Source organism: Dendropsophus ebraccatus, chromosome 2, assembly GCF_027789765.1.
Source record: "Dendropsophus ebraccatus isolate aDenEbr1 chromosome 2, aDenEbr1.pat, whole genome shotgun sequence".
Lineage (NCBI taxonomy): Eukaryota > Metazoa > Chordata > Amphibia > Anura > Hylidae > Dendropsophus > Dendropsophus ebraccatus.
Window position 1 is genome coordinate 2261459 of NC_091455.1, and position 137884 is coordinate 2399342.

Consider the following 137884-nt stretch of genomic DNA (forward strand, 5'->3'; position numbering starts at 1 on the left):
TGAGGAGATGGGTGGAGAGGATAGAGGGGTTAGGAAGGATGAGGAGACTGGTGGAGAGGACAGAGGGGTCGGAAAGGATGAGGAGACTGGTGGAGAGGACCAAGGCGTCAGGAAGGATGAGAAGACTGGTGGAGAGGACCAGGGAGTCAGGAAGGATGAGGAGACTGGTGGAGAGGACCAAGGGGTGAGGAAGGATGAGGAGGCTGGTGGAAAGGACAGAGGGGTCAGGAAGGATGAGGAGGCTGGTCCAGAGGACAGAGGAGTCAGGAAGGATGAGGAGACTGGTGAAGAGGACCAAGGGGTCAGGAAGGATGAGGAGACTGGTGGAGAGGACAAAGGGGTCAGAAAGGATGAGGAGACTGGTGAGAAGGGCCAAGGGGTCAGGAAGGATAAGGAGACTGGTGGAGAGGATAGAGGGGTCAGGAAGGATGAGGAGACTGGTGGAGAGGGCCAACGGATCAGGAAGGATGAGGAGGCTGGTGGAGAGGATAGAGGGGTCATGAAGGATGAGGAGATGGGTGAAGAGGATAGAGGGGTCAGAAAGGATGAGGAGACTGGTAGAGAGGGCCAAGTCGTGAGGAAGGATGAGAAGACTGGTGGAAAGGACAGAGGGGTCAGGAAAGATGAGGTGGCTGGTACAGAGGACAGAGGAGTCAGGAAGGATGAGGAGACTGGTGGAGAGGAACAAGGGTCAGGAAGGATGAGGAGACTGGTGGAGAGGATGGAGGGGTCAGGAAGGATGAGGAGACTGGTGGAGAGGACAAAGGGGTCAGAAAGGATGAGGAGACTGGTGGAGAGGGCCAAGGGGTCACGAAGGATGAGGAGACTGGTGGAGGGGGCAAAGGGGTCAGAAAGGATGAGGAGACTGGTGGAGAAGATAAAGGGGTCAGGAAGGATGAGGAGAAAGGTGGAGAGGACAGAGGGGTCAGAAAGGATGAGGAGACTGGTGGAGGGGACAGAGGGGTCAGAAAGGATGAGGAGACTGGTGGAGGGGGCAAAGGGGGCAGGAAGGATGAGGAGGCTGGTGGAGAGGACAGAGGGGTCAGGAAGGATGAGGAGACTGGTGGAGAGGGCCAAGGGGTCAGGAAGGATGAGGAGGCTGGTGGAGAGGATAGAGGGGTCATAAAGGATGAGGAGACGGGTGGAGAGGATAGAGGGGTCAGGAAGGATGAGGAGACTGGTGGAGAGGATAGAGGGGTCAGAAAGGATGAGAAGACTGGTAGAGAGGGCCAAGGGGTAAGGAAGGATGAGGAGACTGGTGGAGAGGATAGAGGGGTCAGGAAGGATGAGGAGACGGGTGGAGAGGGCCAAGGTGGAAGGAAGGATGAGGAGGCTGGTGGAAAGGACAGAGGGGTCAGGAAGGATGAGGAGACTGGTGGAGAGAATAGAGGGATCAGGAAGGATGAGGAGACTGGTGGAGAGGATAGAGGGGTCAGGTAGGATGAGGAGACTGGTGGAGAGGATAGAGGGGTCAGGAAGGATGAGGAGATTGGTGGAGAGGGCCAAGGGGTGCAGGAAGGATGAGGAGGCTGGTGGAGCGGACAGATGGGTGAGAAAGCATGAGGAGACTAGTGGAGAGGATAGAGGGGTCAGGAAGGATGAGGAGATTGGTGGAGAGGGCCAAGGGGTGCAGGAAGGATGAGGAGGCTGGTGGAGCGGACAGAGGGGTGAGAAAGCATGAGGAGACTAGTGGAGAGGATAGAGGGGTCAGGAAGGATGAGGAGACGGGTGGAGAGGATAGAGGGGGCAGGAAGGATGAGGAGGCTGGTGGAGAGGACAGAGGGGTCAGGAAGGATGAGGAGGCTGGTGGAGAGGACCAAGGGGTGAGGAAGGATTAGGAGACTGGTGGAGAGGACAGAGGGCTCAAAAAGGATGAGGAGACTGGTGGAGAGGATAGAGGAGTCATAAAGGATGAGGAGACGGGTGGAGAGGATAGAGGGGTCAGGAAGGATGAGGAGACTGGTGGAGAGGGCCAAGGGGACCGGAAGGATGAGGAGGCTGGTGGAAAGGACAGAGGGGTCAGGAAGGATGAGGAGACTGGTGGAGAAGATAGAGGGGTCAGGAAGGATGAGGACACAGGTGGAGAGGACAGAGGGGTCAGGAAGAATGAGGAGACTGATGGAGAGGGCCAAGGGGGCAGGAAGGATAAGGATGCTGGTGGAGAGGACAGAGGGGTCAGAAAGGATGATGAGACTGGGGGAGAGGATAGAGGGGTCAGGAAGGATGAGGAGACGGGTGGAGAGGATAGAGGGGTTAGGAAGGATGAGGAGACTATTGGAGAGGGCCAAGGGGGCAGGAAGGATGAGGAGGCTGGTGGAGAGGACAGAGGGGTCAGAAAGGATGAGGACCAAGGTGTCAGGAAGGATGAGGAGACTGGTGAAGAGGACAGAGGAGTCAGGAACGATAAGGAGACTGGTGGAGAAGATAGAGGGGTAAGAAGGATGAGGAGACTGGTGGAGAGGACAGAGGGGTCAGAAAGGATGAGGAGACTGGTAGAGAGGGCCAAGGGGTGAGGAAGGATGAGGAGACTGGTGGAGCGGACAGAGGGGTGAGAAAGCATGAGGAGACTAGTGGAGAGGATAGAGGGGTCAGGAAGGATGAGGAGACGGGTGGAGAGGATAGAGGGGGCAGGAAGGATGAGGAGGCTGGTGGAGAGGACAGAGGGGTCAGGAAGGATGAGGAGGCTGGTGGAGAGGACAGAGGGGTCAAGAAGTATGAGAAGGCTGGTGGAGAGGATAAAGGGGTCAGGAAGGATGAGGAGACTGGTGGAGAGGACCAAGGGGTGAGGAAGGATGAGGAGACTGGTGGAGAGGACAGAGGGCTCAAAAAGGATGAGGAGACTGGTGGAGAGGATAGAGGAGTCAGAAAGGATGAGGAGACGGGTGGAGAGGATAGAGGGGTCAGGAAGGATGAGGAGACTGGTGGAGAGGGCCGAGGGGACAGGAAGGATGAGGAGGCTGGTGGAAAGGACAGAGGGGTCAGGAAGGATGAGGAGACTGGTGGAGAAGATAGAGGGGTCAGGAAGGATGAGGACACAGGTGGAGAGGACAGAAGGGTCAGGAAGGATGAGGAGACTGATGGAGAGGGCCAAGGGGGCAGGAAGGATAAGGATGCTGGTGGAGAGGACAGAGGGGTCAGAAAGGATGATGAGACTGGGGGAGAGGATAGAGGGGTCAGGAAGGATGAGGAGACGGGTGGAGAGGATAGAGGGGTTAGGAAGGATGAGGAGACTATTGGAGAGGGCCAAGGGGGCAGGAAGGATGAGGAGGCTGGTGGAGAGGACAGAGGGGTCAGAAAGGATGAGGAGAAAGGTGTCAGGAAGGATGAGGAGACTGGTGAAGAGGACAGAGGAGTCAGGAACGATAAGGAGACTGTTGGAGAAGATAGAGGGGTAAGAAGGATGAGGAGACTGGTGGAGAGGACAGAGGGGTCAGAAAGGATGAGGAGACTGGTAGAGAGGGCCAAGGGGTGAGGAAGGATGAGGAGACTGGTGGAGAGGATAGAGGAGTCAGAATGGATGAGGAGGCTGGTGGAGAGGGCCAAGCGGTCAGGAAGGATGAGGAGGCTGGTGGAGAGGAACAAGGGGTGAGGAAGGCTGAGGAGGTTGGTGGAGAGGACCAAGGGGTGAGCAAGGATAAGGAGACTGTTGGAGAGCATAGAGGGGTAAGGAAGGATGAGGAGGTTGGTGGAGAGGACAGAGGGATCAGGAAGGATGAGGAGACTGGTGGAGAGGACCTAGGGGTGAGGAAGGATGAGGAGACTGGTGGAGAGGATAGAGGAGTCATAAAGGATGAGGAGACTGGTGGAGAGGATAGAGGAGTCAGAAAGGATGAGGAGACTGGTGGAGAGGGCCAAGGGGGCAGGAAGGATGAGGAGGCTTGTGGAGAGGACCAAGGGGTGAGGAAGGATAAGGAGACTGGTGGAGAGGACAGAGGGATCAGGAAGGATGAGGAGACTGGTGGAAAGGACAGAGGGGTCAGGATGGATGAGGAGACTGGTGGAGCGGACAGAGGGGGTAAGAAATGATGAGGAGGCTAGAGGGGTCAGGAAGGATGAGGAGGCTGGTGGAGAGGACCAAGGGGTGAGGAAGGATGAGGAGGTTGGTGGAGAGGACCAAGGGGTGAAGAAGGATGAGGAGGCTGGTGGAGAGTACAGATAGGTCAGTAAGGATGAGGAGACTGGTGGAGAGGACCAAGGGGTGAGGAAGGATGAGGAGTCTGGAGGAGAGGACTAAAGGGTCAGGAAGGATGAGGAGGTTGGTGGAGAGGACCAAGGGGTGAAGAAGGATGAGGAGTCTGGAGGAGAGGACTAAAGGGTGAGAAAGGATGAGGAGGTTGGTGGAGAGGATAGAGGGGTCAGGAAGGATGAGGATGCTGGTGGAGAGGGCCAAGGGGTGAGGAAGGATGAGGAGGCTGATGGAGAGGACAGAGGGGTCAGAAAGGATGACGAGGCTGGTGGAGAGGACCAATGGGTGAAGAAGGATGAGAAGGCTGGTGGAGAGGACCAAGGGGTCAGGAAGGATGAGGAGGCTGGTGGAGAGGACCAAGGGGTGAAGAAGGATGAGGAGGCCAATGGAGAGGACCAAAGGGCGAGAAGGGATGCGGAGGCTGATGGAGAGGACAGAGGGGTCAGAAAGGATTATGAGGCTGGTGGAGAAGACACAGGAGTCTGGAGGAGAGGACAGAAGTGTCTAGAAGCATGAGAAGACTGGTGGAGAGGACAGAGGGGTCAGGAAGGATGAGGAGTCTGGAGGACGGGTTAGAGGGGTCTGAGGGATGGGACAGAGAAGTCTGAGGGAAGGGACAAAGGAGTCTCTCACAATCATCACTGTCATGGTGGGTTTACACAGACAGATTATCTGACAGATTCATGAAGCCAAAGCCAGAAATGGATGTGAGAAGAGAAATCTCAGTCTTTGCTTTATGACCTGTTCCCTGTTTATAGTCTGTTCCTGGCTTTGGCTTCAATAATCTGTCAGATAATCTGTCTGTGTAAAGGCCCCTTACTATAAATAATTCCTCTCTCTATATAATAACACCTAACCTTGTGCTTCTGTCTCTGTAGGGAGAACCTGGGCTCGCACAGCAGTGTGAACATTCTCCTTCCTCAGGATGTTGCCCGTCTCTTCCAGTGTGAGGGTGTATTTCCTCGTAGGATGACTATCGACTCGTGGGCAACCCACAGGGACATTAGAAACCACAAATATGGCGTATTCCTGCTGTAAGTGACAGCGGTCTCTGCTGGCTTGTACACTGTACCGGGACACACGGTGGGTGGGTGGGGGGTCTCTGCTGCCTTGTACACTGTACCAGGACAAACTGTGGGTGGGGGGTCTCTGCTGCCTTGTACACTGTACCGGGACACACGGTGGGTGGGTGGGGGGTCTCTGCTGCCTTGTACTCTGTACCGGGACAAACGGTGGGTGGGGGGTGTCTGCTGTCTTGTACACTGTACCGGGACACACGGTGGGTGGGGGGTGTCTGCTGTCTTGTACACTGTACCGGAACACATGGTGGGGGGTCTCTGCTGCCTTGTACACAGTTCAGGCACACATGGTGGGTGGGGGGGTCTCTGCTGCCTTGTACACTGTACCAGGACACACAATGGGGGGGTCTCTGCTGCCTTGTACACTGTACCGGGACACATGGTGGGTGGGGGGTCTCTGCTGCCTTGTACACTGTACCGGGACACATGGTGGGTGGGGGGTCTCTGCTGCCTTGTACACTGTACCGGGACACATGGTGGGTGGGGGGTCTCTGCTGCCTTAAACACTGTTCCGGGACACATGGTGGATGTGGGTCTCTGCTGCCTTGGACACTGTTCCGGGACACATGGTGGGCGGGGGGTCTCTGCTGCCTAATACACTGTACCTGGACACACAGTGGGTGTGGGTCTCTGCTGCCTTGGACACTGTTCTGGGACACATGGTGGGTGGGTGGCCTCTGCTGCCTTGGACACTGTTGTTGGACACACTATGGGGGGGTCTCTGCTGCCTTGTACACTGTATCGTGACACACGGTGGTTGGGGGGTCTCTGCTACCTTGTACACTATACTGGGACACACGGTGGGTGGGGGGTCTCTGCTGCCTTAAACACTGTTCCGGGACACATGGTGGGTGGGGGGTCTCTGCTGCCTTGTACACTGTACCGGGACACACGGTGGGTGGGGGGTCTTTGCTGCCTTGGACACTGTTTCGGGTCACATGGTGGGGGGTCTCTGCTGCCTTGGACACTCTTCTGGGTCACATGGTGGGTGGGGGGTCTCTGCTGCCTTGGACACTGTTCTGGGATACATGGTGGGTGGGTGGTCGGTCTCTGCTGCCTTTGACACTGTTCTGGGACACATGGTGGGTGGGGGGGTCTCTGCTGCCTTGTACACTGTACCGGGACACATGGTGGGTGGGGGGGTCTCTGCTGCCTTGTACACTGTACCGGGACACATGGTGGGTGGGGGGTCTCTGCTGCCTTGTACACTGTACCGGGACACACGGTGGGTGGGGGGGTCTCTGTTGCCTTAAACACTGTTTCGGTACACATGGTGGGTGGGGGGGTCTCTGCTGCCTTGTATACTGTACCTGGACACATGGTGGGGGGCAGTGTCGGACTGGAGTGCCTTGGCCCACCAGGGGAAATCATTCTTGGGGCCCACCCTTCTGCCACCATACTTATCTATGGTAACATTAACACGGCGTGATATGGGGCAGCATAGGGCTGCAAATGATTGCTAATCAGCAGGACAGGTGATGTGCAGCCGACAGCAATGATCTTAGCCGCACAAAAGATCAAATCAGTCGACTATGGGACATTTGCTTGCATGTCAGCAGATCTCTGGCACTTTTACATGGGCCGATCATCGGCTGAATAGACTTCCTAGGAGCACTTGTTACCGATTATTGGCCGGTGTAATTCGGCTATAAGACAATTTTTTGTATGATAACGCTGTATACTTAGATACAAGTCATACAGCTACCAATAACACCAGTATACAAAGAGCAAATATCCCCACACATATTACCGCTATATAGTAACTGACCAAATCCTGTCTATCAAGACCGATATTACCAATAAACCAGTATACAGGAGGGAAATAGTATCACCATACATATTACCGCTATACTGTTACTGACCAAATCCTGTATACCAATATTACCAGTATACAATGGGAAATATTACCGCAACACCACAACCATTGCTACTATATTGTTACTGACCAAATCTGGTATACTAAGACCAATGAACACCGCACCAGATTACAAGTAACAAATAATACCCCCACATACTGACCAACACCACCACATACTGACTAACACCACCACATACTGACTAACACCACCACATACTGACTAACACCACCACTGCTACTGAATAAAATCCTCTGAACAAAAGATCAATATCCCCTCATACAGTCATACAGAGGTAGCCCCAGCTCTACACTATATACGTTACAGTGCACATAGATTTAGTGACTCACAGGGGGACGTCTTCTCTGATCGGAGTTCTTCCCTTTTCATCTTCTTCTCCATCTGCCCTGGGCCGTTATGAGAACTTCTCCGAGCCACGAATCCACAGAATCTGCCAGAGAAATATATTAGGCTCCTCGCTCTGTCACCATCCTCATCTCTCTACACACTGCACATCTGTACTGGCCCCTTTACACCTTCTCTCAGTGATTAGCCCTGACTATTTGTAGCGTGTGTATGTGTGTGTGTGTGTGTGTGTGTGTATATATATATATATATATATATATATATATAGTGGACACACCTTGTAGATGGCCCCTTGTTCAGTTCTCCATATAGATGGCCCTGTGTGCCTCTACTATAGTAGAGATCCCCCTCTGTGTAATCCCCTTACAGTAGATGACAACCTCTGTGCATTCCCTATATCAGGGGTAGGGAACTTCTCCAGCTGTTGCAAAACTACAACTCCCATCATGCCTGGACAGCCACAGCTAAAGCTGTAGTTTTGCAACAGCTGGAGAGCCAAGGTTCCATATTCCTGCTCTATAGTATATAGCCCCCTCTGTGTAGTCCCCTTATAGATGACCCCTCTGTGTAGTCCACTAAAGTAGATGCCCCTCTCTGTGCATGCCCTATTGTATACACACCGCACCCAGTGTAGTTACCCTTATACATTGTTGTCCCCCTCTGTGTAGTGCCCTTTATAGATGCCTCCTCAGTGTTGTCCTCCTTATAAATCGCCCCCAACCAGTGTCCCTTATAGATGGCTCCCTGTGTTATCCCCCTTATAACTGGCCCGCTTGTGTTATCCATCCCCCCATATAGATAGCCCCCTTATGTTGGCCATCCCTACCCCCCATATAGCTCCTTATGTTGTCTATTCCCCCGTATAGCCCCCTTAGGTTGTCCTTGCCCCATATAGCCCCTTATGTTTTCCTTCCCCTGTATACAGCCCCCCTTATATTGTCCTTTCCTGTATATAGCCCCTTATATTGTCCTTTCCTGTATATAGCCCCTTATGTTGTCCTTCCCCTGTATACAGCCCCTTATGTTGTCCTCCCCCTGTATATAGCCCCCCTTCTGTTGTCCTCCCCCTGTATACAGCCCCCCTTATATTGTCCTTTCCTGTATATAGCCCCTTATGTTGTCCTCCCCCTGTATACAGCCCCTTATGTTGTCCTTTCCTGTATACAGCCCCCCTTCTGTTGTCCTCCCCCTGTATATAGCCCCTTATGTTTTCCTTCCCCTGTATATACCCCCCTTATGTTGTCCTTCCCCTGTATATACCCCCCCTTATGTTGTCCTCCCCCTGTATACAGACCCCCTTCTGTTGTCCTCCCCCTGTATATAGCCCCCCTTATGTTGTCCTCCCCCTGTATACAGCCCCCCCTTATGTTGTCCTCCCCCTGTATACAGACCCCCTTCTGTTGTCCTCCCCCTGTATATAGCCCCCCTTATGTTGTCCTCCCCCTGTATATAGCCCCCCTTATGTTGTCCTCCCCCCTGTATACAGCCCCCCTTATGTTGTCCTCCCCCCTGTATACAGCCCCCTTATGTTGTCCTCCCCCTGTATACAGCCCCCTTATGTTGTCCTCCCCCTGTATACAGCCCCCCTTATGTTGTCCTCCCCCTGTATACAGCCCCCCTTATGTTTTCCTTCCCTGTATATACCCCCTTATGTTGTCCTCCCCTGTATACAGCCCCCTTATGTTGTCCTCCCCCTGTATATAGCCCCCTTATGTTGTCCTCCCCCTGTATATAGCCCCCCTATGTTGTCCTCCCCCTGTATATAGCCCCCCTTATGTTGTCCTCCCCCTGTATATAGCCCCCCTATGTTGTCCTCCCCCTGTATACAGCCCCCCTTATGTTGTCCTCCCCTGTATACAGCCCCCCTTATGTTGTCCTCCCCCTGTATACAGCCCCCCTTATGTTGTGTTCCCCTGTATACAGCCCCCCTTATGTTGTCCTCCCCTGTATAAAGCCCCCCTTATGTTGTCCTCCCCTGTATATAGCCCCCCTTATGTTGTCCCCCCCCCTGTATACAGCCCCCCTTATGTTGTCCTCCCCTGTATATAGCCCTCCTTCTGTTGTCCCCCCGCCTGTATATAGCCCCCCTTATGTTGTCCTCCCCCTGTATACAGACCCCCTTATGTTGTCCTCCCCTGTATACAGCCCCCCTTATGTTGTCCTCCCCTGTATACAGCCCCCCTTATGTTGTCCCCCCCTGTATATAGCCCCCCTTCTGTTGTCCTCCCCCTGTATATAGCCCCTTCTGTTGTCCTCCCCCCTGTATATAGCCCCTTATGTTGTCCCCCCTGTATACAGCCCCCCTAATGTTGTCCTCCAACCTGTAAACAGCCCCCCTTATGTTGTCCTCCCCCTGTATATAGCCCCCCTATGTTGTCCTTCCCCTGTATATACCCCCCCTATGTTGTCCTCCCCCTGTATACAGCCCCCCCCTTATCTTACCCCCTCTGATAAAAAACAAAACAAAACACAAGACTACTCACCTAACCACACGATCCCCCGTCGGACGCCGGCCTCCTCTTCTCTCTTCTCCTGACAGGTGAGCAGCTCCGTTGCGAAGTGCCGCCAGCGCCATCACTGACCTCAGTGTGCGCCGCGGTGGCTGGGACTTCCGGTATTCGCTCCATGAACCGGAAGTCCTAGCCGCCGCGGCGCACACTGAGGTCAGTGATGGCGCTGCCGGGACTTCGCAACGGAGCTTGCGACACTCTTGTGATTGCAAGCAAATCTCTGAGTGACAGCTTTGTCAATCAGAACACTTCCTTACATTTAACTGGAAGGGATTGTTGCGATCGCTTCCAGTTAAAAAGGGAGGCGCGGCCCCCGGCCCCCCTAGGAGCGGGGGGGGCCCACTCCAGCTCGGGGCCCACCGGGGGTTTCCCCGGCCCCCCGGTGGCCCAGTCCGAGCCTGGTGGGGGGTCCCTGCTGCCTTAGACAAGGTTCCGGGACACATGGGGGGTGGGGGGGTCTCTGCTGCCTTGTACACTGTACCGGGACAGACAGTGGTTGGGGGGTCTCTGCTGCCTTGGACACTTTACCGGGACACACAGTGGTTGGGGGGTCTCTGCTGCCTTGGACACTTTACCGGGACACACAGTGGTTGGGGGGTCTCTGCTGCCTTGGACACTGTATCGGGACACATGGTGGGTGGGGGTTCTCTCCTGGCTTGTACACTGTTTGGGACATATGGTGGGTCGGGGGTCTCTGCTGGCTTGTACGGTGGAGAACACTTCCAGGTAGCACTCAGTAAGGTATGTGTTTGGGTTTGTACAGGAACGGGGAAGGCTGGAGATCTGATCGAATTATAATGAACAAGGAAGTTCTGAGCCTGAACGGAGTCAAGAAGTTCCTGCCCTTCCTGGACGAGGTGGCCACTGACTTCGTGTCTGTTATGCAACGGCGGATAAGCAAGAATACGAGAGGAGCCCTGACCGTGGACCTGTACGCCGACCTCTTCAGATTCACACTAGAGGGTTAGTGGCACCGGCTGTACAGGCTGGCACTGCTCATAGGGATGCCACACGTATGCCGCAGCCACATATACAAGACACACCTTTAACCGTATGCTTGTGCTGCCCCGGGGACAGGGCATGCTGAGGAGAAAGATGGAACACAGGGAGCACCAGGCATCTACAGAGGTGTGCAAGGGGGGCTGACACACTACAGTGGAGCAGCTCACCACCAAAGTGACCCAGGGGGCTGACACAGTCGCCACTATAGTGACCCAGGGGGCTGACACAGTCGCCACTATAGTGACCCAGGGGGCTGACACACTCGCCACTATAGTGACCCAGGGGGCTGACACACTACAGTGGAGCAGCTCACCACCAAAGTGACCCAGGGGGCTGACACAGTCGCCACTATAGTGAGCCAGGGGGCTGACACAGTCGCCACTATAGTGACCCAGGGGGCTGACACAGTCACCACTATAGTGACCCAGGGGGCTGACACAGTCGCCACTATAGTGTCCCAGGGGGCTGACAGAGTCACCACTATAGTGACCCAGGGGGCTGACACACTACAGTGGAGCAGCTCACCACCATAGTGAACCAGAAGGCTGACACAGTCGCCACCATAGTGACCCAGGGGGTTGACACAGTCGCCACCATAGTGACCCAGGGGGTTGACACAGTCGCCACCATAGTGACCCAGGGGGTTGACACAGTCACCACTATAGTGACCCAGGGGTCTGACACAGTCACCACTATAGTGACCCAGGGGTCTGACACAGTCACCACTATAGTGACCCAGGGGTCTGACACAGTCACCACTATAGTGACCCAGGGGTCTGACACAGTCACCACTATAGTGACCCAGGGGGCTGACACACTCACCACTATAGTGACTGAGGAGGCTGACACCCTCGCTACCATAGTGACCCAGGGTGCTGACACACTCATCACCATAGTGAACCAGGAGGCTGACACAGTCGCCACAGTAGTGACCAAGGAGTTTGACACATCAGCTGTGTGATACACTGTGGTCCACATGACGTCAGATACCTGTTACACAGCCGCACACCCACAGTTCACAAGCTCTGATGTTCCAGAAATACCACCATTCTTTCACGAAAAGCCAATGCTCATCCCTATTTGCCGCCCACAACATACGACTTCCTTCATAAGCGACAGGCAACCAAAGATAGAAAGTCGTCATAATAATGTGAGTCTACGAAGAAAACGGGTCATGTTACTATCTATAGGGTCATCAGGAGGACATAGAACTTGTCATATTACTATCTATAGGTTCATCAGGAGGACATAGAACTGGTCATATTACTATCTAAAGGATCGTCGGGAGGACATAGAACTGGTCATATTACTATCTAAAGGATCATCGGGAGGACATAGAACTGGTCATATTACTATAAAGGGTCATCGGGAGGACATAGAACTGGTCATATTACTATCTATAGGGTCATCAGGAGGACATAGAACTGGTAATATTACTATAAAGGGTCATCAGGAGGACATAGAACTGGTCATATTACTATAAAGGGTCATCAGGAGGACATAGAACTGGTCATATTACTATAAAGGGTCATCGGGAGGACATAGAACTGGTCATATTACTATCTATAGGGTCATCGGGAGGACATAGAACTGGTCATATTACTATAAAGGGTCATCGGGAGGACATAGAACTGGTCATATTACTATCTATAGGGTCATCAGGAGGACATAGAACTGGTCATATTACTATCTATAGGGTCATCAGGAGGACATAGAACTTGTCATATTACTATCTATAGGGTCATCAGGAGGACATAGAACTTGTCATATTACTATCTATAGAGTCATCGGGAGGACATAGAATTGGTCATATTACTATCTATAGGTTCATCAGGAGGACATAGAACTTGTCATATTACTATCTATAGGTTCATCAGGAGGACATAGAACTGGTCATATTACTATCTATAGGGTCATCAGGAGGACATAGAACTGGTCATATTACTATCTAAAGGATCATCGGGAGGACATAGAACTGGTCATATTACTATCTATAGAGTCATCAGGAGGACATAGAACTGGTCATATTACTATCTATAGAGTCATCAGGAGGACATAGAACTGGTCATATTACTATCTAAAGGATCATCGGGAGGACATAGAACTGATCATATTACTATCTATAGGGTCATCGGGAGGACATAGAACTGGTCATATTACTATCTATAGGGTCATCGGGAGGACATAGAACTGGTCATATTACTATCTATAGGGTCATCAGGAGGACATAGAATTGGTCATATTACTATCTATAGGGTCATCAGGAGGACATAGAACTTGTCATATTACTATCTATAGGGTCATCAGGAGGACATAGAACTGGTCATGTTACTATCGTAAGAGTCATCGGAAGGACACAGAACTAGTCATATTAGTATCTATAGAGTCATCAGGAGGATATAGAATTAGTCATATTAGTATCTGTATGGTCATCGGGAGGACATGTAACCAGGTTATGTTCCTATCTATAGGGTCATCGGGAGGACATATAGCTGTTGTTGATAAGTGATAGTAGTATCGGTGGCCCCTGACTATAGTGAGAGGGGCAGTATATATAACAGGTTTATTCTCACTGCTGTGTATTTGCTCCATTGTATCTGTAGCCAGCAGTTATGTCCTCTACGGTCAGCGACTTGGACTCCTGGAGGAACATCCAAATCAGGAATCACTGCGTTTTATTGGTGCTGTGGAGACAATGATAAAGACCACCCTCCCCCTGCTCTATGTCCCCCACCAACTCATGCGGCTCTCAGACAGCCACATATGGAAGGAACATATGGAGTCATGGGATATTATATTTGAGCAGGGTGAGTCATAATATGCACCCCACCCCTTCCACCCCCCGCTAAAAAGAAAAGAAATAAAGGGAATAACCTACCCCCTCTGTATGTGCCACCCCTCTTATTTGAGTGACTGTGCAGTTGAGCATGTCTTCTGCGTGGCTCTCGAGTTGACCATGTCTACTGTGTGGCTCTCGAGTTGAGCATGTCTTCTGTGTGGCTCTCGAGTTGAGCATGTCTTCTGTGTGGCTCTCGAGTTGACCATTACTTCTGTGTGGCTCTCGAGTTCAGCATGTCTTCTGTGTGGCTCTCAAGTTGAGCATGTCTTCTGTATGGCTCTCGAGTTGAGCATGTCTTCTGTGTGGCTATCTAGTTGACCATTACTTCTGTGTGGCTCTCGAGTTGAGCATGTCTTCTGTGTGGCTCTCGAGTTGAGCATGTCTTCTGTGTGGCTCTCGAGTTGAGCATGTCTTCTGTGTGGCTATCTAGTTGACCATTACTTCTGTGTGGCTCTCGAGTTGAGCATGTCTTCTGTGTGGCTCTCGAGTTGAGCATGTCTTCTGTGTGGCTCTCTAGTTGAGCATGTCTTCTGTGTGGCTCTCTAGTTGACCATTACTTCTGTGTGGCTCTCGAGTTGACCATGTCTTCTGCGTGGCTCTCGAGTTGAGCATGTCTTCTGTGTGGCTCTCTAGTTGAGCATGTCTTCTGTGTGGCTCTCAAGTTGAGCATGTCTTCTGTGTGGCTCTCGAGTTGAGCATGTCTTCTGCGTGGCTCTCGAGTTGAGCATGTCTTCTGTGTGGCTCTCTAGTTGAGCATGTCTTCTGTGTGGCTCTCAAGTTGAGCATGTCTTCTGTGTGGCTCTCGAGTTGAGCATGTCTTCTGTATGGCTCTCGAGTTGAGCATGTCTTCTGTGTGGCTATCTAGTTGACCATTACTTCTGTGTGGCTCTCGAGTTGAGCATGTCTTCTGTGTGGCTCTCGAGTTGAGCATGTCTTCTGTGTGGCTCTCGAGTTGAGCATGTCTTCTGTATGGCTCTCGAGTTGAGCATGTCTTCTGTGTGGCTATCTAGTTGACCATTACTTCTGTGTGGCTCTCGAGTTGAGCATGTCTTCTGTGTGGCTCTCGAGTTGAGCATGTCTTCTGTGTGGCTCTCGAGTTGAGCATGTCTTCTGTGTGGCTCTCGAGTTGAGCATGTCTTCTGTGTGGCTATCTAGTTGACCATTACTTCTGTGTGGCTCTCAAGTTGAGCATGTCTTCTGTGTGGCTCTCGAGTTGAGCATGTCTTCTGTGTGGCTCTCGAGTTGAGCATGTCTTCTGTGTGGCTCTCGAGTTGAGCATGTCTTCTGTGTGGCTATCTAGTTGACCATTACTTCTGTGTGGCTCTCGAGTTGAGCATGTCTTCTGTGTGGCTCTCGAGTTGAGCATGTCTTCTGTGTGGCTCTCGAGTTGAGCATGTCTTCTGTGTGGCTCTCGAGTTGAGCATGTCTTCTGTGTGGCTCTCGAGTTGAGCATGTCTTCTGTGTGGCTCTCAAGTTGAGCATGTCTTCTGTGTGGCTCTCGAGTTGAGCATGTCTTCTGTATGGCTCTCGAGTTGAGCATGTCTTCTGTGTGGCTCTCGAGTTGAGCATGTCTTCTGTGTGGCTCTCAAGTTGAGCATGTCTTCTGTGTGGCTCTCGAGTTGAGCATGTCTTCTGTGTGGCTCTCTAGTTGAGCATGTCTTCTGTGTGGCTCTCTAGTTGACCATTACTTCTGTGTGGCTCTCGAGTTGACCATGTCTTCTGCGTGGCTCTCGAGTTGAGCATGTCTTCTGTGTGGCTCTCTAGTTGAGCATGTCTTCTGTGTGGCTCTCAAGTTGAGCATGTCTTCTGTATGGCTCTCGAGTTGAGCATGTCTTCTGTGTGGCTATCTAGTTGACCATTACTTCTGTGTGGCTCTCGAGTTTACCATGTCTTCTGTGTGGCTCTCGAGTTGACCATGTGCTCTATGTGTCTCTGGATTTGTCATGTGACCTTGTGAGGTTCTGCACAGCGGATCGATGCATTCAGAACATTTACCAGGAGTTCTGTCTGGGTGAGAAGCGAGGATACTCAGGGATAATGGCCGAGCTGCTGCTACAGGGAGAACTTCCACTGGACTCTATAAAGGCCAATGTGACCGAGCTGATGGCCGGAGGAGTGGACACGGTGAGGGGTCTCAGGGGTTGCAATTATGTTCTCCTCCCTCAGCCAGCCATGTTCTTACTCTTCACCCTCTCTCTTCTCTCTCAGCCAGCCATGTCCTTACTCTTCACCCTCTCTCTTCTCTCTCAGACAGCCATGTCCTTACTCTTCATCCTCTCTTCTCTCTCAGACAGCCATGTCCTTACTCTTCATCCTCTCTCTTCTCTCTCAGACAGCCATGTCCTTACTCTTTACCCTCTCTCTTCTCTCTCAGACAGCCATGTCCTTACTCTTCACCCTCTCTCTTCTTTCTCAGACAGCCATGTCCTTACTCTTCATCCTCTCTTCTCTCTCAGCCAGCCATGTCCTTACTCTTCACCCTCTCTCTTCTCTCTCAGACAGCCATGTCCTTACTCTTCATCCTCTCTCTTCTCTCTCAGACAGCCATGTCCTTACTCTTCATCCTCTCTCTTCTCTATCAGACAGCCATGTCCTTACTCTTCATCCTCTCTCTTCTCTATCAGACAGCCATGTCCTTACTCTTCACCCTCTCTCTTCTCTATCAGACAGCCATGTCCTTACTCTTCATCCTCTCTCTCAGCCAGCCATGTCCTTACTCTTCATCCTCTCTTCTCTCTCAGACAGCCATGTCCTTACTCTTCATCCTCTCTTCTCTATCAGACAGCCATGTCCTTACTCTTCATCTTCTCTCTCAGACAGCCATGTCCTTACTCTTCATCTTCTCTATCAGACAGCCATGTCCTTACTCTTCATCCTCTCTCTCAGACAGCCATGTCCTTACTCTTCAACCTCTCTTCTCTATCAGACAGCCATGTCCTTACTCTTCATCTTCTCTCTCAGACAGCCATGCCCTTACTCTTCACCCTCTTTGAACTGGCCCGGAATCCTTCTGTACAGAGAGAACTCAGGAATGAGATTTACACAGCGGAGGGCCAGAACCCTAAGGACTTGAACCAGCTACTAAACCTCTTGCCTCTGCTGAAGGGCGCCATTAAGGAGACGCTGCGGTAAGTGTTGGCTCCTCCACACACAAGGCCATAGACAATGGGGGGGGGGGATATACACCCATGAGGTGCAGGTCGAAGTGTATGGTGGTCTAAGTGGTTGTTTCGTTTCCTGACAATGTGGTCTCTAGTTGGCGCCTCCTTATTGGACACTAAGATGTACTTTGCTGTTTGTAGGTTGTATCCTGTGGGGATCACAGTCCAGAGACATCTGACCAAGGACATCACGCTGCACAACTACCATGTCCCCTCTGGGGTGAGCTATCCTCCTGTTACTGACACCACGGGGCTGGCAAGGTGGGGTCCCCCCAAAGTCACAGATCAATTTCCACAAAAACCACAAGGCGTGGCCCTAAATATACAGCAACCAACATGTTTTACTGTACCCCGCTTCTCTACCCCCCCCCCCCCGCCCGTTTTAAACTGTACCCCCATAATGTCTTCTCAATGCTCACACCGTACTCCCATATTCTGTCTCCTCCGCCTTCCACAAGTCTTCTTCTGTCCCCTCCACCCGCCACAAGTCTCCTTCTGCACCCCCATATTCTGTCCCCTCCACCCAACACAAGTCTCCTGCTGCACCCCCATATTCTGTCCCCTCCACAAGTCTCCTGCAGCACCCCCATTTTCTGTCCCCTCCGCCCGCCACAAGTCTCCTGCTGCACCCCCATATTCTGTCCACTCAGCCCGCCACATGTCCTCTCCACTGCCACAAGTCTCCTGCTGCACCCCCATATTCTGTCCCCTCCACAAGTCTCCTGCTGCACCCCCATATTCTGTCCCCTCCACAAGTCTCCTGCTGCACCCCCATATTCTGTCCCCTCCACAAGTCTCCTGCTGCACCCCCATATTCTGTCCACTCGGCCCGCCACATGTCCTCTCCGCCGCCACAAGTCTCCTGCTGCACCCCCATATTCTGTCCCCTCCACCCGCCACAAGTCTCCTGCTGCACCCCCATATTCTGTCCCCTCCACCCAACACAAGTCTCCTGCTGCACCCCTATATTCTGTCCCCTCCGCCGCCAAAAGTCTCCTGCTGCACCCCTATATTCTGTCCCCTCCGCCTATGGTGCGTCTTGTACTGGACCCCCATATTCTTTTCCCTTCCACACTTCTCATGCTGTACCCCCATACAGAGTGATGGTAGAGGAAACAGTCAGTATGTAAGGGACAGTGTGTGATAGTACAGGAAACAGTCAGTATGTAAGGGACAGTGTGTGATAGTACAGGAAACAGTGAGTATGTAAGGGATAGTGTGTGATAGTACAGGAAACAGTCAGTATGTAAGGGACAGTGTGTGATAGTACAGGAAACAGTCAGTATGTAAGGGATAGTGTGTGATAGTACAGGAAACAGTCAGTATGTAAGGGACAGTGTGTGATAGTACAGGAAACAGTGAGTATGTAAGGGATAGTGTGTAATAGTACAGGAAACAGTCAGTATGTAAGGGATAGTGTGTGATAGTACAAGAAACAGTCAGTATGTAAGGGACAGTGTGTGATAGTACAGGAAACAGTCAGTATGTAAGGGACAGTGTGTGATAGTACAGGAAACAGTCAGTATGTAAGGGACAGTGTGTGATAGTTAAGGAAGTTGCTCCTAAACAGTCAGTGAGTTGGAACCTGTGTTGCAGACTCTGGTGCAGGTGGGTCTGTATGCCATGGGCCGCAGTCCTCAGGTCTTCCAGGACCCCCTCCATTATGACCCCCATCGCTGGATGCGCAGGGACGACACTAACTTTAAGGCGCTGGCGTTTGGTTTCGGCTCTCGGCAGTGTATCGGCAGGAGGATCGCAGAGACCGAGATGATGCTGTTCCTGATGCATGTGAGTGCTGAAAGTGACGGGGTGAGGGCAGCAGGGTGAGGGGACTGGGCGGCAGGGCAAGGGCACTGGGCCAGGGCGGCGGGTGAGGAGACTGGGTGAGGCGACTGGGCGAGGGCGGGGGTGAGGGGACTGGGCGAGGGTGGCGGGTGAGGGGACTGGGCGAGGGCGGCGGGTGAGGGGACTGGGCGGCGGGGCGAGGGCAACGGGGTGAGGGGTCTGGGCGAGGGGGTGAGGGGTCTGGGCGTGGGCGATGGGGTGAGGGGTCTGGGCGAGGGCGACAGTGTGAGGGGTCTGGGCGTGGGTGATGGGGTGAGGGGACTGGGCGAGGGTCGGGGGGGCGAGGAGACTGGGCGGCAGGGCGAGGGCAGCGGGTGAGGAGACTGGGTGAGAACTGGGCGGGGGCGGCGGGGTGAGGGGACTGGGCGAGGGTGGCGGGAGAGGACTGGATGAGGGTGGCGGGTAAGGGGACTGGGTGAGGGGTGGCGGGGTGAGGAGACTGGGCGGCGAGTGAGGGGATTGGGCGAAGGTGGCGGGTGAGGGGACTGGGTGAGGACTGGGCGGGGATTGCCCGTGAATGGGTGAGGGTGGCAGCTTACTGGCCGAGGATTCTGATGGTGGCAGGGTGAGGCTGGCAGTTCATCCCGGGGCGGCTTGTCCTCGAGGCTGATGGGGGGCAGGAGGGTCGCCTCGTTTTTGTGTGCCCCCTCTTACGCTTGGACTCTCACCTTCCAGATGCTGAAAAACTTCCAGATTGACACCGTGTCTAAAGAAAACCTGAAGACCGTATTCGGATTCATCCTGATGCCAGAGAAGCCCCCGCTGCTGACCTTCCGGCCAATCTGACTGGTGCCCCCCACCCCATTCGGGGGGGGGGGGGCGGAGTGTAAGCTCTTGTGTCCACTAACTGAACACTGTGTGTGACCAATAAAGAGTAAGATGTGCATGCCGCCTGATGATGATTGATGATGGGTCTGAACCCTATTATGTAAGGATGGGGTTTGCTATCAGACATCCTCTTCTAGGACAGGACAGGGAGCTAGGACCCCCAGGTCGCCCCCTCCGGTGCACATCGCCTCAACTCAAGTAACAATGCTCAGGCAGGGAGGAGCAGGGGGAATGGGATGGATAAAAGGAAGAAGTAGGTGGCAGCCGGCTGGTCCTTTAACTTCACAGCAAATGGCCACATGCCCCCTAGTGGTCACTATCTGAATACTACCAGCCATCTACATGCTATCTATTATCTATACATTTACTTTACCTTTTAGTCAGACTTTCTGAGGTTTACGATTTGCATTGTGCGCTTTATATACAGCTTTTACTGCAGATGTATTCAAATAGAAGGTTTAATTTAAGATTCTGTGACATGATATATTTTCCACGTATCGATTGAATTCTGGCCCACCAGGGCAAGGGGATGATGCTACAGTCCATGGAGATGGTGGCCACCAGGGCAAGGGGATAGTGTCCACTGGGACAAGGTAATAGTGCTACAGTCCATGGAGATGGTGGGCCACCAGGACAAGGGGATGATGCTACAGTCCAAAGAGATGGTGGGCCACCGGGACAAGGTAATAGTGCTACAGTCCATGGAGATGGTGGCCACCAGGACAGGGTAATAGTGCTACAGTCCATGGAGATGGTGGGTCACCAGGACAAGGGGATGATGCTACAGTCCAAAGAGATGGTGGGCCACCGGGACAAGGTAATAGTGCTACAGTCCATGGAGATGGTGGCCACCAGGACAGGGTAATAGTGCTACAGTCCATGGAGATGGTGGGCCACCAGGACAAGGGGATGATGCTACAGTCCAAAGAGATGGTGGGCCACCGGGACAAGGTAATAGTGCTACAGTCCATGGAGATGGTGGCCACCAGGACAGAGTAATAGTGCTACAGTCCATGGAGATGGTGGCCACCGGGACAAGGTAATAGTGCTACAGTCCAAAGAGATGGTGGGCCACCGGGACAAGGTAATAGTGCTACAGTCCATGGATATGATGGCCACCGGGACAAGGTAATGGTGCTACAGTCCATGGACATGGTGGGGCCACCAGGACAAGAGGATGATGCTACAGTCCATGAAAATGGTGCGGCACCAGGACAAGGGGATAATGCTATAGTCCATGGAGATGATGGACCACCAGGACAAGGTAATAGTGCTACAGTCCATGGAGATGGTGGGCCACCAGGACAATGGGATGATGCTACAGTCGGACACGTAGGTTTTTCCACTGTCATGAACTTTAGTTCTTTATTTGTGATCGTGCCTCTTTCCACCGCAGAGCCCAGCAAAGTATCCAATTTTTTCTTAAAAACGTCAGTCGGATCTGAAGGGAGTAGAGAATAGAACAGTCTATTGTTGTCGTTAAGCTTCCAAGATGTATATGTCCACTGGCCAAAGGACCACGTTACCCCCTCTGTCGGCCTCTTTTATTAAAAACTCATTATTATCTCGCAAGGTCTTAAGGGCTTATCTTTCCTCTTTAGACAGGTTTTCACCCTTATTTTTGTCCAGTTTCAGAAGTTGTACATGCCTTGTCATGGTATTAAAAAACATCTGGACACACGGGAAAAGTCAAAGAGGGGGTGGCCTGAGAGGGGGCATTTAGTGTAAATCTTGTCCTACCTGTAGCGTCTCACCATCCTGGAGAAGGGAAATTAGGTCCTGTAGAATTCTGCGATCTTCATTTTAAACTGTGTCTAGCAGTGAAGGTTGATGGTATGGAAGTTTGAATGTAAATTGCCTACAAAAAAGGTACAAATCTTTCGTAAATTCAAATTTGTCTAATCTTTGCATTGGAGCAAACGTCAGTCCCTTTTGTAGGACTGACCGTTCAGCATATGATAGACCAGTGCTTCTCAAACTGTGAGGCGGGCCTCACCAGTGAGGCGCCCCCTAGTTGTTGGTGAGGCCCAACAACTATGAGTAACTATGATCTGCACAGTCCTCCATAATCTCCATTTTAGCAACATTATTAAGTTATTTTGTACTTGCTTTATTGGTATATAGAGCTTGGGAGATGGGTGAAGGTAGTGCTAGCAATATCTTTAGCTTTTAAATGGACTTTCACCACAGATGGTGAGGCCCAGCATCCTCTTGGTCAGTCTGGTGAGGCCCAGGCATTGCCTTGGTCTGTTGGGGGCTCCAGTAGAAAAAGTTTGAGAAGTGCTGTGATAGAGCATATGAAGATAAATTGATAATTTGTAGATAATCCGTGGGCAAAGGTTCTTGTGTGACATTTTGAGGGTAGTTAATTACAATCTTGGGCGTTGCTTGGCTCGGTGGAACGTTGGGGATTGTCCCTGTGTGTGGGCGCTCTTTTTCTTTGATTTATGTGACTTGCCTCTGCCCCTCCAGGTCTGCCGTCTGTGTTGCTGGCATCTGTGGACAAAAAATCACTAGTTTGTGAGTCACTGTTGTCTACGGGAGTGGCAACAGAGGACTTGGGTTTGGCCTTCCCCCGCCTATTGCCCCTATGTGTCCACTTAAAGACGTACCCAGTTTCGGGGGGGGCGGAGCGAGCAGGCAATGTGAGAGGACGTAAAGGCTGGGAGCTCCGTCCACACAGCGGCTAAATAGGCCAGAATAGCACCCTCTTTGCCCGATAATTCTATGGGGAAGAAGTCCAGAGGTGGCCCCCACCCGCCTGAACCTCTCACCCGCTCCAGGAGTGTCACCCGGACTCTGGACCGGTACTTACAGCCGAGGTCTGGTGAGCCCTGCCACGTGGCGCAGCATAATCAGCGGTCCCTGCTACACCGCACCGCGGATTCTTCCCGGTCCTCCAGCCTCCCGCCAGTCCTCAGCCTCTGGTCGGCACCCTCTCTGCCTGGTCTCCCTGTTCGGTGTCCGCCAGCTGCTGGCGAAAGGACGGGAGCCGCAACTTCCGGTTCAGCCGCATGTGAAGAACTGCGGACGCCATCTTGCTCCGGCACGCCACCAGTCCAGCTCACCTGTGAACAGGCCCCCTCGCTGACCAGAGGGGCCCCAGCACTGATCAAGGTACTTACACCCCCCTGGGGGCACCCTCACTGCCACCTGGCAAGCCCTCCAGTAGCCCCATCAGGCTCAGGCACAGAGCTGCAGGCTCAGCACCCAGCCAGGACTTCCCTGATACACAGGATTCCCTGCCTTTAGAGCCTAAGATACCTGCTCTGGAGATGTCAGCAGCCCCTAAACCCCCCAGAGGAGACAAAGTAAAATCCTCCAAAGGGTCGGAAACCCCCCATAAAAACAAGAACAAAAAAGCCCCTGATAATGCTTCAGCTTCTCGCATTGATTTGTGGGTACAGCAAGGGGAATCTGACACGGACGCTTCTCTCCCAGATGCTCATACTAAAGGTGGTCTTCAAAAGCTGCTCTCCCAACTCCCCACTAAAAGCGACTTCAACTCTCTTGTTGCTAAAGTACAAAATGCTTGCAGAGTTGAGATTGCGGCTGTACGGAAAGACTTGCAACACATAGCAGCTAGGGTGGATGAGCTAGAGGAAGATCATGATCATACTCGTTCTTACATCTCCCAGCTCCATGCTGCCTCAGTTTCTCAATCTTCTGCTATGAATGACATACAGCGACATTTGGAAGACCTGGATAATCGGGGGAGACGCAATAACATAAGGCTTAGAGGGCTCCCTGCGGCTACACAGGAGGAAGACCTGATGGCTACCTTGGAAGCTATCTTTAACTCTATCCTGGACGAGCCTGCGTCTCATAAAATCACGCTGGACAGAGCGCACCGGGCCTTGAAGCCCAAATCTGCAACAGGATCCCCCCCGGATGTTATTTGCTGCGTTCATGACTTTGCCCTGAAAGAACGCATCATGGCCAGAGCTCGTGTCCTTAAAGACTTTGAATTTGATGGGGCCCCTCTCCAGCTATTCTCCGACCTGTCCTGGATCACTTTACAAAAACGGCGCTCCCTACGCCCCTTGCTCGCTATTCTCCGGGACCACCAGGCTACTTATTGCTGGAACTTTCCATTCGCCCTAACAGCCCGTCGGGAAGGCCGGACTGCCACCCTTAGAGATCCAGAGGACCTGGCTGCATTTTGCGACGCCCTAGGTGTCCCTACCCCGAGGCTTTCTGATTGGACTGTCGCCTCACCTCCACCTCCAGCGGTCTGGACGACTGTCTCCCAGAAGTGACAACGTCCACGGTCCCATACTTCTTCACCTCCATCTCGAAGCTCCCCGGGTCGTGACTTTTGAATTATCTAAGGGAACTGGGGCCTTTGACTCTCTTCTCCTCCTTTTTTAGGGCAATTCACTGCAACACATGCTGGCCTTTATTCATTTGTTGTATTGCATTTTTGCTGTGTGGACTTGTTCCATAGTTTTTGTTTACTATATGACCTTATCTACTGTCTGTCTCTTCCTCTCCCTCTGGGGCTCTTTCTGCTTGGCACCTAAAGTAGATTATCCTATACTGTACCCTATCTTAGAGTGCTGCCCGTGCACTTGGACCACGGGATTCGGGCCTAGTGCCATCTTTTACTGGGTTTTGAATGTTTTGCTAATTTGTTCTCTGTGTATATGTTCGTCCTGTCTATGTCCTCTTGTCTACCCTACTCCCTTTCCTCTCCCTGCCCAGGCGTCCCTACCTCCACCCCTGACGCTTTTGTCTCCAGTGCCGAATGATTCCTGATACCCTGGTTTACCTTCCTTCTCCTGGACCTGGTGAGTCACCTTATGCGCAGAGGACCATGACTATAGCTCCCCATGGCTAGACTATTTTCCTTAAATGTCAAGGGCCTTAACTCTAACACAAAACGACGCTTGCTACTACAGGAGCTGCGATCCTCCCATGCAGATATAGCATTTATACAGGAGACCCATTTTCACTCTACAGCTAGTTTTAATTTTGCCCGACAGTTTACTCAGCTTCTTCTGGATGTAAAAAAGCCGGAGTGGCAATCCTGATCTCTCGCCACTGCCCCTTACAGGTCATTACGCACTACTCGGACCCGGGGGGGAGATTTGTGATCATAGAGGGCTCCCTACAGGGTAAGACGGTTATGCTTTGCAACCTGTATGCCCCCAACAAATGCCAGATTCCTTTCCTCCGTGGGGTGCTCACTCGCCTAGCTAAATATCCTCCTGCCCCCCTGATTGTGGGTGGTGCTTTTAATCTCCCCTTCTCAGAAAAAGCGGACAGACATTCGGTAATGGGACACCCTCCCTCGCCAGAACTGTCACGACTTTCGCGAGAATTTCGCAAACTAATTCATTTGCATAAATTATATGACTTATGGCGCATTGGGCACCCTACCGAGGCCTCTTTCTCTTTCTTCTCTCACCCTCACACCACACACACCAGAATAGATTACTTCTTCGGAAATATCCCCACAGTGCGACTACTTCGCGATGCAGACATTGGACCTATTTCGTGGTCTGACCATGGTCCACTGTTGATGACCCTACTCTCTCCCACTGCACCTACCCGTGCATGCCACTGGAGACTCAATGACTCTCTCCTAAAACATCAAATATCCAGAGACTCCATCAAAACCGCCCTCACTAATTACTACCGGGAAAACGAGGGCTCTGTCACTTCTCAAACTACTCTTTGGGAAGCTCATAAAGCGGTCGTCCGAGGCCACTGCATAGCCCTGGGGACCCACCTGAAAAAAGACCGCCAAGCTCGTATCTTAGAAAGCCGGGGTAAAATTGGGGAACTGGAAAAAGCCTTATTGACTCGCCCATCGGTTTCTATCCTGCATCGATTGGTTGCAGCTCGTGCCCAGCTCAAAGACTTACTGATGTATAAAGTTGAACGTCTGCTCCTATACTCACGGCAACGTTTCTATGAAAAGGGCAATAAGGCACACACTTTGTTGGCCCGTATGCTCTCAGAAAGGTCGGCTGCACAATCACCGCAGGCCCTAAGAGACGAACAGGGTTCCATTCAATATCACCACTCCAAAATTTCCTCTCTTCTAACTAAATACTTTTCTGCCCTTTATTCTCTCCCCTCAGCCCTCCCATCAGACCCTGAGGCTTGCTCGCGCAAAATAGGCGAATTCCTCTCCTCTTGTGATTGCCCACTCTACCCGCTGACGCGCTGGCTGAACTTAACGCTCCTATCACTGCCGAAGAGGTGGAGGAGGTCCTCAAAAACCTTCCCTCTGGCAAATCACCTGGGCCAGATGGCTTCACCTATTTATATTTCAAAACTTTCTCTGCTGAACTTGTCCCACGATTGTTCCCACTCTTTAACGCATTCCTGGAAGGTACCACCATACCCCCCACTATGCTCCACTCTCTTATTACATTGATCCCCAAACCTGGCAAGGACCCTCTGGACTTTGCCAGCTATAGACCGATAGCCCTCGTGAACTCGGACCTAAAATTATTCACCAAGATATTGGCCAACCGCCTGGGCTGTTGGCTACCTTCCCTGGTGAATGCCGGTCAGGTAGGCTTTGTATACAATAGGCAAGGTGCGGACAATACGCGGAGGGTTGTAGACCTGATAGATGCGGTCAACTTACAGATGGAGCAGGCTATGGTTCTAAGTCTGGATGCTGAAAAGGCGTTTGATCGCCTAGGCTGGCCCTTCTTATTTGAAACACTGAAACACTTTGGTTTCCAGGGTTCCTTTCTGACAGCCATCCATGGTCTATACTCCGGGCCGACCGCCTCTATCAAGTCTATTCATGGCCAAACTGACACATTTACTCTTTCTAATGGCACACGTCAGGGGTGCCCCCTATCCCTATTGTTATTTGTTCTTTGCATTGAACCCCTGGCAGCGGCCATTAGAAATAATTCGGATATTCAGGGGGTGTCTATTAGAGGGAAGGAGTTCAAAATCATGCTGTTTGCAGATGATGTACTGCTGACTTTGACAAACTTACCTACCACCCTACCAATACTGCATGCTCTTTTGAACTCCTTCGGAACCCTGTCCGGATACAAAATCAACACGTCTAAGACCGAAGCGCTGCCCCTAAACCTCCCTAATGCTACCCTCCAACAACTCACTGCTAACTTCAAGTATAAGTGGTCCTCCACCTCCATACGTTATCTGGGCATTCGCTTAACCCCTACTTACAATTCTTTATATTCTGCAAACTATGTTCCTTTATTCAGAGACGTTAGAGCCCTGCTAGATAAATGGAAAGATCACTATATCTCCCTCCTGGGCCGAGTGGCTGCTATAAAAATGTCTATCCTGCCGAAGCTACTTTACCATTTCAAAACCCTCCCAGTGAACGTCCCTCGATCAGCTCTCAAATCACTCCAGACGGCCCTATTTCGGTTGATCTGGAATGGGAAGAGACATAGAATTCCTAGAATGGTCATGATGTCTGGCAAAACCCAGGGCGGACTGGCTGCCCCAAATATTCTATACTACTACTGGGCCACCCACCTAAGGCATATAGCTTCCTGGTCTCAATATCATGCTTATAATAAGTGGACGGAGATAGAAAAACGATGGTTGGCTCCGACACACCCTAACTCTTTGCTGTGGCACCGGTCGCCACCTCTACCTCCCGCTGGGCCTCTACTGGGACCCATTCTATTCACCCGACATATCTGGTCCACTTGCGCGACTAGGTTCCATCTCACTTCCCTGGCCCCACCTCTGATATCGTTCTTACTACACCCTCAGTTTCCCCCGGGCTTGGAGTCCGTGATGGTCCAATTTTGGGGTGGCAGGAAATTGTTCCAGTTTGCAGATGTGTTGAACCCCATAACTCGAACGTTGCTGACGTTTGAGGATTTGGCTCATAAGCACGATTTACCTCCCACGGAACGGTACACATATCTGCAACTGCGCCACTTTATGGAAACCACACAGGGGGCCCTCACGGTCTCAAAACCCACAGCATATGAACAACTGATCCGTAGAGGACATTCTACTAAAGGCCTAATATCGGACATACAGTATATAGAGTTCTAAACTCCCCTACAGGCGACTCTTCTCCTCGCCATAAATATATGGACAAGTGGGAGACCATCCTCTCGACATCTATCTCCCCCGAATGCTGGCAAATTATTTGGAACAGGGCGGCCAAGTCCTCCATCTGCACGACCTACAAAGAGACTCAGTATAAGATTCTCATGATGTGGTACCACACTCCTGAGTTACTTCATCGGTTAAACGCTACCATCTCTCCGCTATGTTGGAGGTGCAGTGGAGCGACGGGCTCCTTGTACCACATTTTTTGGCTTTGCCCCTCTATCCGGCCATACTGGCAGGCAGTCTGTGACTTGGCGTCCACAGTTCTGCAAAAACCAGTACCTGAGGACCCCATGATTTGTTTGCTCAATCTCACCCCGAAGACTCTGGGCAAAAACTCCACCCGACTGTTGGTGCAGATGTTGACGGCAGCTAAGACTCTTATAGCTCGACACTGGAGAGAAACGACCCCTCCCTCCCGCCTAGACCTGGTGACACGGATTAAAGAATTAAGATCGCTAGAATATCTCACTGCCTCGATAAACAACAAAATAGAGAGATTTGAGAAGGTTTGGGATCCTTGGGATGCATATTCTTCTTCCTAGGCCAGTGTGGTTTAGGTGCCTGGGAATTTAACCCCCCCCCCCCCCCCCCCTCCATTCCCCTCTGCTGTCCTGTTAAGTGTGTGTCTCAGTTTCGTGGTTTTGTCTGGTCTGTTATAGCACTCTTATGTAGCTGATATAGTCCCCGTTTGGGGCTTTTACATTTTAAGGAGGAAATTGCCTCTTCTCTTATAGCCTCATTTCTGGCTGCTACTCCATCGCGGAGCTAGGATATTTCCCACACGTCTAACCGTTTGACTTTACTTCAGAGTGTCTTGCAATGGAAATGTTTATTACTCCTCTTATGAGATATGTAGCAAACCTGATGGTCTTGTCACTGCTCTGTTAAAAATTTATTTGGAAAAATTTTTATAAAAATGATATTTAAAAAAAAAAAAAAAAAAAAAGACGTACCCAGTTTCAAAGTCCTGTTTGTCACGTGAGAACTTATGTTTCTTTCCCGGCATCACCTCCTTCTCATATTTATCTATAATTTCTTTCAGTCTAACCTGGAAGGGCTGGACCAAAGTGGACTGATCGTAGCTAGACACCTTGGTCTCCCTCTGTCGGATACTCTCCTTAATTTGTGGTAGTAGTTCTTGATCATGTTCAATTAACATTTTCAAGATGATATCAGAACACAAAAGCAGTCCTTTCTCCCATCTCACCTTAAATTCTGAGTTGACCTCCCAGGAGGGAAAGATTTTAACCCTTAGATCTCTCGGAACAGCTGCCAATTTAATATATTCCTCCAAGCTCTTCAAATTCCACCATGTCCGCATGTATTTTTTATGTAAATCAATAAGCTCATCAGTGAGACCTTTAAAATCAGATCCAACAGATACACTGCCTTGCCTACTGAAAAAATCCCCCAGTTGGCTACTCCACATAGCCTCCCTAGCATCTACGTCCAACGCCATGTCCAAAAAATCACAATAACCAAAAGATGAATAGAATGTAAACAATGAAGAAATCTATAGCGTGCTATTCTACCCATATATAAGATGGGCAAAGACACAAAGCTCATGGCAAGCAAAAAATGGAGATGCACCGCTCTAAATATTCAACTCTAAATAAATGTGTATAGACAATCGGGTGCACAAAGCCCACATACATAACAAAACAGTGGACCAGGCAAAAAGGACGTATGTAATAAGGGCAAAGGCACGCCAAGTTCAAAATCAGTATAGAAATCTTTATTTAACAAACAATGAAGAATAAGCAAAAGAAACACTTAGAACTGTTAAAAACACTTAAAAGACAAAACAGGGAACCATGATTGTAATCATGCTCGCAGGGCCAGTAGGGAAAAATGTGACCTATCCCCGATACAGGTCAGTGCCAAGGTAATTAGCAGTACACAGGGATAATGTAACATGGGTGGACGGCGATGGAACAAACAGATGTACAAAAACCTGGATGGAAAAAAGAAATCACGACTGGAAAACAAATGGACACGGACAAAGAGGGAACATTGGTAACCATTTAATATTTTCTGTTATTGATCACTTTTGTTAAATCTTTTCATCTGATTTTGGTGGTCATTTTGGCATTATTTACAGTTTATTGTGAATAACTATTGAAATTCCCCCGGAATCGAACATATTTCTTTAATTTATTGTTACCAGAGTCGTGCGGCTTTGCAAAGATATTTTTCAGGCTTGGTTACTGGGCGCATGCGCATTACGGATAGCAGAAGCCCGGGCGGCCATCTTCGATTTCTGGCGCCTGCGCTTTGATAAGAGGAACTTTGACTATTTTTTTACTGAGCCAACGTATGCGGCATATGTTGGCCAATACCACGGCGGCCATCTTCTGTTACCCATATCATGTTTATCCTAGTGACGTCCCTTGTGAACACTTGTGCGCACGCGCAGTGTGGGCGGCTATACGCCGTGTCAGACATACTCTTTGTAATTCATATAATGGCGCATGCGTATTATGTTTACTATAGTGACTCCGTCCATGTAATCACGCTCGCGTATGCGCAGTGTTGACAGTCACACGCCGGGTCGGCCATATTGGTGCAGCATATGTTATCTAACACTCCTCCGGTCAGCTCTCCTATATAACACTCCTCCTGTTAGCTTATTTCCTGTATATTGAGCTTGTATATGTTAATGTACATGTATAAAAGGAGCACTTGTACCTACTGGATTTATCCTGAGGAAGTCCTGTGAGCAGGACGGAACGCGTGGGACATCATTGGGCCGTAGTTATTGGCTACTTGTCTCTCCCTCTTTGTCCGTGTCCATTTGTTTTCCAGTCGTGATTTCTTTTTTCCATCCAGGTTTTTGTACATCTGTTTGTTCCAGCGCCGTCTACCCATGTTACATTATCCCTGTGTACTGCTAATTACCTTGGCACTGACCTGTATCGGGGATATGTCACATATATGCTAGGGGTTTGACTACTATCATCCTGTGTACTCTTGATTTGGGACATTGCACTGGCACTTTACTTGTGAATTAGTATTTTTGCTATAAATTTCAGACTGGGATCATTTGGTCAATAGGGACTGGTATGACATCATTGGATAGGGACTTAGACATTTACCTGGAATTAATTTTTTTTTCCCTACTGGCCCTGCGAGCATGATTACAATCATGAAATATGCACAAGCCAAAAAGCCAGAAATGGCTGCCCATCACACCCATGGCTGACACGAAAGCTTATTCAGCTACATTTAAAACCAACATCAGAAGTTAGTATATAATTTGGCCAAACCATATTGCCTCATGTACCACGTGCAGGTCTTCTGATACACATGAGTCCCTAACCAAAAAACATCATCACTGTGCCGGTCAGCGACCACACGGGATTGTGTTCGCTGACCAGCACAGTGATGTTTTTTGGTTAGGGACTCATGTGTATCAGAAGACCTGCACGTGGTACATGAGGCAATATGGTTTGGCCAAATTATATACTAACTTCTGATGTTGGTTTTAAATGTAGCTGAATAAGCTTTCGTGTCAGCCATGGGTGCGATGTGCAGCCATTTCTGGCTTTTTGGCTTGTGCATATGATTACAATCATGGTTCCCTGTTTTGTCTTTTAAGTGTTTTTAACTGTTCTAAGTGTTTCTTTTGCTTATTTTTCATTGTTTGTTAAATAAAGTTTTCTATACTGATTTTAAACTTGGTGTGCCTTTGCCCTTATTACATACATCCTTTTTGCTTGGTCCACCAGGACAAGGGGATGATGCTACAGTCCATGGAGATGGTGGCCAACAAGAGTGTTGGGTTACTATGTAATGTGGACCCCAGTGTGACCAGCAAAGAGCTGTGCCCCCAAATGAGGACCCATCTCTGCTTGGCACATGGTACAAACGTCTACTGGGCGGGATATCTTTGTATAGTACCATGGTGAATGGTTGACCAGGGTCAATAATAAACTGCGGCTCCTCCTCCCGACTAAAACGGCAACAAAGGAAAACAAGAACACATTGACACTGACAATCGTGTTGGCAAACAAAAAATGTAGCTCAAAGCTAATCTGGGCAAAGAAGAGTGCCCACCAGGCCTGACGAGGGTTCAGGCAGATAAGTAAGGGCTCTGGGGTCCATGTAAGTGGGGGGTGGGGAACCTTCAGCCCTCCAGGTTTTGCAAAGGCAGCCGAAGAAAGGGGCTGGCTCTCCAGGCATGATGGGACTTTTAGTTTGGCAATAGCTGGAGGTTCCCCATCCCTGCCTTAAAGGGGTTATCCAGCGCTACAAAAACATGGCCACTTTCCCCCTACTGTTGTCTCCAGTTTGGGTGGGGTTTTAAAACTCAGTTCCATTGAAGTTAATGGAGCTTGATTGCAAACCGCATCTGAACTGGAGACAACAGTAGGGGGAAAAGTGGCCATGTTTTTGTAGCGCTGGATAACCCCTTTAAAGAGTAAAAGAGGAGGAGCAACCAACCAGGGGTGGGAGGGCTCCAATACTTCCCATACTACCAGTAAGTAAGGACTTGCAATATTCCCATAACAGTGCCAACAATAGTGCCCAATAATGAAATCAGTATCCCCATAATAGTGCCCCCATCAGAGTGCCAACCATAATGCCCCTATAACAGTGCCAGCCATAGCGCCCCCATCACAGTGCCAGCCATAGTGCCTCCATCAGTGCCAGCCATAGTGCCCCTATACCAGTGCCAGCCATAGTGCCCCCATCACAGTGCCAGCCATAGTGCCCCTATACCAGTGCCAGCCATAGTGCCCCCATCACAGTGCCAGCCATAGTGCCCCCATCACAGTGCCAGCCATAGCGCCCCTATACCAGTGCCAGCCATAGTGCCTCCATCACAGTGCCAGCCATAGCGCCCCTATACCAGTGCCAGCCATAGTGTCCCATCACAGTGCCAGCCATAGTGCCCCCATCACAGTGCCAGCCATAGTGCCTCCATCACAGTGCCAGCCATAGTGCCCCCATCACAGTGCCAGCCATAGTGTCCCATCACAGTGCCAGCCATAGTGCCCTTATAACAGTGCCAGCCATAACGCCCCCATCACAATGCCAGCCATAGTGCCTCCATCACAGTGCCAGCCATAGTGCCCCCATCACAGTGCCAGCCATAGCGCCCCTATACCAGTGCCAGCCATAGCGCCCCTATACCAGTGCCAGCCATATTGCCCCATCACAGTGCCAGGCATAATGCCCCCATTACAGTGCCAGCCATAGTGCCCCCATCACAGTGCCAGCCATAGTGCCCCCATCAGAGTGCCAACCATAATGCCCCTATAACAGTGCCAGCCATAGCGCCCCCATCACAGTGCCAGCCATAGTGCCCCATCACAGTGCCAGCCATAGTGCCCCCATCACAGTGCCAGCCATAGTGCCCCAACACAGTGCCAGCCATAGTGCCCCTATAACAGTGCCAGCCATAGTGCCCCTATACCAGTGCCAGCCATAGTGCCCCCATCACAGTGCCAGCCATAGGGCCCCCATCACAGTGCCAGCCATAGCGCCCCTATACCAGTGCCAGCCATAGTGCCCCCATCACAGTGCCAGCCCTAGTGCCCGCATCACAGTGCCAGCCATAGTGCCCCCATCACAGTGCCAGCCATAGTGCCCCCATCATAGTGCCAGCCATAGTGCCCCCATCATAGTGCCAGCCATAGTGCCCCCATAATAGTGCCAGCCATAGTGCCCCCATCACAGTGCCAGCCATAGTGCCCCCATCACAGTGCCAGCCATAGTGCCCCATCAGTGCCAGCCATAGTGCCCCTATAACAGTGCCAGCCATAGCGCCCCCATCACAGTGCCAGCCATAGTGCCCCCATCACAGTGCCAGCCATAGTGCCCCCATCACAGTGCCAGCCATAGTGCCCCCATCACAGTGCCAGCCATAGTGCCCCCATTACAGTGCCAGCCATAGTGCCCCATCAGTGCCAGCCATAGTGCCCCTATAACAGTGCCAGCCATAGTGCCCCTATAACAGTGCCAGCCATAGTGCCCCATACCAGTGCCAGCCATAGTGCCCCTATAACAGTGCCAGCCATAGTGCCCCTATAACAGTGCCAGCCATAGTGCCCCCATACCAGTGCCAGCCATAGTGCCCCCATCACAGTGCCAGCCATAGTGCCCCCATCACAGTGCCAGCCATAGTGCCCCCATCACAGTGCCAGCCATAGTGCCCCATCAGTGCCAGCCATAGTGCCCCTATAACAGTGCCAGCCATAGCGCCCCCATCACAGTGCCAGCCATAGTGCCCCTATAACAGTGCCAGGCATAGTGCCCCTATAACAGTGCCAGGCATAGTGCCCCTATAACAGTGCCAGCCATAGTGCCCCCATACCAGTGCCAGCCATAGTGCCCTTATAACAGTGCCAGCCATAGTGCCCCTATACCAGTGCCAGCCATAGTGCCCCTATACCAGTGCCAGCCATAGCGCCCCTATAACAGTGCCAGCCATAGTGCCCCTATACCAGTGCCAGCCATAGTGCCCCTATAACAGTGCCAGGCATAGTGCCCCTATAACAGTGCCAGCCATAGTGCCCCTATACCAGTGCCAGCCATAGCGCCCCTATAACAGTGCCAGCCATAGTGCCCCTATACCAGTGCCAGCCATAATGCCCCCATCACAGTGCCAGCCATAGCGCCCCTATACCAGTGCCAGCCATAGTGCCCCTATAACAGTGCCAGCCATAATGACAGCCAGTATTTCCATACCTATAGGGGATTATACAGTTTTTGGTATCTGAGGCGCCTGCAAACAGAAACACTTTTCCTACATAAACTGAAAGAAAGAAAATCGAGTTTCAAGTAGAGAATCGTCCATAATCTTTGTCCGGATTGCCCTGTCCTAGCTGGACAAAGATGGTTTGGGCCTCAGGCGTCCAGATGAGGGTGACCATGGCAGTAGGGGCAAGAAGTTTGGGTTGAATGAGGTGGAGACCATGATGGGTGCAAGAGGTGGCCTCCCATTCATCGCCCTCCTGGGTGGCGTTCGCAATGTGTTTCTCCGTACAGATCCAGCTTGGTGGAGATCAAAGAGTTCAAGGATCAGCAGCAGCAGATTTTTTCGGTTCACAATAGAACGAATGAAGGAAGAAGAATCCAGCCCGACAGGAGACAAAGGCCTCCTAACAACCCCCCTTCCCAAAGGCTCCTGGATGCACTCGGCCGTCGCCGGGGTCTCAGGGAGATAGAGCAGCCAAACTCGGCCACCAGGCCCGCAATGGGCACTCATAGGGACGGTGCGGCCTAAGCCTCCTCCTGGCTGGTGACAGCTGGTCGGCACTCTACAGGGATACAGCAGGATGGACAGGATGATCTCCAGAATGCCAGGGGAGGCTGCGAGGACGTAACAGAGATCTCCTCCATGTGCAGGACCCCAACTTGTAGCTTAAAGCGTCACCGTCATTTACTTTTTTTTGCAGAAATCAATAGTCCAGGCGATTTTAAGAGACGTTGTAATTGGGTTTATTAGCCGAAAAATGCATTTTTATCATGAAAAAGCAGTTTAAAGCTCTCCCCCCTGTCTTCATTGTTCTCTATGGAGAGGGGAGGGGTGGAGGGAGATGAGGCACCAGGACAGGACAACAAAGAGTTCATTTACAGCTACGTCACGGGCAGGGGCGTAGCTAATGTCTCCTGGGCCCTGGTGTAAGAGGCCAACCTGGCCCCCCCCTCCTTTCACGACCAAGTGATGCTATTGGTGTGTATATATATATATATATATATATATATATATATATATATATATACACACACACACCAAGACAGATATTACCAATAACACCAGCATATTGGAAGAGAAAGTATTATCACCGTACATATTACCGCCATACTGTTACCGACCAAATCCTGTATACTGAGACCAATATTACCAGTAATACCAGTATATAGGGAGGAAACATTACCGCCACACCACAACCACTACCATCACCACCATATTGTTACTGACCAAATCCAGTACACTAAATCACCTCATCCAGTCATATAGAGGTGGCCCCAGCTCTACACAGGCTCTATACACCATATACATTACTGTGCAGTTATATCAGGTGACTCACAGGGGACGTCTTTTCTGATCGGAGTTCTTTCCTTTTCATTATCTTCTCCATTTGCCCTGGGCCGTTATGAGAACTTCTCCGAGCCACGAATCCACAGAATCTGCCAGACAGACATATTAGTCTCCTCACTCTGACACCATCCTCATCTCTCTACACACTGCACATCTGTATTGTCCCCTTTACACCCTCATTTAGTGGGTAGCCCTGACTCTATGTGACCCCCTAATAATATATGCCCCCTCTGTGTATTCCCTCTCCCCCTATGTTACCCCCCCCCCCCAAATAGATGGGCCCCTCTACCCCCTCCCTTATAGATGCCCCCTCTACCCCCTCCCTAATAGATGCCCCCTCTACCACCTCCCTTATAGATCGCCTCCTCTACCCCCCCCCAATAGATGGCCTCCTCTACCCCCTCCCTTATAGATGGCCCCCTCTCCCCCCTTCCTTATAGATGGCCCCCTCTACCCCCTCCCTCCCTTATAGATGGCCCCCTCTCCCCCCTCCCCCCTCCCTCCCTTATAGATGGCCTCCTCTACCCCCCTCCCTTATAGATGGCCCCCTCTACCCCCTCCCTTATAGATGGCCCCCTCTCCCCCCACCCTCATAGATGGTCCCCTCTCCCCCCTCCATATATATGGCCCCCTCTACCCCTCCCTTATAGATGGCCTCCTCTCCCCCCTCCTTATAGATGGTCCCCTCTCCCCCCTCCATATATATGGCCCCCTCTACCCCCTCCCTTATAGATGGTCCCCTTTCCCCCCACCCTCATAGATGGTCCCCTTCCCCCCACCCTCATAGATGGTCCCCTCTTCCCTCCCCCACCCTCATAGATGCCCCCCTTTCCCCCCCACCCTCATAGATGCCCCCCTCTTTCCCCCAACCTCATAGATGCCCCCCTCTTTCCCCCCCACCCTCATAGATGGCCCCCTCCTTCCCCCCCACCCTCATAGATGCCCCCCTCTTTCCCCCCACCCTCATAGATGCCCCCTTATTTCCCCCCACCCTCATAGATGCCCCCTTATTTCCCCCCACCCTCATAGATGCCCCCCTCTTTCCCCCCCCACCCTCATAGATGCCCCCCTCTTTCCCCCCCACCCTCATAGATGCCCCCTTATTTCCCCCACCCTCATAGATGCCCCCCTCTTCCCTCCCCCACCCTCATAGATGCCCCCCTCTTTCCCCCCCACCCTCATAGATGCCCCCCTCTTTCCCCCCCACCCTCATAGATGCCCCCTTATTTCCCCCCACCCTCATAGATGCCCCCTTATTTCCCCCCACCCTCATAGATGACCCCCTCTTTCCCCCCCACCCTCATAGATGCCCCCTTATTTCCCCCCACCCTCATAGATGACCCCCTCTTTCCCCCCCACCCTCAAAGATGCCCCCTTATTTCCCCCCCACCCTCATAGATGCCCCCCTCTTTCCCCCCCACCCTCATAGATGCCCCCCTCTTTCCCCCCCCCACCCTCATAGATGCCCCCCTCTTCCCTCCCCCACCCTCATAGATGCCCCCCTCTTTCCCCCCCACCCTCATAGATGCCCCCTTATTTCCCCCCCCCACCCTCATAGATGCCCCCCTCTTTCCCCCCCCCCCACCCTCATAGATGCCCCCCTCTTCCCTCCCCCACCCTCATAGATGCCCCCCTCTTTCCCCCCCACCCTCACAGATGCCCCCCTCTTTCCCCCCACCCTCACAGATGCCCCCCTGCCTGCAGGCTGATAAAAACAAAATCTAACTTAACTCACCTGACATGGCGCTCCCACGTTGATCCTCACTCCTTCGATCTGTCTTTGGCTGCTGCGCGGCTGCCGGTGGTGTCGCGTCTTATCCCCGGCTGCGCGTGCATCCCAGAGCCCCCTGGGCGCCGGAACCGGAAGTCAGGGCCCAAGGCGCGCAGGGAGCTCTGGGATGCACGCGCTGCCGGGGATAAGACGCGACACCACCAGCAGCCGCGCAGCAGCCGGGAGAAGACGGAGCCGGACTCTTGTGACCGCAAGCAAAACAATGCTTGCGGTCACAAGAGTGATTGATCGGGAGGGCCCCGTGGGCCCCCCTTCGCGGCGGGCCCGGTCGCAGTGGCGGCCACTGCGGTAGCTACGCCACTGGTCACGGGTCATCTCCTCTGAGGTCAGCACTGACCTCTCTGACCTCTGAATACCACTTTCATACAGCTCCCACTGTGTAATCCTTTGTTCTCTGCTGGTGACTAATCTCCCTCCTCCCCCCTCCCCTCTCCATAGGTTACACAGGGCGACTGATGTAAAAGAGCCGAGATTTCCTGATAATGAGCAGTGGATGAGAGGGGGAGGGGGGAAAGTCTTTTTGAATGCAGATAATGCCATATTTGCCTAATAAACCCAATTACAAAGTTTCTTAAAATCGCCTGGACTATTGATTTCTGCAAAAATGAAAAAAATAAATAAATACGGCAGTGACACTTTAACCCTTTAGTGGCCGCTGAACGTGTTTTCACGGCGGTCACTAATGGGCCTTATTCCGATACATAAGCCTTTTATGGGGGATGTGGCGGCAGAGCAAGGGATCAACCGAATCCCCCCCCCCCCCCCCCCCCCCCGAAACTACCCGGAGCAGAGGATGAAATCATGACAGCGGCATCTAACAGGTTCTCGTAGATCCCGGACGGCGCCGTGGGTATACTCACGTGATCCCGATGTCCTGCGGCACCGTCCGGTCCCCCCATGTCGCCATGTAATGAAGGCCCCCAAACTTACCATGGAGAAGCCATCCTGCTGACAGGTATGGCTGTGGCGATGATACATAATACACTGCACTATTACTGTATTGTATCAGTGATCACAGATCACTATTTAGTATAACACTAGCGTAAAAGTGAAAAAAGTGCACCAAAACACAATCCCCTCCCCCATAATAAAAATACATTCCCCATATACAATAAACCGTTACATAGAACACAAATCCTATACATGTTTGGTATCACCACGTCCGTAACGACCCAATCTATAAAACTATATCAATTACTATGACGCACGACACACTGTAAAAAAAAAAAGAAAGAAAAACAGCCCCAGACATGCTGTATTTTATCAATCTGCTTTAGAAAATACGTCATAAAAGAGATGAAGAAGTCCTATACATGTAATGGCCCTATTCCACGGGTCGTTTAGAGGAGCTCTCAGCGCTCGTGTGCTCCTCGTTCCCCGCTCGCTGCCGGCGCTATTCAGCGCGGCAGCAGCGAGCGGGTGAGTGCGGGAGGGGCGGCGGGGAGCCGTGGGGGGGCTGCTCGGGTGATCGCTGATTGCCCGGGCAGCCCATAGGATACAGCAGCGTCTGCTGCCGACGCTCCTATTCAATGGAGCGCCGGCAGCAGATTGCTGCTATATCAGTCGCTTGTTTTTCAACATGTTGAAAAACAAGCGACTGCAACAATCAGCCGACATGAACGATGTCGGCTGATCGTTGCACTCTATTCCACTGGACGATTATCGTTCATAGAGGCCGATATCGGCTGAATACGGACGATAATCGTTCCGTGGAATAGGGCCTTAACACTCGGTATCAACAGAAACTAAGCCAAAACCTGTAGCGACCCAGAGAATCCCCCTATTATGTTATTAGTGGCCGCTGATCCGGATTTTTCCGGCGGTCCCTAATGGTCTCTATCTTGCTGCCATCAGCGATGGAACAGAATAGTGCGGCGGGGTAAGGAGGTACCACAGGTCACTGAGGGGTTGGGGCAGACTGTGGGGTCACTCCCAGCCGGTCCCCGCACTGGCCATTGCCGTTATTAGCAGTATACCGGCGGCCACCGATAACGGGCATTGCCAGCGCAGCTGAACGCTTTCATCTCCTCTCACCGTGACCCCCCCCCCCGCGTGATGGATTACTAAAAAAAGATGAAAATCCCATTCTCTCCACCACCAGAGGTAGCAGAGAGCATGGGGCAATGATTGGGGACCCCCCGGTGTGGTCCTGGTACAAGTGAACATCAATTATCACTACGGGAATTCTTCAGAACAGGCTGCCGCCAGCCCTAATTACATGAATGCCCAATGGGGTAGCAGCAAATTAATATTTCACAGACGGACAACTTTACACCCTAGGGCGATAAAACTTAACTTTTATTGGTATAAAATATGCTAAAAGCCGTCAGATCAACAACAAAGAAAATTTAAGTGAAAACCACAGGTGCTTGCCTATCCCTGCTCGAGGTAACTTACGATATAGGGAGATATGAAAAGGATTGTCCAAAGTAATATACTAAAATGGCCAGGGGAGGGAAAGGGCTCTCCCACAGCTAATCCAGATGGCCAATTCTCACCCTGCCTTTTGGGGTTGCCCACCTCCTTAATAGGGTGGCCCCAACCACGGTGACAATCCCTACCTAACCTTCTAAGTGCAGGGAAACAATAACAAAGGAAAAAACAAGTGAAAAAACAAAACGTGTTGTGGATAAAAAACTTCACCAACACCCTATATACAAAAATGTATATACATTATTTATTTCTTTATTTTCCAAAATATACATTTAACAATTCATTATACATATTTACTGGGTTACAATAAATTACTCAAGTTTATACATAATACACCTACACAGACATGAATCACAAATTTTTAGTCCATCATGTCATTACGTAATCCCCTCAGGAAATACGGACTGTTATCTGCAACCCATAAACCCATACAATCTAAATGAAACTTGAATAGCCCTTATAAAACCCCAGACAACCCCACCCACCCATGCCGTGGAGGAAGAAAAAGGGGAAGCGGAGGAAAGAAAAAATAAAGATAGCATTAAGTTACACTCCAGCAATTGATTCAAGAGAAAGTTCCGGAATCATTACATAGACTGTTACCACAAATATATGCATAGATCGAGAAACTTGATTCCGAAGACTAACCTCCAACCCACCCCCACCCCCCTCTTCCACCCACCCACCCCATTATGCCCTAGAGGAGCAAGAGCAGAGAGAAAAAAAAAAAAAAAAAAAGACATTCAGGCCTCACCTCTACTTCCACTTCCCCCATATCCGTTGGAATTTAACCATGCCTTCTTTTTTTGCCTGAAACCAAACCAACTCATAACCCCTAACCTCTTCAAGTGATCTTAACCATTCAGCCTTAGTTGGTGCCTCTTGCGAAAACCATTTATTCAAAATCCTAAGTCGGGCGTAAAAGAGGACCCGCAGCATTAACTGCTTGTCTTCCTCCATCCCCGCCGAGAGCCCAAGGATTGCTATCAGCGGATTACGTGGGATGCTGTAATTAAGTTTACTATTTAATTCATCAAAAATTTCTTCCCAATACTCCCGAATAGGGGCACAGGACCAGAAAAGATGTAACAAGTCAGCTCTATCCATTCCACATCTGGGGCACGCTGTTGTGTCCCTGATTCTCATTTTATATAGCAACTCCGGGGAATAGTAACATAAATGAACAATGCGAAACTGTGTTATTCTATGCATTTCATTAAGTGAGACTTTACCAATGTTTTTCAGAATATTCTCCCACTGATCAGTCTCGATCTGCCCCATTTGCCTCTCCCATCTCTCCCTCTCCCAAACCACTCAGCAATTTATATATAAAGGATATACGCTTTTTCTTAATATCTAATTCCAAAAGTGATTGAAAAATCCCTGAATATACTATAAAAAATCTTCCTTCCTCCCGTGAGCAAACTCTAGCATGCAACAACTGATTATAAAAAAACTTGTGCTTGGGTAATAAACCATACGTCTCACAAAAATAGTGAAAGGAGTGCAATTTCCCATCTTCAAATACCTGAGCTATTTTATTAAAGGACAACTCCCATGAAAAACTTTTTCCCAGTAATTGAAGCACATTACAAAGTTATATAACTCTGTAATATGCTTCAATCACCTGTCTGTCCTCCTTCCCTGTCTTTTCCCCCCTCCACCCCCCACCAGGAAGTGTAAGAAACTCCTTCATACCTAATTACTGTCGTCACCAGGCTGCTCTCTCAGCTCCTTCTAGTGACGATGAGTCATCAGCAGGAGGGCGGGGCTAGGTCCTGTCACACCAGCCTCCCCCTCCCCTGCCTGGTCAGGTGACTAGGCTTGCTCAGCTCCCATTGGCTGAGCAACTGTAAGCCATCTGTCATTCTGCAACTCAATAATGACTCATGACTGACTCCCGGCACATAACCAGCTACAGGACCCCCTCCCCCATACTCCCTCCTGCTGCCAGTGGACTCAGTGAGTGAGTGAGTGATGTCTTATCTTTCTCCTCACTCCCGGCATGTCAGCTACACAGACATCTTATCTCTCCTCGCTGCCCTGACCTAATCCTGCAGAATGTACACTACAGTGAGGTGACAGTATGTGTGTGTATATAGCAGCCTGACTGAGGAGAGAGAGAGGGGGTCATGTGTAGTGTATGATGGGAGTTGTAGTGAATGGAGGGGCAGGCACTTGCAGTGTCACAGCAGGGGGCTGGCTTGTCACAACAAAGTGCATCATGGGAAGCTGAAACCAGGAAGCAAAGAAGAAATGAAGAAGAAGACTAGAAATCAGAAGGTACACAGACGGTGGGAAATTCAAACAGTGACAGCTCAGGAGGGATGATAAGTGTATAAACTATGTTTCTGATTGGTTTTTGTTTTTTTTCCTTAGCGCGGGAGTTGTCCTTTAATACCCCTCTGCTTCCAGAACCAACTATTAACAATTTTATTAAATTCACACATGTGCAAATTATTCCAAAGTGGAGCAAGAGCGACAAAAATGTATATACAGTTCCAACGCGTTTCTCCTGTCCAATCATACAGGTTCATCAGGGGAACAGGTGTATTAGTTGTATGAGCCAAGATATAATTGATAGAGTAAAGTACTAGACAAGACACAGTCTGATAAGACAACCAAAAAAAATCGCTTGCCAACCAAAGTTCATATACACAAATATAAGCCCTAACACTCGGGGACACACGGATGTCCTTGTGGGATCTCGCCATCCGCCATCAGGTCAGCCACGACAATTGGTCTATTTACCGAAGATAGTAAATGGTGATAGGGCACAACCAGTGATGACATAGTACTCCATATGTATATGTTACTGGTTATGCTTCGTAATGCAGCCTTGAAGATAGTTTCTATGGCGCAGATGGTAGGCGACATAGTGTAGTGACAGGAGGCCCGCTATAGTCCTAGAACTGTATATACATTTTTGTATATAGGGTGTTGGTGAAGTTTTTTATCCACAACACGTTTTGTTTTTTCACCGTAACCACCCCGCATTATCCGTCACCACCCCAGATTGCCCGTAACCACCCCGCATTATCCGTCACCACCCCAGATTGCCCGTAACCACCCCGCATTATCCGTCACCACCCCAGATTGCCCGTAACCACCCCGCATTATCCGTCACCACCCCAGATTGCCCGTTACCGCCCTGCCTTACTCGTAACTGCCCCAGATTACCCGTCACTGCCCCGCCTTAGGCCCCATTCACACGTCAGTGTCAGTTTTTAATGTCAGGAAATCCTGATCAGGAGGCCTCAAATGTCATCAGGAAAGTATCAGGATTTCCTGACAGTAATCCGTTTTTACCTTCAGGATTTCCTGATTAGAAAAAAAAAAAAAAGTGTTCTCAATATGGTCTAGTATGCCAACATACATCACACATACCCACACAGCCCCTCGTGTTCCCTGCCACCCAGGGGCGTAGCTAGGGGTTCAGCCTAGGGGGGGCGAGTGAGGCTGAGTGGGCCCCCAACCAACGTTACCCATAGGGAACCCCAGCAGGTGACAAGGATTTTTTTGAATAATAAAGGGAATATTCTTCTACATTTCTTATAGTGAATAAGGATACAGAGCCGTGTAAGAGGCTTCTACATCTGGAATATAGAACCACAAAAAAAGTAAAAGGGCTTAACATTAGAAAAATATAGCTGCCTTCTTCCACAGACAGCACCACTCTTGTCCTCAGTTTGATTCTCCTGGTGGCTGCAACCTGTGGGTGACAACCATCAGCCCTGAAGTTCCAGCAATACATCTGTCTACAGCGGCAGGTATCGGAGGATTGTACTACTGTACTACAACTCCCAGCATACCCTGAGGGCTGCAGACTGTCAACCTGGAGCCCCCCTTCCTCGACCAAGTGCATGCTACTGGTATATATATATGGTATTACCAATAATACCAGTATACAAGGGGGAAATATCGCCACAACCACTACCATCACCACCATATTGTTACTGACTAAATCCTCTATACTAAAACCAATAAAACACAGTACCAGATTACAAGTAACAAATAACACCACTACTTACTGACTAATACCAGCACATACCGACTAATACCAGCACATACCGACTAATACCAGCACATACCGACTAATACCAGCACATACCGACTAATACCACCACATACCGACTAATACCAGCACATACCGACTAATACCAGCACATACCGACTAATACCACCACATACCGACTAATACCACCACATACCGACTAATACCAGCACATACCGACTAATACCAGCACATACCGACTAATACCAGCACATACCGACTAATACCACCACATACCGACTAATACCAGCACATACTGACTAACACCACTGCTGCAACTGAATAATCCACTGTACACAGAGCAATATCACCTCTTCAAGTCATTTAGCAGTAGCCCCAGCTCTACACAGGCTCTACACACCATATACATTACAGTGCAGATATATTTAGTGACTCACAGGGGACGTCTTCTCTGATCAGAGTTCTTCCCTTTTCATCTTCTTCTCCATCTGCCCTGGGCCGTTATGAGAACTTCTCCGAGCCACGAATCCACAGAATCTGCCAGACAAATATATTAGGCTCCACACTCTGGCACCATCCTCATCTCTCTACACACTGCGCATCTGTATTGGCCCCTTTACACCCTTGTTTAGTGGGTAGGCTGACTCTTATAGATGGCTCCCCCCTGTATTGCCCCCTTATAGATGCCCCCCCTGTATTACCCCCTTATAGATGGCTACCCCTGTATCCCCCCCCCTTATAGATGGCTCCCCTCCCCTGTATCCCCCCCTTATAGATGGCTCCTCCTGTATTCCCCCCTTATAGATGGCTCCCCCCCTGTATCCCCCCCCTTATAGATGGCTCCCCTCCCCTGTATCCCCCCCTTATAGATGGCTTCCCTCCCCTGTATCCCCCCTTATAGATGGCTCCTCCTGTATTCCCCCCTTATAGATGGCTCCTCCTGTATTCCCCCCTTATAGATGGCTCCCCCCCCCCTGTATCCCCCCTTATAGATGGCTCCTCCTGTATTCCCCCCTTATAGATGGCTCCCCCCCCCTGTATCCCCCCTTATAGATGGCTCCTCCTGTATTCCCCCCTTATAGATGGCTCCTCCTGTATTCCCCCCTTATAGATGGCTCCCCCCCCCTGTATCCCCCCTTATAGATGGCTCCCCTCCCCTGTATCCCCCCCTTATAGATGGCTTCCCTCCCCTGTATCCCCCCTTATAGATGGCTCCTCCTGTATTCCCCCCTTATAGATGGCTCCCCCCCCCCTGTATCCCCCCTTATAGATGGCTTCCCTCCCCTGTATTCCCCCTTATAGATGGCTCCTCCCCTGTATCCCCCCCCCTTATAGATGGCTCCTCCCCTGTATCCCCCCTTATAGATGGCTTCCCTCCCCTGTATTCCCCCCTTGTAGATGGCTCCCCCCCTGTATCCCCCCTTATAGATGGCTCCCCTCCCCTGTATCCCTCCCTTATAGATGGCTCCCCCCCCCTGTATCCCCCCTTATAGATGGCTCCCCTCCCCTGTATCCCTCCCTTATAGATGGCTCCCCCCCCTGTATCCCCCCTTATAGATGGCTTCCCTCCCCTGTATCCCCCCTTGTAGATGGCTCCCCCCCTGTATCCCCCCTTATAGTTTGCCCCCTGCACAGCAGATTAAAAAAAACTAACACACAACTCACCTACCAGCGCTCCCCCGTCGCTGCTGTCCTCTCTTCTGCCCCCAGCTGATGCGTCCCTCCCTGGGGGATTCCCGGGCAGCGCACACATCCGGAAGCTGAGTGTGCGCCCAGGCCGGGACTTCCGGTACAGGAAGTCCCAGCGACGCGCACTAAGGTTCCTGATACGTGCGCTCCCTGGGAATCCCCCAGGGAGCGACGCATCAGACAGGGGCAAGATTGCCTCTTGCGGCCGCAAGCAAGACCGTGCTTGCGGTCGCAAGAGAGGCATAAAGGAGGGGGTGGGCTCGGCGGTTCGGGGGGCGTGTGCGGATGCGGAGCGCAGCCTCTTGTGGCTGGAGGCATAACACTGCCTCCGGCCACAAGAATGATTGACACAGCCAGGAGCCAATGGCTCCTGATGCTGTGTCAATCACATCCTGGCCCAGTCGGAACTGTATGCGCTCATTAGGAGTGCGAGCGCATACAGTTCCGGCCACTACTGACGTGTTAATGCTGTCTGCAAAAGCAATAGCTTTTGCAGACAGCATTAACTGTCTAAGACCTCAGTGGGCCCCTGTCTGAGTGGGCCCGGGGGCGACCGCCCCCCTTGCCCCCCACCAAATTTCGCTACTGCTGCCACCGCCTCCCCCTCGTGTACCCTGCCACCGCCCCCCCCTCGTGTACCCTGCCACCGCCTCCCCCTCGTGTTCCCTGCCACCGCCCCCCCCTCGTGTTCCCTGCCACCGCCCCCCCCTCGTGTTCCCTGCCACCGCCCCCCCCTCGTGTTCCCTGCCACCGCCCCCCCCTCGTGTTCCCTGCCACCGCCTCCCCCTCGTGTTCCCTGCCACCGCCTCCCCCTCGTGTTCCCTGCCACCGCCTCCCCCTCGTGTTCCCTGCCACCGCCCCCCCCCCTCGTGTTCCCTGCCACCGCCTCCCCCTCGTGTTCCATGCCACCGCCTCCCCCTCGTGTTCCCTGCCACCGCCTCCCCCTCATGCCATGTGTCATCCTCTAATCTGTTGCAGAACTACAACTCCCATTTGTGATGTAGTCCTGCATATTACTACACAAACCACGATGGGAGATGTAGTTCTACTGTGCCACTGCCTCCTTTCTCCTATACTGTGTCATCCTCTAATCTGTTGCAGAACTGCAACTTACATTATTACCTGCCAATAGGGCATGATGTGGGTTGTAGTTCTGCAACAGGGAGAGCAACATGTTGCAAAACTACAACTCCCATCATGGACTGTCAGTGGGATATGATGGGAGTAGTAGTTTTAGGGGGGATAATCTCACCTTTTCTGGATCCTGCTTTGGTCCTCTTTCCTGCGGTGATGGTCCCCAAGGTGACGCTTCTGGCAGGTGATGGGGGGATGCCGCTGAAGTCCGGGGGGGGGGGGGAGTTAGTGGTGCCGCTGCGGTCTGGGGTGGGCGTTGGTGGGTAGAGTGCCGCTGAGGTCCGGGGGGGATGGGGGCAGGGGTGCTGCTGAGCTCTGGGGGGTGCATCAGGATAGCGTCCAGCTTTCCAGCGTCCCCATAGAGTTCTATGGGGGCATCCGTGCCGGAATTCCGGACGAAAATAGGACAGGATCTAAAAAACCCTGTCCTATTTTCCGGAACAGACACCCTTCTGGAAAAATGTAAGTCTATGGGTCCGGAAATCCGGGCAGATTTTCCGGACGTGTGAAGGGGGCCTTACCGTTACCGCCCCGTATTACCCGTAATCTCATAAAAAAATTTTTTTTTGCAACTTTGCAATTCTAATAACCGATACTAGCTGCGGTTTTGCTCCAGCAAAATGAGGCTCCTTCCCTTCTGAGCCCGGCTGTGCGCCCGTACAGTGGTTTATGCCCACATATGGGGTACCAATGTACTCAGGAGAACCTCAGTTACACAGTTTGGGGTGCGTTTTCTCTCATGTTGCTTGTGAAAATGAGAAACTTTAATCTAAACAGATATATTATTGGAAAATTTTTACTTTCCATTTTTTATGGCCTAAGGCCCAGGGCCTTCTTGACAGCATTATGGGCCCCTGGGCAGAGGTGCGAATTGGGCCCCCCCCCCCCAAAAGCCGCCATCAAATCCCCCACACCTTTGCATATAGTGCCACACATAGTAGCCAATGCCCACATATAGTGCCCCCCATAGTAGCCAATCAACCCATATTGTGCCCCCCATAGTAGACAATCCTCCATATAGTGCCCCCCATAGTAGCCAGTGCCCCCCATAGTAGCCAGTGCCCCCCATAGAAGCCAGTGCCCCCCAAAACAACAAACCAGTTACTCACCCGTCCGCCGGCCCCAGCAGCTGATGTCTCCCGGCAGCGCGCACTCCCGTCATCCTCCGGGCACAGGCAGCGGGGTACAGAGAGACTGCCTGTGCCGGAAGTGTCCTGCTGCACAACACATCCAGGACACAGGCAGCGTCTCTGTACCCCGCTGCCTGTGCCCGGAGGATGACGGGAGCGCGCGCTGCCGGGTGACATCAGCTGCTGGGGCCGGCGGATGGGTGAGTTCCTGGACCGCCCAGCCCGCCCCTTCTATCGCTGCTTAGCTGCTCATTGCACTTTCCTGGGCTTCTGATCGGCTCAGCTGAGAAGCGATAGAAGGGGCGGGCGGAGGGGGTCGCTCAGGGCCGCATATGCATAGTGAGCGGCAATAGAGGGGGCGGGTGAGCGGGACGGCTTCCTTGCGGTGCTCACTGCTTGGGAGCCGTCTTCGCTTTATAGGACGCACTTAGTTTTATAAGTGCATCTTATAAAGCAAAAAATACAGGTCACAGAGGCCAGGGGCCCCCTAGGACGCAAGGGCCCCCGGGCAGTCGCCTACCATGCCCAATGGGTAAGACGGCCCTGCTAAGGGCAAAAACTAGCCCTGCGACTGAGCAAAACTAGCGGAATGCCGTTAGCCTCCTTCTCATAATGGGAGTCTATGGGAGGCGCGCGCTCCTGCTCCATCCGCGCTGAAGAATGAACATGTTCATTCGTCAGCGCAGAGAGACGCTGTGAGAACAGCAGCACGCGCCTCCCATAGACTCCCATTATGAGAAGGAGGCTAACGGCATTCCGCTAGTTTTGCTCAGTGTGAACCCGGCCTAATGGTGAAGCCTTTCCTCCACCCCTATAGGGTCAAAATGCTCATTATACCCAGAGATTAATTCTTTAAGGTGTCTAGTTTCCAAAATGGGGTCATTATGGGGGTTTCCAGTATACAAACCTCCTAAATCCACAAAAAAAGAACTGGTCCTTAAAAAAATCAGTTTTGGAAATCTCATGAAAGTTTGATAATTTGCTGATAAATTTCTAAGCCCCGTAACACCCTAAAGAAGTGAAATATGTTACGAAATGAAGCCAGAATAAAGAGGACATATCGGTAATGTGACCTAGTAAATAAGTTATGTCATGTGACTTTCTTTTTTTAGAAGCAGAGAATTTCAAAGTTTGCAAAGTGCAAATTTTTAAATTTCTTCATGATATTTTGATGTTTTTCACAAAAAACTAAGTAGTGACCAAATTTTGCCACTAACGCAAAGTACCATATGTTCAGAATGGCTAGCATACGTTACAGCATCAGCGAGGTATAAGCGCCTAAAGTGAGCCTGGCCATTAAGGGCCAAATAGGCCCGGTCCCTAAGGGGTTAAGATGTGAATGGGACGGCCCAACCTGCAGAGTGTGCGAGATGTTTTATAGTAGGTTCTAAGATGCCGGAATAAATATGTCCACACACAAGAAGAAGTGAATAACCACACAAATATATATATATTATACACTACATCAGACATGTCAATCTTGGAAATCAATTGATATCCTAGAGCTGGCCCGCTGATAGGTCATCGCAACAGATTATAATATGGGCGGTTTTCTGGATCACCCATACTATAATCTGTTGCGATGTGTGCTGGGAACCTGTCTCCCCTGGATATGGCCCCTATACGCCATCCTGCTGAGGAGATACAACCGCTCATCTGTCCGGACGGCCGTTTGGCTACTGTATTTGGCTACTGCATGAGGACTATTCTGGGGGGATGGCTACTGCATGGGGACTATTCTGGAAGGATGGCTACTATATGGGTCTCTATTGTGGGGGCTGGCTACTATATGGGGCACCATTGTGAAGATTTTTCATATCATTTATCGTAGTGCAAAGGAACGCTGCACGCCGCTCTGACAGTGCCAGGAACGCTGCACGCCGCTCTGACAGTGCCAGGAATGCTGCACGCCTCTCTGACAGTGCCAGGAACGCTGCACGCCTCTCTGACAGTGCCAGGAACGTTGCACGCCTCTCTGACAGTGCCAGGAACGTTGCACGCCTCTCTGACAGTGCCAGGAACGCTGCAGGCCGCTCTGACAGTGCCAGGAACGCTGCAGGCCGCTCTGACAGTGCCAGGAACGCTGCACGCTGCTCTGACAGTGCCAGGAACGCTGCAGGCCGCTCTGACAGTGCCAGGAACGCTGCAGGCCGCTCTGACAGTGCCAGGAACGCTGCACGCCGCTCTGACAGTGCCAGGAACGCTGCACGCCGCTCTGACAGTGCCAGGAACGCTGCATGCCGCTCTGACAGTGCCAGGAACGCTGCACGCCGCTCTGACAGTGCCAGATACGCTGCACGCCGCTCTGACAGTACCAGATAAGCTGCTTGTGTGCCACTGTCTATTTGAGTTTGACACCCCGGCACTAGATCAGCGTTCACTTACCAAGCCTATTACACAGCTTGATAATTGTGTGTGGGGAGATGCACAGACATCCTTAGCGATGTTTGTGCAGCCCTTGCTTTATAGGGTGTGAGCTTTACAGCTCTGGGATGGTAGCATAGTCCTTGTTATGGCACACAGACAGGCGCAGTCTTTCTTGCAGATGCGGGGTTTTCCCGTATTATGGGTTTATTACAGCATAAGATGCATACAGCAGTAACACATGCAGAACATAAAGAAACACCTGCTCGTCTGAGCACTTACTATACAGGTAAGTTCCCTTACTATACAGGTAAGTTCCCTCACTATACAGGTAAGTTCCCTCACTATACAGGTAAGTTCCCTCACTATACAGGTAAGTTCCCTTACTATACAGGTAAGTTCCCTTACTATACAGGTAAGTTCCCTCACTATACAGGTAAGTTCCCTCACTATACAGGTAAGTTCCCTCACTATACCTGGTAGTAAACCAAACAGAACCGTGTGTGGCAGATACTGGCTTGCTCCAGTCTTCCTTCTCTCAGGGCCAAACAGTTAGTCCAGGGAAGTAGCCACCTAGTCAGCTGACATATATATACCCAACAAGTCCCGGCCTGGAACATGGGGAGCCGGCACCCACCCAACACTTTGCCTGCTCCCAATAAGAGCCGGCCCGGAACTGACTGAAACAATCTAACACTACACGTATCAGCTGCCTAACACCGCTGACACCATCTAATGGCTCCATACCTTGGTAACATGCGCCTGCGTCTCTCCAGGTATATGCCAAGAACCTGGCCGGGATATATATACCATTGCAGACTTTTCCAGCCGCTGCCTTACATATCCCCCCCCCCCTCTGCTCAGGCCTGTGGGGCAGAGCACCTTGTGCTCCGAAACTGTAGACACGTGATAATGCGTCCGCATTCACTTGTTGGGACCCCGGACGATGTTCCACACAGAACTTGAAATCCTGCAGTGCCAGGAACCACCGGGTCACCCTCACATTTTTTCCTTTATTTTGGGCCATCCATTTCAAAGGGGAATGATCTGTGATTACCCTAAATTGTCTCCCCACTAGGTAGTAGCGTAGGGACTCTATGGCCCACTTTAGGGCCAGACATTCTCTCTCTACTATTGAGTAGTTTTTCTCGGCTGCGGACATCTTCCGGCTAAGGTATACGACTGGGTGTTCTTCCCCATTGACTAGCTGAGACGGCTCCTACACCCACCTCTGAAGCATCTGCCTATAAATTCTCTCCTAAAGTTAGGAGCGATTAGTATTGGTCTCTTGCAGAAAACCTCCTTCAGCTTTTGAAATGCTTGTTCAGCCTCCTGGTTCCACTTTACTATGGTGGACCTTGTCCCTTTGGTGAGGTCTGTAAGAGGGGCAGCTATTGAGGCAAAGCCTGGTACAAACCTCCTATAATACCCTGCTATCCCCAAGAAGGCTCTGACCTGCTTCTTAGATGTAGGTTGGGGCCAATTTCTGATGGCTTCAATCTCATCTACTTGGGGTTTGATGACTCCTCGCCCGATGTTGTATCCTAGATAGCGGGCCTCCTCTAGGCCTATTGCGCACTTTTTTGGGTTGGCTGTAAGGCCTGCTGCCCTTATCGCATCTAGAACTGCCTGTACTTTGGCTAAATGGGACCCTCATTCGGAACTATATGACTACATCATTCAGATAAGCGGCTGAGTATTCTTTGTGGGGCCGCAGGATGAGGTCCATCAACCTTTGAAATGTAGGGGGAGCCCCATGTAAGCCAAAAGGAAGGACAACATACTGGAAATGCCCCTCTGGGGTTGAAAAGGCTGTTTTTTCCTTTGCTTCATCTGTGAGGGGAACTTGCCAATAGCCTTTGGTCTAATGTGGTTATATACCTAGCAGGTCCCAACCTTTCAATCAGTTCGTCAACCCTTGGCATGGGGTAGGCATCGAATTTCGAAATTTCATTTAACTTGCGAAAGTTGTTGCAAAACCATAAGCTACCGTGTGGCTTGGGGATGATCACTATGGGACTGGACCACCCACTTTGTGACCTCTCTATTACCCCTAGGGTCAACATATCCCCCACCTCTTTAGAGATAGCGTGTCTCTGGGCTTCAGGTACCCTGTATGGTCGTAACCGTACCTTCTGACCTGGCTCTGTAACAATGTTCGGCCTGGCCTTTCAGAAAAGACCCCTCGGTTCCTTTGTAGGAACTCCCTTACCTCTTGCTTTTGAACCTCTGACAGGGACTCTGCAATCTGTACAGGGGGTAATTCCTTAGTTGGGGCCTACCTGGGCTCCCTTAAAGCTGCCAGGCTTTCACGGTCTTTCCAGGACTTGATGAGGTTTATGTGGTATATCTGATAGGGTTTCCTTTTCCCGGGCTGGAACACCTCATAGTTTACCTCATTAACCTTTTCACTGATCTCATAGGGGCCTCGCCACTTGGCTAGGAATTTGCTTTCAACGGTTGGGACTAGTACGAGCACCCTGTCACCTGGCTGAAAGACTCCGACCCTGGTCGCCCTGTTATACACCCTGTCACCTGGCTGAAAGACTCTGACCCTGGCCGCCCCGTTATACACCCTGTCACCTGGCTGAAAGACTCTGACCCTGGCCGCCCCATTATACACCCTGTCACCTGGCTGACTCTGACCCTGGCCGCCCCGTTATACACCCTGTCACCTGGCTGAAAGACTCTGACCCTGGCCGCCCTGTTATACACCCTGTCACCTGGCTGAAAGACTCCGACCCTGGTCGCCCTGTTATACACCCTGTCACCTGGCTGAAAGACTCTGACCCTGGCCGCCCCGTTATACACCCTGTCACCTGGCTGAAAGACTCTGACCCTGGCCGCCCCATTATACACCCTGTCACCTGGCTGAAAGACTCTGACCCTGGCCGCCCTGTTATACACCCTGTCACCTGGCTGAAAGACTCTGACCCTGGCCGCCCTGTTATACACCCTGTCACCTGGCTGAAAGACTCTGACCCTGGCCGCCCTGTTATACACCCTGTCACCTGGCTGAAAGACTCTGACCCTGGTCGCCCTGTTATACACCCTGTCACCTGGCTGAAAGACTCTGACCCTGGCCGCCCTGTTATACACCCTGTCACCTGGCTGAAAGACTCTGACCCTGGCCGCCCTGTTATACACCCTGTCACCTGGCTGAAGGACTCTGACCCTGGCCGCCCCGTTATACACCCTGTCACCTGGCTGACTCTGACCCTGGCCGCCCCGTTATACACCCTGTCACCTGGCTGAAAGACTCTGACCCTGGCCTGGGTTTCCTGAGCCTGCTGCATGTTTTCCCTTACTATAGGCATGACTGCCGCAATCCTATCCTGCATCTCTGCTATGTGTTCAATCACACTTTTGATTGGGGTATTTTCCTGTTCCCAGGTCTCCCTGGTTATGTCTAGGACCCCCCGGAGATGTTTCCCATATAGAAGCTCAAACAGGGAGAAACCCGTGGATGCCTGGGGAACTTCTCGGATTGCTAACATCAGGTAGGGCAACAGGCGGTCCCAGTCTTTACCATCCTTATCCACAACCTTTTTAACATCCCTTTTAACGTTTTGTTAAAACGTTCCACCAGGCCATCGGTCTGGGGATGATACACTGAAGTACGGAGGTGGGTAATTTTCAGATTACATAGTTCTTTGGTGACTTTGGACATGAAGGGAGTGCCTTGGTTGGTTAGGATCTCCTTTGGGATACCTGTACGGGTGAACATGGTAAAAAGTTCCTTTGCTATCCCTTTAGAGGAAGTGTTTCTAAGGGGAATAGCCTCTGGATAGCGAGTGGCATAATCCACCACCACCAGAATATGCTGACGTCCCCTGGCGGATTTAGGAAGGGGCCCGACCAGATCCATGCCGATCCGGTCGAAGGGCACTTCGTTTATAGGTATAGATCCCCGGCCAGTAGAAGTTCCGCTCCACCCGCTCTTTAGTTTTCTCCACCCCTAAGTGTCCCCCCAGCACATGGGAATGGGCTAACTCTAAAACCATGCGGACATGGGTTTGTGGTACCACCAACTGCTCCACCACCTCAGTTGGTGTCTTTTTAGCCCTGTACAATAGGTCATAGTATACTGCAAAATGAGGGTAGACCAACCTCTCCCCTGTTTCATGGGGTTTACCATCAATTACCTTAATGTTTTTCCATGCATTTACCAGATTAGGGTCCCTCAATTGTTCGGTCCCAAAGTTTCTTCTGGAGACTGGGAGGGATGACATGTCTAATTCAGAGGGGGTCTCCTCCGCGTCTCCAGCCAGAACGCATTGTGGGAATGTATTGGGTTCTATTGTAGCGGCATCCCGCTACACACATCAGTTACGGGTGGTACATCATCATACATGGCACTCATTTTATTTCACCACATATCCCAAAACAAGGGAAAGTCACACCCAATAATTGCACTGTGAGGCAAACTGGCTACAATGGCCATGTCATGTTATACCCTCCCCCAGGGGGTCTCTACTGTAAGTTGGGCAGTCGGGTAGTCCTTGGTATCCCCATGAATGCAGACTACCCCTATACGACGTGGGTGGAGTTGGTCTGAGTGCACCAGCCTGGAGTGCACCAGACTCACCAGGCTCCCAGAGTCCAAGAGAGCCTGCACAGCATGACCATTGACAGTAATAGTACACTCTCGTCGGCTGGCAGCAACATGAGTGGAATACGACGGTCTGGCAAACCAGGAAGTACGCCTCCCTAGGTTGCATTCCATGGGTTCCTCCATTATTGGGCAACGGGCTGCAACATGTCCCAGTCCTTGGCATCGCCAGAAGGCAATGAGGTCCCTGGCCCTATTTACAGGGTCCCTTCTTTGGGTGCGTGACCTTTCACCCCTCTCTCCAGGCTGGACCCCCCTCCCCTCAGGACATTTTCTTTCCCCTTTTTGAGCAGGAACAGTCTTACCCTTTATAAGCGCCTGCTTGTTCCCAAGAGGATGAAGTACCTGAAGGAACTCCTCAGTGGCACTGTACCTCTCCACAACCCCAACCAGCTCGTCCACGCCTCAATGTCATCATCCTTGGTCATTTTGCGCATCGCGCTTTGCACCACTTGGCGGGGTGTGGACTGCCCGCCTGGCATTCCCTCTGGCCTCCCAGCCAAGGCCTTTAGCTGCTGCTACTGCAAAGACTGGTTCACCTGCTGCTGCTCCTTCATCGTGGCCTGATGGGATTCCATCAGCAAGCGATTGGTTTCAGCCTGGCATTGGATTGTCTCCTCATGCGCCTTTTGCTGGTTGGCCGCCATCAGCTGGAGGTTAGCATTAGCTTGGATCAGCTGTTTCACCAGGTCATCCATTTTAGCTGATGATAATGACTGCACAGTTGCAGCTTTCACCCAGGACACAGGTTAGTAACGCTGTGGTACTGTCCCTTTAAGAGTACTGTCTCTTTAACATGCCCGCACCCTCCACCATATGTGAGCTTTACAGCTCTGGGATGGTAGCATAGTCCTTGTTATGGCACACAGACAGGCGCAGTCTTTCTTGCCAATGCGGGGTTTTCCCGTATTATGGGTTTATTGCAGCATAAGATGCATACAGCAGTAACACATGCAGAACATAAAGAAACACCTGCTCGTCTGAGCACTTACTATACAGGTAAGTTCCCTCACTATACCTGGTAGAAAACCAAACAGAACCATGTGTGGCAGATACTGGCTTGCTCCAGTCTTCCTTCTCCCAGGGACAAACAGTTAGTCCAGGGAAGTAGCCACCTAGTCAGCTGACATATATATACCCAACAAGTCCCAGCCTGGAACATGGGGAGCAGGCAAAGTGTTGGGTGTGTGCCGGCAGGTCTCCTATGGCGTACTTACCTAGAGGACTCTCGCATCCTCATGTCTATAGGGGTTACCAGGCAATGAACAGGTCTCCTATGGCGTACTTACCTAGAGGACTCTCGCATCCTCATGCCTATAGGGGTCACCAGGCAATGCACAGGTCTCCTATGGCGTACTTACCTAGAGGACTCTCGCATCCTCATGTCTATAGGGGTCACCAGGCAATGAGCAGGTCTCCTATGGCGTACTTACCCCGAGGACTCTCGCATCCTCATGTCTATAGGGGTCACCAGGCAATGAGCAGGTCTCCTATGGCGTACTTACCTAGAGGACTTTCGCATCCTCATGTCTATAGGGGTCACCAGGCAATGAGCAGGTCTCCTATGGCGTACTTACCTAGAGGACTCTCGCATCCTCATGTCTATAGGGGTCACCAGGCAATGAGCAGGTCTCCTATGGCGTACTTACCTAGAGGACTTTCGCATCCTCATGTCTATAGGGGTCACCAGGCAATGAGCAGGTCTCCTATGGCGTACTTACCTAGAGGACTCTCGCATCCTCATGTCTATAGGGGTCACCAGGCAATGAGCAGGTCTCCTATGGCGTACTTACCTAGAGGACTTTCGCATCCTCATGTCTATAGGGGTTACCAGGCAATGAACAGGTCTCCTATGGCGTACTTACCTAGAGGACTCTCGCATCCTCATGTCTATAGGGGTTACCAGGCAATGAACAGGTCTCCTATAGCGTATGTATCTAGAGGATTCCCACATCCTCATGTCACCAGGGCAATGAGGTCATTCAGGGTTGATGGTTGGTCACGCCCAGCTAACTTATCTTTGACCTGGTTGGACATAACCTGCAAAAACAATAGCGGATAGGCCTTGCTTTTCCATGGTCAGCAAACTGACGTAGACAGAGGAGGTACGGCCGAGTACCTGATGTAGCCGGGATGTGGCCTGCAGGCTCCGGGTCCCTGGATACTTGCGCTCGCAGGGAGGGTTTCTCTTGAAAGCAAATGAATGCCACCTTGGAGCGTTCCACAGGGAACCTTAGCAGCTCTTGCATGGTTGTCCTGAGCTGACCAGTGGGGTCCATGGCCTCAGTGTACTGGAAGACACAGAGTGTGGACCCACTGAGCTACTCAACTGGTTTAGCTTTTGGTCACAGCAGGGAGAAGAGTCTGAAGGGCCTCCAGGTCTTTACCCTCTGTCCCCCAGCACCAGGATGCAGGAGCTATATGGCACCAGGTCTCTGTGGTCCCGGTGTGAGCAGCAGCTGGTCCCCCAGACTAGACAAGACAGAGACAAGACAAGAATGGTGGTCAGACAGGCCAAGTGACAGCGCGGAAGCAGTGACAAGACAAGAATGGTGGTCAGACAGGCCAAGTGACAGCACGGAACCAGGGACAAGACAGGAATGGTGGTCAGACCGGCCAAGCGTGAGAGCGGAAGCAGTGACAAGACAAGAATGGTGATCAGACAGGCCAAGTGACAGCGCAGATCCAGGGACAAGACAGGAATGGTCTTCAGACAGGCCAAGTGACAGCGCAGATCCAGGGACAAGACAGGAATGGTCTTCAGACAGGGCAAGCGACAGCGCGGAAGCAGGGACAAGACAAGAATGGTGGTCAGACCGGCCGAGTGACAGCGCAGATCCAGGGACAAGACAAGAATGGTGGTCAGACAGGCCAAACGACAGCGAGAAAGCAGAGACAAGACAAGAATGGTTGTCAGACAGGCCAAGTGACAGCGCAAAAGCAGGGACAAGACAAGAATGGTGGTCAGACAGGAAAAGCGAGAGCGCGGAAGCAGGGACAAGACAGGAATGGTCTTCAGACAGGCCAAGTGAGAGCGCAAAAGCAGGGACAAGACAGCAATGGTGGTCAGACAGGCCAAGCGACAGCGCAGATCCAGGGACAAGACAGGAATGGTGGTCAGACAGGCCAAGTGACAGCGCAGATCCAGGGACAAGACAGGAATGGTCTTCAGACAGGCCAAGTGACAGCGCAGATCCAGGGACAACACAGGAATGGTCTTCAGACAGGGCAAGCGACAGCGCGGAAGCAGGGACAAGACAGGAATGGTGGTCAGACAGGCCAAGTGACAGCGCGGATCCAGGGACAAGACAGGAATGGTGGTCAGACAGGCCAAAGGTTTATAGACAATACGAGTCGGCAAAAGGTTACACAGGAAAAGTAAACAGAGATGCAGGCAGCGGGCAGGACACGGAGGCAGCGGGCAGGACACGGAGGCAGCGGGCAGGACACGGAGGAAGCGGGCAGGACACGGAGGCAGCGGGCAGGACACGGAGGCAGCGGGCAGGACACGGAGGCAGCGGGCAGGACACGGAGGCCGCCGAATCGCAGAGAAATAACTGCACAAGTCATGCAACTAAACAGGTGCGGGCGGGACGGGACTGGAAGTAGGGAGAAGTGGAACATGCTGGCTTGTGCAGCCTAGTGGTCAGAGGTTGAACTGCAGTTGGGAAATAATCATGAACAGGACGCGTTGGGCGATCTCCAGACAGAAGACACTTTATATAGAAAACAGCAAATTACAGGCTACAGGATCATGTGAGCAACGTAACACTCATCACCCCGCAGTCTCGTCTCCTGCCCTTCTCTCCGCCCCGCAGTCTCGTCTCCTGCCCTTCTCTCCGCCCCGCAGTCTCGTCTCCTGCCCTTCTCTCCGCCCCGCAGTCTCGTCTCCTGCCCTTCTCTCCGCCCCGCAGTCTCGTCTCCTGCCCTTCTCTCCGCCCCGCAGTCTCGTCTCCTGCCCTTCTCTCCGCCCCGCAGTCTCGTCTCCTGCCCTTCTCTCCGCCCCGCAGTCTCGTCTCCTGCCCTTCTCTCCGCCCCGCAGTCTCGTCTCCTGCCCCTCTCTCCGCCCCGCAGTCTCGTCTCCTGCCCTTTTCTCCGCCCTGCAGTCTCGTCTCCTGCCCTTCTCTCCGCCCCGCAGTCTCGTCTCCTGCCCTTCTCTCCGCCCGCAGTCTCGTCTCCTGCCCTTCTCTCCGCCCCGCAGTCTCGTCTCCTGCCCTTCTCTCCGCCCGCAGTCTCGTCTCCTGCCCTTCTCTCCGCCCGCAGTCTCGTCTCCTGCCCTTCTCTCCGCCCCGCAGTCTCGTCTCCTGCCCCTCTCTCCGCCCCGCAGTCTCGTCTCCTGCCCTTTTCTCCGCCCTGCAGTCTCGTCTCCTGCCCTTCTCTCCGCCCCGCAGTCTCGTCTCCTGCCCTTCTCTCCGCCCGCAGTCTCGTCTCCTGCCCTTCTCTCCGCCCCGCAGTCTCGTCTCCTGCCCTTCTCTCCGCCCGCAGTCTCGTCTCCTGCCCTTCTCTCCGCCCGCAGTCTCGTCTCCTGCCCTTCTCTCCGCCCCGCAGTCTCGTCTCCTGCCCTTCTCTCCGCCCCGCAGTCTCGTCTCCTGCCCTTCTCTCCGCCCCGCAGTCTCGTCCCCCCTAAAATGTTCATCGGTAACCGCTCAGAAAAGCCGCAGCAGTAAATCGGGGCCCCACTCCAGCGCAGTCTGTGTCACTGCTAGAGCTGCAGCCCCCAGGGAGGCGGAGATCCCCCACACAGCCAGCTTCACCAGGGTGTTCTGAGGGCGGGCGGGCGGCACATCAGATGGTCGGGTCCCCTGCTGACGAAGCACAAAGTCTGGACGTTGCTGAGCGCTGGAGATCTGCAGGGAGTGGAAGGAGGCGGCCGAGATACTAGAAGAAAACACAAGAGGATGAGATGAATGGCCAACTGTGCGCCCAGAGGGGGGGGGGGAAGGCGAGAGGAGGGGTGGACGACTCTGCGCCCCCTGGGGGGGGGAGGGGGGGGGGTATGTTTGACGACTCTGCGCTCTTAGAGAGGGGGGGGGGGGCGAGAGGAGTGGTGGACGAGGGGGGAGGGGTGGACGACTCTGCGCCCCCTGGGGGGGTATATTTGATGACTCTGCGCTCTTAGAGAGGGGGAGGGGGCAGACGACTCTGCGCCCCCTGGGGGGGGGGGTATGTTTGATGACTCTGCGCTCTTAGAGAGGGGGAGGGGGGTGGACGACTCTGCGCCCCCTGGGGGGGGTATATTTGATGACTCTGCGCTCTTAGAGAGGGGGGGCCACTCTGCGTGCCCAGAGAGGGGGAAGGCGGCCTCAACATCCCCCCCAGCAACCGAGGCCCCTGCAGGTCTAAAAGAGAGCAGAGTAGGACCCCCACCCACCTGTGCAGCGGCGGCAGCTCACAGGGGGGGCGTCTCTGGAAGAAGCTGCGGCTGCGGGAGATCAGGGTCTCGTAGGGGAAATCTGGGGGGATCCGGGAGAGCAGCTGATGGATGGTGGGCATGTCACAGACCCCCCGCAGGACCTCCTCCTCACGCATCAGGACCATCTGAGGGAGCAAAACAGGGGAGTCATGTGATCACAGAGAAAACCCCCATATACTGCTATACACCAATATACAGGACCCCCCATATACACAAATATACAGGACCCCCGTATACTGCTATATACAGGACCCCCCCCATATACCAATACACAGGACCCCCCATATACAGGACCCCCCATATACACAAATATACAGGACCCCCGTATACTGCTATATACAGGACCCCCGTATACTGCTATATACAGGACCCCCCCATATACTGCTATATACCAATATACAGGACCCCCCATATACACAAATATACAGGACCCCCCCATATACACAAATATACAGGACCCCCCATATACTGCGATATACTGTAATATACAGGACCCTAATACACTGCTATATACTGTAATATACAGGACCCCCCATATACTGCGATATACTGTAATATACAGGACCCTAATACAATGCTATATACTGTAATATACAGGACCCCCCATATACTGCTATATACTGTAATATACAGGACCCCCCAAATACTGCTATATACTGTAATATACAGGACCCCCCATATACTGCTATATACTGTAATATACAGGACCCCCCAAATACTGCTATATACTGTAATATACAGGACCCCCCCATATACTGCTATATACTGTAATATACATGACCCCTCCATATACTGCTATATACTGTAATATACAGGACCCCCCCATATACTGCTATATACTGTAATATACAGGACCCCCCATATACTGCTATATACTGTAATATACAGGACCCCCATATACTGCTATATACTGTAATATACAGGACCCCCCATATAATGCTATATACAGGACCCCCCCCCATATAATGCTATATACTGTAATATATAGCCACCCCTGGCACAGTATAATACCCTCCTATGGCGCCCCCATTACCTGAGCGGCACAATATACAGGAGTCAGGGGATGAGATGCCAGGAAGAAGTCGTATAACCGCAGGACCTGGTGGAGGTCGCTGAGGACGTGTCCGTACCATGTGATCAGCCAGCTGAGAGCAAAGATACAGCCAACCTCCGACCTGCAGGAAAGATGGGGATAGCCTTATATCAGGTGTGGGAGGAGCTAATATATTTATATATATATATATATATATATATATATATATATATATATATATATATAGTGTATAGGTTGGATCCGCGGTAACGCAGTGCGGGATGCACAGTCCTCACGGGGTTCGACCCTCACCCCATTGTAGTCCAGAAAAAAGAGCAAAGGACAGCATCTCCTCATAAGGTGCTTATAGTTTTATTGTGCCAGTTTGCAAAAAGAAAGTGCAACGTTTCAGCTCTATGAGCCTTTGTCAAATATATATAACTGGTAGGCAAACACTATATCCAAAATCATCCTCATCACCATAATGTACAGCTACCACCCACCCTTATAACCACCACCCATAGCCCACCCACCCTTATAACCACCACCCCTAGCCCACCCACCCTTATAACCACCACCCCTAGCCCAACCACCCTTATAACCACCACCCCTAGCCCACCCACCCTTATAACCACCACCCCTAGCCCAACCACCCTTATAACCACCACCCATAGCCCACCCACCCTTATAACCACCACCCCTAGCCCACCCACCCTTATAACCACCACCCCTAGCCCAACCACCCTTATAACCACCACCCCTAGCCCAACCACCCAACTAACCCTAAATAATAACCATCCCTAGCCCAACCACCCTAATAACCACCATCCCTAGCCCAACCACCACCATTATCCCAACCACTCCAATCCCCACCACCTAGCCCAACCACCCTAATCCCCACCACCACCATGCCAACCACCCTAATCCGACCCACCCCAACCCCATCTCTAGCCCAACCACCTTAATCACCACCACCCCAATAAATCCTAATCCCACCCACCCTTAAAACCACCACTATGCCAACCACCCCAATCCCCACCACCCCTAGCCCAACCACCCTAATCCCTACCACCACCATGCCAACCACCCTAATCCGACCCACCCCAATAATCCCCATCCCTAGCCCAACCACCTTAATCACCACCACCCCAATAAACCCTTATCCCACCCACCCTCAAAACCACCACCACTATGCCAACAACCCTAATCACCACCACTATCCCAACCACCCTAATCCCCACCACCCCCTCTAGCCCAACCACCCTAATCACTACCACCACCCCTACCTAGTCCAACCACCCTAATGCCACCCACCCTAATAACCACCACAACTGTCCCACCATCACTGTCCCAACTATGCCAATCACCACCATCAGCACCACAATCATTTTCTCCCATGTGTCATTGGGGGACACAAGCCCAGTGTGTATAGACTGCTACCACTAAGGGGGCAACACTATGCACTGAATGAACTAGGGTCACCCAGGTCTCCCAGGCCTGGCTCAGTCCACATGTACGGTGGTCCCTACTCCCTTCTCCTCGAGTGGGGGGGGGGGGGGGGGGAGGGGGAGATATCTCCTCTTCCAGGACACATGGGTCACCCAGGTCTCCCAGGCCTGGCTCAGTCCACATGCAGGGCAGTTAATCCAGGGAACGAACAAAGATTATCAACCCATGGTGGCATCCAGCATAAGCCAATGGAGCCAGAGCTTGTTTTTTTTTTTTTTTTTAACGATATTTTATTAGTGGCTTATGTAATATTTGAACATACATATAGAAAATTCATTACATATTCAAAAAGAAAGTCGCTCACAGGCAACAAAGGATTGTATGTTTACAATATCATACAGATACTATGAGCCTTTGTAATAACCTTATAAGATATATTATCATATACAATACAATGTAGTCTTACCAAAAACATAGGTAGAAAAACAGTAATTTATAATATCACCTTAAAACATGGTATAGATGTCAGATATTCAAATATGCTACCAATAGAATGGAGAGAATTGTCTGTAACAGAGAAAGGGAAAAGCGTAAGATATTCGGAGTGCTCCCAGAGTTCCCTTATGGGCGGCCATGCAATACCAATCAGTGTCCTTACATTGAGTAATGACAGAGTCTCTCTCTTCTATAGTAAAATCATGAATTAGAAATTGTGTCCATTTGGACATAAATGTTTTTGTTGATTTTTCTTTGGTGCGCAACACATCCAAACGTTCCCAATGAAAGATCAGAGCGGAGATTACCTGAGAAATGTCTGGTAGAGTATCCAGTATCCAGGGTCTTAATAAACATTTCAGGGAAACTAATAGAGTTACATGAATTCCTTTAGAAGTAAGTAATTTAGGAGAGGGAGTGGTAGAGTCTGTATCAATAAAATGAAACAGATAACTAAGAGGGAGAAGTGGTATGGCATGGCCCCAAGTGGACAGAAGATAGAGCCGCACAGACTCGCGTGCCGGCCCAGGCACAATGACACAAGTCCGCTTTAGGAAGGGAACATTTCGGCAACTGTTTATGTGAGCAGTGTGGGAGTTGGAAAAAGGAATATTAAAGGCATATATAGCCTTGTGTATAAAGCGGAGATGTATTTCACGTAGAACCACATTGGGAGTGGCAGAATGCACTAGTTGAGATCCTCGCAATATTTGTTGGGTCAGATCCTCTGAAAAAATTACGGAGGACCATTTTTTGAAAAAAATTTGTCTAGATAAATTCTTTTGAGAGCGTGATCTAAGTTCTCCATATGTATGTGATAAAGAATTATGTGCCGGTGGTGTTGGGAATAGATTATCAAACTCGATATTACTTTCTGCTTCTGCTATGTCCCGCACTCTGGAAGTAAGAAATTCAATTATAGAATCGTATTGAGGTAAATGAAATGAAGACAATTTAAATCGTGTTCTGACGATATCCCATGATAAGAAAGTGTTGGAATTAGTATCCAGCAGATCCCCAACAGAAGAAACATGTGCACCCTGCCACTCCGAGTAATCCAATTTGTCTGAGTCAGGTGGGTAAAGTGGTGAATGCCACAGAGGAAATCTTTTCCATAGGCAAAAGGGTAAACCATATCATTTTCGTATCTCCTTCCATGTGGCAATGGTGTCTTTAACCCCTTAGCGACCCATGACGTATATGATACGTCATGGTGCCGCAGGGGGTGTTCAGAGCGGCACCGATCCCGGCTGCAATCTGCAGCCGGGCAGTGCCTCTGTTAGCCGGCGCGGGACCCGCGTGCTTTCCTCCGTGCATCCCTGGTGTCTAGTGGCACGGATCTCCCCCCCCCGCGATGCGATCGCGGGGGGGAGATCCGTTCTTCTGCCCGTGCCGGGCCTCAGCGTCGGAATGACGCTGATCCTGGCTCGGCAGTAGATTGCTATGGCCTGCAGCAGGCTATAGCAATCTATGACCGATCTCATGGATCTTTGCTGTGTATATACACAGCATTGATCTCTATGAGAGATCATTGCTGTGTATATACAAGTCCCCCAGGGGGATCAGTGCTGTGTATATAGGAGTCCCCCAGGGGGATCAGTGCTGTGTATATACAAGTCCCCCAGGGGGATCAGTGCTGTCTATATACAAGTCCCCCAGGGGGATCAGTGCTGTCTATATACAAGTCCCCCAGGGTGATCAGTGCTGTCTATATACAAGTCCCCCAGGGTGATCAGTGCTGTGCATATACAAGTCCCCCAGGGGGATCAGTGCTGTCTATATACAAGTCCCCCAGGGGGATCAGTGCTGTGTATATAGGAGTCCCCCAGGGGGATCAGTGCTGTCTATATACAAGTCCCCCAGGGTGATCAGTGCTGTGCATATACAAGTCCCCCAGGGGGATCAGTGCTGTCTATATACAAGTCCCCCAGGGGGATCAGTGCTGTGTATATAGGAGTCCCCCAGGGTGATCAGTGCTGTGTATATACAAGTCCCCCAGGGGGGCTTCTAGTGTATGTAAAAAAAAAAGTAAAAAAGTGTTTTTATTAATAATAAATCCCCTCCCCTAATAAAAGTCCAAATCACCCCCCTTTTCCCATTTTATAAATATAAATTAATAAATAAATAAACATATTTAGTATCACCGCACACGTAATCGCCCGAACTATTAATCATATTCCTGATCTCGCACGGTAAACGGCGTCAGCGCAAAAAAATCCCAAAGTGCAAAATTGCGCATTTTTGGTCGCATCAAATCCAGAAAAAATGTAATAAAAAGCGATCAAAAAGACGTATATGCGCAATCAAGGTACCGATAGAAAGAACACATCATGGCGCAAAAACTGACACCTCGCACAGCCCCATAGACCAAAGGATAAAAGCGCTATAAGCCGGGAATGGAGAGATTGTAAGGAACGTATATTTGGTAACAATGGTGTGAATTTCTTCCATCAGATACAATATAAGTTATACATGTTATATATCGCTGTAATCGTAATGACTTGAGGAACATATATAACAAGTCAGTTTTACCATAGGGCGAACGGCGTAAATGCAAAACTCCCCGAAATCAAAACAAATTCGTTTTTTTTTCAATTTGACAGCGCAAATGATTTTTTTCCGGTTTCACAACATATTTTATGGAAAAATTATGCCTGTAATTGCAAAGTACAATTGGTTTCGCAAAAAATAAGCGCTCATATACGTCTCTAGGTGAAAAAATGCAAGCGCTATGGACTTTTAAACATAAAATAGAAAAAGCAAAAGCGCAAAAACGAAAATAGGCTTTGACCTTAAGGGGTTAAAGATAACACTTCTCTTAATTTCTGGGGGGAGTTCTGGTAATTTAGCATGTAGCAGGGTGGGTAACGGCCAAGGTGCTGTAAAGCTTTGTCAATTAAAATATTGGAGAAATAGGACGTGTCCATAATCCAATCTTTAGCCGAGCCAGAGCTTCTTACTTTTCTTTAGACACTTGGTTGTCCTATAAGACAGCAGTAGTAATAATAGTAGTATCAGCAGTAGTAGTAATAATAGTAGTATCAGCAGTAGTAGTAATAATAGTAGTATCAGCAGTAGTAGTAATAATAGTAGTATCAGCAGTAGTAGTAGTAGTAGTAATAATAGCAGTAGTAGTAATAATAGTAGTAGTATCAGCAGTAGTAGTAATAGTAGTAGTATCAGCAGTAGTAGTAGTAATAATAGTAGTATCAGCAGTAGTAGTAGTAGTAATAGTAGTAGTATCAGCAGTCGTAGTAGTAGTAATAATAGTAGTATCAGCAGTAGTAGTAATAATAGTAGTATCAGCAGTCGTAGTAATAATAGTAGTATCAGCAGTAGTAGTAGTAATAGTAGTAGTATCAGCAGTCGTAGTAGTAGTAATAATAGTAGTATCAGCAGTAGTAGTAGTAGTAATAGTAGTATCAGCAGTAGTAGTAGTAGTAATAATAATAGTAGTATCAGCAGTAGTAGTAGTAATAGTAGTATCAGCAGTAGTAGTAGTAGTAATAATAGTAGTATCAGCAGTAGTAGTAATAGTAGTATCAGCAGTAGTAGTAGTAGTAATAATAGTAGTAGTATCAGCAGTAGTAGTAGTAGTAATAATAGTAGTATCAGCAGTAGTAGTAATAATAGTAGTATCAGCAGTAGTAGTAGTAGTAATAGTAGTAGTATCAGCAGTCGTAGTAGTAGTAATAATAGTAGTATCAGCAGTAGTAGTAATAATAGTAGTATCAGCAGTAGTAGTAATAGTAGTATCAGCAGTAGTAGTAGTAGTAATAATAGTAGTAGTATCAGCAGTAGTAGTAGTAATAGTAGTATCAGCAGTAGTAGTAGTAGTAATAATAGTAGTATCAGCAGTAGTAGTAATAATAGTAGTATCAGCAGTCGTAGTAATAATAGTAGTATCAGCAGTAGTAGTAATAATAGTAGTATCAGCAGTAGTAGTAATAATAGTAGTATCAGCAGTCGTAGTAGTAGTAATAATAGTAGTATCAGCAGTAGTAGTAGTAGTAATAATAGTAGTATCAGCAGTAGTAGTAATAATAGTAGTATCAGCAGTAGTAGTAGTAGTAATAATAGTAGTATCAGCAGTAGTAGTAGTAGTAATAATAGTAGTATCAGCAGTAGTAGTAGTAGTAATAATAGTAGTATCAGCAGTAGTAGTAATAATAGTAGTATCAGCAGTAGTAGTAATAGTAGTATCAGCAGTAGTAGTAATAATAGTAGTAGTAGTATCAGCAGTAGTAGTAATAATAGTAGTATCAGCAGTAGTAGTAATAATAGTAGTAGTAGTATCAGCAGTAGTAGTAATAATAGTAGTATCAGCAGTAGTAGTAGTAGTAATAATAGTAGTATCAGCAGTAGTAGTAATAATAGTAGTAGTAGTATCAGCAGTAGTAGTAATAATAGTAGTATCAGCAGTAGTAGCAATAATAGTAGTATCAGCAGTAATAGCAGTAGTATCAGCAGTAGTAGTAATAATAGTAGTATCAGCAGTAAGTGAGTAGAATAATAGTAGTAATCAGCAGTAATAGTAGTAATAATGTAGTATCAGCAGTAGTAGTAATAAGTAGTAGTATCAGCAGTCAGTAGTAATAATAGTAGTATCAGCCAGTAGTAGTAAATAATAGTAGTAGTATCAGCAGTACGTAGTAATAATAGTAGTATCAGCAGTAGTAGTAATAATAGTGAGTATCAGCAGTAGATAGTAGTAATAATAGTAGTAGTATCCGCAGTAGTAGTAATAATAGTAGTATCAGCAGTAGTAGTAATATAGTAGTATCAGCAGTAGTAGTACTAATATTAGTAGTATCAGCAGTAGTAGTAAATAAATAGTAGTATCAGCAGTAGTAGTAATAATAGTAGTATCAGCAGTAGTAGTAATAATAGTAGTAGTATCAGCAGTAGTAGTAATAATAGTAGTAGTATCAGCAGTAGTAGTAATAATAGTAGTATCAGCAGTAGTAGTAATAATAGTAGTAGTAGTATCAGCAGTAGTAGTAGTAGTAGTAATAATAGTAGTATCAGCAGTAGTAGTAATAATAGTAGTAGTAGTATCAGCAGTAGTAGTAATAATAGTAGTAGTAGTATCAGCAGTAGTAGTAGTAGTAGTAATAGTAGTATCAGCAGTAGTAGTAATAATAGTAGTAGTAGTATCAGCAGTAGTAGTAATAATAGTAGTATCAGCAGTAGTAGTAATAATAGTAGTAGTAGTAGTATCAGCAGTAGTAGTAATAGTAGTATCAGCAGTAGTAGCAATAATAGTAGTATCAGCAGTAATAGCAGTAGTATCAGCAGTAGTAGTAATAATAGTAGTATCAGCAGTAGTAGTAATAATAGTAGTATCAGCAGTAGTAGTAATAGTAGTATCAGCAGTAGTAGTAATAATAGTAGTAGTATCAGCAGTAGTAGTAATAATAGTAGTATCAGCAGTAGTAGTAATAATAGTAGTAGTATCAGCAGTAGTAGTAATAATAGTAGTATCAGCAGTAGTAGTAATAATAGTAGTATCAGCAGTAGTAGTAATAATAGTAGTAGTAGTATCAGCAGTAGTAGTAATAATAGTAGTATCAGCAGTAGTAGTAATAATAGTAGTAGTAGTATCAGCAGTAGTAGTAATAGCAGTATCAGCAGTAGTAGCAATAATAGTAGTATCAGCAGTAGTAGTAATAATAGTAGTATCAGCAGTAGTAGTAATAATAGTAGTAGTAGTATCAGCAGTAGTAGTAATAATAGTAGTATCAGCAGTAGTAGTAATAATAGTAGTAGTAGTATCAGCAGTAGTAGTAATAGTAGTATCAGCAGTAGTAGCAATAATAGTAGTATCAGCAGTAATAGCAGTAGTATCAGCAGTAGTAGTAATAATAGTAGTATCAGCAGTAGTAGTAATAATAGTAGTATCAGCAGTAGTAGTAATAATAGTAGTATCAGCAGTAGTAGTAATAATAGTAGTAGTATCAGCAGTAGTAGTAATAATAGTAGTATCAGCAGTAGTAGTAATAATAGTAGTAGTATCAGCAGTAGTAGTAATAATAGTAGTATCAGCAGTAGTAGTAATAATAGTAGTATCAGCAGTAGTAGTAATAATAGTAGTAGTATCAGCAGTAGTAGTAATAATAGTAGTATCAGCAGTAGTAGTAATAATAGTAGTAGTATCAGCAGTAGTAGTAATAATAGTAGTAGTATCAGCAGTAGTAGTAATAATAGTAGTATCAGCAGTAGTAGTAGTAATAGTAGTATCAGCAGTAGTAGTAATAATAGTAGTATCAGCAGTAGTAGTAATAATAGTAGTATCAGCAGTAGTAGTAATAATAGTAGTATCAGCAGTAGTAGTAATAATAGTAGTATCAGCAGTAGTAGTAATAATAATAGTAGTATCAGCAGTAGTAGTAATAATAGTAGTATCAGCAGTAGTAGTAATAATAATAGTAGTATCAGCAGTAGTAGTAATAATAGTAGTAGTATCAGCAGTAGTAGTAATAATAGTAGTATCAGCAGTAGTAGTAATAATAGTAGTATCAGCAGTAGTAGTAATAATAGTAGTATCAGCAGTAGTAGTAATAATAGTAGTATCAGCAGTAGTAGTAATAATAGTAGTATCAGCAGTAGTAGTAATAATAGTAGTATCAGCAGTAGTAGTAATAATAATAGTAGTATCAGCAGTAGTAGTAGTAGTAATAATAGTAGTATCAGCAGTAGTAGTAATAATAGTAGTATCAGCAGTAGTAGTAATAATAATAGTAGTATCAGCAGTAGTAGTAATAATAGTAGTATCAGCAGTAGTAGTAGTAATAATAATAGTAGTATCAGCAGTAGTAGTAGTAATAGTAGTATCAGCAGTAGTAGTAATAATAGTAGTATCAGCAGTAGTAGTAATAATAGTAGTATCAGCAGTAATAGCAGTAGTATCAGCAGTAGTAGTAATAGCAGTAGTATCAGCAGTAGTAGTAATAATAGTAGTATCAGCAGTCGTAGTAATAATAGTAGTATGGGTGAGTGGGTGAGTGGGACTATATTGAATGCAGCCATCCTCCATTACTTATAAATTTTAGACATTAGTTTATTTTCTGTGTGGGAGACACTTATTTGTGTATCTCCCGTACTTTCCAGGGCTTCTGCCAGGTTATACATTATCTAGTGTTGTATATAATTACATTCAGTGCGCCATCTAGTGGAGGCTGCCTGCATTCCCTCAATTACATATATCCTGAATAGCATGTGCAATATATGATCCTATAAAATATGTGTATATCTCCCCTCACCACCTGTATGTTTTTCCATCTGTTTGGTCGTGTTTTATTCCTTTGTGTGTTTTTTCTTTTCATGATAATGTGATATATTGTATTTTATTCATATGAATTGTCTAAATAAAAAATTCTGTTTGATATATTGATCTATGTTTGTCCCTGCATTTCTTTGATCCGTAATGGGATCTTTTTCTTGTTGTATGTGATGCTTTTGGTGCATTTTGGGACTAGTTATTTTTTGGGCGTTTTCTTTTATTTTAGTATCAGCAGTAGTAGCAGTAGTAGTAATAATAGTAGTATCAGCAGCAGTAGTAGCAATAATAGTAGTATCAGCAGTAATAGCAGTAGTAGTAATAATAGTAGTATCAGCAGCAGTAGTAGCAATAATAGTAGTATCAGCAGTAATAGCAGTAGTAGTAATAATAGTAGTATCAGCAGTAGTAGCAATAATAGTAGTATCAGCAGTAATAGCAGTAGTATCAGCAGTAGTAGTAATAATAGTAGTATCAGCAGTAGTAGTAATAATAGTAGTATCAGCAGTAGTAGTAGTAATAGTAGTAGTATCAGCAGTCGTAGTAATAATAGTAGTATCAGCAGTAGTAATAATAATAGTAGTATCAGCAGTAGTAGTAGTAATAATAGTAGTATCAGCAGTAGTAGTAATAATAGTAGTATCAGCAGTAGTAATAATAGTAGTAGCAGTAGTAGCAATAATAGTAGTATCAGCAGTAATAGCAGTAGTATCAGCAGTAGTAGTAATAATAGTAGTATCAGCAGTAGTAGTAATAATAGTAGTATCAGTAGTAGTAGCAATAATAGCAGTAGTATCAGCAGTAGTTAGTAATAATAATAGTAGCAGCAGTAGTAATAATAGTAGTATCAGCAGTAGTAGTAATAATAGTAGTAGTAGTATCAGCAGCAGCAGTAATAGCAGTAGTAGTAATAGTAGCAGTAGTAGTAGCAGCAGTAATAGCATTAGTAGTAATAGTAGCAGCAGTAGCAGTCGCAGCAGCAATAGCAGCAGTAGTAGTAGTAGCAGTAGTAGCAGCAGTAATAGCAGTAGTAGTAATAGTAGTAGTAGCAGTCGCAGCAGCAGTAGTAATAGTAGCAGCAGTAATAGCAGCAGTAGCAGTCGCAGCAGTAGTAGTAATAGCAGCAGTAGTAGTAGTAGTAGTAGCAGCAGTAATAGCAGTAGTAGTAATAGTAGTAGTCGCAGCAGCAGTAGTAATAGCAGCAGTAGTAATAGTAGTAGTAGCAGTCGCAGCAGTAGTAGTAATAGCAGCAGTAGTAGTAGTAGTAATAGTAGTAGCAGTCGCAGCAGTAGTAGTAATAGTAGCAGTAGTAGTAGTAGTAGTAGTAATAGTAGTAGTAGCAGTCGCAGCAGCAGTAGTAATAGCAGCAGTAGTAATAGTAGTAGTAGCAGTCGCAGCAGTAGTAGTAATAGCAGCAGTAGTAATAGCAGGAGCAGTAGTAATAGTAATAGCAGCAGTAGTAATAGCAGGAGCAGTAGTAATAGTAATAGCAGCAGTAGTAATAGTAGTAGTAGCAGTAGTAATAGTAATAGCAGCAGTAGCAGTCGCAGCAGCAGTAGTAATAGCAGCAGCAGTAGTAATAGTAATAGCAGCAGTAGTAATAGTAGTAGCAGCAGTAGTAGTACTACATAACTACTCTTCCTCTCCATAGCAACAAAATACAAGAAATCTAATAAACAGCCTGTAGTGGGCGTTATTTCATACTGCATTAATGGGAACCTGTCACTCGGGACGCAGACACAGAGCCCGCCCGACCCCCTGGTGCAGCCCCCGGGTACTTACTCCTTCCGGCGAGTCCCGCCCCTGGATCCGGTCCCGGGATGAAGATCCCAGCGCCCGAAGCACTGCCGTATGCAAATTACCCGAGATGAGTCCGATGCCCATAGAGAAGGACTGGAGCCGTCATTCTCTATGGGCATCAGACCCATCTCTGCAGCGTGTGCGCACGGCTTCGGGCTCTGATATCTTCGTCCCGGGACCGGCTCCAGGAGCAGGACTCGCCGGAAAGGGTAAGTATTCGGGGGCTGCACCGTGCCTGCGTCCCTGGTGACAGGTTCCCTTTAATGCTATCCGGTAAACGTACATCTGGTGAACAGAGAAATGGGAAACCAAAATGGTCACAACTGAGCGCCAAGAGGATTGGATTCTAGGCACTACTCCACCACATGAACGTCCCGATCGCTGCCTGAAGCAATCATCAGAAGATACGGTTCAGGGAAGAAACAGAGTGCTGCACCTCACACCTATGGCTGATACTAGTGCCTCTCGGCTGCATAAAAAACATCAGAATTTTGTGTATGAATTGATCAAGCCATACTGCCCCATGTACCGCGTGCAGGTATCTGATACACATGGGTCCCTACACTAAGTCCACACTGTGCCAGTCAGCGACCACCACCCCCGCAGGCGTGCACAGTCAGGGAAGGGAGGCCATGGAACGGCCCTGCAACCCCCATGCCACAGGACCAGACCCAAAAATGCCACACCAAAAAACTCCCAGCCAGCACCACCGGCGGAGGAAGCTGCCCCCAAACAGCACAAGTCTGGATAAGGTATTGCGCTCACCATTGCTACTGCAGATAGAATGGGACAAACAGGAGGGATATTTTTGGGTCTGGTCCCGTCCCATGGCCCCCGTTCCCTGACTGTGCACGCCTGCGGGGGTGGTGGCCACTAACCGACACAGTGTGGACTTAGTGTAGGGACCCATGTGTATCAGATACCGGCACGAGGTACATGGGGCAGTATGGCTTGATCAATACATACACAAAATTCTGATGTTTTTTATGCAGCAGAGAGGCACTAGTGTCAGCCATAGGTGTGAGGTGCAGCACTCTTTTTCTTCCCTGAACCGAATTATCAGAAGATGCCACCCCTATCGGCCATAAAGAGGAGGAGTTGAATCTACAGGTAATAACCAGGTCATCACAGGACCCCAGCAATGCCGCGGCAAGAGCGACCGCAGCGTCACCCAGATCCAAGTCCAGCCACCAACTCACACTAACAGGGAGGCCAGGAAGCAGGGATCCATCTAAGGAGCCGCCAAACCACCTGGATGCCTGGGCGCCTGAAGAGATGCAAGACTCATCCTAGGAGACTTGCTTTACCAAGGATCGCAGAACTGTGTCAAACTAGATAGAGAAACTTTTGGGGGGGACCACTGGGGACGCCTGAAATAGAAATCACTTTAAAAATGTTAATCCTGCCCAATAGTGACAGGGGAAGCTGCTCCCTCTTCTGGAGGCGCAAAGAACGGCCCTAGATTAAGTGACACGAAGCTGTGACTTCTGCCCCATGGGGGAGGGAAGCGTCTGCACCTGCCCCATGGGGGAGGGAAGCGTCTTCACCTGCCCCATGGGGGAGGGAAGCGCCTGCATCTGCCCCATCGGGGAGGGAAGCGTCGGCATCTGCCCCGTGGGGGAGGGAAGCGTCTGCACCTGCCCCATGGGGGAGGGAAGCGTCTGCACCTGCCCCATGGGGGAGGGAAGCGTCTGCACCTGCCCCATGGGGGAGGGAAGCGTCGGCATCTGCCCCATGGGGGAGGGAAGCGTCTGCACCTGCCCCATGGGGGAGGGAAGCGTCTGCACCTGCCCCATGGGGGAGGGAAGCGTCTGCACCTGCCCCATGGGGGAGGGAAGCGTCTGCACCTGCCCCATGGGGGAGGGAAGCGCCTGCATCTGCCCCATCGGGGAGGGAAGCGTCTGCACCTGCCCCATGGGGGAGGGAAGCGTCGGCATCTGCCCCATGGGGGAGGGAAGCGTCTGCACCTGCCCCATGGGGGAGGGAAGCGTCTGCACCTGCCCCATGGGGGAGGGAAGCGTCTGCACCTGCCCCATGGGGGAGGGAAGCGTCTGCACCTGCCCCATGGGGGAGGGAAGCGTCTGCACCTGCCCCATGGGGGAGGGAAGCGTCTGCACCTGCCCCATGGGGGAGGGAAGCACCTGCATCTGCCCCATCGGGGAGGGAAGCACCTGCACCTGCCCCATGGGGGAGGGAAGCGTCTGCATCTGCCCCATCGGGGAGGGAAGCACCTGCACCTGCCCCATCGGGGAGGGAAGCACCTGCACCTGCCCCATCGGGGAGGGAAGCGTCTGCATCTGCCCCATCGGGGAGGGAAGCGTCTGCATCTGCCCCATCGGCCAGCGTATCACCCCAGCGTATAAGGAAACCTTTCCCATAATCAACCCCCAGTGGATACCCCACAGAGAAGGAGGCATGGATGGCCGCAGCCTGAGGCTCAATGGCAAAAAGGGGGCACCCCTGCCTTGTACCCCCGCCTCGTAGGAGATCTCCAAATTAGTGCACACTTCTGCAGAAGGGGCAGTATAAAGAAGCCCGACCCAAGTGAGAAAACCAGGACCAGACTGGACGTTACCAAGGAGGAAGCAGAGAGAATGCCATGCGCCAGTGTCAGAGGCCTCATGAGTATCTAAGCCCAGCACATGGCCAGGACCAGCATCCTCCTCACTAGCTGGTATACTCAGAGTCTAGACAGACGGTCTGCCCCATTCTGGACCGGAAACACCACAACCACTTTGTGGAAACGCCAGAGACTGACAATAAATCACTACGGTCAGCGGTCGCTTCCATGGAACAAGGGAAGTTCCTTTCCTCGGTGGTAGAGATGAACACCACTCGCCATGCTTGATGCTGATCGTCTGCCATTTGAATACCAGCGGCTAACGAAACTGGACAGTCAATCCATAGGCCTAATCCATGCTTTCCAGGACTCCCTAGGGCTACACCCAACTTGGAGCACACTCAAGTAGCACTCATCTCCAACCAGTGGACATCAGGGACGCCTACTTACATGTCCCGATAAACCTCTCATCAGCACTTCTGTGCTTTGCCCTCCACTACGAACACCAGCTGGTGGCCCTACCATTCAACCTTACCACACTCCCCATATCTTCTCTTGACGGTGATGGCACTGCCATGCTCTGTGGGAATCACGGTCGTCCCGTACCTGGACAACACCATGATAAAAGTGCCATCCCGGGAGGAGAACCTGGCCAACATCATCCTAGACACGCTCTCCAGATTCAGGTGTCTGATAAACCACCCCAAATCTCCGCCACAATCTCCTTTCTAGGGTTAGTTCTTAATACCTGCTCAGCAAGGGAATTTCTTCCTCAAGACAAACAGTCCTCCCTAGACTCCAGAGTTTGCCTTCTGCAGACCAGAAAGTCCTGGGCTCCATGGTGGCTTCCATTGAGGCCGTGCGTTAGTCACAATTTCACATGCACCCCCTTTAAACAGCGACACTCCCCCGGGAACCATTCCTGGACCAGAAGGTCAATATTCTCTCCTTAGTCTGCAGCTGACAGAGGAGGCGATTGGCCCCAACAACCTTTTGGCCCACTCTCTTTTAATGGCAGATCCTGACCATGGACGCAAGCTTCTGAGGTACTTTCCACAACCAAACCACACAGGGACAAATCTCTCCTTCCCATCATCATCATCCTCCTCCTGGAATTAAGACTGACCACCCACAGTGGATCTTGGTCCAAGTCCAGACACTGGCTTTCCTTCAGGACAGTCTCAGCTCCTTCAAGAGGGACATTTCTGCATTGTCGTTACTCTTATCACACACTGCCTTCTAGAGGAGACGTCCAAACCTTGTGTTGGCACAGTGCATTCCCTTACCAGCTTTCCGTGTCACCACTGGACTCGAGACTCTCCAAACAACAGCCGCCGCCGCCACCACCATCAACATCACGACTGCCCCCCATCATCATCACTACCCCCACCACCATCATCATCACAACCAGCCCCAATCACCACCACCACCATGCAGGTCTCCAGTGTTCCCTGCTGACCTGCTTCGCACCTGATCAGAAACTCATGCAGAGTGGGACTCTCGCTCTGGATCAGTGGCATCAGGTAGTTCAGCACACTCCGCGTCCGCTCCATTGTGGGGTCCATAAAATCTCTAGGGAGGGGAATACAAGAGTCATGTGACTTCCTGAATGTACAGCCGGGGGGGGGGGGGGGCACACGTACCGGAGATGATGGGTGGAGAGAGTCTGCAGCATGGCAGTGCCCAGGCGGAGGCCAACAGTCAGCAGTAACGTCACCGCCACATCATGGTAACCCTGGTAATAGTGCAGCTGTGGGTGACAGCCGAGGACGAAGAGGATCATATCCACCAGCTGCTCCTGCAACGCACAGCGCTCCGCCTCCACCATACCTGTAACACGTGGGCGAAGTCACTACACAGTGTCCACTATACACAGACCCCGCCCCCCCACATACCTGCAACACACGGTCGGAGTCACTACACACAGACCCCACCATACCTGCAACACATGGGCGGAGTCACTACACAGTGCCCACTATACACAGACCCCGCCCCCCCACATACCTGCAACACACGGGCGGAGTCACTACACACAGACCCCACCATACCTGCAACACATCGGCGGAGTCACTACACAGTGCCCACTATACAGAGACCCCGCCCCCCCCCACATACCTGCAACACACGGGCGGAGTCACTACACACAGACCCCACCTCCACCATACCTGCAACACATGGGCGGAGTCACTACACAGTGCCCACTATACACAGACCCCGCCCCCCCACATACCTGCAACACACGGGCGGAGTCACTACACACAGACCCCACCTCCACCATACCTGCAACACATGGGCGGAGTCACTACACAGTGCCCACTATACACAGACCCTGCAACACACGGGCGGAGTCACTACACACAGACCCCACCCCCACCATACCTGCAACACATGGGCGGAGTCACTACACCCACCTGCAGGAAACCTCTTCAGCGAGCGCCTGACATCCATCAGCACCTGGTTACAATCACGGTGATTGGCACGGAGGGCGGGTCCTGGGATACAAGAAGTGATGTCTGTTACATGTATATAATGGGGGAAGAGCAGAGCGACCGGTCACATCTACACAGCAGGAAGGAGAACAGAGCGACTCGTCACATCTACACAACGGGAGAGAGAACAGAGCGACCAGTCACATCTACACAGCGGGAGGGAGAACAGAGCGACCGGTCACTTCCACACAGCGGGAGGGAGAACAGAGCGACCGGTCACATCTACACAGCGGGAGGGAGAACAGAGCGACCAGTCACATCTACACAGCGGGAGGGAGAACAGAGCGACCGGTCACATCTACACAGCAGGAAGGAGAACAGAGCAACCGGTCACATCTACACAGCAGGAAGGAGAACAGAGCGATCAGTCACATCTACACAGCAGGAAGGAGAACAGAGCGATCAGTCACATCTACACAGCAGGAAGGAGAACAGAGCGATCAGTCACATCTACACAGCAGGAAGGAGAACAGAGCGATCAGTCACATCTACACAGCAGGAAGGAGAACAGAGCGACCAGTCAAATCTACACAGCGTGAGGGAGAAAAGAGCGACCGGTCACTTCCACACAGCGGGAGGGAAAACAGAGCGACCAGTGACATCTACACAGCGGGAGAGAGAACAGAGCGACCAGTCACATCTACACAGCGGGAGGGAGAACAGAGCGACCGGTAACTTCCACACAGCGGTAGGGAGAACCGAGTGACCGGTCACATCTACATAGCGGGAGGGAGAACAGAGCGACCGGTCACATCTACACAGCGGGAGGGAGAACAGAGCGACCGGTAACTTCCACACAGCGGTAGGGAGAACCGAGTGACCGGTCACATCTACATAGCGGGAGGGAGAGCAGAGCGACCGGTCACATCTACACAGCGTGAGGGAAAACAGAGCGGTCACATCTACACAGCAGGAAGGAGAACAGAGCAACCGGTCACATCTACACAGCGGTAGGGAGAACAGAGCGACCGGTCACATCTACACAGTGGGAGGGAGAATAGAGCGACTGGTCACATCCTGCCCCAGACACATATACACAGCAGGAGGGAGAACCGAGCGACCGGTCACATCTACACAGTGGGAGGGAGAATAGAGCGACTGGTCACATCCTGCCCCAGACACATATACACAGTGGGAGGGAGAACAGAGCGACCGGTCACATCCTGCCCCAGTCACATCTACACAGTGGGAGGGAGAATAGAGCGACCGGTCACATCTACACAGCGGGAGGGAGAACAGAGAGACCGGTCACATCTACACAGTGGGAGGGAGAATAGAGCGACTGGTCACATCCTGCCCCAGACACATATACACAGCAGGAGGGAGAACCGAGCGACCGGTCACATCTACACAGTGGGAGGGAGAATAGAGCGACCGGTCTCATCCTGCCCCAGACACATATACACAGTGGGAGGGAGAACAGAGCGACCGGTCACATCCTGCCCCAGTCACATCTACACAGTGGGAGGGTGAATAGAGCGACCGGTCACATCTACACAGCGGGAGGGAGAACAGAGTGACCAGTCACATCTACACAGCGGGAGGGAGAACAGAGTGACCAGTCACATCTACACAGCGGGAGGGAGAACAGAGCAACCGGTCACATCTACACAGCGGGAGGGAGAACAGAGCGACCGGTCACATCTACACAGCGGGAGGGAGAACAGAGTGACCAGTCACATCTACACAGCGGGAGGGAGAATAGAGCGACCGGTCACATCCTGCCCCAGACACATCTACACAGCGGGAGGGAGAATAGAGCGACCGGTCACATCCTGCCCCAGACACATCTATACAGCGGGAGGGAGAACAGATCGACCAGTCACATCTACACAGCAGGAGGGAGAACAGAGCGACCGGTCACATCTACACAGTGGGAGGGAGAATAGAGCGACTGGTCACATCCTGCCCCAGACACATATACACAGCAGGAGGGAGAACCGAGCGACCGGTCACATCTACACAGTGGGAGGGAGAATAGAGCGACTGGTCACATCCTGCCCCAGACACATATACACAGTGGGAGGGAGAACAGAGCGACCGGTCACATCTACACAGCGGGAGGGAGAACAGAGTGACCAGTCACATCTACACAGCGGGAGGGAGAACAGAGTGACCAGTCACATCTACACAGCGGGAGGGAGAACAGAGTGACCAGTCACATCTACACAGCGGGAGGGAGAATAGAGCGACCGGTCACATCTACACAGCGGGAGGGAGAACAGAGCGACCGGTCACTTCCACACAGCGGGAGGGAGAACAGAGCGACCGGTCACATCTACACAGCGGGAGGGAGAATAGAGCGACCGGTCACATCCTGCCCCAGACACATCTACACAGCGGGAGGGAGAACAGAGCGACCGGTCACATCCTGCCCCAGACACATCTACACAGCGGGAGGGAGAATAGAGCGACCGGTCACATCCTGCCCCAGACACATACACACAGTGGGAGGGAGAATAGAGCGACCGGTCACATCCTGCCCCAGACATATATACACAGCGGGAGGGAGAATAGAGCGACTGGTCACATCCTGCCCCAGACACATATACACAGCGGGAGGGAGAACAGAGCGACCAGTCACATCCTGCCCCAGACACATATACACAGCGGGAGGGAGAACAGAGCGACCGGTCACATCCTGCCCCAGACACATCTACACAGCGGGAGGGAGAATAGAGCGACCGGTCACATCCTGCCCCAGACACATACACACAGTGGGAGGGAGAACAGAGCGACCGGTCACATCCTGCCCCAGACACATATACACAGCGGGAGGGAGAACAGAGCGACCAGTCACATCCTGCCCCAGACACATCTACACAGCAGGAGGGAGAACAGAGTGACCAGTCACATCTACACAGCGGGAGGGAGAATAGAGCGACCGGTCACATCTACACAGCGGGAGGGAGAATAGAGCGACCGGTCACATCCTGCCCCAGACACATATACACAGCGGGAGGGAGAATAGAGCGACCGGTCACATCCTGCCCCAGACACATCTACACAGCGGGAGGGAGAACAGAGCGACCAGTCACATCCTGCCCCAGACACATCTACACAGCGGGAGGGAGAACAGAGCGACCAGTCACATCCTGCCCCAGACACATCTACACAGCGGGAGGGAGAACAGAGCGACCGGTCACATCCTGCCCCAGACATATATACACAGCGGGAGGGAGAACAGAGCGACCGGTCACATCCTGCCCCAGACACATATACAGCCATGGACAGAGCAGAGCAACCAGCGGCAGGAATCCTATATTCCAGCATATCAGAATAATGGGGGGAGGGGGGACATAGCGAAGCCGAGGAGGGATTTACATTGATCGAGCTCTATACAGGTCCCGCAGGAAGATACACCACCACCTGATCCACAGCAGCCATAGTGACCCGGGAGCACCGGATCATCTCACCCACCAGGACACCTGCTTCTGTGGCCGCTGAGCAGGTAGGAAGAGTTTGTACAGAGTACATTGATTATTATATGGACAAAAAGAGAAAGGAGCGCTGCACCTCACACCTCTGGCTGACACTAATGCCAGGAGGTTGATCATTATGCTGCCCGGGCTAAAAGGAACATAACGGAGGTGTGTACTCACCCATCCCGCTCCACCACAGGACATAACATAGGTGTGTACTCACCCATCCAGAACATAATAGGAGGTGTGTATCCAGGACTCTACCAGAGGACATAACAGAGGTTTGTACTCACCCATCCCGCTCCACCACAGGACATAACAGAGGTGTGTACTCACCCATCCTGCTCCACCACAGGACATAACAGAGGTGTGTACTCACCCATCCAGAACATAATAGGAGGTGTGTATCCAGGACTCTACCAGAGGACATAACAGAGGTTTGTACTCACCCATCCCGCTCCACCACAGGACATAACAGAGGTGTGTACTCACCCATCCTGCTCCACCACAGGACATAACAGAGGTGTGTACTCACCCATCCTGCTCCACCACAGGACATAACAGAGGTGTGTACTCACCCATCCTGCTCCACCACAGGACATAACAGAGGTGTGTACTCACCCATCCTGCTCCACCACAGGACATAACATAGGTGTGTACTCACCCATCCCGCTCCACCACAGGACATAACAGAGGTGTGTACTCACCCATCCTGCTCCACCACAGGACATAACAGAGGTGTGTACTCACCCATCCTGCTCCACCACAGGACATAACATAGGTGTGTACTCACCCATCCCGCTCCACCACAGGACATAACAGAGGTGTGTACTGACCCATCCCGCTCCACCACAGGACATAACATAGGTGTGTACTGACCCATCCCCCTCCACCACAGGACATAACAGAGGTGTGTACTCACCCATCCTGCTCCACCACAGGACATAACATAGGTGTGTACTCACCCATCCCCCTCCACCACAGGACATAACATAGGTGTGTACTCACCCAACCCGCTCCACCACAGGACATAACAGAGGTGTGTACTCACCCATCCAGAACATAATAGGAGGTGTGTATCCAGGACTCTACCAGAGGACATAACAGAGGTGTGTACTCACCCATCCAGCACTCTACCACAGAGCATAACAGGTGTGTACTCACCCATCCCACTGCACCACAGGACATAACAGAGGTGTGTACTCATCCATCCAGCACTCCACCAGAGGACATAACAGAGGTGTGTACTGACCTATCCCCCTCCACTACAGGGCATAACAGAGGTGAGTACTCACCCACGCGGCACTCCACCACAGGATATAACAGAGGTGTGTACTCACCCATATCAAACTCGTACCTGGTTTGGGGGGCAGGGAGTACACATTGATGTTGAGAAGCTTTGGCCACACCCGACGTCTGATCTCCTGACTGAGGAGCCCCCCCTCAGTGACTGCCGCCTCACGCAAGGTCTCCACGTCCACAGGGTCCTGGGTCAGGGCTTCATAGATGAGGACAGATTTCTGCTTACGCCAGGACAAGCTCCGCCCTGCCGGCAAAACAAAAGACGGAGCTCAATCATATGTGTCATGTGACCAGACATATACAGGCGCCTCACTCCACCCACCCAGTCCTACAGGCGCCCACCGGAACTACCGCCTCAAAGGCACCTAACCTCCCTACCCGCCCACCCTGCACTACCGGGACGCAATTCCCTGCCCCGCCCACCCTGCACTACAGGGACGCAATTCCCTGCCCCGCCCACCCTGCACTACAGGGACGCAATTCCCTGCCCCGCCCACCCTGCACTACCGGGACGCAACTTCCCTGCCCCCCCGACCCTGCACTACCGGGACGAAATTCCCTGCCCCGCCCACCCTGCACTACCGGGACGCAACTTCCCTGCCCCGCCCACCCTGCACTACCGGGACGCAACTTCCCTGCCCCGCCCAACCTGCACTACCGGGACGCAATTGCCTGCCCCGCCCACCCTGCACTACCGGGACGCAACCTCCCTACCCGCCCACCCTGCACTACCGGGACGTAATCTCCCTACCCGCCCACCCTGCACTACCGGGACGCAACTTCCCTGCCCCGCCGACCCTGCACTACCGGGACGCAACCTCCCTACCCGCCCACCCTGCACTACCGGGACGCAACTTCCCTGCCCCGCCCACCCTGCACTACCGGGACGCAACTTCCCTGCCCCGCCGACCCTGCACTACCGGGACGAAATTCCCTGCCCCGCCCACCCTGCACTACCGGGACGCAACTTCCCTGCCCCGCCCACCCTGCACTACCGGGACGCAACTTCCCTGCCCCGCCCAACCTGCACTACCGGGACGCAATTGCCTGCCCCGCCCACCCTGCACTACCGGGACGCAACCTCCCTACCCGCCCACCCTGCACTACTGGGACGTAATCTCCCTACCCGCCCACCCTGCACTACCGGGACGCAACTTCCCTGCCCCGCCGACCCTGCACTACCGGGACGCAACCTCCCTACCCGCCCACCCTGCACTGCCGGGACGCAACTTCCCTGCCCCGCCCACGCTGCACTACCGGTACGCAACTTCCCAGCCCGCCGACCCCGCACTACCAGGACACAACTTCCCTACCCGCAACTTCCCTGCCCCGCCCACCCTGCACTACTAAGACGCAACTTCCCTACCCCGCCCACCCTGCACTCCTGGGACGCACCCCCAGATTCCCCCCCTCACCTCCAGCACCCCCAGATTCTCCCCTCACCTCCAGCACCCCCAGATTCTCCCCTCACCTCCAGCAGCCCCAGATTCCCCCCCTCACCTCCAGCACCCCCAGATTCCCCCCCACTTCCAGATTTCCCCCCCCCCCCCCTCACCTCCAGAATCTACCGGGACGCAATTCCCTGCCCCGCCCACCCTGCACTACCGGGACGCAACTTCCCTGCCCCGCCGACCCTGCACTACCGGGACGAAATTCCCTGCCCCTCCCTCCCTCACCTCCAGCCCCCTCCCTCCCCCCCTCACCTCCAGCCCCCTCCCTCACCTCCAGCCCCCTCCCTCCCTCACCTCCAGCCCCCTCCCTCCCTCACCTCCAGCTCCCTCACCTCCAGCCCCCTCCCTCACCTCCAGCCCCCTCCCTCCCTCACCTCCAGCCCCCTCCCTCCCTCACCTCCAGCCCCCTCCCTCCCTCCAGCCCCCTCCCTCCCTCACCTCCAGCCCCCTCCCTCCCTCCCCTCCAGCCCCCTCCCTCCCTCCCTCACCTCCAGCCCCCTCCCTCCCTCCCTCACCTCCAGCCCCCTCCCTCCCTCACCTCCAGCCCCCTCCCTCCCTCCCTCCCCTCCAGCCCCCTCCCTCCCTCCCTCACCTCCAGCCCCCTCCCTCCCTCCCTCACCTCCAGCCCCCTCCCTCCCTCACCTCCAGCCCCCTCCCTCCCTCCCTCACCTCCAGCCCCCTCCCTCCCTCCCTCCCTCACCTCCAGCCCCCTCCCTCCCTCCCTCACCTCCAGCCCCCTCCCTCCCTCACCTCCAGCACCCCCAGATTCCCCCCCCCACTTCCAGATTTCCCCCCCCACTTCCAGATTTCCCCCCCCCTCACCTCCACAATCTACCGGGACGCAATTCCCTGCCCCGCCCACCCTGCACTACAGGGACGCAATTCCCTGCCCCGCCCACCCTGCACTACCGGGACGAAATTCCCTGCCCCTCCCTGCCTCACATCCAGCCCCCCCCCCTCCCTCACCTCCAGCCCCCCCCCCTCCCTCACCTCCAGCCCCCTCCCTCACCTCCAGCCCCCTCCCCCCCTCCCCTCCAGCCCCCTCCCTCCCTCACCTCCAGCCCCCTCCCTCCCTCACCTCCAGCCCCCTCCCTCACCTCCAGCCCCCTCCCTCCCTCACCTCCAGCCCCTCCCTCCCTCACCTCCAGCCCCCTCCCTCCCTCACCTCCAGCCCCCTCCCTCCCTCACCTCCACCCCCTCCCTTCCTCCTTCCCTCACCTCCAGCCCCCTCCCTCCCTCACCTCCACCCCCTCCCTTCCTCCTTCCCTCACCTCCACCCCCTCCCTTCCTCCTTCCCTCACCTCCACCCTTCCTCCTTCCCTCCCCTCCAGCCCCCTCCCTCCCTCACCTCCACCCCCTCCCTTCCTCCTTCCCTCACCTCCAGCCCCCTCCCTTCCTCACCTCCAGCCCCCTCCCTTCCTCCTTCCCTCACCTCCAGCCCCCTCCCTCCCTCACCTCCAGCCCCCCCCTCCCTCCCTCACCTCCAGCCCCCTCCCTCCCTCCCTCACCTCCAGCCCCCTCCCTCCCTCCCTCCCTCACCTCCAGCCCCCTCCCTCCCTCCCTCACCTCCAGCCCCCTCCCTCCCTCACCTCCAGCCCCCTCCCTCACCTCCAGCCCCCCCCCCCTCCCTCACCTCCAGCCCCCCCCCCCTCCCTCACCTCCAGCCCCCCCCCTCCCTCACCTCCAGCCCCCCCCCTCACCTCCAGCCCCCCCCTCCCTCACCTCCAGCCCCCCCCCTCCCTCACCTCCAGCCCCCCCCCTCACCTCCAGCCCCCCCCTCACCTCCAGCCCCCCCCTCCCTCACCTCCAGCCCCCTCCCTCCCCCCTCCCTCACCTCCAGCCCCCCCCCCTCCCTCACCTCCAGCCCCCCCCCCCTCCCTCACCTCCAGCCCCCCCCCCCTCCCTCACCTCCAGCCCCCCCCCTCCCTCACCTCCAGCCCCCCCCCCCTCCTCACCTCCAGCCCCCCCCCTCACCTCCAGCCCCCCCTCCCTCACCTCCAGCCCCCCCCCCCTCCCTCACCTCCAGCCCCCCCCCCTCCCTCACCTCCAGCCCCTCCCTCACCTCCAGCCCCCTCCCTCACCTCCAGCCCCCCCCCCCTCCCTCACCTCCAGCCCCCTCCCTCACCTCCAGCCCCCTCCCTCCCTCCCTCCCTCCCTCACCTCCACCCCCTCCCTCCCCCCCTCCCTCACCTCCAGCCCCCTCCCTCACCTCCAGCCCCCTCCCTCCCCCCCTCCCTCACCTCCAGCCCCCTCCCTCCCTCACCTCCAGCCCCCCCCCTCCCTCACCTCCAGCCCCCCCCCTCCCTCACCTCCAGCCCCCCCCCTCCCTCACCTCCAGCCCCCCCCCCTCCCTCACCTCCAGCCCCCCCCCCCCTCCCTCACCTCCAGCCCCCCCCCCCCCTCCCTCACCTCCAGCCCCCCCCCCCTCCCTCACCTCCAGCCCCCCCCCCTCCCTCACCTCCAGCCCCCCCCCCTCCCTCACCTCCAGCCCCCTCCCCCTCCCTCACCTCCAGCCCCCCCCCCTCCCTCACCTCCAGCCCCCTCCCTCACCTCCAGCCCCCTCCCTCACCTCCAGCCCCCTCCCTCCTCCCTCACCTCCAGCCCCCTCCCTCCCCCCCTCACCTCCAGCCCCCTCCCTCCCCCCTCCCTCACCTCCAGCCCCCTCCCTCCCCCCCTCCCTCACCTCCAGCCCCCTCCCTCCCCCCCCTCCCTCACCTCCAGCCCCCTCCCTCCCCCCCTCCCTCACCTCCAGCCCCCTCCCTCCCCCCCTCCCTCACCTCCAGCCCCTCCCTCCCCCCCTCCCCCCCTCCCTCCCCCCTCCCCCCCTCCCTCCCTCACCTCCAGCCCCCTCCCTCCCCCCCCTCCCTCACCTCCAGCCCCCTCCCCCCCCTCCCTCACCTCCAGCCCCCTCCCCCCCCTCCCTCACCTCCAGCCCCCTCCCCCCCCTCCCTCACCTCCAGCCCCTCCCTCACCTCCAGCCCCCTCCCCCCCCCTCCCCCACCTCCAGCCCCCTCCCCCCCCTCCCTCACCTCCAGCCCCTCCCTCACCTCCAGCCCCCTCCCTCCCCCCTCCCCTCCCCCCCTCCCTCACCTCCAGCCCCCTCCCTCCACCCCCTCCCCTCCCCCCCTCCCTCACCTCCAGCCCCCTCCCTCCCCCCTCCCTCACCTCCAGCCCCCTCCCTCCCCCCCTCACCTCCAGCCCCCTCCCTCCCCCCCTCCCTCCCCCCCTCCCTCACCTCCAGCCCCCTCCCCCCCCCCTCCCTCACCTCCAGCCCCCTCCCTCCCCCCCTCCCTCACCTCCAGCCCCCTCCCTCCCCCCCTCCCTCACCTCCAGCCCCCTCCCTCCCTCCCCCCCTCCCTCACCTCCAGCCCCCTCCCTCCCTCACCTCCAGCCCCCTCCCTCCCCCCCTCCCTCACCTCCAGCCCCCTCCCTCCCTCACCTCCAGCCCCCTCCCCCCCTCCCTCACCTCCAGCCCCCTCCCTCCCTCACCTCCAGCCCCCTCCCTCCCTCCCTCACCTCCAGCCCCCTCCCTCCCTCCCTCACCTCCAGCCCCCTCCCTCCCTCCCTCACCTCCAGCACCCTCCCTCCCTCCCTCCCTCACCTCCAGCCCCCTCCCTCCCTCACCTCCAGCCCCCTCCCTCCCTCCCTCACCTCCAGCCCCCTCCCTCCCTCCCTCACCTCCAGCCCCCTCCCTCCCTCCCTCACCTCCCTCCCTCCCTCCCTCCCTCACCTCCCTCCCTCCCTCCCCTCCCTCCCTCCCTCACCTCCAGCCCCCTCCCTCCCTCCCTCACCTCCAGCCCCCTCCCTCCCTCCCTCCCTCACCTCCAGCCCCCTCCCTCCCTCCCTCCCTCACCTCCAGCCCCCTCCCTCCCTCACCTCCCTCCCTCCCTCACCCTCCCTCCCTCCCTCACCTCCAGCCCCCTCCCTCCCTCACCTCCAGCCCCCTCCCTCCCTCACCTCCCTCCCTCCCTCACCTCCCTCCCTCCCTCACCTCCAGCCCCCTCCCTCCCTCACCTCCCTCCCTCCCTCACCTCCAGCCCCCTCCCTCCCTCACCTCCAGCCCCCTCCCTCCCTCCCTCCCTCACTCCCTCACCTCCCTCCCTCCCTCCCTCCCTCACCTCCCTCACCTCCAGCCCCCCCCCTCCCTCCCTCCCTCACCTCCAGCCCCCCCGGATTCTCTCCCCCCGGGCCTCATGTCCCTCCGCCGTCTCGGTTTCCCGGCAGCGATTCCCGTCATCTCTCAGCCGCTGCAGTCAGTATCACACCGCCGACAACATCCGCCAGAACTTCTGAACCAATCAGCGCCTTAACCGTCAACGAAACCCCGCCCCCCCCACCTCTACGTCAAATCGCACATGGCTAACATGATAGAAGAACTACATGTCCCATCAAGCAATGCAGCAGGTTGTGGGCGTGTCTTATGTATAGAGGCGGGGCTGTAAGTAGGATAGAAAGCGGGAAGTTATTAGTGGGCGTGGAGACCTCGTGTAGGTGGGCGGGGCTAGAAGTTGTGAAACGTCCTGGGATGGCAGCAAAGTTTGGTGTGTGGAGGCGGGGGCTTATACAGAAGTTCCTAATTATCATTGGTCAGGGGGCGGGACCTGCTGAGCCTTCCGACATCCTATTGGATGACTTAATCTCTGGGCGGGGACACCTGTGACCGGACCCGACGGCCTCGGACGGAAGAGTGACCCGCGGGTGAGAGAGAACCGAGCGGAGATGGCCGAGACCGAAGGAGGAGCGGTGACCCGGAGGAAGAGACCGGTGCAGCGGCTGCTGAGTGCGAACCACAGCCCTCCGGAGCCCGAGAAACCCCGGAGAGAGGCGGAGCTCCGGTACCGACACCTCACAGCCCCCCCCGACCGAGAGCCCCGACACCTCACAGCCCCGCCCCCCCGACCGAGAGCCCCGACACCTCACAGCCCCGCCCCCCCCGACACCTCAACCCCCCCCCCACACCTCACAGCCCCGCCCCCCGACCGAGAGCCCCGACACCTCACAGCCCCGCCCCCCCGACCGAGAGCCCCGACACCTCACAGCCCCGCCCCCTCACAGCCCCCCCCCGACCGAGAGCCCCGACACCTCACAGCCCCGCCCCCCCGACCGAGAGCCCCGACACCTCACAGCCCCGCCCCCCCGACCGAGAGCCCCGACACCTCACAGCCCCGCCCCCCCGACCGAGAGCCCCGACACCTCACAGCCCCGCCCCCCCGACCGAGAGCCCCGACACCTCACAGCCCCGCCACCTCACAGCCCCCCCCGACCGAGAGCCCCGACACCTCACAGCCCCGCCCCCCCGACCGAGAGCCCCGACACCTCACAGCCCCGACACCTCACAGCCCCGCCCCCCCGACCGAGAGCCCCGACACCTCACAGCCCCGCCCCCCCCGACACCTCACCCCCCCCCCACACCTCACAGCCCCGCCCCCCGACCGAGAGCCCCGACACCTCACAGCCCCGCCCCCCCGACCGAGAGCCCCGACACCTCACAGCCCCGCCCCCCCCCGACACCTCACCCCCCCCGACACCTCACAGGCCCCGCCCCCCCGACCGAGAGCCCCGACACCTCACAGCCCCCCCCCGCCACCTCACAGCCCCGCCCCCCCGACCGAGAGCCCCGACACCTCACAGCCCCACCCCCCCGACACCTCACAGCCCCCCCCGACCGAGAGCCCCGACACCTCACAGCCCCGCCCCCCCGACACCTCACACCCCCCCCCCCGACCGAGAGCCCCGACACCTCACAGCCCCGCCCCCCCGACACCTCACAGCCCCGCCCCCCCCCGACACCTCACAGCCCCGCCCCCCCGACACCTCACAGCCCCCCCCGACACCTCACAGCCCCCCCCCGACACCTCACAGCCCCGCCCCCCCGACACCTCACAGCCCCCCACCCCGACACCTCACAGCCCCGCCCCCCCGACACCTCACCCCCCCCCCCCGACCGAGAGCCCTGACACCTCACAGCCCCGCCCCCCCGACACCTCACAGCCCGACCGAGAGCCCCGACACCTCACAGCCCCCCCCCCCCGACACCTCACAGCCCCCCCGACCGAGAGCCCCGACACCTCACAGCCCCGCCCCCCCCGACACCTCACAGCCCCGCCCCCCCGACCGAGAGCCCCGACACCTCACAGCCCCCCCCCCGACCGAGAGCCCCGACACCTCACAGCCCCCCCCCGACCGAGAGCCCCGACACCTCACAGCCCCGCCCCCCCGACACCTCACAGCCCCCCCCCGACCGAGAGCCCCGACACCTCACAGCCCCCCCCGACACCTCACAGCCCCGCCACCCCCGACCGAGAGCCCCGACACCTCACAGCCCCGCCCCCCCGACACCTCACAGCCCCGCCCCCCCCGACACCTCACAGTCCCCCCCCGACACCTCACAGCCCCCCCCGACCGAGAGCCCCGACACCTCACAGCCCCCCCCCCGACACCTCACAGCCCCGCCCCCCCCGACCGAGAGCCCCGACACCTCACAGCCCCGCCCCCCTGACCGAGAGCCCCGACACCTCACAGCCCCGCCCCCCCGACCGAGAGCCTCGACACCTCACAGCCCCGCCCCCCCGACCGAGAGGCCCGACACCTCACAGCCCCGCCCCCCCCCGACCGAGAGGCCCGACACCTCACAGCCCCGCCACCTCACAGCCCCCCCCCCCCGCCACCTCACAGCCCCCCCCGACACCTCACAGCCCCGCCCCCCGACCGAGAGCCCCGACACCTCACAGCCCCGCCCCCCGACACCTCACAGCCCCGCCCCCCCGACCGAGAGCCCCTCCTCTATCACACGCACAGTATAACTCCCATCCTCCTCCTCCTCTATCACACGCACAGTATAACTCCCATCCTCCTCCTCCTCCATCACACGCACAGTATAACTCCCATCCTCCTCCTCCTCCTCCTCCTCTATCACACGCACAGTATAACTCCCATCCTCCTCCTCCTCCTCTATCACACGCACAGTATAACTCCCATCCTCCTCCTCCTCCATCACACGCACAGTATAACTCCCATCCTCCTCCTCCTCCTCTATCACACGCAAAGTATAACTCCCATCCTCCTCCTCCTCCTCCTCTATCACACGCACAGTATAACTCCCATCCTCCTCCTCCTCTATCACACGCACAGTATAACTCCCATCCTCCTCCTCCTCCTCCTCTATCACACGCACAGTATAACTCCCATCCTCCTCCTCCTCCTCCTCTATCACACGCACAGTATAACTCCCATCCTCCTCCTCCTCCTCTATCACACGCACAGTATAACTCCCATCCTCCTCCTCCTCCTCTATCACACGCACAGTATAACTCCCATCCTCCTCCTCCTCCTCTATCACACGCACAGTATAACTCCCATCCTCCTCCTCCTCCTCTATCACACGCACAGTATAACTCCCATCCTCCTCCTCCTCCTCTATCACACGCACAGTATAACTCCCATCCTCCTCCTCCTCCTCCTTTATCACACGCACAGTATAACTCCCATCCTCCTCCTCCTCTATCACACGCACAGTATAACTCCCATCCTCCTCCTCCTCCTCTATCACACGCACAGTATAACTCCCATCCTCCTCCTCCTCCTCCTTTATCACACGCACAGTATAACTCCCATCCTCCTCCTCCTCCTCCTCTATCACACGCACAGTATAACTCCCATCCTCCTCCTCCTCCTCTATCACACGCACAGTATAACTCCCATCCTCCTCCTCCTCCTCCTCTATCACACGCACAGTATAACTCCCATCCTCCTCCTCCTCCTCCTCCTCTATCACACGCACAGTATAACTCCCATCCTCCTCCTCCTAGTCCTCTATCACACGCACAGTATAACTCCCATCCTCCTCCTCCTCCTCCTAGTCCTCTATCACACGCACAGTATAACTCCCATCCTCCTCCTCCTCCTCCTCCTCCTCCTCTATCACACGCACAGTATAACTCCCATACTCCTCCTCCTCTATCACACGCACAGTATAACTCCCATCCTCCTCCTCCTCCTCTATCACACGCACAGTATAACTCCCATCCTCCTCCTCCTCCTCCATCACACGCACAGTATAACTCCCATCCTCCTCCTCTATCACACGCACAGTATAACTCCCATCCTCCTCCTCCTCCTCCTCTATCACACGCACAGTATAACTCCCATCCTCCTCCTCCTCCTCCTCCTCTATCACACGCACAGTATAACTCCCATCCTCCTCCCTCCTCCTCTATCACACGCACAGTATAACTCCCATCCTCCTCCTCCTCCTCTATCACACGCACAGTATAACTCCCATCCTCCTCCTCCTCCTCTATCACACGCACAGTATAACTCCCATCCTCCTCCTCCTCCTCTATCACACGCACAGTATAACTACCATCCTCCTCCTCCTCCTCTATCACACGCACAGTATAACTCCCATCCTCCTCCTCCTCCTCCTCTATCACACGCACAGTATAACTCCCATCCTCCTCCTCCTCCTCCTCCTCTATCACACGCACAGTATAACTCCCATCCTCCTCCTCCTCCTCCTCTATCACACGCACAGTATAACTCCCATCCTCCTCCTCCTCCTCCTCTATCACACGCACAGTATAACTCCCATCCTCCTCCTCCTCCTCCTCTATCACACGCACAGTATAACTCCCATCCTCCTCCTCCTCCTCCTCCTCTATCACACGCACAGTATAACTCCCATCCTCCTCCTCTCCTCCTCTATCACACGCACAGTATAACTCCCATCCTCCTCCTCCTCCTCCTCCTCCTCTATCACACGCACAGTATAACTCCCATCCTCCTCCTCCTCCTCCTCCTCTATCACACGCACAGTATAACTCCCATCCTCCTCCTCCTCCTCCTCCTCTATCACACGCACAGTATAACTCCCATCCTCCTCCTCCTCCTCTATCACACGCACAGTATAACTCCCATCATCCTCCTCCTCCTCCTCCTCCTCCTCTATCACACGCACAGTATAACTCCCATCCTCCTCCTCCTCCTGACTCCTCTATCACAACCACAGTATACTCCCATCCTCCTCCTCCTCCTCCTCCTCTATCACACGCACAGTATAACTCCCATCCTCCTCCTCCTCCTCCTCCTCTATCACACTATAACTCCCATCCTCCTCCTCCTCCTCTATCACACGCACAGTATAACTCCCATCATCCTCCTCCTCCTCCTCCTCCTCCTCTATCACACGCACAGTATAACTCCCATCCTCCTCCTCCTCCTCCTCCTCTATCACACGCACAGTATAACTCCCATCCTCCTCCTCCTCCTCCTCCTCTATCACACGCACAGTATAACTCCCATCCTCCTCCTCCTCCTCTATCACACGCACAGTATCACTCCCATCCTCCTCCTCCTCTATCACACGCACAGTATAACTCCCATCCTCCTCCTCCTCCTCCTCCTCTATCACACGCACAGTATAACTCCCATCCTCCTCCTCCTCCTCCTCCTCTATCACACGCACAGTATAACTCCCATCCTCCTCCTCCTCCTCCTCTATCACACGCACAGTATAACTCCCATCCTCCTCCTCCTCCCTCCTTATCACACGCACAGTATAACTCCCATCCTCCTCCTCCTCCTCCTCCTCTATAACACGCACAGTATATACTCCCATCCTCCTCCTCCTCCTCCTCCTCTATCACACGCACAGTATAACTCCCCTCCTCCTCCTCCTCCTCCTCCTCTATCACACGCACAGTATAACTCCCATCCTCCTCCTCCTCCTCTATCACACGCACAGTATAACTCCCATCCTCCTCCTCCTCCTCCTCCTCTATCACTACGCACAGTATAACTCCCATCCTCCTCCTCCTCGTCCTCTATCACACGCACAGTATAAAATACTCCCATCCTCCTCCTCCTCCTCCTCTCTATCACACCGCACAGGTATAACTCCATCCTCCTCCTCCTCCTCCTCCTCTATCACACGCACAGTATAACTCCCATCCTCCTCCTCCTCTCCTCTATCACACGCACAGTATAACTCCCATCCTCCTCCCTCCTCCTCCTCCTCTATCACACGACACAGTATAACTCCATCCATCCTCCTCCTCCTCCTCCTCTATCACACGCACAGTAACTCCCATCCTCCTCCTTCCTCCTCCTCCTCTATCACACGCACAGTATAGACTCCCATCCTCCTCCTCCTCCTCCTCCTCTATCACAACGCACAGTATAACTCCCATCCTCCTCCTCCTCCTCCTCTATCCACAGACGCACAGTATAACTCCCATCCTCCTCCTCCTCCTCTCTCCTCTATCACACGACACAGTATAACTCCCATCCTCCTCCTCCTCCTCCTCCTACTATCACACGCACAGTATAACTCCCATCCTCCTCCTCCTCCTCCTCCTCTATCACACGCACAGTATAACTCCCATCCTCCTCCTCCTCCTCCTCCTCTATCACACGCACAGGCTAACTCCCATCCTCCTCCTCCTCCTCCTCTATCACACGCAACAGTATAAGCTCCCATCCTCCTCCTCCTCCTCCTCCTCTATCACACGCACAGTATAACTCCCCTCCTCCTCCTTCCTCCTCCTCCTCTATCACACGCACAGTATAACTCCCATCCTCCTCCTCCTCCTCCTCCTCCTCTATCACACGCACAGTATAACTCCCATCCTCCTCCTCCTCCTCCTCCTCCTCCTCTATCACACGCACAGTATAACTCCCATCCTCCTCCTCCTCCTCCTCCTCCTCTATCACACGCACAGTATAACTCCCATCCTCCTCCTCCTCCTCCTCCTCCTCTATCACACGCACAGTATAACTCCCATCCTCCTCCTCCTCCTCCTCTATCACACGCACAGTATAACTCCCATCCTCCTCCTCCTCCTCCTCTATCACACGCACAGTATAACTCCCATCCTCCTCCTCCTCCTCCTCCTCCTCTATCACACGCACAGTATAACTCCCATCCTCCTCCTCCTCCTCCTCTATCACACGCACAGTATAACTCCCATCCTCCTCCTCCTCCTCCTCCTCCTCTATCACACGCACAGTATAACTCCCATCCTCCTCCTCCTCCTCCTCCTCCTCTATCACACGCACAGTATAACTCCCATCCTCCTCCTCCTCCTCCTTTATCACACGCACAGTATAACTCCCATCCTCCTCCTCCTCTATCACACGCACAGTATAACTCCCATCCTCCTCCTCCTCCTCCGCTATCACACGCACAGGATAACTCCCATCCTACCTCCTCCTCCTCTATCACACGCACAGTATAACTCCCATCCTCCTCCTCCTCCTCTCCTCTATCACACGCACAGTATAACCTCCCATCCTCCTCCTCCTCCTCCTCTCTATCACACGCACAGTATAACTCCCATCCTCCTCCTCTCCTCCTCCTCTATCACACGCACAGTATAACTCCATCCTCCTCCCTCCTCCTCCTCCTCCTCCTCTATCACACGCACAGTATAACTCCCATCCTCCTCCTCCTCCTCCTCCTCTATCACACGCACAGTATAACTCCCATCCTCCTCCTCCTCCTCCTCCTCTATCACACGCACAGTATAACTCCCATCCTCCTCCTCCTCCTCTATCACACGCACAGTATAACTCCCATCCTCCTCCTCCTCCTCTATCACACGCACAGTATAACTCCCATCCTCCTCCTCCTCCTCCTCCTCTATCACACGCACAGTATAACTCCCATCCTCCTCCTCCTCCTCTATCACACGCACAGTATAACTCCCATCCTCCTCCTCCTCCTCCTCTATCACACGCACAGTATAACTCCCATCCTCCTCCTCCTCCTCCTCTATCACACGCACAGTATAACTCCCATCCTCCTCCTCCTCCTCCTCCTCCTCTATCACACGCACAGTATAACTCCCATCCTCCTCCTCCTCCTCCTCCTCCTCTATCACACGCACAGTATAACTCCCATCCTCCTCCTCCTCCTCCTCCTCCTCTATCACACGCACAGTATAACTCCCATCCTCCTCCTCCTCCTCCTCCTCCTCTATCACACGCACAGTATAACTCCCATCCTCCTCCTCCTCCTCCTCCTCTATCACACGCACAGTATAACTCCCATCCTCCTCCTCCTCCTCTATCACACGCACAGTATAACTCCCATCCTCCTCCTCCTCCTCCTCCTCCTCCTCTATCACACGCACAGTATAACTCCCATCCTCCTCCTCCTCCTCCTCCTCCTCTATCACACGCACAGTATAACTCCCATCCTCCTCCTCCTCCTCCTCCTCTATCACACGCACAGTATAACTCCCATCCTCCTCCTCCTCCTCCTCCTCCTCTATCACACGCACAGTATAACTCCCATCCTCCTCCTCCTCCTCCTCCTCCTCTATCACACGCACAGTATAACTCCCATCCTCCTCCTCCTCCTCCTCCTCCTCTATCACACGCACAGTATAACTCCCATCCTCCTCCTCCTCCTCCTCCTCCTCTATCACACGCACAGTATAACTCCCATCCTCCTCCTCCTCCTCCTCCTCCTCTATCACACGCACAGTATAACTCCCATCCTCCTCCTCCTCCTCCTCCTCCTCTATCACACGCACAGTATAACTCCCATCCTCCTCCTCCTCCTCCTCCTCCTCTATCACACGCACAGTATAACTCCCATCCTCCTCCTCCTCCTCCTCCTCCTCTATCACACGCACAGTATAACTCCCATCCTCCTCCTCCTCCTCCTCCTCCTCTATCACACGCACAGTATAACTCCCATCCTCCTCCTCCTCCTCCTCCTCCTCTATCACACGCACAGTATAACTCCCATCCTCCTCCTCCTCCTCCTCCTCCTCTATCACACGCACAGTATAACTCCCATCCTCCTCCTCCTCCTCCTCCTCCTCTATCACACGCACAGTATAACTCCCATCCTCCTCCTCCTCCTCTATCACACGCACAGTATAACTCCCATCCTCCTCCTCCTCCTCCTCCTCCTCTATCACACGCACAGTATAACTCCCATCCTCCTCCTCCTCCTCCTCCTCCTCTATCACACGCACAGTATAACTCCCATCCTCCTCCTCCTCCTCCTCCTCCTCCATCACACGCACAGTATAACTCCCATCCTCCTCCTCCTCCTCCTCCTCCTCTATCACACGCACAGTATAACTCCCATCCTCCTCCTCCTCCTCCTCCTCCTCTATCACACGCACAGTATAACTCCCATCCTCCTCCTCCTCCTCCTCCTCTATCACACGCACAGTATAACTCCCATCCTCCTCCTCCTCCTCCTCCTCTATCACACGCACAGTATAACTCCCATCCTCCTCCTCCTCCTCCTCCTCTATCACACGCACAGTATAACTCCCATCCTCCTCCTCCTCCTCCTCCTCTATCACACGCACAGTATAACTCCCATCCTCCTCCTCCTCCTCCTCCTCTATCACACGCACAGTATAACTCCCATCCTCCTCCTCCTCCTCCTCCTCTATCACACGCACAGTATAACTCCCATCCTCCTCCTCCTCCTCCTCCTCTATCACACGCACAGTATAACTCCCATCCTCCTCCTCCTCCTCCTCCTCCTCTATCACACGCACAGTATAACTCCCATCCTCCTCCTCCTCCTCCTCCTCCTCTATCACACGCACAGTATAACTCCCATCCTCCTCCTCCTCCTCCTCCTCCTCCTCTATCACACGCACAGTATAACTCCCATCCTCCTCCTCCTCCTCCTCCTCTATCACACGCACAGTATAACTCCCATCCTCCTCCTCCTCCTCCTCCTCCTCTATCACACGCACAGTATAAACTCCCATCCTCCTCCTCCTCCTCCTCCTCTATCACACGCACAGTATAACTCCCATCCTCCTCCTCCTCCTCCTCCTCTATCACACGACCAGTATAACTCCCATCCTCCTCCTCCTCCTCCTCCTCTATCACACGCACAGTATAACTCCCATCCTCCTCCTCCTCCTCCTCCTCTATCACACGCACAGTATAACTCCCATCCTCCTCCTCCTCCTCCTCCTCTATCACACGCACAGTATAACTCCCATCCTCCTCCTCAGGTGTCACAGGATACAGGAGTCTCTTCTCAGCTCAGCGAGCGGCTTCAGCAATTACCGGGGGGTCCTGAACTGGTGCGTAATAATGCTGGTGAGTGCGGGGGAGGGGAGCGGGGGGTCTGTGTGTCATCACTGTGGGGGGGAGAGGAGCGGGGGTCTGTGTGTCATCACTGGGGGGGGAGAGGAGCGGGGGTCTGTGTGTCATCACTGGGGGGAGAGGAGCGGGGGTCTGTGTGTCATCACTGGGGGGGAGAGAAGCGAGGGGTCTGTGTCATCACTGGGGGGAGAGGAGCGGGGGGTCTGTGTGTCATCACTGGGGGGAGAGGAGCGGGGGTCTGTGTGTCATCACTGGGGGGGAGAGGAGCGAGGGGTCTGTGTCATCACTGGGGGGGGAGAGGAGCGGGGGTCTGTGTGTCATCACTGGGGGGAGAGGAGCGGGGGGTCTGTGTGTCATCACTGGGGGGAGAGGAGCGGGGGTCTGTGTGTCATCACTGGGGGGGGAGGAGCGGGGGGTCTGTGTGTCATCACTGGGGGGAGAGGAGCGGGGGTCTGTGTGTCATCACTGGGGGGGGGAGAGGAGCGGGGGTCTCTGTGTTGGGGGTCTGTATACGAGCAGTTGCGGGCAGTGTTTGAGAGGTTCCTCTCCTCTGCACCAGCAGGCTCTGTATGAGCGGCTCCTGATAAGCTAAGGGAGGGAGGGGGATCGTTGCGGGGTCACAGTCCTCTCTTATCACCAGCGGATGAGGGAAAAGGTCGCAGTATATCACCGCCATACACCGCCCTTGCCTGGAAGGGGAGGGGGGAGGGGGAGATTAGGGAGCGGTAGTATTGGGTGGGGGGTATAGTTATGAGGCAGCACACAGCGCTCCCTCTGCTGCCGCCTGTGTAGTGCGGTGCTCCTCCTGGATGCTGACATTCCCTTATCACTCTGCTTTATAGTCATGTGACTTGTGGCAGGGGTGCAGGCCTTTGTAGGTCATGTGACTTGAGACTGGGTGGGTGATCAGGTGACTCACACATCTGTTCTCTTGTTTTTCAGGTTTTGGGGAACGCGCGTCTCTTCTTGGAGAACATCATCAAGTAAGTGATGGAGATCAGGAGACAATGGAAGCCCCCCCCCCCTCTTGTTTCATGCTCCGCCTTCCAGGTGGTCATAGTGATGAGCCCCCCACCCCCTATCTGTGTCTCGCTCACTTGCCTCCCCCCAACCCCCCCCCCCCCCCTCTTCTGTGTCTCGCTCGCCCCCCCCCCCCCCCCCCCCCACCACCACCATCGCTCTCTGTGCCATGGCCCCCGGGAGCTGGAACTTATGATGGGCCTGCTGGTGGGCTCTAGTGTTTGGAGGCTACTTGTCACGGTGGCCAGGGGCGGTAACACCCCCCACCCCCAGTCACACAGCAACCAGACATTGGTTAGGACAGGTGTGAGGTGTGGAGTGTAGGTGCAGGTGAGGCGGAAGAGATGACAGTACTACTTTAAGCAACTTGTAAACTTAACCTGAGGTTAAGGTTTCTTGGTGCAAATGGTTACAAACAAATAACAATACTCTAACAGGTAGATAGGTGATAGAAGAAACAGTAACAGGTGTCAGGAAGCGGATAGGAGGGCCCCTGCCTAATGCACTATGTACTCTGCCGGGGTGTGGTGGAGTGTTTGTAGAAATCCTCGTACTCATGTATGGATGAGTCCCAGTTATCTCACCTAACCTCCTTCTGCCCTACAGAGCTTGGTGTGACCCATCCTCTGGGGTAGTACAAATCCCAGGTCTCTGTTCTGGGGGAAGCCGGCTTGTAGTGTCCTTCCTATAAATCTGAGCATCTTTCAGTAGAGAGCGGCTTGGTGGCGCTGTGCTGCTGGTCCAGTCTTGTCAGTAGAGAGCGGCTTGCTGACACTGTTCTGCTACAGGATTAGTCTTGTCAGTGGAGAGCGGCTTACTGGTACTGTGCTCTGCTGCAGGATTAGTCTTGTCAGTGGAGAGCGGCTTGGTGGCACTGTGTTCTGCTGCTGGATTAGTCTTGTCAGTGGAGAGCGGCTTACTGGTGGTACTGTGCTCTGCTGCAGGATTAGTCTTGTCAGTAGAGAGCGGCTTTCTGGTACTGTGCTCTGCTGCAGGATTAGTCTTGTCAGTAGAGAGCGGCTTGCTGGTACTGTGCTCTGCTGCAGGATTAGTCTTGTCAGTGGAGAGCGGCTTGGTGGCACTGTGTTCTGCAGGATTAGTCTTGTCAGTAGAGAGCGGCTTGCTGGTACTGTGCTCTGCTGCAGGATTAGTCTTGTCAGTGGAGAGCGGCTTTCTGACACTGTGCTCTGCTGCAGGATTAGTCTTGTCAGTGGAGAGCGGCTTGGTGGCACTGTGCTCTGCTGCAGGATTAGTCTTGTCAGTGGAGAGCGGCTTGGTGGCACTGTGTTCTGCTGCAGGATTAGTCTTGTCAGTGGAGAGCGGTTTGGTGGCACTGTGTTCTGCTGCAGGATTAGTCTTGTCAGTAGAGAGCGGCTTGGTGGCACTATGCTCTGCTGCAGGATTAGTATTGTCAGTGGAGAGCGGCTTGGTGGCACTGTGTTCTGCTGCAGGATTAGTCTTGTCAGTGGAGAGCGGCTTTCTGACACTGTGCTCTGCTGCAGGATTAGTCTTGTCAGTGGAGAGTGGCTTGGTGGCACTGTGCTCTGCTGCAGGATTAGTCTTGTCAGTGGAGAGCGGCTTGGTGGCACTGTGTTCTGCTGCAGGATTAGTCTTGGCAGTGGAGAGCGGTTTGGTGGCACTGTGTTCTGCTGCAGGATTAGTCTTGTCAGTAGAGAGCGGCTTGGTGGCACTATGCTCTGCTGCAGGATTAGTCTTGTCAGTGGAGAGCGGCTTTCTGACACTGTGCTCTGCTGCAGGATTAGTCTTGTCAGTGGAGAGCGGCTTGCTGGTACTGTGCTCTGCTGCATTATTAGTATTGCCAGTGGAGAGCGGCTTTCTGGTACTGTGCTCTGCTGCAGGATTAGTCTTGTCAGTGGAGAGCGGCTTGGTGGCACTGTGTTCTGCAGGATTAGTCTTGTCAGTAGAGAGCGGCTTGCTGGTACTGTGCTCTGCTGCAGGATTAGTCTTGTCAGTGGAGAGCGGCTTACTGGTACTGTGCTCTGCTGCAGGATTAGTCTTGTCAGTGGAGAGCGGCTTTCTGACACTGTGCTCTGCTGCAGGATTAGTCTTGTCAGTAGAGAGCGGCTTGGTGGCAATGTGTTCTGCTGCAGGATTAGTCTTGTCAGTAGAGAGCGGCTTGCTGGTACTGTGCTCTGCTGCATTATTAGTATTGCCAGTGGAGAGCGGCTTGCTGGTACTGTGCTCTGCTGCAGGATTAGTCTTGTCAGTGGAGAGTGGCTTGGTGGTACTGTGTTCTGCTGCAGGATTAGTCTTGTCAGTAGAGAGTGGCTTTGTGGTACTGTGCTCTGCTGCAGAATTAGTATTGACAGTGGAGAGCGGCTTGGTGGTACTGTGCTCTGTTGTCAGTAGAGAGTGGCTTGGTGGTACTGTGCTCTGCTGCAGGATTAGTCTTGTCAGTAGAGAGTGGCTTGGTGGTACTGTGCTCTGCTGCAGGATTAGTCTTGTCAGTAGAGAGTGGCTTGGTGGCACTGTGCTCTGCTGCAGGATTAGTCTTGTCAGAGGAGAGCGGCTTGGTGGTACTGTGCTCTGCTGCAGAATTAGTATTGACAGTGGAGAGCGGCTTGCTGGTACTGTGCTCTGCTGCAGGATTAGTCTTGTCAGTAGAGAGTGGCTTGGTGGTACTGTGCTCTGCTGCAGGATTAGTCTTGTCAGTAGAGAGTGGCTTGGTGGTACTGTGCTCTGCTGCAGTATCAGTCTTGAGCTTGTCCGTCCCTTTTCTAAGGTGGTCATCTGTCCTGTGTTATCCAGTCTGTCATTGGTGTAGACAGGAGGTGAGTTCTCCATTGACCCTGGTGACCCTAGAGGTCTTTTCTAGCAGTCCATGGTGGTTGGGTAACTAGTGTCAGGAAGAGCTATATAGGTGTCTTACCCGGCCTGTAACCTGACACTGACTAAAGACTAAGAGTGGCTTCACACACAACTCATCCGCTGCAGATCCTTAGCTGTCATTTTCACTGAGATTCCACTTGGGGGGGGAGCGCTGGAGCGCGGACCCGGTAATGTATGGGGTAGGGATAGGTAACTGGGGTATTGACAGGCGACCACTGGGAAGGGATAGGTAACTGGTATAGACAGACAACCACCGACCACTGGGGAGGGATAGGTAACGTATAGACAGGGGACCACTGGGGAGGGATAGGTAACTGGTATAGACAGGGGAGAACTGGGGAAGGATAAGTAACTGGTATAGACAGGCGACCACTGGGGAGGGATAGGTAACTGGTATAGACAGATGACCACCGACCACTGGGGAGGGATAGGTAACGTATAGACAGGCGACCACTGGGGAGGGATAGGTAACGTATAGACAGGCGACCACTGGGGAGGGATAGGTAACTGGTATAGACAGGCGACCACTGGGGAGGGATAGGTAAATGGTATAGACAGGCGACCACTGGGGAGGGATAGGTAAATGGTATAGACAGGCGACCACTGGGGAGGGATAGGTAACTGGTATAGACAGGCGACCACCGACCACTGGGGAGGGATAGGTAACTGGTATAGACAGGCGACCACTAGGGAGGTAAAGGTAACTGGTATAGACAGGCGACCACTGGGGAGGGATAGGTAACTGGTATAGACAGGCGACCACTGGGGAGGGATATGTAACTGGTATAGACAGGCCACCACTGGGGAGGGATAGGTAACTGGTATAGACTAGTGACAACTGGGGAGGGATAGGTAACTGGTATAGACAGGTGACCACTGGGGAGGGAAATGTAACTGGTATAGACAGGTGACCACTGGGGAGGGATAGGTAACTGGTATAGACAGGCCACCACTGGGGAGGGATAGGTAACTGGTATAGACTAGTGACAACTGGGGAGGGATAGGTAACTGGTATAGACAGGTGACCACTGGGGAGGGAAATGTAACTGGTATAGACAGGTGACCACTGGGGAGGGATAGGTAACTGGTATAGACAGGCCACCACTGGGGAGGGAAATGTAACTGGTATAGACAGGCGACCACTGGGGAGGGATAGGTAACTGGTATAGACAGGCGACCACTGGGGAGGGATAGGTAACTGGTATAGACAGGCGACCACTGGGGAGGGATATGTAACTGGTATAGACAGGCCACCACTGGGGAGGGATAGGTAACTGGTATAGACAGGCCACCACTGGGGAGGGATAGGTAACTGGTATAGACAGGCCACCAATGGGGAGGGATATGTAACTGGTATAGACAGGCGACCACTGGGGAGGGATAGGTAACTGGTATAGACAGGCGACCACTGGGGAGGGATATGTAACTGGTATAGACTAGTGACAACTGGGGAGGGATAGGTAAGTGGTATAGACAGGCCACCACTGGGGAGGGATAGGTAACTGGTATAGAGAGGTGACCACTGGGGAGGGATAGGTAACTGGTATAGAGAGGTGACCACTGGGGAGGGATAGGTAAGTGGTATAGGCAGGTGACCACTGCAAGGGTGGCGGGATAACGAGGTTGGCGCGGGATAGCGGGAGTGGTGCAGGATTGCGGGGTTGGCGCGGGACAGCGATGGTGGTGCGGGATAGCGGGGGTGGCGTGGCATAGCGAGGGTGGTGCAGGATCACCCGGCCTCGCTCTCCCCCTGCCCTCATCTACCCTCGGCCTCGCTCTCCTCCCTGCCTGCCTTCATCTACCCCCGGCCTCGCTCTCCCCCTGCCTGCCCTTATCTACCCTCGGCCTCACTCTCCCCCCTGCCTGCCCTTATCTACCCTCGGCCTCGCTCTCCCCCCTGCCTGCCCTCATCTACCCTCGGCCTCGCTCTCCCCCCTGCCTGCCCTTATCTACCCTCGGCCTCTCTCTCCCCCTGCCTGCCCTCATCTACCCTCGGCCTCGCTCTCTCCCCTGCCTGCCCTCATCTACCCTCGGCCTCGCTCTCCCACCTGCCTGCCCTCATCTACCCTCGGCCTCGCTCTCCCCCCTGCCTGCCCTTATCTACCCTCGGCCTCGCTCTCCCACCTGCCTGCCCTCATTTACCCCCGGCCTCTCTCACATGAGTAGTCGGGTAGCACAGCCGACAGTGGGAGGGAGGGTTATGGAAACTGTATGGGTCTGGCCCTGACCTCTTGTCAGCTGGCAGCGGGGGGTTGATACTGACAGCTTCTGTCCTCTCCTCTCCCCCCCCCCCCGCAGGTACGGGATTTTGGTGGATCCCATCCAGGTGGTGTCGCTGTTCCTCAAGGACCCGTACAGCTGGCCCTCGCTCTGCCTGGTGCTGGGTGAGCTCATACATGCTGATGGTTTCCCTCCTGATTTCTCTCCTCCTGCCTGACATCTGACTGACTGTTCTCTCTCCTGTAGCATCAAACATCTTCATATTGGGGTCCCTGCAGCTGGAGCGGCGTCTGGCGTCAGTAAGTTCAGCTTAGGCCAAGGCTGTCACAGTATGCTGGGAGTTGTAGTTATTGGAGATCTGCAGCTGACTGTTCTTGGTTCTGTCTTCCTCAGGGGGGTGTCCCGGAGCGTGTGGGGCTTTTCCTGTACACCATCATTCTCAGCAGCATCCTGTGCATCCCTGTACTGGTGGTCTTCACTGTGCCGTCCATTACTCCAGGTAATGAGGAGATTCTCCCCCCCCCCCCCCCCAGGTGATAAAGGCCCCTGTGCTAGGTTCTGGATAAGAACTCCTCCTCCTCCTCTCGACTGGTGGACGGCGGCCACCTCCTCCTCCTCCCGACTGGTGGACGGCGGCCACCTCCTCCTCCTCCCGACTGGTGGACGGCGGCCACCTCCTCCTCCTCCCGACTGGTGGACGGCGGCCACCTCCTCCTCCTCCCGACTGGTGGACGGCGGCCACCTCCTCCTCCTCCCGACTGGTGGACGGCGGCCACCTCCTCCTCCTCCCGACTGGTGGACGGCGGCCACCTCCTCCTCCTCCCGACTGGTGGACGGCGGCCACCTCCTCCTCCTCCCGACTGGTGGACGGCGGCCACCTCCTCCTCCTCCCGACTGGTGGACGGCGGCCACCTCCTCCTCCTCCCGACTGGTGGACGGCGGCCACCTCCTCCTCCTCCCGACTGGTGGACGGCGGCCACCTCCTCCTCCTCCCGACTGGTGGACGGCGGCCACCTCCTCCTCCTCCCGACTGGTGGACGGCGGCCACCTCCTCCTCCTCCCGACTGGTGGACGGCGGCCACCTCCTCCTCCTCCCGACTGGTGGACGGCGGCCACCTCCTCCTCCTCCCGACTGGTGGACGGCGGCCACCTCCTCCTCCTCCCGACTGGTGGACGGCAGCCACCTCCTCCTCCTCCCGACTGGTGGACGGCGGCCACCTCCTCCTCCTCCCGACTGGTGGACGGCGGCCACCTCCTCCTCCCGACTGGTGGACGGCGGCCACCTCCTCCTCCCACTCCTCCCGACTGGTGGACGGCGGCCACCTCCTCCTCCCACTCCTCCCGACTGGTGGACGGCGGCCACCTCCTCCTCCCACTCCTCCCGACTGGTGGACGGCGGCCACCTCCTCCTCCCACTCCTCCCGACTGGTGGACGGCGGCCACCTCCTCCTCCCACTCCTCCCGACTGGTGGACGGCGGCCACCTCCTCCTCCCACTCCTCCCGACTGGTGGACGGCGGCCACCTCCTCCTCCCACTCCTCCCGACTGGTGGACGGCGGCCACCTCCTCCTCCCACTCCTCCCGACTGGTGGGCGGCGGCCACCTCCTCCTCCCACTCCTCCCGACTGGTGGGCGGCGGCCACCTCCTCCTGGATGAGGGCCATGAGGCTTTCAGGTGGTGGGGCAGACATTTCTCTGAGAGGAGCCCTTTATAGCACCCCATGCAGGTAGTGTTCTTGCCCTGCTAGGTTCAGTGCTCCTTAGCTGTGTAAGTGTGTGCATGCACACTTCATGGATCCTGTGTGATTGTGTGTGCACGCGCCCTGTTAATTATATATATATATATATATATATATATATAGATATATATATTTATGGCACGATGCTCCTGTGGTGTGAAAGAGGCCCAGTGCTCCTGGGGTGTGTATGATTGTGTGCACGCTCGGTTTGTCACAGAGTTCCTGGGGTGTGTATGACTGTGTGCACGCTCAGTAAGTCACATGTATAAGGGAACAGTGCACCTGGGTTGTATAGGATTGTGTGTACGCTCGGTTGGTCACAGGGCACCTGGGTTGTATAGGATTGTGTGTACGCTCGGTTGGTCACGGTACCTGGGTTGTAAAGGATTGTGTGTACACTCTGTTGGTCACGGTACCTGGGTTGTATAGGATTGTGTGTACGCTCGGTTGCTCACAGGGCACCTGGGTTGTATAGGATTGTGTGTACGCTCGGTTGCTCACAGGGCACCTGGGTTGTATAGGATTGTGTGTACGCTCGGTTGCTCACAGGGCACCTGGGTTGTATAGGATTGTGTGTACGCTCGGTTGCTCACAGGGCACCTGGGTTGTATAGGATTGTGTGTACGCTCGGTTGCTCACAGGGCACCTGGGTTGTATAGGATTGTGTGTACGCTCGGTTGCTCACAGGGCACCTGGGTTGTATAGGATTGTGTGTACGCTCGGTTGCTCACAGGGCACCTGGGTTGTATAGGATTGTGTGTACGCTCGGTTGCTCACAGGGCACCTGGGTTGTATAGGATTGTGTGTACGCTCGGTTGCTCACAGGGCACCTGGGTTGTATAGGATTGTGTGTACTCCCGGTTGCTCACAGGGCACCTGGGTTGTATAGGATTGTGTGTACTCCCGGTTGCTCACAGGGCACCTGGGTTGTATAGGATTGTGTGTACTCCCGGTTGCTCACAGGGCACCTGGGTTGTATAGGATTGTGTGTACTCCCGGTTGCTCACAGGGCACCTGGGTTGTATAGGATTGTGTGTACTCCCGGTTGCTCACAGGGCACCTGGGTTGTATAGGATTGTGTGTACGCTCGGTTGGTCACAGTGCACCTGGGGTGTGTATGATTATGTGCACGCTCGGTTGGTCACAGTGCTTCTGGGGATGACCAAACGTGACGTGGGGATCAGAGTCATTTTCACTTTCTTCTCCATCCGGCCCAGGCTGCCTTGAAGACTTCCTTAGGTCACACCTCTTCTATGTAGAGTTTGCTGCCCCCGTGTCTTTGGATCCTAATAGTGCGTTTACACAGGGATATTTATCTGACAGATTTTGGAAGCCAAAGCCAGGAACAGACTAAACAGGGAACAGGTCATAAAGAAAAGACTGAGATTCCTCCTCTTGTCAAATCCATTCCTGGCTTTGGCTTCCAAAATCTGTCAGATAAATCTCTCTGTGTAAACGCACCATTACTCTCTATTCTATCTTCTTCTATGGTCACAAGATGCCGCATGTGTGATCCCTGATCTGAATTTTTATGCCACGATCACCCCTTAAAGGGATTGCCTGAAATATATCTAACAAAAAAAAAAAAAAACTGGCCCGGTAATAAGGGAGACAAACAAAGACGGCATGGTGGACCAGAGCGGGAGCACTGTACATATCAGAGGTGAAACGGGAAATTGCGGACATAGAAACTAATTACACTGTACCTCTAATGTACTGTACCACTGTCCTCCAATGTACTGTACCACTGTCCCCTCTAATGTACTGTACCACTGTCCTCTAATGTACTGTACCACTGTCCTCCAATGTACTGTACCACTGTCCCCTCTAATGTACTGTACCACTGTCCCCTCTAATGTACTGTACCACTGTCCTCTAATGTACTGTACCACTGTCCCCTCTAATGTACTGTACCACTGTCCCCTCTAATGCACTGTACCACTGCCCCCTCTAATGTCCTGTACCACTGTCCCCTCTAATATGCTGTACCACTGTCCCCTCTAATGTAATGTACCACTGCCCCCTCTAATGTACTGTACCACTGACCCCTCTAATGTACTGTACCACTGTCCTCTCTAATGTACTGTACCACTGACCCCTCTAATGTACTGTACCACTGTCATCTCTAATGTACTGTACCACTCTCCCCTCTAATGTACTGTACCAATGTCCTCTCTAATGTACTGTACCACTGTCCCCTCTAATGTACTGTACCACTGTCCCCTCTAATGTACTGTACCACTGCCCCCTCTAATGTACTGTACCACTGCCTCCTCTAATGTACTGTACCACTGTCCTCTCTAATGTACCGTACCACTGTCCTCTAATGTACTGTACCACTGTCCTCTAATGTACTGTACCACTGTCCTCTCTAATGTACTGTACCACTGTCCTCCAATGTACTGTACCACTGTCCTCTAATGTACTGTACCACTGTCCCCTCTAATGTACTGTACCACTGTCCTCTAATGTACTGTACCACTGTCCTCTCTAATGTACTGTACCACTGTCCTCTCTAATGTACTGTACCACTGTCCTCTCTAATGTACTGTACCACTGTCCTCTAATGTACTGTACCACTGTCCTCTCTAATGTCCTGTACCACTGTCCACTCTAATGTACTGTACCACTGTCCTCTCTAATGTACTGTACCACTGTCCTCTCTAATGTACTGTACCACTGTCCACTCTAATGTACTGTACCACTGTCCTCTCTAATGTACTGTACCACTGTCCCCTCTAATGTACTGTACCACTGTCCTCTAATGTACTGTACCACTGTCCCCTCTAATGTACTGTACCACTGTCCTCTAATGTACTGTACCACTGTCCCCTCTAATGTACTGCACCACTGTCCTCTCTAATGTACTGTACCACTGTCCTCTCTAATGTACTGTACCACTCTCCCCTCTAATGTACTGTACCACTCTCCCCTCTAATGTACTGTACCACTGTCCTCTCTAATGTACTGTACCACTGTCCTCTCTAATGTACTGTACCACTATCCTCTCTAATGTACTGTACCACTATCCTCTATACTGTACCACTGTCCTCTAATGTACTGTACCACTGTCCTCTCTAATGTACTGTACCACTGTCCCCTCTAATGTACTGTACCACTGTCCTCTCTAATGTACTGTACCACTATCCTCTCTAATGTACTGTACCACTGTCCTCTCTAATGTACTGTACCGCTGTCCTCTCTAATGTACTGTACCGCTGCCCCCTCTAATGTACTGTACCACTGTCCTCTAATGTACTGTACCACTGTCCCCTCTAATGTACTGTACCACTGTCCCCTCTAATGTACTGCACCACTGTCCTCTCTAATGTACTGTACCACTGTGCTCTCTAATGTACTGTACCACTGTCCTCTCTAATGTACTGTACCACTCTCCCCTCTAATGTACTGTACCACTGTCCTCTCTAATGTACTGTACCACTGTCCTCTCTAATGTACTGTACCACTATCCTCTATACTGTACCACTGTCCTCTAATGTACTGTACCACTGTCCTCTCTAATGTACTGTACCACTGTCCCCTCTAATGTACTGTACCACTGTCCTCTCTAATGTACTGTACCACTGTCCTCTCTAATGTACTGTACCACTGTCCTCTCTAATGTACTGTACCGCTGTCCTCTCTAATGTACTGTACCGCTGCCCCCTCTAATGTACTGTACCACTGTCCTCTAATGTACTGTACCACTGTCCCCTCTAATGTACTGTACCACTGTCCTCTCTAATGTACTGTACCACTGTCCCTTTCTTCAGACCCCCTTTTTGTTGCATGGGGATGGTCTTGTGTATTGGGGGACTGTGGGATTTGTTAACACAATTCCTGTTTTCGTCTTCCCACAGTTGGTGCAGTATTCGCCCTCTCAGTTTACACCATCCTCTTTCTTAAGTTGTTCTCCTATAAGGATGTGAACCTCTGGTGCCGGGAGAGGAGGCGGACGCAGGTTCGGGCTCTGGGCCGCACTCAGTCTGGTGAGACGCTCTAGCCCTCATGTGTGACCCCGGGGGTCCGGCCTTTCCCATTTGGGCTGCATATTCTGACCTTTCCTTTCTCTCAGTTCCTTTGATACAGCGAAGCAGCGGTGATGCTGGGAAGCAGTCAGGGGTGATGTATCCCGGGAATTTGTCTCACAGAGGTGGGTGACACTGTCTGCTCCATCTGAACAGTGATGTAATGTGCCGACCTGACCGAATCTCACTTCACCCCTCAGATATCTACTACTTCATGTTTGCCCCCACTCTTTGCTACGAGTTAAACTTTCCGCGATCTTCAAGGATCCGAAAGAGATTCCTGTTAAGACGTCTTGTTGAAATGGTAAGTAGGAGGGATGGGTGGTACACAGGCAAAACCACTATGTCATCTCCTCACTACACCTGCCCCATCACACCCGTCACTCCCTCACTACACCTGCCCCATCACACCCCTCATCTCCTCACTACACCTGCCCCATCACACCCCTCATCTCCTCACTACACCTGCCCCATCACACCCGTCACTCCCTCACTACACCTGCCCCATCACACCCGTCACTCCCTCACTACACCTGCCCCATCACACCCGTCACTCCCTCACTACACCTGCCCTATCACAACCCTCATCTCCTCACTACACTTGCCCCATCACACCCGTCACTCCCTCACTACACCTGCCCTATCACACCCGTCACTCCCTCACTACACCTGCCCTATCACAACCCTCATCTCCTCACTACACCTGCCCCATCACACCCGTCACTCCCTCACTACACCTGCCCTGTCACACCCGTCACTCCCTCACTACACCTGCCCCATCACACCCCTCATCTCCTCACTACACCTGCCCCATCACACCCGTCACTCCCTCACTACACCTGCCCCATCACACCCGTCACTCCCTCACTACACCTGCCCCATCACACCCGTCACTCCCTCACTACACCTGCCCCAGCACACCCGTCACTCCCTCACTACACCTGCCCCATCACACCCGTCACTCCCTCACTACACCTGCCCCATCACAACCCTCATCTCCTCACTACACCTGCCCCATCACAACCCTCATCTCCTCACTACACCTGCCCCATCACAACCCTCATCTCCTCACTACACCTGCCCCATCACAACCCTCATCTCCTCACTACACCTGCCCCATCACAACCCTCATCTCCTCACTACACCTGCCCCATCACACCCCTCATCTCCTCACTACACCTGCCCCATCACACCCGTCACTCCCTCACTACACCTGCCCTGTCACACCCGTCACTCCCTCACTACACCTGCCCCATCACAACCCTCATCTCCTCACTACACCTGCCCTATCACACCCGTCACTCCCTCACTACACCTGCCCCATCACACCCCTGATCTCCTCACTACACCTGCCCCATCACACCCGTCACTCCCTCACTACACCTGCCCCATCACAACCCTCATCTCCTCACTACACCTGCCCTATCACACCCGTCACTCCCTCACTACACCTGCCCCATCACAACCCTCATCTCCTCACTACACCTGCCCCATCACACACGTCACTCCCTCACTACACCTGCCCCATCACACCCGTCACTCCCTCACTACACCTGCCCCATCACACCCGTCACTCCCTCACTACACCTGCCCCATCACAACCCTCATCTCCTCACTACACTTGCCCCATCACACCCGTCACTCCCTCACTACACCTGCCCTATCACACCCGTCACTCCCTCACTACACCTGCCCTATCACAACCCTCATCTCCTCACTACACCTGCCCCATCACACCCGTCACTCCCTCACTACACCTGCCCTGTCACACCCGTCACTCCCTCACTACACCTGCCCCATCACACCCCTCATCTCCTCACTACACCTGCCCCATCACACCCGTCACTCCCTCACTACACCTGCCCCATCACACCCGTCACTCCCTCACTACACCTGCCCCATCACACCCGTCACTCCCTCACTACACCTGCCCCATCACACCCGTCACTCCCTCACTACACCTGCCCCATCACACCCGTCACTCCCTCACTACACCTGCCCCATCACAACCCTCATCTCCTCACTACACCTGCCCCATCACAACCCTCATCTCCTAACTACACCTGCCCCATCACACCCGTCACTCCCTCACTACACCTGCCCCATCACAACCCTCATCTCCTCACTACACCTGCCCCATCACAACCCTCATCTCCTCACTACACCTGCCCCATCACAACCCTCATCTCCTCACTACACCTGCCCCATCACAACCCTCATCTCCTCACTACACCTGCCCCATCACAACCCTCATCTCCTCACTACACCTGCCCCATCACAACCCTCATCTCCTCACTACACCTGCCCTATCACACCCGTCACTCCCTCACTACACCTGCCCCATCACAACCCTCATCTCCTCACTACACCTGCCCCATCACACCCGTCACTCCCTCACTACACCTGCCCTGTCACACCCGTCACTCCCTCACTACACCTGCCCCATCACACCCCTCATCTCCTCACTACACCTGCCCTATCACACCCGTCACTCCCTCACTACACCTGCCCCATCACACCCCTCATCTCCTCACTACACCTGCCCCATCACACCCGTCACTCCCTCACTACACCTGCCCCATCACAACCCTCATCTCCTCACTACACCTGCCCTATCACACCCGTCACTCCCTCACTACACCTGCCCCATCACACCCCTCATCTCCTCACTACACCTGCCCCATCACACACGTCACTCCCTCACTACACCTGCCCCATCACACCCGTCACTCCCTCACTACACCTGCCCCATCACACCCGTCACTCCCTCACTACACCTGCCCTATCACAACCCTCATCTCCTCACTACACTTGCCCCATCACACCCGTCACTCCCTCACTACACCTGCCCTATCACACCCGTCACTCCCTCACTACACCTGCCCTATCACAACCCTCATCTCCTCACTACACCTGCCCTATCACACCCGTCACTCCCTCACTACACCTGCCCCATCACAACCCTCATCTCCTCACTACACCTGCCCCATCACACACGTCACTCCCTCACTACACCTGCCCCATCACAACCCTCATCTCCTCACTACACCTGCCCCATCACACCCGTCACTCCCTCACTACACCTGCCCCATCACAACCCTCATCTCCTCACTACACCTGCCCTATCACAACCCTCATCTCCTCACTACACCTGCCCCATCACACCCCTGATCTCCTCACTACACCTGCCCTGTCCTATTCATTCTTATGACTGTTCCTCACTTTTCTTATGCAGCTCTTCATCATGCAGCTCCTGGTTGGCCTGATCCAACAGGTGAGTTCATAAACCAGACCCCCAGTTCTGTGCCTGGGGGGACGCTGGATTGAGGTGAGAGGCACTACTGGTGGTTGGGGTATCACAGGGAAGGTTGAGGGGTCAGTTCTGGTTGTTGGGGTCTCACAGAGAAGATTAAAGGGGTAGTGCGGCGGTAAACAATTATTCACAGAATAACACACATTACAAAGTTATACAACTCTGTAATGTATGTTATGTCTGTGAATGGCCCCCTTCCCCGTGTCCCACCACCCCCACCCCCTCCCGTGTACCCAGAAGTGTGGTGCATTATACATACATGTCACGTGCCAACTCGTCTCCGATCTTCAGTCTGCGATGTCGTCTTCGGACGGCCCGACCGAATCCCTCCGACCGTCCTAAGTGCCGGCCGTCATCTGCTGCTCACCGCGATTGGCTGAGCATAACTGTGCTCAGCTCAGCCAATCGCGGCTGAGCATCTGATGACGCTGAAGAGGGCGGCCGGCACTCAGGATGGTCGGAGGGATTCGGCATCACAGACTGAAGAACGGAGACTAGTTGGCACGTATATATAGCGTACCACACTTCCGGGTACACGGGTGGGGGTGGTCGGACACGGGGAAGGGGGCCATTCACAGACATAACATACATTACAGAGTTGTATAACTTTGTAATGTGTGTTATTCTGTGAATAATTGTTTACCGCCGCACTACTCCTTTAAGGGGTTAGTTCTTCTGGTTGGAGTTTTGTAGAGAAGGTGGTAGAGTACTGGTGGTTGGCTGGTTGGGGTCTTATAGAATAGGATTAGCGGTCACTATTTGTGGTTGTTTGGTTGGGGTTTCATAGGGAAGGCTGAGGGGTCAGTACTGGTGGTTGACTGGTCAGAGCCTCATAGAGAAGGTTGCGGGGTCAGTAATGGTGGTCTGCTGGTCGGGGTCTCGTAGAGAAGGTTGTGAGTTCTGTACTGGTGGTTGGCTGGTGGGGTCTCGTAGAGAAGGTTGCGGGTTCTGTACTGGTGGTTGGCTGGTCTGGGTCTCCGTAGAGAAAGGGTAAGTACTGGTGGTTGGCTTGTTAGGGGCTGTGTTATACAGATGATATAGAGGGCTACATAGTGGGTTATTTTCTTGTGTTGCAGTGGATGGTCCCAGCAATCCAGAATTCCATGAAACCGTTTCGGGTGAGTTGAAGGCGTTTCTTGTCCCCTCACATGTAGAGGCGTCTTTGGCTCTTTCCTGTGGCGTCACCCCCTGATGTCGAATTTCTATGCCTCAGTAATATCGGTATCATTCCAATACTGCCCCTCCCACTTCCTCATGTACTGTTTTGAGGTCTCCTCCTCGTGTATCGTGCCCCCTCGTGTATCGTGCCCCCTTTCACCCCATCGTGTACTTTGTCACCGGACTTGGTGCTGGCCTGGTCCCAATGGGGGGGGGGGGGGTGGTGGATGTGGGGGAAGTTTCGGCGGGGAAGGAGGGTGGGGGTGGTGGATGTCCGGTGGCAGGGCGCTGAGGTCCTGTGGGAGGTGCGCGTGGCTTGCTGCTGAAGGGTGTCAGTAACATACCCCTATGGGTCCGGAAATCCGTCCAGATTTCCTGATAAGAAATCCAGCAGATTTTCCGGATGTGTGAAGGGGGCCTAAGGAATACTAAGAAGCTGTTGAGTGGTAGATGCAGGAGATGAGTCCAATGTGTTGATCTTGAGGAGTCTATTGTCTTGTCTATTTTTTTGTCCTGATGGTGTTTTCTTCTTCAGGACATGGACTACTCCAGGATCATTGAGCGTCTGCTGAAGTTGGCTGTGAGTGCACTCTCATCCTCACTCATCCGTTGTGTGTTGTATGTCCATCCTCTGGGTTTGCTGACTGTTCCGTTCGTTGCAGGTCCCCAACCACCTCATCTGGCTCATCTTTTTCTACTGGTTCTTCCATTCTTCAATGAACTTTGTAGCTGAGTTGTTGCGTTTTGGGGACCGTGAGTTCTACAGAGACTGGTGGTGAGTGATAGTCCGCTGCACCCCCATAGTCTTCCAGGCAGTTCACTAGAGGTGACCCCAAGTGATAAGCGGTGTCTGTAGTAGATCATTTACTTAGGAAACAGAATCCATAACAAATGTATCGATCTGATTCTCCAGGAACTCCGAGACTGTGACCTACTTCTGGCAGAACTGGAATATCCCTGTACACAAGTGGTGCATCAGGTAGTGTGAGAGCCAGAAAAATATGGTGGAGAAACCACATGAGGGGTGGAGGAGTCGGTGGATGGAGGGGTTGGGGATCAGTGGATAGAATTGGAGGTTGTATGATGGCCACTTGGATGTTTCTGTCTTTTAGACACTTCTATAAACCAATGATGAAGTGTGGTGTCCCCAAGTGGGCGGCACAGACGGCTGTTTTCTTTGCCTCTGCCTTTTTCCATGAGGTTAGTGTGAAGATTCTATGTGGTGCTGTTATGGTGGGAGCACAGAATGTGTGTCCTCCGCTCTGACCTCTGATCTTGTCTCTTCTCAGTATTTAGTCAGTGTTCCCCTGAAGATGTTCCGTCTCTGGGCTTTCATGGGAATGATGTCACAGGTTTGTGTAACTCTTCCTATCTCCTTCTGTGTGGTCCTCTTCTGCTCTGAGCTAATGTTCTCTTCTTCAGATCCCTCTGGCTTGGTTCGTGGGACGCTTTCTCAGAGGAAACTATGGCAATGCAGCAGTGTGGATCTCGCTCATTATTGGTCAGCCCGTTGCGGTGCTCATGTATGTGCACGATTATTACATTTTAAACTACGGGATCTCGTCATGATTGTCGCAGTTAACGAATAGGCCATGGAGCTTTCTCCGCATCACGCGTCTTTTCCCATTTACTTGGATCATATCATTAGGCTTGTAAGGATCCAGGATGCAATGGGGCCTAATAAAGGAAAGATGCCCTTCTTCCCATGCTCCAGCGGCTTCCCACAATGCTTTCACTCCTCCTCAGCATCTCTTGTTTCAGCAGCCCGTCTGCATATTCTTTCTTTTTGCTGCTCATCATCCGTCCAGACCTGAGACATTCTCTCTCCTTCGCTCCCCGACATCTGGTACATCCGTCCTCGTAAAACCGCCCTGGATCGTTCTCACGTGTTCTGTGACTTTGCACTCTACAAACATCAATGTTGCACACTCCAGCAATCATCACTACAGTAAATGGTACAATCCTCTCTACTGCTTTGTGAACGGTTGGTACCTGCTGCTCCATGTTCTCAGGCATCGGCAGGACAGTGATCTGCTTATCAATGTGCACTATGGCTGCTCTGACTCTCTGACCACATCTGTTAGTATTGTCTCCCCCCGTGCTGTCTAGGTGGGTGACAACCATCTGGGAGTGGCCATCATGCCCTTATCAGGTGCCCCTCAGCCATAGCGCAGACCTGGTGGTTGTCACCCTTCTATCTGGGTGAAGCAGTGACTTCTGCAGTGCGTTTTTTTTTTAACGGTATATCTGGTGTGTTGTGTGTGGATGAATGCTTCCTCCGACCGTATGTGCGGAGCTCTGACCTCTTACAATCAATGGAAACAAGTTTTGAAAACACTGAAATTAAAGATGTTTGTTTTGAGATGTTGGTGATTTTTTTTATGTCTTAGGGTATTGGTATTCCAGATCTTTAAACCTTATTCCAAGTATTTGATCTCACGAGGTCGATCCATCAGATCCCTCCCCCCCAGGGGTCCTAATGGATGGTCACACTGTAGCACTCGCACATCTCTGCGATAGATAATGCACAAAGCACACGCTGCTCTATGCAAGGGGGGGATAGCCCCGGCCTGTCCTGCATATTGGTTTACACCGTTTGCAAATGGTAACAGAGAGCCTCATTATTTTTATGGAAGTTTTTTTTGGCAGTTGGGAGGGGGCTGCTTTTAACTATTTTCATGTCTGTATCTTGCCATTGCGGTGAGCTGTTACATTTTTTTGTTTGTGTGTTTGAAACTTTAATTTCTGGACTGGAAAATCTAGAAATTAATAAAAAATGGCCGGTCTGTCAACGGTTGGCAAAGCAATCATCATCCTAAGTAGAGGATTTTAAAGGAGAAGTCCGGGGTCGGCTTTTTTAAAATTATTTTTTGTTGTTATGTTCAGGCAGCTCTTTTTATGGGGGGAAAAAAAAGCTGACCCTGGACTTCTCAGTTACTCTTCTCCCTGGGTGCTGGGAAAAGCTGGATCCAGTACTCTGAAACTGAGAGAAGTTTCCCAGGACTGGATCCAGTTTTTCCTGGCCGCTGGGGAGGAGCGGCAGTGAGTTATAAGGCAGCTGGCTGATTTGCTCATCTCTAAACCTTAAAAGTTGCAGCATTTGGAACATTTTAGATAAAATTTATCTTATTCAGTTACTGCTTCCTGGGGGATTAATCCAGAAAATTCCAGGGTCTCATTGTGTGGAAGGGCAGCAGTTGTTCATCCGTCCTTCTGTTCTGTGTGTGGCGTCTTGCAGTCTGTCTTTCCCTGCAGTAAGGGTATATGCACACAGAGTAATTCTAGCGGAAAACTCTGTGCTGAATCTGCCACTCATCCCTGCTTGCTCCCGCTTCCCTCTCTGTCGACTCCATATACTCCATTCTTTGGTCAGGCAGATTCCGCTGTTCACCCAAAAGTATTGACATGTGATTCTTTGGGTGGACAACGGCATCCGCCCAAGCATATAATGGAGCCTATGTAACGGGCTGAACTTCAAGTGGGAGAGCGAGCGGTGGATTCCACACGGAGATCTGGTAGATTTCCATCTTTAGTCGATAGTGGTGATTTGGCATCCATCTTATCCTGTCGTTATCCGGTAGATTCCCATCTTTATCTGGTGGTGATTTAGCATCCATCTTATCCTGCCATAATCCGGTAGATTTCCATCTTTAGTCCATAGTGGTGATTTGATATTCATCTTATCCTGTCGTTATCTGGTAGATTCTCATCTCTAGCTGGTGGTGATTTAGCATCCATTTTATCCCTGCCGTAATTTGGTAGATTTCCTTATTTAGTTGATGGTGATTTAGCATCCATCTTATCCCTGCCGTAAATTGGTAGATTCTCTTATTTAGTTGGTGGTGATTCAGCATCCATCTTATCCTGCCATAATCCGGTAGATTTGCATCTTTAGTCGATAGTGGTGATTTGGCATTTATTTTATCCTGACGTAATCCAGTAGATTCCTATCTTCAGCTGGTGGTGATTTTGCATCCATCTTATTCTGTCGTTATCCGGTCGATTCCCATCTTCAGCTGGTGGTAATTTAGCATCCATCTTATCCTGACGTAATCCAGTAGATTCCCATCTTCAGCTGGTGGTGATTTTGCATCCATCTTATCCTGATGTAATCCAGTAGATTCCCATCTTCAGCTGGTGGTAATTTAGCATCCATCTTATCCTGACGTAATCCAGTAGATTCCCATCTTCAGCTGGTGGTGATTTTGCATCCATCTTATCCTGACGTAATCCAGTAGATTCCCATCTTCAGCTGGTGGTAATTTAGCATCCATCTTATCCTGACGTAATCACTTAAGAGAATCTAGTCACTGTAATGTTGACACTAGGATGTGGCCTTGTATTGTGAAAGGGTCTGCTCTCCCTAACCTTCTCATAGCACCCACCAGATTACAGTGATAAGTGGCAAAGCTTAGTGCCCGTGTTCCATACAGAAGGGTCTGGTGCAGGTGTGGGTTGGAATTAAGCTGCACTTCACTTTCTGTATTATGGCGGCAAATCCCATCCTAGTTGCTTGTGTAAAGGACTGAACTGGATTATAAGGATCTATGAACAATCCACAATCTGAGTGGGTAATCACTTACACAGGACAATATTGGCCAGTTATCACTCATCGAATCAGCAAATATCAAATTATTGTAATCATTTGCCATCCATGTAAGGGTTGTGCAGCCGACTTGGGGTGGAGGGGTTGAGGCAGCACAGTCCTCGGTTCAATCAGGTCATCTCCACTGTGCTGGCCCTATTCACCCAGGGACAGTGGCTACAACAGCCTAGGTCAGGGGTCCCCAAACTGCGGCCCTCCGAGGCTATTTATCCGGCCCCCACCGGACTTCCACAACGCTGCCTATCCCTGCATCCACGCCGCCGCTGTCGTCATCCCTGGGAGGGCCGGAATCCCCTCTGGTCAGTTGCCGGAGGGATCCCCCAGCAGGTGCAGCGACATCATTATTAGTATATGGAGGAAAATGCAGGGGACATTATTACTATATGGGGGCACAGCAGGGGATCCTACATACAAGGGGTAACCCACATACCTGCTTGAGTGCTGCTTAAGGGGGTGAAGGTGAAGTAGGGGGAGTTGAAAGTGGGGTGAGGGGGCTGGTTGAGGGTGTGAAGGGGGAGTAAGGGGGCTGGTTGAGGTGGGGGGTGAGGGATTGAGTGGGGGCTGGAAAGAAAGAGGGATGCTTTTACTTTAAGGGGGGGGGTTGTGGCATTTTGCACTGGGATTTGGTTATAGTTTGTTTTTTTTATAGTCCGGCCCTCCGACAGTGAACTGGCCCCCTGTGTGAAAAGTTTGGGGACCCCTGGCCTAGGTCACGTAACACATCAGTGACATCACGTCCGTTCCTTCTCATTACAGTGGGTCAGTGCCAGATTATCAGATATTCTCCAACAAGGGCTGTACATGGCCTGGTGAGAGGTCATCTTCAATACAGAGAACCCCTATCACCATTGTATTGGATGGTACGGCAGGTTTATTGATGATCTGCTTTTAGTGTGGTCAGGGGAGGAAGAGGACGTGATATATAAACTAATAATATCTTTTGTTTACTCATAACTGGCAAAAAGAAAAGATTTCCTTCTTGGATATTTTACTAAGGGGCTGTATAAAAACAACCAAAGTGTACACTTCTTTGTACAGAAAACCTTCAGGGGGGGGGGGAATACAATACTGTACGCTAGCAGCGACCACCCCGGTGGGAGGTATACAATACTGTACGCTAGCAATGACCATCCCGGTGGGAGGTATACAATACTGTACGCTAGCAGTGACCATGCAGCCCACACCATCCCAGTGGGGGGGGGGGGGGGATACAATACTGTACGCTAGCAGTGACCATGCAGCCCACACCATCCCGGTGGGGGAAATACAATACTGTACGCTAGCAGTGACCATCCGGCCCACACCATCCCAGTGGGGGAATACAATACTGTACACTAGCAGTGACCATCCCGTTGGGGGAATACAATACTGTACACTAGCAGTGACCATCCCAGTGGGGGAATACAATACTACGCTAGCAGCGACCACCCCGTTGGGGGGGATACAATACTGTACACTAGCAGTGACCATCCCGGTGGGGGAATACAATACTGTACGCTAGCAGTGACCATCCCGGTGGGGAAATACAATACTGTACGCTAACAGTGACCATCCCGGGGGGGGGGGGATACAATACTGTATGCTAGCAGTGACCATCCGGCCCACACCATCCTGGTGGGGGAATACAATACTGTACGCTAGCAGCGACCACCCCGTTGGGGGGGATACAATACTGTACACTAGCAGTGACCATCCCGGTGGGGGAATACAATACTGTACGCTAGCAGTGACCATCCCGGTGGGGGAATACAATACTGTACGCTAGCAGTGACCATCCCGGTGGGGGAATACAATACTGTACGCTAGCAGTGACCATCCTGGTGGGGGAATACAATACTGTACGCTAGCAGCGACCATCCCGGTGGGGGGGAAACAATACTGTACGCTAGCAGTGACCATCCCGGTGGGGGGGGATACAATACTGTACGCTAGCAGTGACCATCCCGGTGGGGAGGGGGGGGGGGGGGATACAATACTGTACGCTAGCAGTGACCATGCAGCCCACACCATCCCGGTGGGGGAATACAATACTGTACATTAGCAGTGACCATCCCGGTGGGGGAATACAATACTGTACGCTAGCAGTGACCATCCCGGTGGGGGAGATACAATACTGTACGTTAGCAGTGACCATCCCGTTGGGGGAAAACAATACTGTACGCTAGCAGTGACCTTCCCGGTGGGGGAATACAATACTGTACGCTAGCAGTGACCACCCCGTTAAGGGGGATACAATACTGTACGCTAGCAGTGACCATCCTGTTGGGGGGAATACAATACTGTACGCTAGCAGTGACCATCCCGTTGGGGGGGATACAATACTGTACGCTAGCAGTGACCATCCCGGTGGGGGGAATACAATACTGTACGCTAGCAGTGACCATCCCGTTGGGGGGGATACAATACTGTACATTAGCAGTGACCATCCCGTTGGGGGAAAACAATACTGTACGCTAGCAGTGACCATCCCGGTGGGGGGGGGATACAATACTGTACGCTAGCAGTGACCATCCCGGTGGGGGGGGATACAATACTGTACGCTAGCAGTGACCATCCCGTTGGGGGAATACAATACTGTACGCTAGCAGTGACCTTCCCGGTGGGGGAATACAATACTGTACGCTAGCAGTGACCACCCCGTTAAGGGGGATACAATACTGTACGCTAGCAGTGACCATCCTGTTGGGGGAATACAATACTGTACGCTAGCAGTGACCATCCCGTTGGGGGGGATACAATACTGTACGCTAGCAGTGACCATCCCGGTGGGGGGAATACAATACTGTACGCTAGCAGTGACCATCCCGTTGGGGGGGATACAATACTGTACGCTAGCAGTGACCATCCCGGTGGGGGAATACAATACTGTACGCTAGCAGTGACCACCCCGTTAAGGGGGATACAATACTGTACGCTAGCAGTGACCATCCCGTTGGGGGGGATACAATACTGTACATTAGCAGTGACCATCCCGTTGGGGGAAAACAATACTGTACGCTAGCAGTGACCATCCCGGTGGGGGGGGATACAATACTGTACGCTAGCAGTGACCATCCCGGTGGGGAGGGGGGGGGGATACAATACTGTACGCTAGCAGTGACCATCCCGGTGGGGGGGATACAATACTGTACGCTAGCAGTGACCATCCCGGTGGGGGGGATACAATACTGTACGCTAGCAGTGACCATCCCGGTGGGGGAATACAATACTGTACATTAGCAGTGACCATCCCGGTGGGGGAATACAATACTGTACACTAGCAGTGACCATCCCGGTGGGGGAATACAATACTGTACATTAGCACTGACCATCCCGTTGGGGGAATACAATACTGTACGCTAGCAGTGACCATCCCGTTGGGGGAATACAATACTGTACACTAGCAGTGACCACCCCGTTAAGGGGGATACAATACTGTACGCTAGCAGTGACCATCCCGTTGGGGGAATACAATACTGTACGCTAGCAGTGACCATCCCGTTGGGGGAATACAATACTGTACGCTAGCAGTGACCATCCCGGTGGGGGGAATACAATACTGTACGCTAGCAGTGACCATCCCGTTGGGGGAATACAATACTGTACGTTAGCAGTGACCATCCCGTTGGGGGAATACAATACTGTACGTTAGCAGTGACCATCCCGTTGGGGGAATACAATACTGTACGTTAGCAGTGACCATCCCGTTGGGGGAATACAATACTGTACGTTAGCAGTGACCATCCCGGTGGGGGAATACAATACTGTACGTTAGCAGTGACCATCCCGTTGGGGGGGATACAATACTGTACGTTAGCAGTGACCATCCCGGTGGGGGAATACAATACTGTACGTTAGCAGTAACCATCCCCGTGGGGGAATACAATACTGTACGCTAGCAGTGACCATGCAGCCCACACCATCCCGGTGGGGGAATACAATACTGAACACTAGCAGTGACCATCCCGGTGGGGGAATACAATACTGTACATTAGCACTGACCATCCCGTTGGGGGAATACAATACTGTACGCTAGCAGTGACCATCCCGTTGGGGGAATACAATACTGTACGTTAGCAGTGACCATCCCGGTGGGGGAATACAATACTGTACGTTAGCAGTGACCATCCCGGTGGGGGAATACAATACTGTACGTTAGCAGTGACCATCCCGTTGGGGGGGATACAATACTGTACGTTAGCAGTGACCATCCCGGTGGGGGAATACAATACTGTACGTTAGCAGTAACCATCCCCGTGGGGGAATACAATACTGTACGCTAGCAGTGACCATGCAGCCCACACCATCCCGGTGGGGGAATACAATACTGAACACTAGCAGTGACCATCCCGGTGGGGGAATACAATACTGTACATTAGCACTGACCATCCCGTTGGGGGAATACAATACTGTACGCTAGCAGTGACCATCCCGTTGGGGGAATACAATACTGTACGTTAGCAGTGACCATCCCGGTGGGGGAATACAATACTGTACGTTAGCAGTGACCATCCCGGTGGGGGAATACAATACTGTACGTTAGCAGTGACCATCCCGTTGGGGGGGATACAATACTGTACGCTAGCAGTGACCATCCCGTTGGGGGGGATACAATACTGTACGCTAGCAGTGACCATCCGGCCCACAACAATAAATCCATCCCGGTAGGGGAATACACAAGGGTGCTGAGGACATGTTAAGATGAAATGGATTGTGAAGTCCAACTACAAAACAGCGAAGTGACTGTGAAGAGGGCTATAATAAAAGGCTATTAACGAGGCTATTACAACAACATCAAACAACAGAACAGATCTCCTGAGGGGAAAGAGAAAACACAACGTGATAATCAAAAGGAACAAGATTCTGTGGTGGCTTTTCCAACTTAATATTCTCCTCAATACCAATTAATCACTAACATATTGAGGAAAAACCTACCGATCCCTCGACAGGACACCGTATTGTCTGAAATAATTGATAAGGAATACAGATACGTCTCATGATGAGGCTGCTCCTTGAAATACAGGTCTTCTAGGATACTAAGGATGCAGTTTGCCGAGATGTAACGTGCCCATATGCCATGAAAACTAAACACTACAGTGATTGCAATAATGGATTTCATACATGTTAGCAGCCAGTATGGAGTATACGTCACTGAGCGCAGACAATGTTGGCTTTTAGATGTGGGTATATGTTTATATTGAGAATCAGAGAACATCTTGCAGAAGCACAAAAATAAGGTCTTCTCCAAGTCTTCAGGAGCAGCGACGACACACTTCTGTGATGGATGCGGTGGAGATTTGAGTAGCTTCCCATGCTATGGCATCAAAAATATAAAAAACCCATTCGGGTGGAAATTGGCAAGAGAAACGATTACACGTAGAAGCTTGGAGCGTTCTCAGACTAAGCACACGCCTCCTCCATGGACTAGATTACAAAGACGACTTCTGTCCTTATCCGTATTAGATCACACACTATTAAGGACACGTTTTACAAAACTTTGTCATTGTGTAATATGTGTAAGTATTCGGTAAATGCCATCTGAGCATGTGACCTCACAGGTGAAGCATGATGGGTATAGATCATGATTAAGCACTGAGAGTGTGAAACACGTTGGTACGGCCTCCCATGTGGAGGAAAAGGTTTTAATTGACATGAAATAAAGGACTGCTTTTAAATGTATTTTCTTGGAGTGCTGGAAGATTTTTTCCTTGATCTATTACTCTCTCCAACAATCACCTGATCTGGTTTGTTGGGTCTATGACTGCACAAGGGCCAGACAAGGCAATCCTGAGGGTCGGAGCCCAGAAAACACAGACCCATGACAGAAGCACCATCATCAGACATCATAGCGCGGCACAAGACACAGAGGCAAGATCATATTTATTACAAAAACATCTGCGGATCGGAGTCACTCAGCCGGAAACATTTCATAACTTAGAACTGGATGCATAGGCGGTCACTGCGCAATGTAGAAAACACTATATCCGGGGAGAAGAAGGGACAGGGATGGGCAATACTCATTGCTGCAAGACACAAGAGAACGGGGGTTAGTATACAGAGAGGGACAGCCAGCAGACCCACCAGGACATGAAGGAACAGCAAGGAGCAGGATGGGGAACTACCTACAGGGGGGGGCACTTACTTTTGCCTTGTTCTGCACAGGTAGGTACAGCTTGAACTCTGCAGGGAGCTCATCTTCAGAATACAGACGATCTGAGAAATAAACTCGTCGAATTCTGCAGTTTGCATGAATCTAAAACAATAAAAAGATGTCAACCTGACATCCTGAGAGTGAGCGGGTGTAGCGTGGGCAGGGTGATCAGTGGGCATACACAGTGGAGAGGCTCACTTACCTGTACTCGTAGGGTCTCTATATAGTTTGTCCCGTACGCCCGGCGGGTGAAGTCTGAGAGGTTGAACTGAATCTGGTTCCATCCATCATCTAATCTCATGGGCATAGTGCAGATAAAGGGCTTCACCCGCGTTGTGCTCTGGTAGTTACTGGCCCGAAACCTCCGCCGCACATTCTTATCATCCAGCACCTGCAGAACGCATTAGAACTGTAACACCCGAGCCACCCCGCCAAGAGAGATGGTCACCCGACAGAAAAGAGTCATCCCACAGAGGGAAAAGACGAGACCCCCCACACACCTACCTCACATCTCCCCGCTGGAGGAGGAAACAACCGCACACCTTGCGTCACCCCACTTGGCGGCAGGGGGGGCGGAGACCCCACACCTCGCATCACACTGCTGAAGGAGGAGACAAACCACTACACACACACACACACACACACACACAACACACACACACCTACCCCACATAACACAGACATGAGGCAGGATATCCAGCCACTTACCTGCACTTCAAAAGTGAAGTATTTCTTGAGGTTCTTGATGATCATGACCAGGAAGGGCAGCTTGATGCCCAGGGTTTTCTTGGGGTCGGCTGGGCACGTTATGTATGTGGTGCTGCAATAGAGAGATCACAGCCTATAATACACAACATGTGAAGTGCAGCTGCCTGCCCCCACGCCACCCCGCTTCCCAACAGTGATCCCAGTAGACCCGCAGTCACCTACCCCCACCACTACTATCATCTGCCCTGCTCCCCACCAGTGACCCCACAGCCCCCTATTCCCACTCAATCCTGCTCCCCACCAGGCCCCAGCAGACCCCAGAACCACTCACCTGACATTGGTTCCCTCCACCTCCAGTACCAGGGACTGGATGTCATTGTCCGTTATCCTCTTGATGTGACCGTTTCGAACCTGCGGACATGAGATAGGAGGAGTCACACACTGTGGGGGAGGGGCTTATGTGGACACACCCCTCTGCTCTGAAACTACAATGTACACTCAGTAGAGTGCCTCATATACAGGCCACACAACCCCATCTGTCCCCGGAGATCTTTATGTGACCTGTGATCACATTGTCCCGATAGCTGCTCTACCAGACCATGTGCTGTATAGAAGCAATAAACAGAAGACAGCTATCAACCTACGCGAGACATCAATGAGACAGCCGAGAGTCAGGAACAGTTCTCGATGAACACTCACTGGGCCTCTATTACAGCCTGCCGGACGTTCATGGCTCTTTACAGCCAGTACAGACCCAAGAAGGTGATGACATGCCGGGATGGGGCATTGTCCTCCTGACACTCTTCTTCTGCCATAGAGGAAACAGCCACCATGGAGCCAGGAACGTGGATACTCACAATGCTCAGGCAGACTGACCCAAAATCCATCCACAGCTAGGAGAACTCTGGATCCGTGCGACCGGCCATGTTTCTCCACAGAGAGGCGCATCCACCGGCAGGGGGCCACACAGAGGCGTATCCACCGGCAGGGGGCCACACAGAGGAGGCGCATCCACCGGCAGGGGGCCACACAGAGGAGGCGCATCCACCGGCAGGGGGCCACACAGAGGAGGCGCATCCACCGGCAGGGGGCCACACAGAGGAGGCGCATCCACCGGCAGGGGGCCACACAGAGGAGGCGCATCCACCGGCAGGGGGCCACACAGAGGAGGCGCATCCACCGGCAGGGGGCCACACAGAGGAGGCGCATCCACCGGCAGGGGGCCACACAGAGGAGGCGCATCCACCGGCAGGGGGCCACACAGAGGAGGCGCATCCACCGGCAGGGGGCCACACAGAGGAGGCGCATCCACCGGCAGGGGGCCACACAGAGGAGGCGCATCCACCGGCAGGGGGCCACACAGAGGAGGCGCATCCACCGGCAGGGGGCCACACAGAGGAGGCGCATCCACCGGCAGGGGGCCACACAGAGGAGGCGCATCCACCGGCAGGGGGCCACACAGAGGAGGCGCATCCACCGGCAGGGGGCCACACAGAGGAGGCGCATCCACCGGCAGGGGGCCACACAGAGGCGCATCCACCGGCAGGGGGCCCCACAGAGGCGCATCCACCGGCAGGGGGCCACACAGAGGCGCATCCACCGGCAGGGGGCCACACAGAGGCGCATCCACCGGCAGGGGGCCCCACAGAGGCGCATCCACCGGCAGGGGGCCACACAGAGGCGCATCCACCGGCAGGGGGCCACACAGAGGCGCATCCACGTGACCAGCCACGTTCCTCCAGTGAGATTCCGACCCCGTCTTGACCCAATTACTGCAGTTTGCCACATAATGTGGATTCACACTATGACTTATCCCTACTCTCTACAGTCACTGGTCCGATCTCTATATAGGGGATCGCCAATACAGGGGTACGGCAGATATACAGGAGGTATATACACATTACATACAGGGGTCCGGCAGGTATACAGGAGGTATATACACATTACATACAGGGGTCCGGCAGGTATACAGGAGGTATATACACATTACATACAGGGGTCCGGCAGGTATACAGGAGGTATATACACATTACATACAGGGGTCCGGCAGGTATACAGGAGGTATATACACATTACATACAGGGGTCCGGCAGGTATACAGGAGGTATATACATTACATACAGGGGTCCGGCAGGTATACAGGAGGTATATACATTACATACAGGGGTCCGGCAGGTATACAGGAGGTATATACATTACATACAGGGGTCCGGCAGGTATACAGGAGGTATATACATTACATACAGGGGTCCGGCAGGTATATACATTACATACAGGGGTCCGGCAGGTATACAGGAGGTATATACACATTACATACAGGGGTCCGGCAGATATACAGGAGGTATATACACATTACATACAGGGGTCCGGCAGGTATACAGGAGGTATATACATTACATACAGGGGTCCGGCAGGTATACAGGAGGTATATACACATTACATACAGGGGTCCGGCAGGTATACAGGAGGTATATACATTACATACAGGGGTCCGGCAGATATACAGGAGGTATATGCATTACATACAGGGGTCCGGCAGGTATACAGGAGGTATATGCATTACATACAGGGGTCCGGCAGGTATACAGGAGGTATATACACATTACATACAGGGGTCCGGCAGGTATATACATTACATACAGGGGTCCGGCAGGTATACAGGAGGTATATACATTACATACATGGGTCCGGCAGGTATACAGGAGGTATATACATTACATACATGGGTCCGGCAGGTATACAGGAGGTATATACATTACATACAGGGGTCCGGCAGGTATACAGGAGTATATATACATTACATACAGGGGTCCGGCAGGTATACAGGAGTATATATACATTACATACAGGGGTCCGGCAGGTATACAGGAGTATATATACATTACATACAGGGGTCCGGCAGGTATACAGGAGGTATATACATTACATACAGGGGTCCGGCAGGTATACAGGAGGTATATACACATTACATACAGGGGTCCGGCAGGTATACAGGAGGTATATACACATTACATACAGGGGTCCGGCAGGTATACAGGAGGTATATACACATTACATACAGGGGTCCGGCAGGTATACAGGAGGTATATACATTACATACAGGGGTACGGCAGATATACAGGAGGTATATACATTACATACAGGGGTCCGGCAGGTATACAGGAGGTATATACACATTACATACAGGGGTCCGGCAGATATATAGGAGGTATATACACATTACATACAGGGGTCCGGCAGGTATACAGGAGGTATATACATGACATACAGGGGTCCGGCAGGTATACAGGAGGTATATACATGACATACAGGGGTCCGGCAGGTATACAGGAGGTATATACATTACATACAGGGGTCCGGCAGGTATACAGGAGGTATATACATTACATACAGGGGTCCGGCAGGTATATACATTACATACAGGGGTCCGGCAGGTATATACATTACATACAGGGGTCCGGCAGGTATACAGGAGGTATATACATTACATACAGGGGTCCGGCAGGTATACAGGAGGTATATACATTACATACAGGTATACAGGAGGTATATACATTACATACAGGGGTCCGGCAGGTATACAGGAGGTATATACATTACATACAGGGGTCCGGCAGGTATACAGGAGGTATATACATTACATACAGGGGTCCGGCAGGTATACAGGAGGTATATACACATTACATACAGGGGTCCGGCAGGTATACAGGAGGTATATACATGACATACAGGGGTCCGGCAGGTATACAGGAGGTATATACACATTACATACAGGGGTCCGGCAGGTATACAGGAGGTATATATACATTACATACAGGGGTCCGGCAGGTATACAGGAGGTATATACACATTACATACAGGGGTCCGGCAGGTATACAGGAGGTATATACACATTACATACAGGGGTCCGGCAGGTATACAGGAGGTATATACACATTACATACAGGGGTACGGCAGGTATATAGGAGGTATATACATTACATACAGGGGTCCGGCAGGTATACAGGAGTATATATACATTACATACAGGGGTCCGGCAGGTATACAGGAGTATATATACATTACATACAGGGGTACGGCAGGTATATAGGAGGTATATACATTACATACAGGGGTACGGCAGGTATACAGGAGGTATACACATTACATACAGGGGTCCGGCAGGTATACAGGAGGTATATACATTACATACAGGGGTCCGGCAGATATACAGGAGGTATATACATTACATACAGGGGTCCGGCAGGTATACAGGAGGTATATACACATTACATACAGGGGTCCGGCAGGTATACAGGAGGTATATACACATTACATACAGGGGTCCGGCAGGTATACAGGAGGTATATACATTACATACAGGGGTCCGGCAGGTATACAGGAGGTATATACACATTACATACAGGGGTCCGGCAGGTATACAGGAGGTATATACATTACATACAGGGGTCCGGCAGGTATATACATTACATACAGGGGTCCGGCAGGTATATAGGAGGTATACACTGTACATACAGGGGTCCGGCAGGTATATAGCAGCACATACATTACATACACACACGGAGGGGCGGTAACGCTGCGGTTCTCACCTTCTTGTCCCATATCTGGAGCGGCTTGCTGCCGATGCTGTACAGGATGGATAGGAAGCCGGACTGGAAGGTGTTCTTGAACATGTTGCCGCTCGTTCTGCGCCTCTCTCCTCCGCCGCAGCCGCGTTGCTATAACGTCACTAGGCCGCGGTTGCCGGGGTGACACCTCCTCCCTCCCCTCCTGTCGTCATGACAGCAGGCCACGCCCCCACCACGCTTCTGTTTACAAGTACACAGTTCCGTCTCCAGGAGACCCGCCTGGGCTGCTACCGGAAAAGGCGTGGCAAAGGGATGTGCCGTCGCCATATTGGATGAGGGCAGGGTGAGTACAGGAATAGGCGTGGCCTAAAGACGGGGGGGGGGGGCACCATGTTGGATGAGGACAGGATGAGCGGCCGCCATGATGGGTATGGGCAAGTGGATTGTAGGAGATGCTGTCCAGGCGCAGTTTATATGCTGCAGATTTGTGAGGCCTGCTCCATAGCATACCACACCCCATAGCGTACCACACCTCATCGCCACACCCTATAGCGTACCACACCCTATAGCTTACCATGCCCCATAGCATACCACACCCCATAGCGTACCACACCCCATAGCGTACCACACCCCATAGCGTACCACACCCCATAGCGTACCACACCCTATAGCGTACCACACCCCATAGCGTACCACACCCCATAGCGTACCACGCCTCATAGCGTACCACACCTCATCGCCACACCCTATAGCGTACCACACCCCGTAGCGTACCACACCTCGTAGCTTACCACACCCCATAGCGTACCACGCCTCATAGCGTACCACACCCTATAGCGTACCACACCCCATAGCGTACCACACCCCATAGCGTACCACACCCCATAGCGTACCACACCCCATAGCGTACCACACCCCATAGCGTACCACACCCCATAGCTTACCACACCCCATAGCTTACCACACCCCATAGCGTACCACACCCCATAGCGTACCACACCCCATAGCGTACCACACCCCATAGCGTACCACACCCCATAGCTTACCACACCCCATAGCTTACCACACCCCATAGCTTACCACACCCCATAGCGTACCACACCCTATAGCGTACCACACCCCATAGCGTACCACACCCCATAGCGTGCCACACCCCATAGCGTGCCACACCCCATAGCGTACCACGCCTCATCGCCACACCCTATAGCTTACCACACCTCATCGCCACACCCTATAGCGTACCACACCCCATAGCGTACCACACCCCATAGCGTACCACACCCCATAGCGTGCCACACCCCATAGCGTACCACACCCCATAGCGTGCCACACCCCATAGCGTACCACACCCCATAGCGTACCACACCCCATAGCGTACCACACCCCATAGCGTACCACACCCCATAGCGTACCACACCCCATAGCGTGCCACACCCCATAGCGTACCACGCCTCATCGCCACACCCCATAGCGTACCACGCCTCATCGCCACACCCCATAGCGTACCACACCCCATAGCGTGCCACACCCCATAGCGTACCACGCCTCATCGCCACACCCCATAGCGTACCACGCCTCATCGCCACACCCCATAGCGTACCACACCCCATAGTGTACCACACCCCATAGCGTGCCACACCCCATAGCGTACCACGCCTCATCGCCACACCCCATAGCGTACCACGCCTCATCGCCACACCCTATAGCGTACCACACCCCATAGCGTACCACACCTCATCGCCACACCCTATAGCGTACCACGCCTCATCGCCACACCCTATAGCGTACCACACCCCATAGCGTACCACACCCCATAGCGTACCACACCTCATCGCCACACCCTATAGCGTACCACGCCTCATCGCCACACCCTATAGCGTACCACACCCCATAGCGTACCACACCCCATAGCGTACCACACCTCATCGCCACACCCTATAGCGTACCACGCCTCATCGCCACACCCTATAGCGTACCACACCCCATAGCGTACCACGCCTCATCGCCACACCCCATAGCGTACCACACCTCATCGCCACACCCCATAACGTACCACGCCTCATCGCCACACCCCATAGCGTACCACACCCCATAGCGTACCACATCTCATCGCCACACCCCATAGCGTACCACACCTCATCGCCACACCCCATAACGTACCACGCCTCATCGCCACACCCCATAGCGTACCACACCCCATAGCGTACCACACTTCATCGCCACACCCCATAGCGTACCACGCCCCATAGCGTACCACACCCCATAGCGTACCACACCTCATCGCCACACCCCATAGCGTACCACACCTCATCACCACACCCCATAGCGTACCACGCCTCATCGCCATACCCTATAGCGTACCAAACCCCATAGCGTACCACACCCCATAGCGTACCACACCCCATTGCGTGCCACACCCCATACAGTACCACACCCCATACAGTACCACACCCCATAGCGTACCACACCTCATCGCCACACCCCATAGCGTACCACACCCCATAGCGTACCACACCCCATAGCGTACCACACCCCATAGCGTACCACACCCCATAGCGTACCACACCCCATAGCTTACCACACCCCATAGCGTACCACACCCCATAGCGTGCCACACCCCATAGCGTACCACGCCTCATCGCCACACCCTATAGCGTACCACACCCCATAGCGTACCACACCTCATCGCCACACCCTATAGCGTACCACGCCTCATCGCCACACCCCATAGCGTACCACACCCCATAGCGTGCCACACCCCATAGCGTACCACGCCTCATCGCCACACCCTATAGCGTACCACACCCCATAGCGTACCACACCTCATCGCCACACCCTATAGCGTACCACGCCTCATCGCCACACCCTATAGCGTACCACACCCCATAGCGTACCACACCCCATAGCGTACCACACCCCATAGCATACCACGCCTCATCGCCACACCCCATAGCGTACCACACCCCATAGTGTACCACACCCCATAGCGTACCACGCCTCATCGCCACACCCCATAGTGTACCACGCCTCATCGCCACACCCCATAGCGTACCACACCCCATAGCGTACCACACCTCATCGCCACACCCTATAGCGTACCACGCCTCATCGCCACACCCTATAGCGTACCACACCCCATAGCGTACCACACCCCATAGCGTACCACACCCCATAGCGTACCACGCCTCATCGCCACACCCCATAGCGTGCCACACCCCATAGCGTACCACGCCTCATCGCCACACCCCATAGTGTACCATGCCTCATCGCCACACCCCATAGCATACCACGCCTCATCGCCACACCCCATAGCGTACCACACCCCATAGTGTACCACACCCTATAGCGTACCACACCCCATAGCGTACCACACCTCATCGCCACACCCTATAGCGTACCACGCCTCATCGCCACACCCTATAGCGTACCACACCCCATAGCGTACCACACCCCATAGCGTACCACACCCCATAGCGTACCACACCTCATCGCCACACCCTATAGCGTACCACGCCTCATCGCCACACCCTATAGCGTACCACACCCCATAGCGTACCACGCCTCATCGCCACACCCCATAGCGTACCACACCTCATCGCCACACCCCATAGCGTACCACACCCCATAGCGTACCACATCTCATCGCCACACCCCATAGCGTACCACACCCCATAGCGTACCACACCCCATAGCGTACCACACCCCATAGCATACCACACCTCATCGCCACACCCCATAACGTACCACGCCTCATCGCCACACCCCATAGCGTACCACACCCCATAGCGTACCACACTTCATCGCCACACCCCATAGCGTACCACACCCCATAGCGTACCACACCCCATAGCTTACCACACCCCATAGCGTACCACACCTCATCGCCACACCCCATAGCGTACCACACCCCATAGCGTACCACACCTCATCGCCACACCCCATAGCGTACCACGCCTCATCGCCACACCCCATAGCGTACCACGCCTCATCGCCACACCCCATAGCGTACCACACCCCATAGTGTACCACACCCCATAGCGTGCCACACCCCATAGCGTACCACGCCTCATCGCCACACCCCATAGTGTACCACGCCTCATCGCCACACCCCATAGCGTACCACGCCTCATCGCCACACCCCATAGCGTACCACACCCCATAGTGTACCACACCCCATAGCGTGCCACACCCCATAGCGTACCACGCCTCATCGCCACACCCCATAGCGTACCACGCCTCATCGCCACACCCTATAGCGTACCACACCCCATATCGTACCACACCCCATAGCGTACCACATCTCATCGCCACACCCTATAGCGTACCACACCCCATAGCGTACCACACCTCATCGCCACACCCTATAGCGTACCACGCCTCATCGCCACACCCTATAGCGTACCACACCCCATAGCGTACCACGCCTCATCGCCACACCCCATAGCGTACCACACCTCATCGCCACACCCCATAGCGTACCACACCCCATAACGTACCACGCCTCATCGCCACACCCCATAGCGTACCACACCCCATAGCGTACCACACCACATAGCGTACCACACCCCATAGCGTACCACACCTCATCGCCACACCCCATAACGTACCACGACTCATCGCCACACCCTATAGCTTACCACACCCCATACTGTACCACGCCTCATCGCCACACCCTATAACGTATCATACCCCATAGCGTACCACACCCCATAGTGTACCATGCCTCATGGCCACACCCTATAGCGTACCACACCCCATAGCGTACCACGACTCATCACCACACCCTATAGCTTACCACACCCCATAGTGTACCACGACTCATCGCCACACCCCATAGCGCAACATGCCTCATAGCGTACCACACCCCATAGCGTACCACACCTCATCTCCACACCCTATAACATACCACGCCTCATAGTGTACCATGCCTCAGGAATAGGTGTTGCCACACCCCATAGCATAACATGCGTCATAGCATACCACGCCTCATAGCATACCACACCCCATAGCATACCACACCCCATAGCATACCACGCCTCATCTCCACACCCTATAACATACCCCGCCTCATAGTGTACCACGCCTCAGGAATAGGCGTTGCCTAAGGATGTGTGGCCACCATGTTGGATGAGGACAGGGTGAGCACAGGAACAGGCGGTGCGGCCGCCATGATGAGTTAGGGCAAGTGGATTGTAGGAGTTGCTACAAAAACATGGCCACTTTCTTTCAGAGACAACCCGACTCTTGTCTTCAGTTCAGGTGCGGTTTGCAATTAAAGGGGTAGTGCGGCGCTCAGAAATTATTCACAGAATAACACACATTACAAAGTTATACAACTTTGTAATGTATGTTATGTCTGTGAATCGCCCCCTTCCCGTGTCCCACCACCCCCACCCGTGTACCCGGAAGTGTTGGTGCATTATACATTACCTGATCCGTATCGCTGCCGCCTGTCCCCCCTCCGCCGCGTCACAACTATGCTCAGCCGCGATTGGCTGAGCACAGTTATGCTCAGCCAATCGCGGCTGAGCATTGGATGACGCTGCAGAGGGCGGCCGGCATTCGGGACATTTGGAGCTGTTCGCCTTCCGCCCGAAAAAGACGTCACTCGCTGAAGATCGGAGACGGGTGTCGGCACGTGACAGGTAAGTATAGCGCACCACACTTCCGGGTACACGGGTGCGGGTGGTGGGACACGGGGAAGGGGGCCATTCACAGCCATAACATACATTACAAAGTTGTATAACTTTGTAATGTGTGTTAGTCTGTGAATAATTCTTTACCGCCGCACTACCACTTTAAGCTTCATTTAATTCAATTGAACTGAGAAGCAAAACCTGCACCCAAGCTGGAGACAAAAGCGGGGCTGTCTCTGGAAGAAAGTGGCCATGTTCTTGTAGCGCTGTATAACCCCTTTAAAGAGAGGCGGGCCAGCACTATCAGGACAGGGCAGTGCCCCTAACAGTCTTACGGGTCCATGGAACAAATTACTAAGTGCACCAGAACGGCAGAGAGGAGGAAGGTAAGAGACATACTATAAGACACATACCCTCCTCCTCAGCGTCTCCTCGGGATATATCGGCAGGTTAGATTCACTCACCTGCTGGTAATTCCCGTTATCCATGCTTGCTCCCTCTGCTATGCTAGTTCCATGTCCGTGGTGTTTCCATCACTGTGATCGGCTGGAGAGGAGGAGCTACAGTGTAATGTGATCGGCTGGAGAGGAGGAGCTACAGTGTAATGTGATCGGCTGGAGAGGAGGAGCTACAGTGTAATGTGATCGGCTGGAGAGGAGGAGCTACAGTGTAAAGTGATCTGCTGGAGAGGAGGAACTACAGTATAATGTGATCGGCTGGAGAGGAGGAGCTACAGTGTAATGTGATCTGCTGGAGAGGAGGAGCTACAGTGTAATGTGATCTGCTGGAGAGGAGGAGCTACAGTGTAATGTATCTGCTGGAGAGGAGGAGCTACAGTGTAATGTGATCTGGAGAGGAGGAGCTACAGTGTAATGTGATCTGCTGGAGAGGAGGAGCTACAGTGTAATGTGATCTGCTGGAGAGGAGGAGCTACAGTGTAATGTGATCGGCTGGAGAGGAGGAGCTACAGTGTAATGTGATCGGCTGGAGAGGAGGAGCTACAGTGTAATGTGATCGGCTGGAGAGGAGGAGCTACAGTGTAATGTGATCGGCTGGAGAGGAGGAGCTACAGTGTAATGTGATCGGCTGGAGAGGAGGAGCTACAGTGTAATGTGATCTGCTGGAGAGGAGGAGCTACAGTGTAATGTGATCTGCTGGAGAGGAGGAACTACAGTGTAATGTGATCGGCTGGAGAGGAGGAGCTACAGCGTAATGTGATCGGCTGGAGAGGAGGAGCTACAGCGTAATGTGATCGGCTGGAGAGGAGGAGCTACAGCGTAATGTGATCGGCTGGAGAGGAGGAGCTACAGCGTAATGTGATCGGCTGGAGAGGAGGAGCTACAGCGTAATGTGATCGGCTGGAGAGGAGGAGCTACAGTGTAATGTGATCGGCTGGAGAGGAGGAGCTACAGTGTAATGTGATCGGCTGGAGAGGAGGAGCTACAGTGTATTGTGATCGGCTGGAGAGGAGGAGCTACAGTGTAATGTGATCTGCTGGAAGAGGAGGAGCTACAGCGTAATGTGATCTGCTGGAAGAGGAGGAGCTACAGCGTAATGTGATCTGCTGGAGAGGAGGAGCTACAGCGTAATGTGATCTGCTGGAGAGGAGGAGCTACAGTGTAATGTGATCTGCTGGAGAGGAGGAGCTACAGTGTAATGTGATCTGCTGGAGAGGAGGAGCTACAGTGTAATGTGATCGGCTGGAGAAAAGGAGCTACAGTGTTATGTGATCTGCTGGAGAGGAGGAGCTACAGTGTAATGTGATCTGCTGGAGAGGAGGAGCTACAGTGTAATGTGATCTGCTGGAGAGGAGGAGCTACAGTGTAATGTGATCTGCTGGAGAGGAGGAGCTACAGTGTAATGTGATCGGCTGGAGAAAAGGAGCTACAGTGTTATGTGATCTGCTGGAGAGGAGGAGCTACAGTGTAATGTGATCTGCTGGAGAGGAGGAGCTACAGTGTAATGTGATCTTCTGGAGAGGAGGAGCTACAGTGTAATGTGATCTGCTGGAGAAGAGGAACTACAGTATAATGTGATCTGCTGGAGAGGAGGAGCTACAGTGTAATGTGATCTGCTGGAAGAGGAGGAGCTACAGCGTAATGTGATCTGCTGGAAGAGGAGGAGCTACAGCGTAATGTGATCTGCTGGAGA

The 137884-nt window shown here is 52.7% G+C and overlaps 4 protein-coding genes across 5 annotated transcripts in view; 2 read left to right on the top strand and 2 right to left on the bottom strand.

Moving 5' to 3' along the window:
* The window catches only part of LOC138782893 (cytochrome P450 11B, mitochondrial-like), a 145707-nt gene extending 126004 nt beyond the window's left edge, over window positions 1-19703 (top strand). Inside the window, exons 3-10 of the mRNA XM_069956835.1 lie at window positions 5065-5220; window positions 10761-10960; window positions 13603-13806; window positions 15808-15962; window positions 16800-16966; window positions 17141-17219; window positions 18596-18787; window positions 19520-19703. Coding sequence (XP_069812936.1) covers window positions 5065-5220; window positions 10761-10960; window positions 13603-13806; window positions 15808-15962; window positions 16800-16966; window positions 17141-17219; window positions 18596-18787; window positions 19520-19630 — 1264 coding nt within the window. The 3' untranslated portion in view covers window positions 19631-19703. The remainder of the gene's footprint in view (window positions 1-5064; window positions 5221-10760; window positions 10961-13602; window positions 13807-15807; window positions 15963-16799; window positions 16967-17140; window positions 17220-18595; window positions 18788-19519) is intronic.
* A 38980-nt stretch (window positions 19704-58683) lies between these two features.
* On the bottom strand, window positions 58684-87918 carry LOC138784252 (TBC1 domain family member 20-like). Its single transcript, XM_069959765.1, has 8 exons — window positions 87825-87918; window positions 82271-82459; window positions 77414-77494; window positions 76646-76832; window positions 76473-76574; window positions 61420-61561; window positions 60345-60511; window positions 58684-59851 (listed from the first exon to the last, which is right to left on the bottom strand). Exons 1-8 carry the CDS (start codon window positions 87901-87903, stop codon window positions 59620-59622), a joined length of 1179 nt encoding a protein of 392 aa, XP_069815866.1. The 5' UTR covers window positions 87904-87918; the 3' UTR covers window positions 58684-59619.
* Window positions 87919-88283: 365 nt separating this feature from the next.
* Window positions 88284-116447, top strand: DGAT1 (diacylglycerol O-acyltransferase 1). Its single transcript, XM_069956869.1, has 17 exons — window positions 88284-88501; window positions 97664-97751; window positions 98700-98740; window positions 103926-104011; window positions 104094-104146; window positions 104241-104346; window positions 109447-109575; window positions 109662-109739; window positions 109815-109918; window positions 112850-112888; window positions 114004-114045; window positions 114621-114665; window positions 114748-114860; window positions 114999-115064; window positions 115198-115285; window positions 115375-115437; window positions 115508-116447. The coding sequence occupies exons 1-17, from the start codon at window positions 88386-88388 to the stop codon at window positions 115652-115654; spliced, it is 1404 nt and encodes a 467-aa protein (XP_069812970.1). The 5' UTR covers window positions 88284-88385; the 3' UTR covers window positions 115655-116447.
* Window positions 116448-124533: 8086 nt separating this feature from the next.
* Window positions 124534-130324, bottom strand: CFAP20 (cilia and flagella associated protein 20). Of its 2 annotated transcripts, XM_069956918.1 has the most exons (6): window positions 130119-130324; window positions 125861-125940; window positions 125530-125641; window positions 125024-125212; window positions 124813-124923; window positions 124534-124693 (listed from the first exon to the last, which is right to left on the bottom strand). In XM_069956918.1, the coding sequence occupies exons 1-6, from the start codon at window positions 130200-130202 to the stop codon at window positions 124688-124690; spliced, it is 582 nt and encodes a 193-aa protein (XP_069813019.1). In that variant the 5' UTR covers window positions 130203-130324; the 3' UTR covers window positions 124534-124687. The 2 variants fall into 2 exon arrangements, with proteins under 2 accessions (XP_069813019.1, XP_069813020.1); XM_069956919.1 differs by lacking the exon at window positions 124813-124923.
* Between the last annotated feature and the right edge of the window lie 7560 nt (window positions 130325-137884).

Coding starts and splice junctions, on each gene's coding strand:
- LOC138784252 (XM_069959765.1), bottom strand. CDS start 87,903: ATGACGGGAATCGCTGCCGGGAAACCGAGACGGCGGAGGGACATGAGG. Junction 77,495..82,270: donor CTCCCTGCCCCCCAAACCAG/GTACGAGTTTGA, acceptor CTTGTATCCCAG/GACCCGCCCTCCGTGCCAAT. Junction 61,562..76,472: donor CTGCATGAGTTTCTGATCAG/GTGCGAAGCAGG, acceptor TCTTTCCTGCAG/GTCGGAGGTTGGCTGTATCT.
- DGAT1 (XM_069956869.1), top strand. CDS start 88,386: ATGGCCGAGACCGAAGGAGGAGCGGTGACCCGGAGGAAGAGACCGGTG. Junction 98,741..103,925: donor TTCTTGGAGAACATCATCAA/GTAAGTGATGGA, acceptor CCCCCCCCGCAG/GTACGGGATTTTGGTGGATC. Junction 112,889..114,003: donor TGGTTGGCCTGATCCAACAG/GTGAGTTCATAA, acceptor CTTGTGTTGCAG/TGGATGGTCCCAGCAATCCA.
- CFAP20 (XM_069956918.1), bottom strand. CDS start 130,202: ATGTTCAAGAACACCTTCCAGTCCGGCTTCCTATCCATCCTGTACAGC. Junction 125,213..125,529: donor ACTTCACTTTTGAAGTGCAG/GTAAGTGGCTGG, acceptor TGCGTTCTGCAG/GTGCTGGATGATAAGAATGT. Junction 124,924..125,023: donor TAGAGACCCTACGAGTACAG/GTAAGTGAGCCT, acceptor TTATTGTTTTAG/ATTCATGCAAACTGCAGAAT.